This window comes from Staurois parvus, unplaced genomic scaffold, assembly GCF_062004578.1.
Source record: "Staurois parvus isolate SC_StPar_1 unplaced genomic scaffold, SC_StPar_1.0 ptg000394l, whole genome shotgun sequence".
Lineage (NCBI taxonomy): Eukaryota > Metazoa > Chordata > Amphibia > Anura > Ranidae > Staurois > Staurois parvus.
Genome location: NW_028318190.1, coordinates 680,953 through 825,131, shown reverse-complemented (window position 1 = coordinate 825,131; position 144,179 = coordinate 680,953). Strand labels below are relative to the sequence as shown.

The 144,179-nt window shown below is 46.0% G+C and overlaps 1 pseudogene; it reads right to left on the bottom strand.

Annotated features, from left to right (window-relative positions):
* Window positions 1-57,010: 57,010 nt before the first annotated feature.
* LOC149455382 (uncharacterized) lies at window positions 57,011-124,079 on the bottom strand (annotated as a pseudogene).
* Window positions 124,080-144,179: the final 20,100 nt, after the last annotated feature.

Sequence of the window (144,179 nt, the reverse complement as noted above, 5' to 3'; positions counted from 1 at the left end):
TTCTCTGTACAAAAAGTGGTGGTGGCAGTAGAGGAGTAGTTGCGTAATTAACCCGACCCAGTAACAAGCGCATTCAGACTGCAGGCACCGATTGTAGTCCATTAGCTGGAAAATCGCTGTGTAGGGTGCAGCTGGGTGTGGCCTTGTTACGCACATTACATAGCGGTTTTAGATCGGCCGGTCCTTTGGTCACGAGTTTGGTGAGAAGGTCTGGGGTCTGACGCTGCGGGCGTGACGTATTGGAATGTTATTTCATTTGTAAATTACTTTGCAATGCTTTATCCCAGAATCATAATTTTAGTGTCATTTTAAATAGGACAAATTACATAAAACACACTTTTTTTTCTGCAGTAACATTTTTTTTTAAAAACTAACACTGGTAAAAAAAAGAAAAAATGAGTTTTGTTACGTTTAAATGTCTCAGGATTGCGAAAAAAAAATTGTTGCAAGACAATAATTATGAAAGTCTTGTGTGTCCTTTAAAAAAACAACATGAGTATGAACTTGTTATCTGGTGTAATGTCAAAATTATCACCAAATAAACAAGTTCATAGCAGAATTGTAAAAATTGCCCTGGTCCACAGAAGGTGAACAGGTGTGAGAGGTGAAGTGGTAAAACTTCAAACATTCCAATTTACATAATGTCTACAATGATACAATACTCTAATGTTATTTTGTTACCTGTACTTGTAGTAGCACTGTTCCCAATCTCAGGAGCTGGAAATAAGGCAGAGCAATGTGTAAGTAGTAGTGTGTAAGTGTTTACAGTAGAATTGCAATTCTTTTGAAATGGACAAGATTATTATGCATTTTTTGCTCTTTACAATGCAGATTAATACTCAGCATGTGATTATTTTCTATGTATTTTACTGTTTTGTTACATTTATGACTGCATTATTTCCAAAAGATGGTAAGTATATGTAAATATATGTAAAAATATAAAATGTTAAAATGACTTTTTTATATGTTAAAAAAAATCTGAAGAATGTATTTTAAAAAAATATATTTTTTAAAATATATATATATTTATATATATTCTTCAGATTTATTTTAAACATATAAAAAAAAGTAATTTTAACATATATTTTTACATATATTTGTAAATGCATTCCAAAAATGTATATTTGTATTTTTAAAGACATACAGTATATTTGAAATGTATTTTTAAAAATATTTTTCATATATTTTGTAATAAAAACACATTTCAACATGCAGTATATATATATTTATTGAAATATATTTTGAAATATATTGAATATTACCAACATTTTAGCATTTCAAATATATGGCAATATATTTGGGAACAATATTTTTAAAATATATTTCAAATATACTTTTCTTCCATGTGGTTTATTACAGGAAACTTCTGCAAAGATGTAAAATTTCTGGAATGAATACACACAGTACACCAGGAATACAGAATACATATACCTCATGTAGACAATATTTGCCTATTAGATCTTTATTCACCTTTTAGATCTTTATTTTTATATTCGCCTAGATTTTTAAATTTTTATTTTTATATTCACCTTTTAGATCTTTATTTTTAGAGCTCTGGAAAAAAATGAATTACTTTGCCTTCAGCCTGGTTCTTTTTCTTTTTTTCTTAAATAAACTTTGTTGTTATTTTTACATGAACTATTTCAACGAGAGGGTAAACAATCTTTGTTTTATAGACACTGACATTTAGGGCTATTTTTATCTGGAATGTTTTGGTCTGAGACACTGAAAACAATGTGTGCTTATATTGTCTAGATATGTAGAATGCTTGTTTTTTTCTAAACTGGTTGTTGTTTCCCAACATTTACATTGTTAGGGCCAGAATTCATATATTTGAACTAACCTATTAATATCCTAAGATAATGTACTGATACTGTTTCCAGAAAGTACATTTCTCCCACGGTTTTATAGTATTTGCTTAATATTTTAGCAAGCCACGCTGTAAAATGTTTACTGAGAATGAGGCACTTTGAGAACCTGCAGATTTTAGGAAAGGTAAAAAAGTGTAGTCTGACAATTGCCCACAGTTATTATATGTATTATTAATATTCTGTATTTGAATTTTTTTTAAATTAATATTTTCCAACATGCACTGACATATAGGTGCAGGAAAATTGGGAGAGTGCCAGACAAACTATAACAAGACCAAGAGTACTTGAGCAGTTGCTGCACCTGATTTCTTTTAATTATTTATAGCCTAAATTCAGGTACATTGTGACAGTGAGAGTATGTACTTTTAATGCAATGTGTCCCTTGTGCTGGTGCCAGCTGTCATTGCGGTGGGGGTTAACAGAGCAGTGGTGCCAACTATGCCCAACCTTTCCGCCTAGATCCTCCATTATTAGAAGTACTCTATCTTTCATTAATGAAAAACAATCTATGAATGGAGAAGGATCTTTCAATCATCCACCCATCCTCCATTCATAGATTAGGTTTCATCAATAAATGCTATAGCACAGGTTCTATGAATAGAGGGGGGCGGAGTGTAATGGGCAGGCATAGTTGGAACTTGTGATAAGTGCCTGTGACAGGTCCCTTGGCTCTATTCACTCCTGCAGCACCAAAGATTACAGATGCTGGGTATGGGGAGGGGGGGGGGGGCAGTGGATTTCAACTATAAGGCTAGGTTCACACCTATGCAAGTTGCATTTGAGGTGTTTCTGAATTGTGTTTTGCATTTTTGCACTTGCTTTTTTTTACACGTTTTTGATGCGTTTTGCATTTTTTTTTTCATTTATTTTTCTTCTTGCTAGGCAGATTTTAAATGCAAACCGCTTCAAAAACATGGCAAAAACGCACTACATGCTTTTCTACAGTGTTCCCATTGAAGTCTATAGAACCAAAAATGCAACATTTTACATTCAAAATAGCCCCTGACCCTTTCCAAAAAACTCACCGCGTGAAAACATGGAGATGTGAACCTGTCCCATAGGAAATCAAGGATAAAATGGACTGTACTGCATTTCTGCAAAACACTGCAGAACACATTTCGGTGTGGACCAAGGGTAACAGCCAGGACACTTCAGAAGGGACACTTCAGATTGACTGTAAGTACCACCCATCATGCTGTTTTTTAACTAAACATTTCCCATTCCTTGTTCATTTTGTTTGGCGGTTTGATCTGCATATTTATTTATTTATTATGTCTAGATTTTTTTTACCATAGCGTTTCTACAGACTGACAGATACTTAGATCTCACCATCGCAGCATTTGGTCACATTGTTAAATTTGAGATCAGAAGGACAACAGAGGGATCCAGGGAGAAGGCAGGAGTCATCAATCAAGCAAGGTTCTGCTCCACTCCCATTCTCATCCAAGGTACAGGTACAGCTGTCTCCATTGCACTGCTTGTTTGAGCAATTAGAGCACAGAACATCTGAAAATAAGCAAAGGAGATACCAGAGACTTTGCATCCAGTAAATAGTCTTTTTTTTGTTTGTGGTGTATTATGTTTTACCAGTGCAGTTTTATTTAGGCAAAAAGCCATTGTTGCTATTCAGTACCATGAAACTAAAACCTTAGAATTTGTTATCATTATCATTAGAATAACTGTGAAATGCCTTGCAGGATAAAAGTATGAACATGTACTGCTAGATCATAAACACATCATAAAGATGCTTTTATTGGTTCAGGAAGGATGAAAGATACAAAAATCCTGGGAACATTATCAAGCTGGCTCACCAGTTTACCTGTGGCCAAGCTATAGACATCCACGTATTTACAAATCCTTAACAAACAGTAAATGAGTTCACACCAGAACGCAGTTCGGGAAACTGCAAGATCCCCGCACCACATTCAAAACGCACTGCACTTACGATCTGCTGCAGGTGTTTGTTTTAACTTAACCACTTGAGCCCCAGAGGATTTACCCCCCTTAATGACCAGGCCTTTTTTTGCTGTTTGGCGCTGCACTAATTCAAATGATAATTGCGCGGTCATGCAATGCTGTACCCAAACGAAATTTACATCCTTTTTTTCACACAAATAGAGCTTTCTTTTGGTGGTATTTGATCACCTGTGCGCTTTTTATTTTTTGCGCTATAAACAAAAAAAACACGAAAATTTTGAAAAAAAAACATTTTCTACTTTCAGCTATAAAAAATATATCGTAAACTCAAAGTTAGTCATGAATTTAAGCCAAAATGTATTCTGCTACATGTTTTTGGTAAAAAAATCCCAATAAGTGTAAATTGATTGCTTTGTGTGAAAGTTATAGCGTCTACAAACTATGGTATAGATACTGTAATTTATGCCTTTTTTTGCTATACAGCGCTGCACTAACTCAAATGATAATTGCGCGGTCATGCAATGCTGTACCCAAACGAAATTTACGTCCTTTTTTTCACACAAATAGAGCTTTCTTTTGGTGGTATTTGATCACCTGTGCGCTTTTTATTTTTTGCGCTATAAACAAAAAAAACAAAAATTTAGAAAAAAAACAATATTTTCTACTTTAAGCTATAAAAAATATATCATAAACTCAAAGTTAGTCATAAATTTAAGCCAAAATGTATTCTGCTACATGTTTTTGGTAAAAAAAATCCCGTGCATTAGCGGGCAAACTGGCGCTATCTAGGAGGGGCGCTAACACTATCGGAACCCCTTCACTGCCCTGTGACACTAATACAGTGATCAGTAAAAATCTGTTCACTGTAATCAATGACACTGGTGACAGGGCAGTGAAGGGGTTAACTGGGGGGGGGGCGATCAAGGGGTTAAATGGGATTACTGGTGCACTAGCGGGCAAACTGGCGCTATCTGGGAGGGGCGCAAACACTATCGGAAGTCGCCAGCGACACTGATACAGTGATCAGTAAAAATTGCTTCACTGATCAGTGACACTGGTGACAGGGCAGTGAAGGGGTTAACTGGGGGGGGAGATTAGGGGTTAAACGGGATTACTGGTGTACTAGCGGGCAATCTGGCGCTATCTGGGAGGGGAGCTAACACTATTGGAAGTCGCCAGCGACACTGATACAGTGATCAGTAAAAATTGGTTCACTGATCAGTGACACTGGTGACAGGGCAGTGAAGGGGTTAACTGGGGGGGGAGATTAAGGGGTTAAACGGGATTACTGGTGTACTAGCGGGCAATCTGGCGCTATCTGGGAGGGGAGCTAACACTATCGGAAGTCGCCAGCGACACTGATACAGTGATCAGTAAAAATTGGTTCACTGATCAGTGACACTGGTGACAGGGCAGTGAAGGGGTTAACTGGGGGGGGCGATCAAGGGGTTAAACGGGATTACTGGTGTACTGGCGGGCAAACATGCGCTATCTGGGAGGGGCGCTAACACTATTGGAAGTCGCCAGCGACACTGATACAGTGATCAGTAAAAATTGGTTCACTGATCAGTGACACTGGTGACAGGGCAGTGAAGGGGTTAACTGGGGGGGGGCAATCAAGGGGTTAAATGGGATTACTGGTGCACTAGCGGGCAAACTGGCGCTATCTGGGAGGGGCGCAAACACTATCGGAAGTCGCCAGCGACACTGATACAGTGATCAGTAAAAATTGCTTCACTGATCAGTGACACTGGTGACAGGGCAGTGAAGGGGTCAACTCGGGGGGGGGGGGATTAAGGGTTTAAATGGGATTACTGGTGTACTAGCGGGCAATCTGGCGCTATCTGGGAGGGGCGCTAACACTATCGGAAGTCGCCAGCGACACTGATACAGTGATCAGTAAAATTGGTTCACTGATCAGTGACACTGGTGACAGGGCAGTGAAGGGGTTAACTGGGGGGGGAGATTAGGGGTTAAATGGGATTACTGGTGTACTAGCGGGCAATCTGGCGCTATCTGGGAGGGGAGCTAACACTATTGGAAGTCGCCAGCGACACTGATACAGTGATCAGTAAAAATTGGTTCACTGATCAGTGACACTGGTGACAGGGCAGTGAAGGGGTTAACTGGGGGGGGGGCGATCAAGGGGTTAAACGGGATTACTGGTGTACTGGCGGGCAAACTGGCGCTATCTGGGAGGGGCGCTAACACTATTGGAAGTCGCCAGCGACACTGATACAGTGATCAGTAAAAATTGGTTCACTGATCAGTGACACTGGTGACAGGGCAGTGAAGGGGTTAACTGGGGGGGAGATTAGGGGTTAAACGGGATTACTGGTGTACTAGCGGGCAATCTGGCGCTATCTGGGAGGGGAGCTAACACTATCGGAAGTCGCCAGCGACACTGATACAGTGATCAGTAAAAATTGGTTCACTGATCAGTGACACTGGTGACAGGGCAGTGAAGGGGTTAACTGGGGGGGGGGCGATCAAGGGGTTAAACGGGATTACTGGTGTACTGGCGGGCAAACTGGCGCTATCTGGGAGGGGCGCTAACACTATTGGAAGTCGCCAGCGACACTGATACAGTGATCAGTAAAAATTGGTTCACTGATCAGTGACACTGGTGACAGGGCAGTGAAGGGGTTAACTGGGGGGGGGGCAATCAAGGGGTTAAACGGGATTACTGGTGTACTGGCGGGCAATCTGGCGCTATCTGGGAGGGGCGCTAACTCTATCGGAAGTCGCCAGCGACACTGATACAGTGATCAGTAAAAATTGGTTCACTGATCAGTGACACTGGTGACAGGGCAGTGAAGGGGTTAACTGGGGGGGGGCGATCAAGGGGTTAAACGGGATTACTGGTGTACTGGTGGGCAAACTGGCGCTATCTGGGAGGGGCGCTAACACTATTGGAAGTCGCCAGCAACACTGATACAGTGATCAGTAAAAATTGGTTCACTGATCAGTGACACTGGTGACAGGGCAGTGAAGGGGTTAACTGGGGGGGGCGATCAAGGGGTTAAACGGGATTACTGGTGTACTGGCGGGCAATCTGGCGCTATCTGGGAGGGGCGCTAACTCTATCGGAAGTCGCCAGCGACACTGATACAGTGATCAGTAAAAATTGGTTCACTGATCAGTGACACTGGTGACAGGGCAGTGAAGGGGTTAACTGGGGGGGGAGATTAAGGGGTTAAATGGGATTACTGGTGTACTAGCGGGCAATCTGGCGCTATCTAGGAGGGGAGCTAACACTATTGGAAGTCGCCAGCAACACTGATACAGTGATCAGTAAAAATTGGTTCACTGATCAGTGACACTGGTGACAGGGCAGTGAAGGGGTTAACTGGGGGGGGGGCGATCAAGGGGTTAAACGGGATTACTGGTGTACTGGCGTGCAAACTGGCGCTATCTGGGAGGGGCGCTAACACTATCGGAAGTCGCTAGCGACACTGATACAGTGATCAGTAAAAATTGGTTCACTGATCAGTGACACTGGTGACAGGGCAGTGAAGGGGTTAACTTGGGGGGGGGGCGATCAAGGGGTTAAACGGGATTACTGGTGTACTGGCGGGCAAACTGGCGCTATCTGGGAGGGGCGCTAACACTATTGGAAGTCGCCAGCGACACTGATACAGTGATCAGTAAAAATTGGTTCACTGATCAGTGACACTGGTGACAGGGCAGTGAAGGGGTTAACTGGGGGGGCGATCAAGCAGTTAAACGGGATTACTGGTGTACTGGCGGGCAAACTGGCGCTATCTGGGAGGGGCGCTAACACTATTGGAAGTCACCAGCGACACTGATACAGTGATCAGTAAAAATTGGTTCACTGATCAGTGACACTGGTGACAGGGCAGTGAAGAGGTTAACTGGGGGGGGGGGCGATCAAGGGGTTAAACGGGATTACTGGTGTACTGGCGGGCAATCTGGCGCTATCTGGGAGGGGCGCTAACTCTATCGGAAGTCGCCAGCGACACTGATACAGTGATCAGTAAAAATTGGTTCACTGATCAGTGACACTGGTGACAGGGCAGTGAAGGGGTTAACTGGGGGGGGGATTAAGGGGTTAAATGGGATTACTGGTGTACTAGCGGGCAATCTGGCACTATCTGGGAGGGGCGCTAACACTATCGGAAGTCGCCAGCGACACTGATACAGTGATCAGTAAAAATTGGTTCACTGATCAGTGACACTGGTGACAGGGCAGTGAAGGGGTTAACTGGGGGGGGGCGATCAAGGGGTTAAACGGGACTACTGGTGCACTGGCGGGCAAACTGGCGCTATCTGGGAGGGGCGCTAACACTATCGGAAGTCGCCAGCGACACTGATACAGTGATCAGTAAAAATTGGTTCACTGATCAGTGACACTGGTGACAGGGCAGTGAAGGGGTTAGACGGAACTACTGGTGTATTAGCGGGCAAACTGGCGCTATCTGGGAGGGGCGCTAACTCTATCGGAAGTCGCCAGCGACACTGATCAGTAAAAATCGCTTCACTGATCAGTGACACTGGTGACAGGGCAGTGAAGGGGTTAACTGGTGGGGGGGGGGGGGCGATCAGGGGGTTAAATGTGTTTTAGAGTGTTCTAACTGTAGTGTAGTGCTTGTGTACTCACTTTTTGGATTTTTCTTCTCTGTCTGGAATGGAATGTGTCCAGGCAGAGAAGAATGACATCATATCCTGCCCTGTGTAAATATCAACATAGGACAGGGACCGATCATGTGATTTCAGCCAGAAATCACTGGCTGAAATCTAATGATTGATCCCTCCTGGATCGAATCGTATCACCCGCGGGTCGGCGGGAGCACGCACGCGCGTGCCCCCTACCCGCGAATGTGTCGGGAGCGCAGAGCACGTTTTAAAATGTGCTTTTGCGCTCCACTGCCGCCCTGCACACGTATATACACAGTGGCAGGGCGGCAAGCGGTTAATGACACTCCAAACTGAGGTCGCAAATGCAGTGTGTTTGCCTGCACTGGACTGCATGGAATAGCATGGTATCTGGTTGCTGTGTGGTTTTTACAGTAGTGCATATACTAGTTTTGGTGCGGTTGCATGAATGGGATGAAATTGCACTGCACCGAATTGCATATGAACTGCACAGGAATGTACAGCTCATTCCTATGTGATTCATGGTGTGAACTGACCTTTAAACATGTTTTCACTAACTTCTGTAGCTTCAGGCATGGTGGAGCAATTTATCTTTAATGTTCACAGCAGAATCATTACATTTATTTAAGTCCTCTAAGCAGCTCAGCTCACCTTGCCTAACTCTCCTAGAGCAGCCTTTCTCCACCAGGGTGCCCAGGCACCCTGGGGTGCATTGAGGTTTCTTCAGGGGTGCCTTGGCAAATTGCTTAAAAATTGCCCAAAACTTGTATACAAGCCAGTAGGTGGAACAAGCCTGCCATTTAGTTACACAAAGCCACAGGTTTTCATTGTGCACCATTATGACCTTCTAGCCTCCGGCATCCTGACAATCAATGACATCATCAGTTGATAAGGAGGATGTCAGCTGCCTGCACAGCATCCTAATTTTACCCTCCCCTGCCCCTTTCCATCAGTGCTGGGACCACATTAGCTCAGTGATGGAGAAAAACTGAGGGAGAAGAGAAACACTGGAATCAATCAGTACCAGTGTGCAAAAGTGTATTTGCTTTGGAAGAATAAATCACCTCTAATGTTGGGTGTCCTACATGTGTGGATGTTGCTGCGTTTCTAAACCTTTTAGAAACGTTTTTCACAGTTTAAAATGGGGTGCTTCAAGACTTTCCATAATTTTAAAGGGTGCCTCTGGACTCTTCATAATTTTAAAGGGTGCCTTGACTGAAATAAGGTTGAGAAACAGTGTCCTAGGGCATCTGCACTGGACATTGGAAGGCTTTTGAGTCACTGCCGGGAGATGGGAACTGAATGAGCTGAGCTGCCAGGAGAAGGGCTGGAATGATTTCAGTACTTCTGCTGTGAAACTTTGGGATGAATTGCCCTACAGTGTCTACAGCTACAGAGGCAAGTGAGGACTTATTTTAAAGCTAATATACTGCTTGTGTGAATACTTAAATGTCCACAGCATGTCTACAGGTTCATTTTAGAAACTTTGAGTTTGACTTTATTATTATTCATGCAAAAACATTTGGCAGACAGTAATAGATGTAGATAAAGATGCTAAAAATAATCCTTGAACACATGTATTAGAACACAAGAAAGAAAGAAATAGGTATGTGAAGGCAGGACTAAAAAAATCAAAGCCAGCTACAACTGTGAAATCAAACAGTATAAAAACAGAAAATGGCTGCAGTTCAAATGTGATATCGCTCAGATGCAACTTGTTTAAATTCTTGGAGAAGTAATGGAAATTATACCATGTTATGAGGAAAACAAGAACAGTAATTGTTTTCTTACAACATAAAGTCAATTGATTGATGACAGTCATGCCTAAATATATTACAATATAAGCATATTACATACCTTGTGGAGCTATAATAAAAAACAATAAAAAAATAGAAAGTCAATGGTTTCTAAAGAAAGTATGAAAACTATATATATATATATTACTATAATCTTGATATACTGTAAATCTTATTAGCAAAAAGACAGATGAATGCCAAATGCAATCTATTTACAAACAATGAAAATCAAACTTTTGTCGATAATATTTTTAGTTTTTGAATGATAAATAAAATCACTGTGAAGTAGGTTAGTGCAGCTGTCATTTGGAATTTTAAAGAAAAAGTGTATATATACTGGTCTCTAACAGTGAAAAGAGACACTTTTATTCAGTACTGGGTGCCTTTCGATGTCTGAAGATAACTCTCCTTTGTCTTAGACCAGGGGTCTCCAAACTGTGGCCTGAGGGCCGGATGTGGCCCTTTGCTACCCTTTATCTGGCTCTTGAGGCACTATAACTCCCACTGAGACCAACAATGGGGCAGTACTTCTTCCCATGAAACGAATGATGGTGTACTAGTCTTCCCACTAATACCAATGGTGGGGCACTACTCCTCCTACTGACCAACAACCCTGAGGCCATGTTTATTCTCACTGATGCTGGGGCCAGGACATTTTCAATCCTCGCTGGCCCTAATCCAGCCCTCCTAAAGTCTGAAGGACAGTATACTGGCCCTTTGTTTGAAAAGTTTGAAGATCCCTGTCTTAGACCAAATGAGGAACCTTTAAGTTTGGGGAAATCTGTTACAATTACAATTCTCCTAGAAAGTTGATACTTGGGCCAATCCCTCTCTTGCTTTCTGAGCCTTCTTATTTTCTCATGAGGCTGCTCACCATAACAACTAAGCCAATAAAATGCATAGGCAGAGGATTGGAGTCAAGTGTCAACTTTCTGGATGAGGTTGTTATCTTCATAACATCGCTCCTTGAGTTTTGGAGCATCCAGGGTGCTCTAAGACAAAGCTGAAACTGCCACTCAGACTAGATGGGTCAAAAGAGAGAACATTGCAGTCCACAACAGGCAAGAGCAGCCCTTCATACATGAGGAAGCCAACCAACTTAAAAAAAGATAACAGGTCGCAAAAGTTAGAAACTACTGAAACACTGTATTTTAACCTCTAAATGCCGAGCGCAAGCAAATATGCTGCCTCTCAGCATCTGGGATTTGAAGCGGAGCGGCTGCATATTTGAGTGCCATTAGAAAATACATATGTGCTGAGAGCGCGCGCCGCATATGCTTCTAGCACATATGTCCGTGACTCATGGAAAGGTCCCGATCTCCCCTTGCGATTGGGACCTTTTCCGATCATGTGACCGCCATGACAGTGAATCACATGACCCTAAAACCCCGCCCGCCTCCTGGCTTCTGAAACTCTTAAAGGGACGGGGGGCGCCGGCGTAAAGGGGTTAATGAAATCTTAGAGCAGTCTCTAGCAGAGAAGGATGCTGGTGGAAGCCATAATAAATTGTTGAGCTAATGATAATATCTGCAGCACAGATGAGAGGTTCCTGGATTCTAGCACCTTTAGAAAGTTCCTTTAGTCAATGACCTGTCTTGGAGGTTACTAGGGACAGCGCAGCTCTTTAACTGTCTACAGACTCAAGTCACAGATTCTTAAAGAATTGTTTTATAAAAGGGATACATTGGAGGTGGAACATAATGCTAGCCATTATGCTTATTATTTATTCATGAGCAGGGCCGTGGATAAGGGGGTACCACCAGTTCTCCTGTATGGGGCCCAGGCCAGCAGGGGGAGCTCAGGCAGCTGAGTAAACGTGATGTGGGCAGGGAGGGTGATTGGTACGACAGGAGGAAAATTACTGGAACCAATCCCTTTTTTGGCTCTCTGCAGCAGCTGAAAGCTGGCTTGTTCTCCTTTCCCTACCGGAAAGCCATGCAAGTGATTGGTTCCAGTAATTGTCCCCCCCTGCTGCACCCATCACCCTACTTGTGCACCATATGTTTCCTACCAGGCCACCCTGTGTGCCCCCACCCCTGCAGTGCTGCAGTCTTCCCTCCTCTTCTTCCCACCAGCAACTGCAAGCACAAAATAGAATTCTTTTACGATGGAGAGTGTATGAAGGGTCCAGTAAATATTTCACATTTACCAGCACCTTCCTTTTCTGAATGAACACAATGAGTGATCGGTACCAATCACTCACTGTGTTAATTTATAACTGAAGCATAGTAAACTGTGATATGTTTTGGGGGGCAGGGGGACCTATCAGGTTGGCTGTATGGGCCCCCGTGGTTTCTAACAGCAGCCCTGTTCATGAGTATGTCTTTATCCCTGACAGGGAAGATGCCACGCAAGCAACATATTGTTATGAGGCAAAACCATCTTTGAAAATGTAAAGGTTAATTTCAGGCAGATTTTAAAAAATTATTTACACCCTACCCCTGGGATTCACATGCCATATGTTTCTGTCTAATTTTTTATATGTGAAAACTAGTAACATTTTTACTAGAAAGAAAACAAAGTAACAATTATGAATACTATAAGTATGCATTACCTGAGCAAGCTGCAATACCTGCAAAGATACAAGTAAAGTATTACATTTTCTTGAAAATAAAAGATTTTAGTTATACATACTGCATTTATAATCACTCATATACATTACAGATCACTGTTAATTGTAGATTATAATAATCTGTGCTGCCCTATAATTTAATACCACCAGCAATAGCTTTACTAGTGTAAATTAATTACTGGTAACAATTTTACTATCACAGGCTAGGCTTTACTGTTTCAGAGCCTTACAAATGGATGCATTGGGGAATGGAATTTTGGTATATAGCGTCGAAATGACAGAATCAACATGATGACATTTTTAGTTTTAACACTATGCAGCAGGTGCTTTCTCACTGTATGCAGCTACAGGCTGTTTGAGCTATATCTGCCAAGGGACGAATATTAAAAATTCAATTTGTAAAGATAATGTGCTAAAAATATACAATATATTACTTTTTATTAGTAGATGATACAGTATGCCTGCTAGCTATACCAGATGCAGCTGATACTTGATAGTATACTGACTTATCTGAATATCTCATTTTATAGACCAGTACAATTTTACTCAATATCTACAGAGCAGTTGCTGCAAATCCAAGGTCAACAAGACTGGCAAAGTTACTTGTAAGATTATAAAATTAACTTTTTGAAAATTATAATTTTAAACGCAAAGTGTATTTATCATTTTCACTGTTGTATCAGAAACAAAATAATAATAATTTTTTTTACATATTTATAACTTAAAGGGTCAGTATATCCAAAACTAAAAATTTCTCCTGGAGGCTATTTCACTGTCTCTACCTTGCAGATAAAGCAGTAAGACCAACAGTAGGGCAGAATGGGGAACTTTCAGGAGATCTCTTAGGTTGTGTTCCCAGGATACATAAGAAGCTGGAGTGTAGGAGCGGGGGTCTCAGAAAATCCAGAGGAGCTCAGAAGATGTTATGCACTAAGATGGCCAACCAAAGCTACACTGCTAAGAGACCAATGACCAAATCTGCCAATCAGACACTATAACCAAAATATCAAATACCTATAGCCAAAATATCAATTCCAAAGGGAGACCTTACTACCTGGACACAGAAGCCAAATGGTCCTTGGACTGGAAATGTTGCTATAAAACTAAAAAGCCTTACAGTAATGAATAGATATCACACATCTTTGCATTGATGCTGAATTTCTTGTTAATTTTCTTGTACTAATCATTACTTTTATAGGAGTTAATTGTCTATGATTATCACTCGTATGCAATATGCACAACAGCTAATAGAAGAATGAGGTGTGCCATAGACAGACATATCTATCATCAGTAGGAGATGTCTGCCTCAGTGCAACTTTACAACCCTGCTTCTGCAGCTTGGCATCTTACAGAGGATGTAGTGATAGAATTACTATGTTTTACATGGAAATAAAGAAACAATTTCCATATCTGCAAAGATTTTTCTAAGATACTGGAACATCAAATTGTGCACAGTTGCTTCTGACATTTACTCAAACTCCCCATTTGTATCCTGTAATTGGTGCTCAATAAGATATATTATTATTATTATACATGATTTATATAGTGCCAACAGTTTGCTCAGCACTTTACAATATAACGGGAGACAATACAGCAACGATAAAGTTCAATACAAGAGGGTTAGGAGGGCCCTGCTCCTTGGAGCTTGCAATCTAAGAGACAATCTAATGACATATCTTATGTAACACTTTAAAATTGTTTTAAGTGCACATATAATGCATGACATTGCTATATCTGAGTTCTCTATGTGGCTCTCTAAATACCTGTGTGAATGCAGTAGCACAAAATGAGCAAAACAGCAAGCATCTTCATGGTCCTCAGGTCTCATGTTGTGATGCTTGGTCCTGATACCTCTTGATATAGGAAAAAGTGATTGGTAGGTGGGGTCATTTGACATTAATCTGTGTACTTACAAGAGCCAGACTCGTATGGACAATCTGTCCTGCAAACATAGAAACAGGCATAGACAACAGTTTATAAATCTGTGGTAGCCATGTGTTGTAAGATTTTTGGAGCAAAACATCATTTACTCTTCCTGGTTACACGCTTTAATTTTTCTGATGAAAAAAAAAACACTTTCTCAATAATTATTATTATTATTATACAGGATTTATATAGCGCCAACAGTTTGTGCAGTGCTTTACAATATAAGGGAGACAGTACATTTACAATATATTTCAGTACAGAAGAAATATGAGGGCCCTGCTCGTGGAGCTTACAATCTAAAGGAAGAGGGAGGTGATACAAAAGGTTATAATAATGTAATATACTGTACCTTTGCTACACAAGTCATTTTGTGATTCTATGTCAATAAAATAACTACTTTTCTTTAATCTTCTGCAATTTTCTTAAATTGTAAAAAAGAAAAATGCATCTTCCTTTAAGGATAAGTTCAATTTTGGTAACATGTTACATGTTTTACAAATAATCATGGTGTAACATGTTACAAAAGTACCGGCAACTGCCCCCCCCCCCCCCCCCCGTCCCCTGATATGACAGCAGGGGATCTTCTCTCCCCACTAGCTGTCATAATTAAAAAAAAAACCCAGAGTTCTGTGAATGGAACACTACAAGTCCCGAAATGTGCAATGAACTACCATCGCGCTGTGGAGCGCTGTGATAGTTCATTGTGTCTTCCTGTCAGAATGTATCTGCCTGCTCATACGAGGTATGAGCACACATATACACAGACAGGTCTGCAGGAGTTAAGTATTGCACCAGTGATCTGCTGATTGCTGGTTCAATGCTCTACAGGCTCCCAAAACAAAAAAGAGTAAATGCACATTTTTTACCTGCAAAAAAATGGGCATTTATTATTTTTTGTCAAAAGGTGATCTTATCCTTTGTAGCAATCTGGGAATGTTTTGTATGTTGTATGTGTAAAGCTGGTCATATACTGTTTTTTATGTTCAGCCAGCAGATTGTGTGGATGGAGGAATCCCCCCTACTGGGACATTGTATTTTGATAGAATACACTGATCAGTGGCAGCCACTAATTGTCTGAAAATGTTCCAACATGCCCCTTCATCAGAAGCCCATGAAAAACTCTTTTGTCAAGGGGGGGGGGGGGGAAGCCCACTGATCAAAATTTGTCTGGTGCCTAATGGAGCAGCCAAACTTAGATAAGTATATGGCCAGCCTAAAGATGAAATCCAGGTATGGCTTTTTTTACATAGTTACATTGATCCAGCTTGGACCAATGTAACCATGTATATACCATACCTTGGGATCCCTTTAGAACAGCCTTTCTTGATCTTTTCAGCAAAGAGGAACCCTTGAAATTACTTTCTGGTTTTAGGGAACATCTGCTAAAAATTACTATATCTACAACTCATGATATATTAGTATGATGATCAGTGGCAAAAATGCTCCTTACGCTTGTGGGTATTTGGAAGAATTGCCCTCTTACAGATAGCTAAAAAGATCAATGGTGTCAGTGGGAATTTACCTGAAATGCAGAAAATTCTCATTACTCAAAGAACTCTTAGCAACCTCTAGAGGAACCCTGGTTGTGAAACCCTGCTCTAGAAGCTGAAATGAAAAACCTAGTAGGAAATCACTAATATATTGATTTCCACTAGCTTCTAGGTGCCCAACTGAATTGTGAACACAGGAATTGGACACTCAGCACGGGTGCATATTCAAAGACTGCTTTGCACTTTCTCAATGAAAGCAAAGTTACATAGTTACATAGTAAGTAAGGTTGAATAAAGCAACCAGACCATAACCTGTGTGGGTGTGTACATGTGTGTCAATATAATTTCCCCTATCCCTGTATATTGCATTCACTAAGATGCCCATCTAAGAGGTTTTTTTTAAACTATCGATACTTCATGCTCACACCACTAATTGTGGAAGGGAGTTCCACATCCCTACCACTCTAACAGTAAAGAACCCCCTACGCAGATTAAGTATAAACTGCTTCTCCTCCAATTTCATGAAGTGGCCACGTGTCTTCTTACACTCCCTGAAACTGAATAGTTTTCTTCCTATGCTGGGATCCCCATTGAGATATTTGTATATTGTTATCATATTTCCTCTCAAGTGCCTCTTCTCCAGGGAGAATAAATTTAGTGAATGTAGTCATTTCTCATAACTGGGGTTCTCCAGTCCCCTTATTAGCTTTGTCACCCTTCTCTGCACTTTCTCCAGCTCCAGCACATACTTCCTAAGGACTGGTGACCAGAACTGGACGGCATATTCAAGATGTGGTCGGAGTTTTGTATAGTGGTACAATTAAAGTCTTATCTCATCTCTTGAATAATGCCCTTTTTAATGCATGTTAATATTCTGCTGGCTTTGCTTGCAGTAGCTTGACATTGCATGCCATTGCTGAGCCTAGGATCTGCTAAGACCCCCAAATCTTTTTTCCATCATGGAATCCCTGGCTCTCCCCCTAGAAAGTAACTTGCATTCATATTTTTGGCCCCCAAGTGCATTACTTTACATTTTTCTTTAACAAAGGGGTTTATTGACAAATGGCATACAAAAATAAAGAGCAAAATATCGAACACATCAGAAAAGTATATACTGCGTAATACAAAGTACAGCATTCAGTCGTGGCAAAATATTAGAAAGGGCAATATACATTTTATGGTTGCAAAAGGCTGAAACCGAGTACAGAAACAGTTCACTGACATTTGAAATGTAAACACAGAAGGCAGTAACAGCCTAAGAAAATTGTGAAAAAATCCCAGGGCAACATGCCCTACCATATAAGAGAGAGAAAAAAAAGGAAAAATAACAGCTCACAGAATTACTGTGCTTATTTGACCCTAAAGCCAATTTAACAATGAAAAGCTATAACAAAGAGATATTGTGTAATAAAAAGAAATCAGCAAGAAAAGTTAGAAGAAAGTCCGAAAAGCGAAGAAAGAAAGAGAGAGAATGAGGAAAAAGTAATGGGGTCATCCACACTATAGTGGTACATTGCAATTGCTACCTAGATGTATCACCAGAGCGTTGCTAGGGTAGGTGAAGATTATGCAGGAAAGACCCAACGATCCCAAGAACCGTAATGAGAAGGGAGAAAAAAGAGAGAAAGAAGAAGAATGGTCTCGGAGGGAAACGTGTTCAAAAGATCACGTTGATAAGGTATAATCGAAACGTGAAGGGTATACATGAGAAATCCAGGGTTGCCAAACCCGCAGGAACAGGTTGTGAGTAGAGATGAGCGAATCGAAGTATCCGAAGTGGAATTCGAGTCGAATATCGGAAAAATTTCGATTTTTCAGAAAATGGCGGCTGACATGTGCGGCGACGGAGCGGGGATGTCTGGGAAGGCGCGCAGACAAGGCGCGCTGACCCATAATGCATTCCTCAACTACATGTGATCGCATCAGCCAATCAGCAGCCAGCCAGCCAGCACTGTGTAATGGTCGAGCTATAAATAGCGGCCATTTTGGAATTCTTCATTTGCCTGCAGTCATTGAACAGAGGCAGACCGCTCTGTACTAGGGACAGGGACAGAGTTAGGGCCACAGAAACGATAATTGGGGACAGAGAAAAGTTACTTAGGGACAGAGAACCATTACTCAGGGACACAGACTTGTTAATGAGGGCCACAGAATCGTTATTTAGGGACAAAGAAACGCTAGTTAGGGCCACAGAATTCATAATCAGGGACAGACAGAATTGTTACTCAGTGCCAGAGAATTGTTACTTAGGGCCACAGAAACGTTATTAGGGCCACAGAATTTTTACTCAGGGACAGACAGAATTGTTACTGAGTGCCAGAGAATTGTTACTCAGGGACAGACAGAATTGTTACTGAGTGCCAGAGAATTGTTACTTAGGGCCACAGAAACTTTAATTAGGGCCACAGAATTTTTACTCAGGGACAGACAGAATTGTTACTGAGTGCCAGAGAATTGTTACTCAGGGACAGACAGAATTGTTACTGAGTGCCAGAGAATTGTTACTTAGGGCCACAGAAACTTTACTTAGGGCCACAGAATTTTTACTCAGGGACAGACAGAATTGTTACTGAGTGCCAGAGAATTGTTACTCAGGGACAGACAGAATTGTTACTGAGTGCCAGATAATTGTTACTCAGGGCCCCAGAAACTTTACTTAGGGCCACAGAATTTTTACTCAGGGACAGACAGAATTGTTACTGAGTGCCAGAGAATTGTTACTCAGGGACAGACAGAATTGTTACTGAGTGCCAGAGAATTGTTACTTAGGGCCACAGAAACTTTACTTAGGGCCACAGAATTGTTACTCGCACAGACACAGAATTGTTACTCGCACAGACACAGAATTGTTACTGAAGGCCACAGAACTGTTACTTAGGGCCACAGAATTGTTACTCGCACAGACACAGAATTGTTACTCGCACAGACACAGAACTGTTACTGAGGGCCACAGAACTGTTACTTAGGGCCACAGAATTGTTACTCGCACAGACACAGAATTGTTACTCAGGGCCACAGAACTGTTACTTAGGGACAAAGAAACGCTAGTTAGGGCCACAGAATTCATACTCAGGGACAGACAGAATTGTTACGGAGTGCCAGAGAATTGTTACTCAGGGCCACAGAAACTTTACTTAGGGCCACAGAATTTTTACTCAGGGACAGACAGAATTGTTACTGAGTGCCAGAGAATTGTTACTCAGGGACAGACAGAATTGTTACTGAGTGCCAGATAATTGTTACTCAGGGCCCCAGAAACTTTACTTAGGGCCACAGAATTTTTACTCAGGGACAGACAGAATTGTTACTGAGTGCCAGAGAATTGTTACTCAGGGACAGACAGAATTGTTACTGAGTGCCAGAGAATTGTTACTTAGGGCCACAGAAACTTTACTTAGGGCCACAGAATTGTTACTCGCACAGACACAGAATTGTTACTCGCACAGACACAGAATTGTTACTGAAGGCCACAGAACTGTTACTTAGGGCCACAGAATTGTTACTCGCACAGACACAGAATTGTTACTCGCACAGACACAGAACTGTTACTGAGGGCCACAGAACTGTTACTTAGGGCCACAGAATTGTTACTCGCACAGACACAGAATTGTTACTCAGGGCCACAGAACTGTTACTTAGGGACAAAGAAACGCTAGTTAGGGCCACAGAATTCATACTCAGGGACAGACAGAATTGTTACGGAGTGCCAGAGAATTGTTACTCTGGGCCACAGAAACTTTACTTAGGGCCACAGAATTTTTACTCAGGGACAGACAGAATTGTTACTGAGTGCCAGAGAATTGTTACTCAGGGACAGACAGAATTGTTACGGAGTGCCAGAGAATTGTTACTCAGGGACAGACAGAATTGTTACGGAGTGCCAGAGAATTGTTACTCAAGGCCACAGAAACTTTACTTAGGGCCACAGAATTTTTACTCAGGGACAGACAGAATTGTTACTGAGTGCCAGAGAATTGTTACTCAGGGACAGACAGAATTGTTACTGAGTGCCAGAGAATTGTTACTCAGGGCCCCAGAAACTTTACTTAGGGCCACAGAATTTTTACTCAGGGACAGACAGAATTGTTACTGAGTGCCAGAGAATTGTTACTCGGACAGACAGAATTGTTACTGAGTGCCAGAGAATTGTTACTTAGGGCCACAGAAACTTTACTTAGGGCCACAGAATTGTTACTCGCACAGACACAGAATTGTTACTCGCACAGACACAGAACTGTTACTGAGGGCCACAGAAACTTTACTTAGGGCCACAGAATTGTTACTCGCACAGACACAGAATTGTTACTCGCACAGACACAGAACTGTTACTGAGGGCCACAGAACTGTTACTTAGGGCCACAGAATTGTTACTCGCACAGACACAGAATTGTTACTCAGGGCCACAGAACTGTTACTTAGGGACAAAGAAACGCTAGTTAGGGCCACAGAATTCATACTCAGGGACAGACAGAATTGTTACGGAGTGCCAGAGAATTGTTACTCAGGGCCACAGAAACTTTACTTAGGGCCACAGAATTTTTACTCAGGGACAGACAGAATTGTTACTGAGTGCCAGAGAATTGTTACTCAGGGACAGACAGAATTGTTACGGAGTGCCAGAGAATTGTTACTCAGGGACAGACAGAATTGTTACTGAGTGCCAGAGAATTGTTACTTAGGGCCACAGAAACTTTAATTAGGGCCACAGAATTTTTACTCAGGGACAGACAGAATTGTTACTGAGTGCCAGAGAATTGTTACTCAGGGACAGACAGAATTGTTACGGAGTGCCAGAGAATTGTTACTCAGGGCCACAGAAACTTTACTTAGGGCCACAGAATTTTTACTCAGGGACAGACAGAATTGTTACTGAGTGCCAGAGAATTGTTACTCAGGGACAGACAGAATTGTTACGGAGTGCCAGAGAATTGTTACTCAGGGCCACAGAAACTTTACTTAGGGCCACAGAATTTTTACTCAGGGACAGACAGAATTGTTACTGAGTGCCAGAGAATTGTTACTCAGGGACAGACAGAATTGTTACGGAGTGCCAGAGAATTGTTACTCACGGCCACAGAAACTTTACTTAGGGCCACAGAATTTTTACTCAGGGACAGACAGAATTGTTACTGAGTGCCAGAGAATTGTTACTCAGGGACAGACAGAATTGTTACTGAGTGCCAGATAATTGTTACTTAGGGCCACAGAAACGTTATTAGGGCCACATAATTGTTACTCAGGGACAGACAGAATTGTTACTGAGTGCCAGAGAATTGTTACTTAGGGCCACAGAAACTTTAGTTAGGGCCACAGAATTGTTACTCAGGGACAGACACAGAATTGTTACTGAGGGCCACAGAACTGTTACTTAGGGCCACAGAATTGTTACTCGCACAGACACAGAATTGTTACTCAGGGACACAGAATTGTTACTCAGGGACACATAATCGTTTAATTAAAGAGTATGTCAGACAACATGCAGAGGAGTGGCAGAGGAGGCAATGTTTTAGGAGCGAGCAGACGTGGCAGCAGAGGAAGGGGTCGAGGCAGCACTATTCGCAGCCAGAGGCCAGTGCTCCCGGTGTCATCCAGCGGTCGTGTCTCCACCGACAACCCTGCCATCATCGATTGGTTGGCTCGGTCGTCTTCCTCTTCCCAGGTCCCCTATGACACCTACAGCCAACGGTCGGTGGGTACGTCAGACACAACCGTTAGTTGGCATGGCCCGGGACCTAGCCCACTGAAATCACGTGTCCTCTACCTGCCCCTGTCCTTTGGTGTTCCCTCACCAAGCGAAGTATCGCATGCTGTGGGCTCAGCCCCACTGTACAGTGAGGAAGAGCTAACAGAGGGCGGTCAGGAACGGGGGGAGACATCCGCCTTTTCAGCAGCTAGGCGAAGAAGTAGTGGCGAGGAGAGTGGCCCGGTAGCCGGTCTAGAGACAGGTCTGTCTCCTGACCCAGACGCAGCCGAGGGGGCTAGTAGTGAGGCGGAGACCCTACTTGATGATGAGGAGGTTGATCGCACTTGGCAGCCTCGTCGTCATCAGGCAATTTCTTCCGCATCATCAGGAGAAGAGGGTGGCAGCTTGGCAGTGAGCGAAACAGTCGGTGGGTTGCCCAGGAGACAGCAGCAGGGTCGCAGCAGTGTCAGTGGAAGCAGTGTCAGTGGAGCCAAACGGCCACGGAGTAGAGCACCAGCTCCACTGCAGCCTACCACCACGGCCAGTAGTGGTGCCGGTGTGCACGGAGGAAGCAGCAGTCAGCCAGTGAGGAGTATCGGGGGCAAAGTTTCCTACTCGGCGGTGTGGCAATTTTTCGTCAAGCCGCCCGAGGAAGTAAACGTAGCCGTATGTCGACTATGTGGCCAGAAAGTCAAGCGTGGCCAGGGGGCCCATGTTGGGACTATTTGGGCCATGTTGGGACAATGGGAGACCTCCCATTGCTGCTGTCTCCATCGCCACACTCTGCCATGTGCCACTTTCAGGTCTCCTCACACACTGCTGGTGTGTTCAGTTTTTTGACATAGGGTGCTGGCAGATTACGGGCCTCCTATAGCTGCTGCCAGGCCCCTAATCTGCCATAGGCCCCTATATACCGCCTCCTCATGCTGCTGCCAGGTCCACAGTGTCTCATGCCATGTGCCACTTTCAGGTCTCCTCACACTGCTGGTGTGTTGAATTTTTTGACATAGGGTGCTGGCAGATTATGGGCCTCCTATAGCTGCTGCCAGGCCCCTAATCTGCCATAGGCCCCTATATACCGCCTCCTCATGCTGCTGCCAGGTCCAGAGTCTGTCATGGGTCCCTGTACGGCCTCCCATTGCTGCTGTCTCCATCGCCACACTCTGCCATGTGCCACTTTCAGGTCTCCTCACACACTGCTGGTGTGTTCAGTTTTTTGACATAGGGTGCTGGCAGATTACGGGCCTCCCATAGCTGCTGCCAGGCCCCTAATCTGCCATAGGCCCCTATATACCGCCTCCTCATGCTGCTGCCAGGTCCAGAGTCTCTCATGGGTCCCTGTACGGCCTCCCATTGCTGCTGTCTCCATCGCCACACTCTGCCATGTGCCACTTTCAGGTCTCCTCACACACTGCTGGTGTGTTCAGTTTTTTGACATAGGGTGCTGGCAGATTACGGGCCCCTAATCTGCCATAGGCCCCTATATACCGCCTCCTCATGCTGCTGCCAGGTCCAGAGTCTGTCATGGGTCCCTGTACGGCCTCCCATTGCTGCTGTCTCCATCGCCACACTCTGCCATGTGCCACTTTCAGGTCTCCTCACACACTGCTGGTGTGTTCAGTTTTTTGACATAGGGTGCTGGCAGATTACGGGCCTCCCATAGCTGCTGCCAGGCCCCTAATCTGCCATAGGCCCCTATATACCGCCTCCTCATGCTGCTGCCAGGTCCAGAGTCTCTCATGGGTCCCTGTACGGCCTCCCATTGCTGCTGTCTCCATTGCCACACTCTGCCATGTGCCACTTTCAGGTCTCCTCACACACTGCTGGTGTGTTCAGTTTTTTGACATAGGGTGCTGGCAGATTACGGGCCTCCCATAGCTGCTGCCAGGCCCCTAATCTGCCATGGGCCCCTATATACCGCCTCCTCATGCTGCTGCCAGGTCCACAGTGTCTCATGCCATGTGCCACTTTCAGGTCTCCTCACACTGCTGGTGTGTTGAACTTTTTGACATAGGGTGCTGGCAGATTATGGGCCTCCTATAGCTGCTGCCAGGCCCCTAATCTGCCATAGGCCCCTATATACCGCCTCCTCATGCTGCTGCCAGGTCCAGAGTCTGTCATGGGTCCCTGTACGGCCTCCCATTGCTGCTGTCTCCATCGCCACACTCTGCCATGTGCCACTTTCAGGTCTCCTCACACACTGCTGGTGTGTTCAGTTTTTTGACATAGGGTGCTGGCAGATTACGGGCCTCCCATAGCTGCTGCCAGGCCCCTAATCTGCCATAGGCCCCTATATACCGCCTCCTCATGCTGCTGCCAGGTCCAGAGTCTCTCATGGGTCCCTGTACGGCCTCCCATTGCTGCTGTCTCCATCGCCACACTCTGCCATGTGCCACTTTCAGGTCTCCTCACACACTGCTGGTGTGTTCAGTTTTTTGACATAGGGTGCTGGCAGATTACGGGCCTCCCATAGCTGCTGCCAGGCCCCTAATCTGCCATAGGTCCCTATATACCGCCTCCTCATGCTGCTGCCAGGTCCAGAGTCTGTCATGGGTCCCTGTACGGCCTCCCATTGCTGCTGTCTCCATCGCCACACTCTGCCATGTGCCACTTTCAGGTCTCCTCACACACTGCTGGTGTGTAGAATTTTTTGACATAGGGTGCTGGCAGATTACGGGCCTCCCATAGCTGCTGCCAGGCCCCTAATCTGCCATAGGCCCCTATATACCGCCTCCTCATGCTGCTGCCAAGTCCAGAGTCTGTCATGGGTCCCTGTACGGCCTCCCATTGCTGCTGTCTCCATCGCCACACTCTGCCATGTGCCACTTTCAGGTCTCCTCACACACTGCTGGTGTGTTCAGTTTTTTGACATAGGGTGCTGGCAGATTACGGGCCTCCCATAGCTGCTGCCAGGCCCCTAATCTGCCATAGGCCCCTATATACCGCCTCCTCATGCTGCTGCCAGGTCCAGAGTCTCTCATGGGTCCCTGTACGGCCTCCCATTGCTGCTGTCTCCATCGCCACACTCTGCCATGTGCCACTTTCAGGTCTCCTCACACACTGCTGGTGTGTAGAATTTTTTGACATAGGGTGCTGGCAGATTACGGGCCTCCCATAGCTGCTGCCAGGCCCCTAATCTGCCATAGGTCCCTATATACCGCCTCCTCATGCTGCTGCCAGGTCCAGAGTCTGTCATGGGTCCCTGTACGGCCTCCCATTGCTGCTGTCTCCATCGCCACACTCTGCCATGTGCCACTTTCAGGTCTCCTCACACACTGCTGGTGTGTAGAATTTTTTGACATAGGGTGCTGGCAGATTACGGGCCTCCCATAGCTGCTGCCAGGCCCCTAATCTGCCATAGGCCCCTATATACTGCCTCCTCATGCTGCTGCCAAGTCCAGAGTCTGTCATGGGTCCCTGTACGGCCTCCCATTGCTGCTGTCTCCATCGCCACACTCTGCCATGTGCCACTTTCAGGTCTCCTCACACACTGCTGGTGTGTTCAGTTTTTTGACATAGGGTGCTGGCAGATTACGGGCCTCCCATAGCTGCTGCCAGGCCCCTAATCTGCCATAGGCCCCTATATACCGCCTCCTCATGCTGCTGCCAGGTCCAGAGTCTCTCATGGGTCCCTGTACGGCCTCCCATTGCTGCTGTCTCCATCGCCACACTCTGCCATGTGCCACTTTCAGGTCTCCTCACACACTGCTGGTGTGTAGAATTTTTTGACATAGGGTGCTGGCAGATTACGGGCCTCCCATAGCTGCTGCCAGGCCCCTAATCTGCCATAGGTCCCTATATACCGCCTCCTCATGCTGCTGCCAGGTCCAGAGTCTGTCATGGGTCCCTGTACGGCCTCCCATTGCTGCTGTCTCCATCGCCACACTCTGCCATGTGCCACTTTCAGGTCTCCTCACACACTGCTGGTGTGTAGAATTTTTTGACATAGGGTGCTGGCAGATTACGGGCCTCCCATAGCTGCTGCCAGGCCCCTAATCTGCCATAGGCCCCTATATACTGCCTCCTCATGCTGCTGCCAAGTCCAGAGTCTGTCATGGGTCCCTGTACGGCCTCCCATTGCTGCTGTCTCCATCGCCACACTCTGCCATGTGCCACTTTCAGGTCTCCTCACACACTGCTGGTGTGTTCAGTTTTTTGACATAGGGTGCTGGCAGATTACAGGCCTCCCATAGCTGCTGCCAGGCCCCTAATCTGCCATGGGCCCCTATATACCGCCTCCTCATGCTGCTGCCAGGTCCACAGTGTCTCATGCCATGTGCCACTTTCAGGTCTCCTCACACTGCTGGTGTGTTGAATTTTTTGACATAGGGTGCTGGCAGATTATGGGCCTCCTATAGCTGCTGCCAGGCCCCTAATCTGCCATAGGCCCCTATATACCGCCTCCTCATGCTGCTGCCAGGTCCAGAGTCTCTCATGGGTCCCTGTACGGCCTCCCATTGCTGCTGTCTCCATCGCCACACTCTGCCATGTGCCACTTTCAGGTCTCCTCACACACTGCTGGTGTGTTCAGTTTTTTGACATAGGGTGCTGGCAGATTACGGGCCTCCCATAGCTGCTGCCAGGCCCCTAATCTGCCATAGGTCCCTATATACCGCCTCCTCATGCTGCTGCCAGGTCCAGAGTCTGTCATGGGTCCCTGTACGGCCTCCCATTGCTGCTGTCTCCATCGCCACACTCTGCCATGTGCCACTTTCAGGTCTCCTCACACACTGCTGGTGTGTAGAATTTTTTGACATAGGGTGCTGGCAGATTACGGGCCTCCCATAGCTGCTGCCAGGCCCCTAATCTGCCATAGGCCCCTATATACCGCCTCCTCATGCTGCTGCCAAGTCCAGAGTCTGTCATGGGTCCCTGTACGGCCTCCCATTGCTGCTGTCTCCATCGCCACACTCTGCCATGTGCCACTTTCAGGTCTCCTCACACACTGCTGGTGTGTTCAGTTTTTTGACATAGGGTGCTGGCAGATTACGGGCCTCCCATAGCTGCTGCCAGGCCCCTAATCTGCCGTGGGCCCCTATATACCGCCTCCTCATGCTGCTGCCAGGTCCACAGTGTCTCATGCCATGTGCCACTTTCAGGTCTCCTCACACTGCTGGTGTGTTGAATTTTTTGACATAGGGTGCTGGCAGATTATGGGCCTCCTATAGCTGCTGCCAGGCCCCTAATCTGCCATAGGCCCCTATATACCGCCTCCTCATGCTGCTGCCAGGTCCAGAGTCTGTCATGGGTCCCTGTACGGCCTCCCATTGCTGCTGTCTCCATCGCCACACTCTGCCATGTGCCACTTTCAGGTCTCCTCACACACTGCTGGTGTGTTCAGTTTTTTGACATAGGGTGCTGGCAGATTACGGGCCTCCCATAGCTGCTGCCAGGCCCCTAATCTGCCATAGGCCCCTATATACCGCCTCCTCATGCTGCTGCCAGGTCCAGAGTCTGTCATGGGTCCCTGTACGGCCTCCCATTGCTGCTGTCTCCATCGCCACACTCTGCCATGTGCCACTTTCAGGTCTCCTCACACACTGCTGGTGTGTTCAGTTTTTTGACATAGGGTGCTGGCAGATTACGGGCCTCCCATAGCTGCTGCCAGGCCCCTAATCTGCCATAGGCCCCTATATACCGCCTCCTCATGCTGCTGCCAGGTCCAGAGTCTCTCATGGGTCCCTGTACGGCCTCCCATTGCTGCTGTCTCCATCGCCACACTCTGCCATGTGCCACTTTCAGGTCTCCTCACACACTGCTGGTGTGTAGAATTTTTTGACATAGGGTGCTGGCAGATTACGGGCCTCCCATAGCTGCTGCCAGGCCCCTAATCTGCCATAGGCCCCTATATACCGCCTCCTCATGCTGCTGCCAGGTCCAGAGTCTCTCATGGGTCCCTGTACGGCCTCCCATTGCTGCTGTCTCCATCGCCACACTCTGCCATGTGCCACTTTCAGGTCTCCTCACACACTGCTGGTGTGTTCAGTTTTTTGACATAGGGTGCTGGCAGATTACGGGCCTCCCATAGCTGCTGCCAGGCCCCTAATCTGCCATAGGCCCCTATATACCGCCTCCTCATGCTGCTGCCAGGTCCAGAGTCTCTCATGGGTCCCTGTACGGCCTCCCATTGCTGCTGTCTCCATCGCCACACTCTGCCATGTGCCACTTTCAGGTCTCCTCACACACTGCTGGTGTGTTCAGTTTTTTGACATAGGGTGCTGGCAGATTACGGGCCTCCCATAGCTGCTGCCAGGCCCCTAATCTGCCATGGGCCCCTATATACCGCCTCCTCATGCTGCTGCCAGGTCCACAGTGTCTCATGCCATGTGCCACTTTCAGGTCTCCTCACACTGCTGGTGTGTTGAATTTTTTGACATAGGGTGCTGGCAGATTATGGGCCTCCTATAGCTGCTGCCAGGCCCCTAATCTGCCATAGGCCCCTATATACCGCCTCCTCATGCTGCTGCCAGGTCCAGAGTCTGTCATGGGTCCCTGTACGGCCTCCCATTGCTGCTGTCTCCATCGCCACACTCTGCCATGTGCCACTTTCAGGTCTCCTCACACTGCTGGTGTGTAGAATTTTTTGACATAGGGTGCTGGCAGATTACGGGCCTCCCATTGCTGCTGCCATGCCCCTAATCTGCCATGGGCCCCTATACCGCCTCCTCATGCTGCTGCCAAGTCCAGAGTGTGTCATGGGTCCCTGTACGGCCTCCCATTGCTGCTGTCTCCATAGCCACACTCTTCCATGTGCCACTTTCAGGTCTCCTCACACTGCTGGTGTGTTGAATTTTTTGACATAGGGTGCTGGCAGATTACGGGCCTCCCATTGCTGCTGCCAGGCACGTAATCTGCCATGGGCCCCCGTACCGACTCCTCATGCTGTGACGTTGCAACAAGGTGGAATTCAACCCTACATATGTTAGACCGCCTTTACGAACAGCGAAAGGCCATCACCGATTTCCTGATGTTAAAAGCGGATAAAGGTACTCCCTGTGTAACTTAGATGTCAGCCATTGGCAGCTCATGCGTGACACCTGCGCTTGCTCAGGCCCTTTGAGGAGGCCACGCTATTCGTGAGTCGCCAGGACTATGGGATGAACGACGTCATTCCTCTGTTGCACGTCCTGGAACAAATGCTGTTAACAATGGCTGGTCAGGGTGCGGTAGACGTGGCGCACAGATCTCAACGCCACATGACCCCTGTGGGGGCAGGACAGGAAGAAGAGGAGGAGGAAGAGGAGGACATTGGTGCTCAGGAATTATTGAGTGAAATGGGTGGTTTTTCCACTCAGCGGACAGGAGTGGAGGAGCAGGAGCATCTGGTAGAGGAGGAGGAGGAGGAGACAGAGGACCCAGACGCACCGTGGCAGTATGCTGTGGAGATGGAGGCAGGGAGTCCCTCGCATTCCTTGGCACAAATGGCCCATAGCATGATTGCTTGCTTGCGTAGCGACAGCCGAATAATAACCATCAGACAGAGGGATGACTTTTGGCTGTCCACCTTGTTGGACCCTCGCTACCGTTCAAAAATGGTGGCCTTTTTCACACCTGCTGAGAGGGAGGCCAAAATAACGTACTATAAAAACCACCTATGTAGTCAGCTGGTCTCTGCCTGTCTGCGCCAACGTCCATCCTCAGACACTGTGGGCCCTGTGCGCTCGCGTTCCGCTGCCATGGCAGCAGGGGAGGGGTGGGGTGGTAGGAGCAGTGGCAGCTCCACCAGCAGCGGCTGCCTCAGTCTGCAGTCGATGATGAGTAGCTTTCTTCACCAGCGCAGTGAGGAAACTACTAACCAGCCGCAGCAGCAGCAGCAGCATCAGGTGGACCTGGAGCAGGACCTCAAACAACAGGCTTAGGCCTACTTGGACAGCACCCTGCCAACCGAGGTAGACAATCCCCTTGACTACTGGGCAACGAAACTTGACCTTTGGCCCCAACTAGCTGAATTTGCCCTTGAAAGGCTGTCATGCCCGGCCAGTAGCGTGGCATCGGAGCGCGTGTTTAGTGCGGCAGGAGGTATTGCAACTCCGCGGAGGACACGACTGTCCACCCAAAGTGTGGAGAGACTGACGTTTGTGAAAATGAATCAGGCGTGGATTAGTCTGGATTTCAAACCACCAGTTCCTGACACAACTGACTAAATCCGCCATGAATCATGCCCCAAACATGTGCCACTTTCAGGTCTCCTCACACTGCTGGTGTGTTCCATTTTTTGTCATAGGGTGCTGGCAGATTACGGGCCTCCCATAGCTGCTGCCAGGCCCCTAATCTGCCATGGGCCCCTATACCGCCTCCTCATGCTGCTGCCAAGTCCAGAGTCTCTCATGGGTCCCTGTACGGCCTCCCATTGCTGCTGTCTCCATCGCCACACTCTGCCATGTGCCACTTTCAGGTCTCCTCACACTGCTGGTGTATTCCATTTTTTGTCATAGGGTGCTGGCAGATTACGGGCCTCCCATAGCTGCTGCCAGGCCCCTAATCTGCCATGGGCCCCTATACCGCCTCCTCATGCTGCTGCCAGGTCCAGAGTCTGTCATGGGTCCCTGTACGGCCTCCCATTGCTGCTGTCTCCATCGCCACACTCTGCCATGTGCCACTTTCAGGTCTCCTCACACTGCTGGTGTGTTCCATTTTTTGTCATAGGGTGCTGGCAGATTACGGGCCTCCCATTGCTGCTGCCAGGCCTGTAATCTGCCATGGGCCCCCGTACCGCCTGGTCACGCTGCTGCTGGGTCCACAGTGTGACATGGGTCCTTGTACCGCCTCCCATTGCTCCCACTGCATGTGCCACTTTCAGGTCTCCTCACACTCCTGCTGGTTTCCATTTTGTCATAGGGTGCTGTATGGCCTCCCATTGCTGCTGCCTCCACCGCCACACTGTGGCTCCACACTCTGGTTTTGGCCCCGTGACTGCCCAAATGAGTGAAGTGTGCGGTGATTCTAAGATCGACGGCACTCATCTGCATGTCATACTGCCTGACAGTATTATTTCTCTTCCCCAGCAGACTCCAAGGGCATTTAAATTAAAGGTACAGTGTTCAGCACTAATATTAAGTCTCTCTGAAGCCTAGAAACACCCTTTTTTAAGTTAAATTCACAGCGAATATATTCGACTCGAATCGAAATTTTTCCACGAATTCGCCGAATCAGTCGAATCGAATTTTTGAATACTTCGCTCATCTCTAGTTGTGAGAGTTGGAAAGAATAAACATCAATTTCTCCTTGACCATGATGTCATTCATGCAATTTTTTATCGCTTCAAACCTAAGGGCAGGAGTTTTCCATGCCCTCGCTATTGTAAGCTTCATGGCACTAAAAAGATGCGTTGCTAACTTGCGTTCTACCCGTAAAAGTGATTCAATGGGTTTAAAAAGGAGGGCCTCACAAGGGTTCTTTTTTATACTTGAGTTAAATATAGTACGTAAGATAGCGTAAACCCGGATCCATAATCTTATCGCTTTAGGGCAAGACCACCAAATATGGGCCATTGTCCCCAACTGGGAGCAACCACGAAAACAGGTCGGTGGGTATTGTGGAATGACCTTGGCTAATTGAGCTGTTGTGTACTACCAGCAGTAGACAACCTTGTAGGCATATTCAATATGGAAACATTTCTAGAGCATCTGGAGGCCGTTTGAAGCATCGCCGGCCAGTCATCAGGTGACAAGGTCACTGACAGTTCACATTCCCAATGTTGTTGAAAAGAGCATATAGGTGGCTTCTTTGAGGAAATGATAGAAGAGTATATAAGAGAGATTACACCTGTCGAACAGGGACGTGACCTACAGATGCTTTTGAAAGTTGATAGGAGATATGTGGCTGGATGAGGCCTAATCAAATTGTGCACAAAGTGGCGGAGTTGAAGGTAGAGGAAGTGTTCCTGTAAAGGTATTTCATGAGAGGAGAGAAGCATGTCAAAAGTAAGAATCCTGGTTAGGGCGAGCAGGGAGTGGACGTCTGAAAACCCATGTTCTGCCCACCAGGAAAATTGACCTGGTTGGTCTAATCCGGGAGGAAGCAATGGACAGCGGAGAATGCATAGGAGAGGCAAATGTGGTGATATCAAACCAGCAGAGTATCTCATCGAATCCCAAAGCCTGAGAGTGTGCAACAAGGAGGGACTTTTACTTGGAGGGCGAAGAGTGGAAGGGAGCCACAGCAGTGAAGACAAGGGAATTGGATGAGCGTCAACCATATCAATTGTAGCCTATAGGGTTAGATGATGGGTCTCATGTAAATAGGGGATGGAAGCAAGATTGGCTGCAAGGTAGTAAGCATGAGGATTGGGAACCGAAAGGCCACCATGAGCCTTACGGATGAACATTAAATGTTTGTTAAGACTGGGTCAGGAGGAACCTCAGATAAAGTGACGAACAGTCTGTCGCTTGATTCGGAGTATATGGGGGGGAAGGTATCGGGATCGGTAGAACTCTGAAAAAATATAATAGCTTAGGTAGGTATGTCATACGGATTGCATTGATTCTACCGAACCAGGATAGCGGAAGATGGTTCCAGGATACCAACAAATTTGACAACACTTTAAACAGAGGAGGGAAATTAGCCTGATAGGGGACTTTGTAAGTAGGAGAGAGACGGATACCTAAATATGGCAATGAGTCAGGCCATTGGAATGGAAAGGTTTGATGTAGGGCTTGCAATGTTTGTGCCTGAAGTGCTTGTGATTTCCCTGGGTTAATATGGAGACTTGAGATTACAGCAAAAGAGTCCAATGTCTTCATCAGAGTATTATTATTATTATACAGGATTTATATAGCGCCAACAGTTTGCTCAGCACTTTACAATATAACGGAAGACAATACAGCAACAATACAGTTCAATACAAGAGGGAAAGGAGGGCCCTGCTCCTTGGAGCTTACATTCTAGGCATTAGGTAGGAGGATAATAAAGATAACAGTATGTCATCGGCAAACATGGAGATCCTATGGGAAGAACCTGCAACATCCATCACATCAGGATTGCTCCGGATTGCCTCGGTCAAAGGTTCAATGGCCAGAATGAACAAGAGCGGCAAGAGGCGGCAACCATGCCATGTGCCCCTTTTGATCAGAAAGATGGAGGATTCAAACCCATGATATCCGAGTTTTGCCTGGGGGGTTGCTGTACAGGGCATCTATCCAGTGTAAAAAGAACAAGCAAAACCATAATGCCAAAGAACTGTAGTCATATAGGGCCAGGAAAGAGTGTCGAAAGCTTTAGTGATATCCAACAATAGGAGCATCATTTCCAGAGAGAGAGACTTTTAACAATATGGAGCAATTGTAAAACTCATCGGATGGCATCTCCCGCTTGACGTTTAGGAACAAAACCCACTTGATCCTTCTTGATAAGTCTAGCTAAAAAGGAATTGAGCCTATTGGCCAGGACCTTTGTGAGAAGTTTTAGATCTATATTGATCAAGGAAATTGGATGATAATTAGCCCAATGGTGGGGATCTTTGTCAGGTTTAGGGATCATAAAAATATTTGCAGTCAATTGAGAGGGGGAGAAGACTCCACCCTTCCGAATAGCATTATATACAACTGCTAAGTGGGGAGAGAGAACATCCGCAAATTTCTTATAGAATAGTGCAGAATATCTGGGCCTGGCCTCTTTACAACTTTTAAATCCTTAATACTGTTGTATTTCTGCAGTCGATATGGCCCAATCCATAAGTGCCTTATGAGCTGGTGTAAGTTTCTGGAGGGATAGGCCGTCCAGAAAGTGAGCCATATCCTGATCATGTGTTTGTGTGGGTGCAGCATATAAAGATATAAGATGGTGTCTGAAATCATCTAGTATCTTAATAGGTTTGCCAGTAAGGACACTGTGTCCTTTGATGGGTCCAACGAAGGGTGCGTTCCGCCGAATCCATCAGACAAAGATCGATTTCAGCACAGGCCCGGTCCACAAGTGTACGGTGAGACCGAGAAGGGGATTTCTTAAACTGATCTAGAGCATTGTCTAGATTAATTTCTAATTGGTGCTGTTTTTGCAAACGCTCCTTTTTACGTTTAGAAGCTATCTGAATTATATGTCCCTGAAGTACCGCCTTGTAAGCTTCCCACAACATCACTGGAGAAGAAACCGACCCTGCGTTAAGCTCCAAATATTCTTGGGATTTTTGTAGAAAGGCTGTCCAGATCTCATCTATGGAAAGCAAGGAATCATTCATGACCCAAGGGGCGTATTGAGGTTTACAGAGTAAAGAGCTGCAGGAAGCAAGGAGCGGGTTGTGATCCGACCAAGGGACCATCAGTATGGTAGCTGAAAGGACCGTGGGAAGACTATTAAGATACATAAAGACATGATCAATCCTAGACTGGGAATTATGCGGGTATGAATAATATGTATAATCTTTCCCCAGAGGGTGGAGTTCCCTCCAAAGATCCACTAGGACATGGTCAGTAAGAAGTTGGCGAAAGCAGTTAGCAGCTGTAGACGAAGTCATCAACTGGATATTTATCCAACTTAGGGTTCAAGACTAGATTAGAGTCACCTGCCAGCAGGAGCATACCCACCTGGTGGGTTGCCAAAAGTGAACATATGTGAGACAGAAAGGGACCCGGGTTTATATTTGGAGCATAATAGGTCAATACTGTGACTTCAATATCTTGGAGGGTGCTTTGAAGCAGTAAATATCTACCATCAGGGTCAGCTAGTTGTTTTTTTACAAATAAAGGGGGTAGATTTGTGGAATGTAATCAATACCCCTCTTTGCTTTGTGGGGCCATTGGCTTCAAACACAAGAGGGTAGCAGGCATCAAAATATTTAGGATATGAGGTAGCCGAAAAATGAGTTTCCTGTAGGCAAACTGCATGAACTCTCTGTTTCCAGAGGTAGCGGAAAACTTTCACTCGTTTCTGCGAGGAATGCAAACCTTGGACGTTAAGAGATAGCCGGTTAAGTGCCATTATCGAAATGGAGAACCGTTTGTTTCCACATCACCCTCCGAGACCAGAAAAAAGAAAGTGCGAGAAAAAGAACAGAGCGAAAAGGAAAAAGAAAAGATAAATTGAGGATATGCCTAATATGGCTCATAACACATAAGGTAAGCACAAGTGCAACAAATAGTGAGCACAAAAGCCCACAAAAAGGCTGGCCGTTTGGGAAGACAATCGTCATTACCAAAAGCTAGTTGTGAAGGCGCAGGAATCCACCTGAACAGCGAGGCAACGTAAGTATTTATACGTATTAAACAGAAAAATATCCAAACATGGGCTCATTATAATCAAAGACAAGACATAAACAAATGATAACATCAAGCAAGGTCACATCTGCTTGAAAAGACCAGGTCACAAGAGGGGCCTGGGTATGCTTTTTGAGTAACTCACAGAGGAACCTAAAAGGCACAGTAATTTAAGGTAGAGTTCCGAGCAGGTGAGGCCAGAATTCCAATACTCTCAAATGTAAATAAGGGGTGAGAAAAAACATAATATGAGGGTATAAACAGTTCGAAGTACAGGCATAAAAGCCTGACAGAGGACCAAGGTATAGGCCTCTAGCAAAAAATAGGAAAAAAGGTACCCAAAAAAAGAAAAAAGTTATACACATCCAGGGGCAACTTCAGTGAAGTGCTGGGCTTGCAAGGATTGTAGAGCCTGAGAGCTTCAAAGAGAGAGGATTGGGATAATTTGCGATGGAGTGCAGCTTGAGATTGAAGGGATTGTGATGATCTAGAAAGCTTGGTTGATGAAGAAGGCAATTCTTGAGACGAAGGAAGATGAAATTGGAGATCTTGAAAATGGCGGCAAAGTTCCTCCGCGTTTGCAGCGTGGTATTGGCATTGCTGGTAAAAGAAGGAGAGTTTAAACAGGAATCCCCATTTGTATTTAATGCCCCTAGATTGCAGAATCTGGAGGTATGGTTTTAATGTCTGCCGTTTAGAAATGGTGATTGGCGAGATATCAGCAAATAGTTGGAGCGAGGTACCTTGAAAGAAGAGATCTTGATGACCACGCGCCGCCTGTAACAGACACTCTTTTGTATGATAGTAATGGAACTTCATGATAACATCCCGTGGGGGACTATCTGGACATCTGTCACCAGGGCACGATGTATGCGATCCAATTCCAGACGCTCTGGTGGAATCTTGGGTGCCAGTTCCTGAAAAAAGGCAATAGTTGTGCCTTGCAGGTCAGTGATCATCTCCGGTAAACCTTGGAGTCGCATGTTGTCTCTGCTGGCTCGACTTTCAGCATCTTCCAATTTGTCGCGGAGCTGAGTTATAGCAGCCTTGTGATTGCCCACTTCTAGCTCATGGCTCTCAAGATCAGTGGTAGCCAGGTCCATGCGGCTTTCTAACTGATTGGTATGATGCCCTAAGTCCCTGAGGCCTTTAGCAAGGTCCGAGGAGAGCTTGCGTGAAGCCACTGCAATCTCTTCTCTGACTATGGATCTGAATTTCTGTAGTATAGCTTCAGAGGAGGGCTCTGTAGGGCTCACCAGTTCCGAAGGAAATTGCTGCAGGCTGTCTTCCTGTGAGTCAGGGTCACCTGTAGAGAGCCATGTGGTTTCATCAGGTGCCAGAGGATCCATCTTGGACTGTTGGGCCGGGAAAGAGGGCTTCGGCTGAGGTCGGAGCTTGGACTTATGTTTCTGGCCTCTGTGCATACCTGCAATGAGTCCAGGGATGTGGGGAGCTCCGGAAGGTGAGGGGAGCATGGGCAAGAGGGCAGGGAGCCCGCAATGTCGTGCTGAATGTTCAGGTGGCACGGAACAGAAGGATCAGGTGGCCATCTTCCACGGCTCCGCACATTCGCCCCCTACTTTACATTTTTCAACATTAAACTTCATTTGCCATGTAGTTGCCCACACCTTAATTTAGTGTTCTCTGATTGGATGAGGTGAAAAAGCAGGGTGGTGATGTCACACTCTTCACATCTCCCAAGTGAAGCATTCTCTGAATAGCTCCAGTTTTGAGCAGCCGACCTCCTGTGTTCAAAATACAACAGGGCAGCCACTTGGCACAGGGCCCAGAAGCTACTCGAGATCCCTGGGGTAGTGGTGCCTACTGTAGGAATTTAATCTAGAAAGATCCCACAGTTATGGTATAATTACATTGGTCTAAGCGATTTTTAGATCTGTGTTCTCATTGGCCCAAGCAATCACATGAGTATGTGGGCAACACCCCATTTTAAATATATTTGAAAAACATTCAGAGTGTTTGGTCTCTTTGTTGCCAACCTCTTCTGTGGGCCACTGTCAACACAATTTACTGGTGAGAAGCTTTATTTCCTACTTGGCGTATGTAATATTATGGGAACGTCTTATTAAGTGTCAGACTGCTTAACTAGTCTTTAAAACAGCCATCCTGTTTTCCCTTCGGACTTTTCACATACAGTAGGCCAATTTCACCATTTCAGCTGATGGTCTGGACATTTAAGCATATCCATTTGTTGAATATTAGAAGCCCTCTCCAACTATTGTTGTTCTAAGGTAAGATTACATCAATTTTCGATTTGGTTTTAACAATTTCCTTCCATACTTATGTTCTTTGGTGTCCTTTACATACATACCCGGCTATATTACTATTTTTCATGATTTCATTTTTAGATACAATTTGCATTTGCTCTATTTTGGTGTCCCTGGTGGCACCCTTAGTGACCCGTGGTCCAATAAATACTGCCTTCTGCCCTATGGAGAAGCTGGTTTATCAGGATGTTGTAGGAGATGATGGCTAAATGTCAATGTTTTTAAAGAATTGATCCATATTATGAGTAACATGTTTGTATATACCAGGTTTTTCAGTTATGTTTTTTTTATGTTTAGGGTATGGTTGTCTCTATAACAGTACATTGTATATTTCTAGATTGTGTTCCTGAAGAAGAAAGAGTGTGTTAGAAACATGGTGAGCTTTCATATGGACCAATCATGTAGCAACAAGAATTATGTTATAGAATACAGTTGTGTCCAAAATTATTCAACCCCCAATGCTGTAAAGGGGTTTAGGGACTATAGTGTACATTTGGAATTGTATTCAGAATCAAATCCTACAAGGACGTTGTAACTACCCAAATGCAACTAAAATGACATCAATTGTTTATGTAATACAGTAGTAAATGGTTCTTATGTGGTTTCTTCATTGCCACAATTATTCAACCCCTTAAAGACTACCACTCTGAAGAACAGAGGTTCATACAGGTGCTTTCCATCAGGTATTGAAAACACCTGTGGATGTCACCGAGCAGCAATCAAGCATAATAAGCACCAATTAGGCAGCTTTAAAATGACTGTGATACTCAGCTCCTTCTAGACATTTACTGGTGTGGTTACAAACATGGTGAAGGCAAGAGAATGGTCCAGGAAGACAAGAGAAGAGGTGATTTCTCTTCACAGGAAGGGCAATGGCTATAAGAAGATTGCAAAGATGTTAAACATACCAAGAGACACCTTAGGAAGCATCATTCGCAAATTCAAGGCAAAGGGCACTGTTGAAACGCTACCTGGTCGTGGCAGAAAGAAGATGCTGACTTCGACTGCTGTGCGCTACCTGAAGCGTAGAGTGGAGAGAAGTCCCCGTGTGACTGCTGAGGAACTGAGAAAAGATTTGTCAGATGTGGGTACAGAAGTTTCAGCCCAGACAATAAGACGCACACTGCGTAATGAAGGCCTCCGTGCCAGAACTCCCAGGCGTACCCCCTTGCTGTCTCCAAAGAATAAGAAGAGTCGACTGCAGTATGCCAAAAGCCATGTGGACAAACCACAAAAGTTGTGGGATAGTGTTCTGTGGACTGATGAAACAAAATTAGAACTGTTTGGGCCCATGGATCAACGCTATGTTTGGAGGAGGAAGAACAAGGCCTATGATGAAAAGAACACCTTGCCTACTGTGAAGCATGGTGGAGGGTCAATCATGCTTTGGGGCTGTTTTGCTTCTGCAGGTACAGGGAAGCTTCAGCGTGTGCAAGGTACCATGAATTCTCTTCAGTACCAGGAGATATTGGATGGAAACGTGATGCAGTCCGTCACACACCTGAGGCTTGGGAGACGTTGGACCTTTCAACAGGACAATGATCCCAAGCATACCTCCAAGTCCACTAGAGCATGGTTGCAGAGGAAAGGCTGGAACATTTTGGAGTGGCCATCGCAGTCACCAGACTTAAATCCGATTGAGAACCTCTGGTGGGACTTAAAGAAAGCAGTTGCAGTGCGCAAGCCTAAGAATGTGACTGAACTGGAGGCCTTTGCCCATGAAGAATGGGCGAAGATACCCGTAGATCGCTGCAAGACACTTGTGTCAAGCTATGCTTCACGTTTAAAAGCTGTTATAACTGTAAAAGGATGCTGTACTAAGTACTAAGATTGAATGTCACTTGGGGGTTGAATAAAACTGATAATGCTGTGAGCACAGAAAAGACATTTGTGGTTATTTCATTATAACTGTTATGTTATATTTGTCTGACCTACAAGTGCCTCTTTAATGTAAATGTAAGCAAGATGACTGAATGATCAAAAGCAATGTCAAACTGGCCAAAACACTCAATTTCAGTGGGGGTTGAATAATTTTGGACACAACTGTATGTGAACCTTGCTTTGCTACAACCTATGGATATGGTCATTGTTGTGTCCTTTTTAATGATTATACAATAAATGTGGACCTTGCGTTACTATTTTTCTTTTATATGCCCTCAAAAAGTCATTTTGCTACAAAAAAACAGTTTTCATGAATAATATAACATGTGGGAATATTAGCATGGTACCCTTTCCTCCTTAGAATTATATTTCCATTGCTCTACCCTCTCCTTCTACCAGCATTCTGCCTGTTAGTACATGAAAACTTCAGCACAACTGACTGTGCTGCTTCTCCTTCTCCCAGTGTGAACTCTGCTATGTAGGGATTGCATAATGAATTCAACTATCTATCACTCTGCTTTCTCTTCCTAGTAGCATGCGTCTTCTCAATGCACAATATAATTGGCTCCTTGTACCACTTTTCTTATCACACTCCAACCCAATTTACAGGGACTGTAAGTAGCTAATACCAAGTCGCTTTCAAGTACTTACACTGACTAAATATAAAAAAAATGCATTTAATATTAGAGTGACAATCCTATGTGTCTTTTTATGTATTTGAAATTTTAAATGAGAACACCACTCAAGTTAAATATCACCAGTACATTTTTTCAGGATATGTGTACCTTAGCATTAACATGCTTATAAGCTAAAGGCTTATCAGTTCTTCATGGGAACTGGGGAACTTCTAACTCATGCCAGATCTGCATATTTTTTTAACCAGAAAACAGTGTTTATTTAGAAATATATGCAAGTACAGTACATGGTAGTACATATCACACCACATAAAATATTAAAGATAAAATTAAAGAGAACAAAAACAATTAGTGACTTGTTCTACAAGAACACAAACATAATTGTGTAATTTTATGTAACTTGTGTGGCTAATGCAGGTGTTAACATGAGCTCACGGCTAATAATTGACAATATAGCTGATATAGTCCCCATCCAACAACAGAAAAAAAAGAATAAAGCGATTCATTAACACATTGTGTACAGGTATCAGTTAACTGCAGCCACTTATCCCAAATTATTATTATTATTATTACTACGAGTTTATATAGCGCCAAAGGGTTTGCTCAGCGCTGTACAATAGGGGGGGACAATACATGGCACAGTACAACAAAGACAGACAGCGTACGAGGGGTAAGAGGGCCCTACTCTTACGAGCTTACATGTTGTTGTACTTAGATGGGCACCTTCTATGCCTATTTATCAGTTTTTTATAAGGTAATGTATGATTGACCTCTGCAATCTAGCCTGACAGTTGTGCAGAGAGAGCCTGTATCCAAGTCCTGGCAATAATCTTCTCGGCAGCAAATTACGTGTCATGTAAAAGATATTTAGAAATTTTGTCAGATGTTGTCAGGACAGGAAAAAGCCCCAGCTTTTAGGGTCAAGGGACAGAGTCGATCCCATCTTGTCATGAGAAACTGAATAACTTGGCCCCAGGGGCGGACTGACAACTCATGGGGCCCCCGGACAATAGGGGATCATGGGGCCCCTGTGTCCTCTCCCAAACTCAAACCACTCCGAAAAAAGCCTATGAAAGGTACCAGGGGCATGTCATCATGGGAACCCCGGACAATAGGGGATCTTGGGGCCCCTGTGTCCTCTCCCAAACTCAAACCACTCCCAAAAAAGCCTATGAAAGGTACCAGGGGAATGTCATGGGGTCCCCAACTGACCCCGGGCCCTCGGGCAGTGCCCGAGTGTCTGAATGGTCAGTCCTCCCCTGCCCCAAAACTCCTAAATGCTAGGGCAAGACCATAAGAGACGAAAGAAAGTGCCCGGCATCACCAAACATTTTCTACACATAAGACTATTATTGGGCCGAAATTCGGCCTGGGATAAATAGACCCAATGGATAATATAAATTTGGGTTAAGCGGGTCTGCTAATTTGGGTGATACCAATCTACAGGTATCCAGGCTCTCTCCCCATTCCTCATTGTCCAACTCATGAACGTCAGCTGCCCAGTGGATTTTGGGAGAATAGGCCACCTTAGCAGCTGTAGGAGTGAGCAAAATGTTATAAAAGGTAGAAACCAGCTTGCAACCCTCATCTGTGCCCAACACATCCAGCAGGGGTGAAGTGAAAGTATTGGGGGAGCCATCTGTAAACTGAGTATACAGAGCATGTCGTAGTTGAAAGTACCTAAACAACATAAAATTTGATAGGCCAAATTCATCTTTTAGTTATTGAAAGGTCCTGATCCCCTGAGGAGTCATCACGTAGTTCAAAGAGGACTGTGAGCATGTATTACTTGAGAAGCAGACTTGAGTACCACCAAGTCCCAAATCCTCTTATGATGATACAGCATGCTTATGTGGTTAACTTCCCCCGGAGTGCCAGGCAGCCCTAGAAGTAAATTGCAGAAGGGATGGGCTAAACATAAGATGATGTATTACAAAGTCAAAAGTCGGATTTATCAATGTTATAAAAATGTGACGGTTGGGTAGCCAGATAATATAAACCCCTCATAGTCTTAAGGTTTTTCAACACCTGTTAGTTTCTAGACTTTCCCCAAATAAAGGATTGTAGTGTTTTCTCCATAGTTTTGAAGTACTTACAGCGGATATAGAGTAGAGAGTGCCAAAAAATATACAAGAGCTTAGGAAGGATAATCATAGATCTGCATATTTTATTATATGTTTAATCTTTCTGGCTTTTATAAGTTATTTCTCTTGCTAAATAAGATTAGTATGTCATACTAGTATTTTACTATTTAGTCAGAAAAACATTATTTAAATAAAAAAACATATTGTATACATTTATCCTGGTGCCACGGGCCTGAGGAGCGCTCAGGTTCCCCCCACTGCAAGTGTGTTGTTGGAGAGGGGGCTGAACTCTGATGCCTGCTCTCTCTTGCTCCTACTGCTGCACAGGAGACACAGAGGACCGTGTGTGTGTGTCTGCTCTTGTGTTGTGGACTGTGGGGTTACAAACATGCTACTCCTTCCGGTCTGTGCAGACCTTCAGAGAGACTGTTCCTGAGAGACACAGTAAGAGTCTGAACACTGGGACTGAGCATTGTGAGAACCAAAACTTCACAACCTGACCGCTAGGACTTGATCATGAGGGCTAAGCCTTCTGAGGCAACAAACCATCAAGGTTACTGGACCTGATTCAGTGTACACCAGGAGTGGTTAGCGGAACAACTGAGCTTAACCTCTTATTTCCCACAATTAATGCCACAATACTGCAGACAGCCTTAAAGAGACAGCATCATGTGCACCAACTTACAGATCCCAATGATAGCCGTTTTAATATGGTCAATCAGGCACCAGGTATTTTTCCAGGGATGTATGCGCATTGTGCATTTGGACTTTACTATTGCTAAGAGTTACAATTAGACTGAGAGTCATGCTTTCATGGTTGATGTTGTTCTTCTCAATGCTGTGTACCTATTTAGTGTAGTTTGGCCTTATTGCTGTATAAGTCAATAGCAATTGTTGAGTCTAGTACCCCCGTCTTCTAGTCTAACGCATCCTAACATAATCTCTGACCTGTTTATTGTTTCATGTATTGAGCTTATCCTGTCTTGCTATAGCACTGTAAGATAAACCAGATTCCCAGCACAAGAAAACAAGTCCGGGCTTCTGCTCATACTCAAGCGTGTGTGCATTGCTCACATGCTCATACTTCTAGGCAAAGAGGCAATAGGCGTACTATTCCATGCCATTGTGCTTGCATTTCTGTGCGCACTCGCACATGTACATGCGCATGTGCTCAAACCGATTAGCGTGCACACTTGGTGCCCAGTGGCTTATTTAACCAATTTGCCTATAGAAAAATGATGGCTGGGTGGGACTTTCATCAATCTGTGCAGACACAGCCGATGACTGATCAGTGTACTGGTCCACTGCTGGTACCGTGTGACCGCTGTGACCAATCACATCCATCTGCCCTTAGCTCAGCCATACCGGCAGGTGGTTGTGCTTAGCTGAGAAAGACCCTCCTCCTCTCCTCTAGACATAATTTGGCATAGGCCTGGAAACCAGAAAGCAACTAAAGAAATGTAAAAAAAGGTTAAAACAAGTGTATATAATAATATATATAATACCTTCCTATCTTTTTACTAATGCTTGAGAATTCATATTTTCCAACAAATGCACTTTGCACAGCCACACCTATATAAAGTGCCTTGTTTGTGGAGTTTCAAACCTTTTTAAGCCCTGTGGAAAACGTTTCATTTGTGGATCATTAATACATAGCAGACTTTTAACATCTGCTGCTTCATTCTACATCTTTGAATTTAAAGTGGGAATATACAGTTGCAAGAAAAAGTATGTGAACCCCTTGGGATTTCGTGGAGTTTTGCATGAATTGGGCATAAAATGTGCTCTGAACGTCATATAAGTCACAACAATAGAAGAACACAGTCTGCTGAACATAATACTACACAAACATTAGATGTTGCCATGGTTTAATTGCACATGTACTGCCAGCATAGTACATCCTCAAAATCGAAGGGGAGTAGGGATTACGTGGTGTGAAAAATACAATTCTTACTAGCCTAAATAAAGCTTTGTGATGCTCTCATTCTATTATCCTAATGCTCTTCAGATTACAGATGGAAAATATTTTCACACCAATGTTTATTTAAGGCTTCTTCTGCACTCACTGACCCCATAGCTATGGGTTTATTTCTGTACCCACTGATTCCAAAACTAGGGGTTTATTGCTGCGCTCACTGATTCCAAAACTAGGAGTTTATTGCTGCACCCACTGATTCCAAAACTAGGAGTTTATTGCTGCACCCACTGATTCCAAAACAAAGGTCTGCTATTAAAAAAAAAAATACACGGCGTGAGGTCCCCCCTCTCATCCATACCAAGCCCTTCGGGTCTGGTATGGATCTTAAGGGGTAACTCCACGCCAAAATGAAAAAAAAACAAAACAAAATGGCGTGGGGTCCCCCCTCTCATCCATATCAAGCCCTTTGTGTTTTGTGTACCAACACATCCTCAGGGGCACACCAATAGAACGTGTTGGTACTCGAAACGCATTGGATGGAGTCCTATTGCTGATGCCATGCTGCCGCAATTGAGGATCGGTGGCCATCTTGGTACTCACTTTGCTATTATTTTTATTACTCCACGTGGATATTTTAAATTGTTCCTCTTGACCATTATAATAAAGTACTACAATATTAAGCACCTTTCTTGCTCCTGTGGCTGAGCTAATTCCTCCCCAGGACCATTTTGGCACCCACCCTGATGGATGGATGGAGCTGGATGATTAACCCATAGCTGGCAGCATAGCGCTGCACACCCAGATGTGTGATGTGTATATCCCATGCGCATTAATACTTTTGTTCTGGTGAGTGTATACCCATCCCAAGGGTGGATTCCTTTCAGGAGTTCATGCACTACTGTTCGTCACGGATAAACCACATATGCCATTCATAGGCACTCTCTGAGTTGGTACTCTCACACAAAGAACATTCCATTATTCAGGAATGCTTATATAAACTTTTTTTTAGCACCATTAACCAATTTACATCATTATTGCACTTATTTGCACTTTTTTGATTTAAATGCGTTTATGATTGATAACATGCATTTATCGTGCTGCACTATTACTTTAACATAGAATAGTTACATGATTAAAGAGAATGAAGATATATAATTATATTGGGAAATTAGAACTAGACATTGCCAATTATTTGAGATATAAGTGTGAAAATGTTTGACATTTTCACACTTATGACATGATGCTGTTCGGGTAAGTACACACTGATGCAGTCTCAATTCTTTGCATCGCACCACCTGTAAAACGCTCCCATATACGTGAATTGGCTTGGCTTACACTTGCAGGGGGGTCTCACAATGCAAAATTGTCGATCAGCAGCAACCCCCCCCAAAAAAAACAGACATAAGGAGGTTGCATTATCACCTCCTGAATGCCTGCAAACCTGAGGATTGTTTTTTTTTTTTATGGAGGTGGTAGACATTACTGCTATGTACAAGAAGCCTTAGTCTGTTGCTTTGATTTGAATTATTAGGCAGTGAGTTGAATTTGATACTCAATGATTCATTTTGGCATTTAGTCAGGCAAGGAAATACCCTTGAAATATAATGCATGCATCTTACTCTTTATCTGTAAAAGTATGTAGGGCTGCCGTGAATATTGGTAAACGCTATCTGGAGGTGATCAGTTATAAACGTTGCCATTGGTTTCCTTTCTGTCAGCCAGTATTACATGTGCAACTGGAAATGTAATAGTATTGTAAGAGATTACATTACTGATAGCTGTTCTGTATGAGATGTGTGATGAAACGGAACAATACTGGCTCTGGCAAATAAGTACCAGGAAGAAGATAAGAGCCTGGATACTTCGTGTATGGGGAAAGATGCAGTTAAAGGTGTGATGTTGTGGACACCTTATTCTCAAGGAGTGAAGGCATTTTAATAAGGGGGCATTCAGAGATGACCATTCAGATCCCATGCTTTCTATATCTGTTTTACACTTGTTGTCCAGTACAATTGTAAATGTACTGCCAGCATAGTACATTCTCAAAATCAAAGGGGAATAGGGATTATGTGGTGTGAAAAATACAATTCTTACTAGCCTAAATAAAGCTTTGTGATGCTCTCATTCTATTATCCTTCTAATGCTCTTCAGATTACAGATGGAATATATTTTCACACCAATGTTTAAGGCTTCTTCTGCACTCACTGACCCCATAGCTATGGGTTTATTTCTGTACCCTCTGATTCCAAAACTAGGGGTTTATTGCTGCACCCACTGATTCCAAAACTAGGGGTTTATTGCTGCACCCACTGATTCCAAAACTAGGGGTTTATTGCTGTGCTCACTGATTCCAAAACTAGGGGTTTATTGCTGCACCCGTTGATTCCAAAACTAGAGGCTTATTGCTGTACCCACTGATTCCAAAACTAGGGGTTTATTGCTGCACCCACTGATTCCAAAACTAGGGGTTTATTGCTGCTCCCACTGATTCCAAAACTAGAAGTTTATTGCTGCACCCACTGATTCCAAAACTAGGGGTTTATTGCTGCACCCACTGAATCCAAAACTAGGGGTTTATTGCTGTACCCACTGATTCCAAAACTAGGGGTGTATTGCTGCACCCACTGATTCCAAAACTAGGGGTTTATTGCTGCACCCACTGATTCCAAAACTAGGGGTTTATTGCTGCACCCACTGATTCCAAAACTAGGGGTTTATTGCTGTACCCACTTAGGCTAAAGCTAGGGGTTTGTTGCTGCATTCACTGACATCAAAGCTATGGGGTTTATTGCTGCACCCACTGACATCAAAGCTAGGGATTTGTTGCTGTACCCACTGACATCAAAGCTAGGGGTTTGTTGCTGCACCCACTGACATCAAAGCTAGGGATTTGTTGCTGTACCCACTGACATCAAAGCTAGGGGTTTGTTGCTGCACCCACTGACATCAAAGCTAAGGTTTTTTTGCTACACCCACTGACATCAAAGCTAGGGGTTTATTGCTGTTCCCACTTACGCCAAAGCTATGGGTTTGTTGCTGCACCCACTGACATCAAAGCTAGGGGTTTATTGCTGTACCCACTTACGCCAAAGCTATGGGTTTGTTGCTGCACCCACTGACATCAAAGCTAGGGGTTTATTGCTACACCCACTGACATCAAAGCTAGGGGTTTGTTGCTACACCCACTGACATCAAAGCTAGGGGTTTGTTGCTGCACCCACTGACACCAAAGCTAGGGGTTTGTTGCTGCACCCACTGACATCAAAGCTAGGGGTTTATTGCTGCACCCACTGACATCAATGCTAGGCATTTATTGCTGCACCCACTGACCCCAAATCTAGGGGTTTGTTGCTGCACCCACTGGCATCAAAGCTAGGAGTTTGTTGCTGCACCCACTGACACTGTAAGAAACAATAATGCACAAAATGCTTGTTTAATCCTACCTAAAAAAATCCTACCGCAAATGTACTCACCCTGACCTTTGACCCTTACACTAACCCTTACAATGACCTAAATTAAACCTTGATCTAGCTAATTTTTTATTTATTTAATTTTTTTTTACTATATTTTTACACACTTTTGTATCTTCCTTTTCCATTCAGAAGAGAAGGAAAGGGGTGTTCTGCACAATGACTGATCACTCTGCCAGCCAACCAGACACTATCACAGCAATCAGGTGACTGGGAACCTGGTGTCTCGGGTCCTGATCGTTAGTACGAGACCCGGGGCTGGAAACGCACTGTACGGTGAGATCCCAGCACAAGGAAAGGTATGCATATATGTGGCCTCATTGATAAAGACCCATTTTCATGAGGCTGCATATCTGCATATAGTACCCTGTATCACCCAGTGACCCCAGAGCATTCTATGTCACCCAGTGACCCCAGTCAGTGGCATAGCGTGGAAGGAGGGGGGGCAAATGGTACGCTTCCTTCGGGATCAAAATTTAGAGGGGTGCAGAATTAGTCCTGGCCTGGCACCAGGGTGAGAATGCACTGGTTGGTGCCTCTGAAATAGGCAGCACCTCGGAAAGCAACTTGGCTCGGAAAGAGGTGGTGGCGGTGCAGTGGGGGAAAGGGAGGTCATTATCTTTGGCAGCAGAGGGCCGGAGGAGCAAGCGGCCAGCACCGAGCAGGTCTGTGCAAGTTGCAACACACAGTGTCAGAGGATAACAGGGGTGGGGGCAGGAACACTTACTATGTATTTTATGGGCCATCAGACTTCCACACACCAACCATCCACCCTCCCCCCACCTGTCACAGAGGGATCCATTCCTCCATCCATACCTTTGCCATCCTGGACATCCCACTACACTGCACAACACACCTCCACTACAAGGTCTCCTCTTCTACAGCCAGGATCCATGCAGGAGGAGAGGGCACACACATGTAGTGCTACCCTTGTGAGGGTCGTTGTGTAGTGGGTATCCCTAAGCCTCTCCTCACACACCAAGACAACAAGTATTTCTCACACAGACTTTATTCTAATGACAATGACAAGTCCAAGGGCTTGGTTTTGTTTTATTAGGAGAAATCAACTTGGATAGGGAAATAGGGGTTATGTTATACCCAGTTTGGCTTGAAACAATGGAAAGGAGACACTTTCTTGCTATGTACAAAGGCAGATTCTGGACTGTTCTTTTCTTAAAAGCCATCAGTCATTACTAATCAGTAGCAGCTGTCTTTTATGGGCAAGGAACTAGAAGCCCGATTATAAAATCAGCTTTACTTCTTTTAGCTACATTCAGAAATGTCTTCTCTCCTCCTGTAAAGCTGTTCCCAGCTCCACGGCCTGCAAGCACTACTAGCCCTCCTGGTTTTTTGGAAGATCTCCCGGGACAAGCATCAAGGATTGAACCCAGTGCTGTCCTTAGAAAGCTTGCTACATGTGGCAGTCTTTCCCCTTGTAGATCCGAGAGTGTGCTGGTGTACTCACACTGTCCTCTTTGCTCCCTGCTGCTCCAGGTCTCGGTCCCGTCCATGCCTCACCTCTGAGTGTATCCTCCCGAGCCAGCCCGAGCCCAGCCTGGAGACAGCCCCCCCCAGACCCAGACCTGGGGGACCCCTCCTAGGCACCAACAGTCTCCTTATGAATGAACAGGAGCTTTTGTACAGAGCACATTCCGTTCATTCACTGTCCAGTGCAGCAGATGTTGCAGTTAAAGGGACTAAGTCCCTTTGAAACATCAGGGGTCTGTTTGGACCCATAATATGTCACCATATTGTAACATAACCTGTCTAGACACAGCTCCAACCACAAAAAAAAGCGGATTCACACTCTACAGACCACAATACCTTATTCACATACAGAGATTTATTACCGTCTAGATTTAGCTGGAATTTTGTAGATTATGTTTAGAGATGAGCGAAGTATTCAAAAATTCGATTCGGCGAATTTCAGGAAGAAATTCAATTCGATGCGAATTTATTCGCTACGAAATTAACTTATTAAAAGGGTTTCTAGGCTTCAGAGAGCCTTTAAATTAGTGCAGAACACTGTACCTTTAATTTAAATGCCCTTGGAGATGAGGAAGGAGGATGAGATGAGGAAGGAGGATGAGAAGAAGGAGGAGGATGAGAAGAAGGAGGAGGATGAGAAGGAGAAGAAGGAGGATGAGAAGGAGAAGGAGAAGGATGAGAAGGAGGAGGATGAGAAGGAGAAGGATGAGAAGGAGGAGGATGAGAAGGATGAGGATGAGAAGGAGAAGGATGAGAAGGAGGAGGATGAGAAGGAGGAGGATGAGAAGGAGGAGGATGAGAAGGAGGAGGATGAGAAGGAGAAGGATGAGAAGAAGGAGGATGAGAAGAAGGAGGATGAGAAGGAGGAGGATGAGAAGAAGGAGGATGAGAAGGAGAAGAAGGAGGATGAGAAGGAGAAGAAGGAGGATGAGAAGGAGAAGGAGAAGGATGAGAAGGAGGAGGATGAGAAGGAGAAGGAGAAGGATGAGAAGGAGGAGGGTGAGAAGGAGAAGGAGAAGGATGAGAAGGAGGAGGATGAGAAGGAGAAGGATGAGAAGGAGGAGGATGAGAAGGAGAAGGATGAGAAGGAGGAGGATGAGAAGGAGAAGGAGAAGGATGAGAAGGAGGAGGATGAGAAGGAGAAGGATGAGAAGAAGGAGGATGAGAAGGAGAAGGATGAGAAGAAGGAGGATGAGAAGGAGAAGGAGGAGAAGAAGGAGGATGAGAAGAAGGAGGATGAGAAGGAGGAGGATGAGAAGAAGGAGGATGAGAAGGAGAAGGAGGAGAAGAAGGAGGATGAGAAGGAGAAGGAGGAGAAGGAGGAGGATGAGAAGGAGAAGGATGAGAAGGAGAAGGAGAAGGAGAAGGAGGAGGATGAGAAGGAGAAGGAGAAGGAGAAGGAGGAGGATGAGGATGAGGATGAGGATGAGAAGGAGAAGGAGAAGGATGAGAAGGAGAAGGATGAGAAGAAGGAGAAGGAGAAGGAGAAGGAGAAGGAGGAGGATGAGAAGGAGAAGGAGAAGGAGGAGGATGAGAAGGAGAAGGAGAAGGAGAAGGAGAAGGAGAAGGAGAAGGATGAGAAGGAGAAGGAGAAGGATGAGAAGGAGAAGGAGAAGGATGAGAAGGAGAAGGAGAAGGATGAGGATGAGGATGAGAAGGAGAAGGAGAAGGATGAAAAGGAGAAGGAGAAGGAGAAGGATGAAAAGGAGAAGGATAAGGAGAAGGATGAGAAGGAGAAGGAGAAGGATGAGAAGGAGAAGGAGAAGGAGAAGGATGAGAAGGAGAAGGAGAAGGATGAGAAGGAGAAGGAGAAGGAGAAGGATGAGAAGGAGAAGGAGAAGGATGAGAAGGAGAAGGAGAAGGATGAGAAGGAGAAGGAGAAGGATGAGAAGGAGAAGGATGAGAAGGAGAAGGATGAGAAGGAGAAGGATGAGAAGGAGAAGGATGAGAAGGAGAAGGATGAGAGGATGAGAAGGAGAAGGATGAGAAGGAGAAGGATGAGAAGGAGAAGGAGAAGGATGAGAAGGAGAAGGATGAGAAGGAGAAGGATGAGAAGGAGGAGAAGGAAGGATGAGAAGAAGGATGAGAAGAAGGAGAAGGAGGAGGATGAGAAGAAGGATGAGAAGAAGGAGATGGAGAAGGAGGAGAAGGAGAAGGATGAGAAGAAGGATGAGAAGAAGGAGAAGGATAAGGATGAGAAGAAGGATGAGAAGAAGGAGAAGGATGAGAAGAAGGATGAGAAGAAGGAGAAGGATGAGAAGAAGGATGAGAAGAAGGAGAAGGATGAGAAGAAGGATGAGAAGAAGGAGAAGGATGAGAAGAAGGATGAGAAGAAGGAGAAGGATGAGAAGAAGGATGAGAAGAAGGAGAAGGATGAGAAGAAGGATGAGAAGAAGGAGAAGGATGAGAAGAAGGATGAGAAGAAGGAGAAGGATGAGAAGAAGGATGAGAAGAAGGAGAAGGATGAGAAGAAGGATGAGAAGAAGGAGAAGGATGAGAAGAAGGATGAGAAGAAGGAGAAGGATGAGAAGAAGGATGAGAAGAAGGAGAAGGATGAGAAGAAGGATGAGAAGAAGGAGAAGGATGAGAAGAAGGATGAGAAGAAGGAGAAGGATGAGGAGAAGGATGAGAAGAAGGATGAGAAGAAGGATGAGAAGAAGGAGAAGGATGAGAAGAAGGATGAGGAGAAGGAGAAGGATGAGAAGAAGGATGAGAAGAAGGAGAAGGAGAAGGATGAGAAGAAGGATGAAGAGAAGGAGAAGGATGAGAAGAAGGATGAAGAGAAGGAGAAGGATGAGAAGAAGGATGAAGAGAAGGAGAAGGATGAGAAGAAGGATGAAGAGAAGGAGAAGGATGAGAAGAAGGATGAAGAGAAGGAGAAGGATGAGAAGAAGGAGAAGGAGAAGGATGAGAAGAAGGAGAAGGAGAAGGATGAGAAGAAGGAGAAGGATGAGAAGAAGGATGAGAAGAAGGAGTAGGATGAGAAGAAGGAGAAGGATGAGAAGAAGGAGTAGGATGAGAAGAAGGAGAAGGATGAGAAGAAGGAGAAGGATGAGAAGAAGGAGAAGGATGAGAAGAAGGAGAAGGATGAGAAGAAGGAGAAGGATGAGAAGAAGGAGAAGGATGAGAAGAAGGATGAGAAGAAGGAGAAGGATGAGAAGAAGGAGAAGGAGAAGGATGAGAAGAAGGAGAAGGAGAAGGATGAGAAGATGGAGAAGGAGAAGGATGAGAAGAAGGAGAAGGATGAGAAGAAGGAGAAGGATGAGAAGAAGGAGTAGGATGAGAAGAAGGAGTAGGATGAGAAGAAGGAGAAGGATGAGAAGAAGGAGAAGGATGAGAAGAAGGAGAAGGATGAGAAGAAGGAGAAGGAGAAGGATGAGAAGAAGGAGAAGGAGAAGGATGAGAAGATGGAGAAGGAGAAGGATGAGAAGATGGAGAAGGAGAAGGATGAGAAGATGGAGAAGGAGAAGGATGAGAAGAAGGAGAAGGAGAAGGATGAGAAGAAGGAGAAGGATGAGAAGAAGGAGAAGGATGAGAAGAAGGAGAAGGATGAGAAGGATGAGAAGAAGGATGAGAAGGATGAGAAGAAGGATGAGAAGGATGAGAAGAAGGATGAGAAGAAGGATGAGAAGAAGGATGAGAAGAAGGAGAAGGATGAGAAGAAGGAGAAGGATGAGAAGAAGGAGAAGGATGAGAAGAAGGAGAAGGATGAGAAGAAGGAGAAGGATGAGAAGAAGGATGAGAAGAAGGACAGTTCTGTGACAGTTTCTGTCTATTTCTGACAGTTCTGTGACATTCACTCCATACAGCGGTTTCAACCGCTGTATGGAGGGAATGTCACAGAACTGTCAGAAATAGCCTATTTCTGACAGTTCTGGGACATTCACTCCATACAGCGGTTTCAACCGCTGTATGGAGGGAATGTCATAGAACTGTCAGAAATAGGCTATTTCTGACAGTTCTGGGACATTCACTCCATACAGCGGTTTCAACCGCTGTATGGAGTGAATGTCCCAGAACTGTCAGAAATAGGCTATTTCTGACAGTTCTGGGACACTCACTCCATACAGCGGTTGAAACATTGTATCTATTTGTTTCCATAAATGGATCCATTTATGGAAACAAATAGATACAATGTTTCAACCGCTGTATGGAGTGAGTGTCCCAGAACTGTCAGAAATAGCCTATTTCTGACAGTTCTGGGACATTCACTCCATACAGCAGTTGAAACATTGTATCTATTTTTTTCCATAAATGACATTCTGCAGATACACTTAGAGGAGCTCTGCAGATACACTTTTTGCCGGCTTGGAATTAATCTTATTTTCATCCTACTTCTTCTTCTTCTTCTTCATCCTCATCCTCTTCTTCTTCTGAGGATGAGGATGAGGATGAAGAAGAAGAAGAAGTAGGATGAAAATAAGATTAATTCCAAGCCGGCAAAAAGTGTATCTGCAGAGCTCCTCTAAGTGTATCTGCAGAATAGAGGAGCTCTGCCGATACACTTTTTGCCGGCTTGGAATTATTCTTATTTTCATCCTACTTCTTCTTCTTCTTCATCATCCTCATCCTCAGAAGAAGAAGAAGAGGATGAGGATGAGGATGAAGAAGAAGAAGAAGTAGGATGAAAATAAGAATAATTCCAAGCCGGCAAAAAGTGTATCTGCAGAGCTCCTCTATTCTGCAGATACACTTAGAGGAGCTCTGCAGATACACTTTTTGCCGGCTTGGAATTATTCTTATTTTTTTTTCCTACTTCTTCTTCTTCTTCATCCTCATCCTCATCCTCTTCTTCTGAGGATGAGGATGAAGAAGAAGAAGAAGTAGGATGAAAATAAGAATTCCAAACCGGCAAAAAGTGTATGTGCAGAGTTCCTCTATTTCTGACAGTTCTCTGACAGCTCCTTCACATGTACAGCGGTTGAAACATCTGTATCCTAAATGGAAACTAATAGATACAATGTTTCAACCGCTGTACATGTGAAGGAACTGTCAGAGAAATGTCAGAAATAGCGGAGCTCTCTGCAGGGACACTTTTGCCGGCTGATCGGGAAAAATCCGATTCGCGCACCCGAAGTAGGCAAATGTTCGGATTCGCCGCGAATCGAATTTTTCCTGAAATTCGTATCGAATTCCGGTTCGCCTGGTTCGATTCGCTCATCTCTAATTATGTTGTGTCCACTAATAAAGATTTTAGTATTTTCTCAGCGAAAATATTGTTTTGATATTTTGGGTGGTGGGGGGGGAAGGGCCCTGTCTGGTAGGCTCTACAGGGTGCTGTGATTTCTAAAAGCAGTCCTGAATGCAGCCACCACAAATAAGGACTGGTAATCTGTTGCATGTTAAATCTTTGGTTTTGGGTTAAAATACTGCTTTACATTTATACCGAAGGCAGCACCTACTAAAATGGCATCTTCTAAAAATGAGAAGAAATATGTATGCTTTCACTATTACAGTGCAATAACATAGTTTATATTTTTACCCTTATGAAGTAAAATAATTATTTTTTAATCTTTAATAATTGTACACGATTGTGTCAGCCTCTCTCTTCTTTTTTACAGGTATAGATTTATTATACAATATTTATATCATTAACCTCTTCACAAATGTGCGGCCTCTCGGCGTCTGGGCCTAGACACCGAGCAGCCGCACATTTTTGCGTTCTATTAAAAAAAAACATATGTGCTGAGAGCGCGCACCCTGCACTCTCCCAGCACACATGTTCGATACTCACGGAAAGGTCCCGATTTCTCCTCTTTCGATCAGGAACTTTCCCGATCATGTGACCGCAGTGATGGCGTGTCACGGCGGTCACAGGACCCTAAATCCCACCCTGTCTCCCGGCTTCTGAAACCCTTAAAGGGCTGGGAGGAGCCGGCGCCAAGGGGTTAAAGTGTCACTAAACACACAACAGTAAAATCAGTCTGTTTATGCAGTAAAGCATGCTTGGTATTCTCACTGTGGAACCTAAGGGGTTAATCCTCTGCATTGTGTAAAAAGGCTGTTTGATCCTGTTTTCTCTAATCCTCCTCTTCTTCTACTGTCTCCAATCCATCTACTGATAGTACAGAGCTCTAGGAGTCACTCTGCACATGCTCAGTTTAAGGTGTATTGCTAGAGAGTTGTTTTCTCTTTGGAAGGGTGCTCATCAGGACACTGATAGAAGTCACAAGACTGTTATATACTGCTGATGAGAAAAGGTATTTCACAAGTTTACATTTACTAAAATAATTGCATTTCCATGTTCTGTGTACTGTGATAGACCAGTTATAGTGAATGCAGGGTCCTGGGTTTAGTAACACTTTAAATAAATGTATTTTATATTTGAATGAGAAAGTATATGATATATACTGTATATGATTTATATAGGATTATATGTTATATAATATGTATACACTTTTTTAATCAGAGTATATCATCAAGTCAATTAAACTCCTGGGATATTGATCTGGTCAGTTAAGTAGCAGAGGGGGTTGTTAATCAGTTTCAGCTGCTTTGGTGTTAATGAAATTAACAACAGGAGCACTAGATGGGCAACAATGAGATGATCCCCAAATAAGGAATGGTTTTACAGGTGGAGGCCACTGACATTGTTTCCCTACTCATCTATTCTGACTGTCTTTCACTAGTTTTGCATTTGGCTAGGGTCAGCGTCACTACTGGTAGCATGAGGCAGTACCTTGACCCTACAGCGGTTGCAAAGGCCGTCCGATTCCTCCAAGATTCCGCCAATACGTGACATTGCCAGAAGGTTTGCTGTGTCTCCCAGCACAGTCTCAAGAGCATGGAGGAGATTCCAGGAGACAGTCAGTTACTCTAGGAGAGCTGGACAGAGCCATAGAAGGTCCTTAACCCATCAGCAGGACCAGTATCTGCTCCTTTGTGCAAGGAGGAACAGGATAAGCACTGCCAGAGCCCTACAAAATGACCTCCAGCAGGCCACTGGTGTGAATTTCTCTGACCAAACAATCAGAAACAGACTTCATGAGAATGGCCTAGTGGGCCCTGTGCTCACTGCCCAGCACCATAGAGCTTGATTGGCATTTGCCATTGAACACCAGAATTGGCAGGTCCGCCACTGGCACCCTGTGCTTTTCACAGATGAGAACAGGTTCATCCTGAGCACATGTGACAGACATGAAAGGGTCTGGAGAAGCCGTGGAAAACGTTATGCTGCCTGTAACATCATTCAGCATGACCGTTTTGGTGGTGGGTCAGCGATGGTCTGGAGAGGCATATCCATGGAGGGACGCACAGACCTCTACAGGCTAGACAATGGCACCCTAACTGCCATTAGGTATCGGGATGAAATCCTTGGACCCATTGTCAGACCCTACGTTGGTGCAGTGGTTCCTGGGTTCCTCTCGGTGCACGACAATGCCCGGCCTCATGTGGCGAGAGTATGCAGGCAGTTCCTGGAGAATGAAGGAATTGATACCATTGAACGGCCCCCATGCTTGCCTGATATAAATCAAATAGAACACCTCTGATGTATCATGTTTCAGTCCATCTGATGCCGCCTTGTTGCACCTCAGACTGTCCAGGAGCTCAGTGATGTCCTCGTCCAGATCTGGGAGGAAATACCTCAGGACACCATCCATCGTCTCATTAGGAGTATGCCCCGACATTGTCAGGCATGCATACAAACACGTGGGGGCCATACAAACTACTGAGTACCATTCTGAGTTGCTGCAATGAAATGTTAGCAAAATGGACTAGCCTGCTGCATCATTTTTTCACTTTGATTTTCGTGGTGTCTTTGAATTCAGTCCTCTGTAGGTTAATAATTTTCATTTCCATCACACGATGGGGCATCCTTATGTTCCTAGCACATTACCCAGTCCTTATCAATACAGACATCCAGCATGATACTTTTCCCCATTGAGGTCAGATTTGTTTTCAAAGTGTTCCTTGAATTTTTTTGAACAGTGTATAATGCATGAGACTAAACAAATAATATACTGTATAAAGCAAAGCATGCAACAGGGTTGCAACTTGTCTGCTTACATGGCAAGGGAATTTTCAACTTGCATCATCCAATCATGTGCAAACAAAAAAACTTTTTTTTTTATTCTTTGCATATCATTGGGTAGTCTTTGCAAAATGAATTTTCGACCCATTCACGAAGCTAAATGAACAAAGTGAACAGCCTATTTGCCTTTAGAAAATAAACTAAACCGCAATGTGTTACATGATACATATTTGTTTTATTCCTTTAAGTCCATGATAAATTTGTATTGTAAACTATATTAGATTAGATTACCGTTAAGAGCCAACAATATAGGAGAGCATAGTATAAACTGGTTAGTGACAAGATGCCTATTTTGATTGCTAGCAGCAGAAAGTTATCTTAGTAAGAAAGCAACATTATCCAAGATTTTGTCGTTAGTATGCAGGAAGACTTCTTTTCTTTTTGAGAATGTCCATGTTGACTTTTTTGTCAAAAGACACCTTATGGGACCTTAGATGTTACATCAGTATTAGAGAAATCCATGACAAGGTCAGTGCAGTCAGTATCCAGGCAACAAAGAAACCTATGACAATACATAAACAGTGTTAAGGATGCTAAAGGAGATCTATGATTACAACATATGCTCCCGTTACATTAGTGATTCAAAACATCAGCATGGTAACAACAATAAAAAAAACAATCTCCTTCCGTGGTATGAGTCCTGCCTATCTGCTGTCCATCTCTTTCCACAACTTTGTGAATTTCCTGCATGCTTTGCAGCTTCTCCTCTGCTGTTTATTTTCAATTCCTAAGGACTACATATCCCATGGTACCTTGCTGCCTGTAAGCAGTGATTCCTGTACTGACTCTGCCTCCTGTAACTCCTCCTCTCAGCACCTCTGTGGCTTAGTTGGCAGGCTCTGAGAAATGTGTCACACATCAGTGTCTATTCACAGGGTATATATGTGTCACAGAATTCAAGGACACAGTAGTGTATTTAGGTTTTGTGCTGCCCTAGGCAACAAAAAAGTCGTCTGCCCCCACGGACACCGACCAACATCCCCCTCCCACAGAGAGAACCTGACAATGCTGACATTGACGAACAACACCTCTGCCCCCCACCCAGGAGAGTCTTCCATTACCCCCCGGCAATGGAGAAAAAGACACTCATCTTCACAGCTATGGACATTCCCAGGAATGAGAGTAAGGCTCTACATACACCATCAAGCATCCCACAGCCTCTCTTGAATCCCACCTGGTTCCTTAGGCGAGTGTGTCATTTCTTTCATCCCTTCTTCTGGGGGGAGGTGCTGCCCCCCTGAAAACTCCACCCTAGGCAAGTGCCTTGTTGTAAATATGGCCCTGTAAGGACCTATATGTATTCACAAAATAACTTTACAAACTTCAAGACCATTCAAATTAATAGGAATTGGCTAGAAATAATTGAAATACAATGTAGAAATGTATATATGATGTTACATTGTGACCAAAGCAGCGGCGGACTGACCATTTGGAAATTTGGGCACTGCCCGAGGGCCCAGGGTCAGAAGGGGACCCCATGAGATGCCCCTGGTACCTTTTTCATAGGCTTTTTTGAGTTTGGGCAAAGACACAGGGGCCCCATGATCCTCTATTGCCTGGGGGCCCCATGAGTTGTCAGTCCGCCCCTGGACCATAGTTACACTTTAAGGGCTAGTTCACATCAGATGCAGTCCAGTGCATTTTTTTTCTGCATTAAAAATGCACGCATAGTGTTTTCCATGTATTTTAATGGCTCTAGTTCACACCAGTGCAGTCAGTTCCTGTCAGTTTCTGATGCATGACAGATGGACATGCAGAATATCGAGGCTAATATTTTCCGCCTAATCCATAAAACCAGCACCACCCTTCAACCTCCCCCACCTAAATAAACACGCAACTCTATTTTTGGTGTAAAACCGGCCATAGCAGCCATTTATTTAACATAACTCTAACATAACACTTCTTACAGTACACTCAAATAATAACTGACAGTAATGATCCCAACCAGGTCCAAGGTCTTCGAAGGCACCGTTACTCACATCAGAACTCTGACACCCAATGAAAAGGCCCCCAGTCGCTACTACACCGCCTTGGGGACAATACTACAGTTACGTAGTCCCAGATACAGCCAATGAACTCCCACATTACCAACGTGACCTTATAATTGGGAAGGAACACCCATACCTATGATGGGCCCAACCCATAATCCACCAAATTGTCGCTCCAGCACCGCCTTCAAAGACCCATCAACCCCTGGCGGCTGCCATGACAAAACAAACAAACACCTCGGGACACAAAATGCAGTTCAGGACAAGAAACAAAATCAACGAACCCACACAAAACAAACAACAGGACAAACACAAAGAACAAACCATAACCAAAACAGCAAAACAAAACAACAAAACAGGTCCAGGGAGGGCGGGCGGGAGAAACCTCCCCCCGTGCTGGCAAAAGCATCGACTGACCTCTCACAAGACCCAACCCCCATCCTAATCCTGCAAGACCACCCCTCAAGGTTGCGTACTCTATTCAGGTGAGTAACCACCCCCTTACCTCCTGCATATACTCCCACCCAAATACACGCTCCACCTCGTCTGCACGCCCCAGTCATGCTGATCCTCCCTTTTAGCATTGCTCAGTCCATGCCCTGACTGAAAAAAAAGTAGAATATGCTACATTTTTTTCTGCACAGAACTGTACTAAAACAAAGCGAACTGTATCAAAACTGCACTGGAACTGTGTTAACTGTAAGCAAAACGCATCTGGAGTGTGTTTTTGTGGTGTGAACTGGCCCTTAGGAATCCTTTTATATGTTTGATTTTTTTATTGTAGTAGTAGTCTGCAGAAAGCTAAATTTTTTTTACTGATTTAGGTATTGTACAGCATTGTAAATTGTGTTGTCCTCCAACCAAGTGTGGCTACCTCATACTGTGAATGTATTAAAGTGTATGTCAAGTCAAAAAACAGTTTTCTAGTTTGGAATAGGGTGGGAAAGGATTATGACCCCTGTCATTTTTAAGGAAAGATATAGCAAATATAATCAATAAATTAATTGCCAATTTGCTACATAATGCATATAGTGTATACATATAAATATCTGCTAACATAACTTTAGGCCTCATTCACACGGGTGTATTGATCAGTATTTCTGTGCAGAGGGCTGTATTTACATGCTTCTGAGGCAGTGTTGGTCCATGTGGATGGCTGCACAGATCACCACACACATCCCTGCATATACACCCATGTGGGATTGATGCATGGCTCAGAGCACAGTCTGTGTGACTTCTGAGCCATGCATTGGTCTAACATGGATGTACACTCAATAATGTCTTCTACCTGTCATTGATTTGAAGAGGCTGACTGCATGTGGCTGCACGGATCACGTATGCCTCTCGGATGCGTAAACACAGCCCTCTGTTTACCCGAAAATGTGGGTTTATGGTTTACCTGCACATGCGTGTCCAGTGGTTTCTCCTAACGTGGTTTTGCAGTCAGGAAATAAATTGGGCGTGCGTGTGTGGGTAATCGCTGATACAAAACAGCATCAGAGTTTAGAAGAGTCACTTGAATATCAGGCTAGAGATAACACGTGTGGCTGCCATTTCGCTGGAAAGCACCAGAAGATTTATGGATGTGTAAACACGGCCCTCTGTTTACGGTTTACCTGCAGATGCATGTCCAGTGGTTTCTCCTAACATGGTTTCACAGTCAGGAAATACAGTGGGCATGCGTGTGCAGGTAATTCCTGACACAAAACAGCATCAGAGTTTAGAAGAGTCACTTGAATATCAGGCTACAGATAACACGTGTGGCTGTCATTTCGCAGTCAGGAAATACATTGGGCGTGCGTGTGCGGGTAATCGCTGATACAATACAGCATCAGAGTTTAGAAGAGTCACTTAAATATCAGGCTACAGATAACATGTGCAGCTGCCCTTTCGCTGTAAAGCACGCTATTTGTCTGTGTGCATGAACCCTTAAAGTATAACTAAAGGCAAAAATTTTTGTGGAGAGGGGTAAGAACACTTGTCAGTTTTTATTGCTGTCTGTGCCCCCAGTTAAGGAGATTCACCCTCTCCTGTTTACCACTATCATTGAAGGTGAAAGTAAAAGAAAATTCCACATTCTTTATTGATCCCAGAAAAGTAATAGATGGGAAATCTTCCAATGGGGACACTAGTTCTGGGGGGGGAAGGATTCCTTTAATTTTTAGGGATCTCCTTTCACTTCCTGTTTGGCTATGTGACAGGAAGTGAAGGTAAATCTCCCCAATGGCAAACAGCTGGCAACAACAATCCTGACAGGGGCTATAACCCTCTCTTACTCTATGCAAAATGAAAAAAAAGTTTTGCCTATAGTTCTACTTTAACCCCTTCACGCTGAGCCTATGCAAATATGCAGCCTCTCCGCAGCTGGGCCTTAACGCTGACCGGCCGCATATTTGCGTAAACAAACGTGCTGAGAGCGCGCACCCTGTGCGCTCTCAGCACGGCTTCCCATGGCAAGGTCCTGATCTCTTCTTGCAAATCGGACCTTTTCCGATCATGTGACCGCCATGACAGCCAATCATGGTGGTCCCATGAACCTAAACCCCGCCCCTTCTCCCAGCGTCAGAAACCCCTTAAAGGTCTGGGAGGTTCTGGCGCGAAGAGGTTAAAGATGTCTGATTAGCTATGTACATGAACTGAGTGATGGTACAGGGCTATAATGGAAAATTTACTTTTTTTGTCCACCACTAACTTCCTATTAAATGTATACGATTTTTTTTCCCCAATAGCAGTATTTGGGTGAATGGGTATAATGATTGAAAATAGCATTCTCTGAACTTATCAGATATTTTTGGAGATTCTGATATTTTCTAAGTTCCTAATAGTGAAATTTAGGTAAATCTTGTTTCAAGCTACTCAAATACATTATAGGAGATCACTTACTGTTGGCAGAGCTAACGTCATATGGTTCACCTGTAAAACAGAAACATATTGGTATAACCTGACAATTATAATAAATTTATAGGCACTCTGTAGAATGACCTACTTGTAAAAATTCTTTGCTGCAAACCTTTGTACTTTATACTGTATAGGTTATTTTTTTTACTTAGGATTGATTGAAAGAACAATTGCAGGCAATAAATGAAACCAGTTAGCAATTAATTCTACACAAATAAAGCGAAGTTCCACCTAAAAAAAATAAATAAAAGTCAGTAGCTACAAAAACTGTAGCTGCTGACTTTTAAAATACAGCCACTTATCTGTCCCTTGGTCCAGCGGTGTCTTCACCACCGCTGGTTTTACCAGCCGTCTTCTCTCCTTGGCACCGGCATCTTCAGTGTGGGAACCCGGCTGTGAGAACTTGCGGCTTCACAGCCGGGTGCCCACTTCTCATGCACGAGAAGTGCTGCGCTTTGTGAATGGCCCCATAGTCTTCTGGGATCTGTCAAGTGTCCCAGAAGACTACAGGGAGGGAGGGGGGAGGAAAACTTCTTCATCCGATCGCCTTGGCGATCGAAGTGGAAGCAGGTACCTGTCAAATTCGGGTACCCACTCCCCAAAGGTGCCAGTCCTTAACCTCCCTAGTGGTATTCCTGAGTGTAGCTCGGGGTAAAGTTTCAGTACCAAAAGCGGTAACCCCGAGCTACACTCAGGCTTACCATGCGATGCTGCTCCGGGATCCCTTCTGCACTTACCTTGTCCTTTGCTCCGGCGATGCGTCCCCGGCCATCTCCACCGGCTGATGCCGGCATCCAGTTTCCGTGTTCCGGTCCCTGCGAGCGTCGGGACATACGGGGGCCGGAGCGGCGGCAAATTTAAACAATTTTAGAAACTGACATTTTCTAATAAATTAATTTGACATAGTAAAACATTACTGTATCAAACCATTTCACATACATTTTGTCTCTACTGCTTTGTCCTGTGCCCTGCCTGCATTTTGACTGTTCTTTCTGCCTGGAAACTTAGAAAAGTCCATGGCGTCAAAAAAGCGTCCCTTTTGGTCAAAAGCGGTTTTAGGCAGGCTAGAGAAAAGCGATAGTAAATCAGAACCACTTGCATAATTGAGTGATAATGATTTGTGGGGAAATTCGTCATCAGATACAGAAAATGATTTTGCGACTTTGCTCAGCGATGTGCGAACTGGGCGCTCTATTTCAAATTTCAGTGTTTTTGGTTTGATTAATTTATTGAATTAAATTTATTATTATAATATTATTTTTATGATTATTTATTAAATTATAATTTATGATTTTGTGTTTCAAGTTTTATCCTACCCGGAATGTTTACTAGACTCTTGTTCGGACAGATTTCAGTGAGTTATTCCTAAAAATGACAGGCCTACAATAAAATAAAATCCATATTTCCATACAAAAAATGTACCGCTTTCAGCACAGAAATATGGACATAATCATACCGCTAGGGAGGTTAATGGGGAGTGGGGGACAAAGGCTTAAAGCAGAACTTCCCCTTTTGGGTGGAGCTCCGTGTTAATTCTGCAATGGTGCTGAATGTCGAAATGACACTCATTTTACCTGTTTTGTGTAAACTACTGTAGCTAGAATCCAAAGAGCTCCAAAGGAAGCATCCGTCAACCTACTCTGTATAACATCCTCCCTTTTCATCACATTCAAACTTTCAATGCAATTATATGATTAGCAGTTGAAAAATGTTAGGACTGGCTTTTTGTTTGTATGTTCGATTCTCTGTGTGTGAGAATTAGCAAGGAGCCTGCAGAAAGTGTGTTTGGGAGTGGTGCTCCAGCATCACATGTAGGGTTCTAGGATTAAGGCTGGGTTCACATTTGTGCCTTGTGGGAAAGCACACAAAATCGTGCACATTCCTGCAATGCACAAAAAACGTGCATCCCTTTTGCAATCACGCAGTGGTGATATTAATCCTTAATGACACCCCAACACACCTTACTGATGCATGCGCTAAATTGTACGGCAAAATGGAAGGTATCAATGTATCATGAAAAAGGGTCATGCACTTCCCTTGTGTGATTTTCCCTTTGAAATGAATGGGCTGTCTAAAACACGTCACGCAAAATGAACATAGTTACATAGTAAGTCGGACTGAAAAGAGACAAAAGTCCATCTACTTCAACCATATAATAAAAAAAAAGTTAGAATCCTGTACCCACAGTTGATCCAGAGGAAGGCAAAAAACCCAGCAAAGCATGATCCAATTTGATCCTGCATGGAAAGAAATTCTTTCCTGATCCCCCAAGAGGCAATTGGATATTCCATGGATCAATTTTACCATAGGTGTGAATGGAGCTTAAAAAAGGGAGTTACGATAAACTAGTGCATTACAGCCTGATGGAAAAAAAAGAATTACTGAGCTGGTATCCAATGTGTCTCCATATGCATCTCAAGACTTTCAAGTTTCCAATTTTGACTGGAGTATACATTTAATATTGTTATTTACCGCATCCTTCCCAATCGAAAAAAGACCCATTCAAAAACAGCCATGACCATTTATTTATAATAATTGAGCTGCCTAAGACATAAGGCTATCCTGGGATCCAATGGGTGTGACTTTCCAACTCCTAGCCCAGCTCGAAGTTAACTATATGATCAACAATTAACAGCTACAGGTCCTTTCATGTGGATGCACCTTGGAAGCAACTTAACCACTTCAATACCGAGCACTTTTACCCTCTTCCTGCCCAGGCCAATTTCCAGCTTTCAGTGTTGTCGCACTTTGAATGACAATTGTGCAGTCATGCAACACTGTGCCTATAAAAACAGTGTATCTTTTTTTCACACAAATAGAGCTTTCTTTTGGTGGTATTTAATCACCACTGAGTTTATTTTTTGCTAAATAAACAAAAAAAAAAACGAAACTTTTGAAAGAAAAATGCCTTTTTCTTTGTTTCTGTTATAAAATGTCATAAATTTAAGTCAAAATGTATTCTGCTACATTTCTTTGGTGAAATTACCCCAAATTAGTGTATATTATTTAGTCTGTAGGAAAGTTATAGAGTCAACAAACCATGGTATATACATCTGACAATTGCTCAATCCTGATGTACTGATGGCCTATTTAATTTCTTGAGGCCCGAAAATGCCAGGATAGTACAAATACCCCCCAAATAACCCATTTTTGGAAAATAGACAGTCCAAGGTATTTAGTATGAGGCATGGTGAGTTTTTTGAAGTTATAATTTTTTGTTGCAATTTTTTTGGAAAATGTAGAAATTAAAAAAAAAAAAATCAATTTTTTTTTACATATTGTCACAAGTCCATTACAGCATTATTATATAACTGGTGTGGCGGTGATTAGGGACACTGACTGGTGACAGTTTGTAAAAAAAAATAATTTTTTTTTTTTTAATTTTTCTATAATTTTTTTATTATATTCATTTTTCTTTTTTTACATATTTTTTTCAACATACTGTGACCAAAGCAATACAATGTTACCATAGTAACTTTGAACTACTCTGGGCAAGCAATCAGGATTTTTTTTTTTTACACATTATGATAATATGCTAACAACAATGTATTTCATTGATATTTGCAATCATTGTTACTGAATGAAACTGATTAGTTCAGTCTTTTGTTGTGATTAGCTGTGATTGGGCAAAGCTTGTCACATGATACAGATGGGCTGTGATTAGCCCTGTCTGTACCATGTGACTGCTTTGACCAATCACAGCTAACAACACAATTGTATACAATGGATGGCATGACAGGAAGCCATCTATTGTATACAATTGTCATGTGATCTGCTGTGATTGGTCACAGCTGTCATAGGACACTGGCAATGGGCCTGTGTAGTGATATGTCATCGTCTGTGTCCCATGGACAGATTGCGCCGCTGCGCGGCCCTGTGACCGTGTAAGCTGCTCCTTCTGACAGGACATCATATGACACCCACTCAGGAGTGTCCTGCTCAGCCGTCAATTTGCTATAGGCCAGGTGAAAAGGTGAGAAGGTACACATACCATATGCAGTATTATATCAAACTGGATCAACTCTGGGTATAGGATTATAACTTTTTTTTTTTTTTTTTTTATGGTTGAACTGAATGGACTTTTGTCTTTTTTCAGCCAGACTAACTATGTAACTATGTCAAATTCTTGTATGCAAAATTATATGATCTACAAAAATTGTGCACTGTATGGACTCCTTTTTATTTACTATCTTAAAAACAACAAATACCTGAATCTAATGTAGTTGAAGTGTGGGGTCAGTTGGAATTAGTTTTACAAAATTGGGTATGTAAGACTACTTACTTGAATTCAAAGAAACACTGACAGTAACTTGACTGCCCTGAATGTCAGCTGATCTGCTTTGAGCGCTGCAGCCCTGTAATGACAGAACAAGTACTTAATTAGCTCAGCACATAAAAATAAGGCACCATTTAAAGGCCATCTCCAACCAACAAATATTTTAGCCATCCAGATGACTAGAAATGTAAATGTCTTTTATATATATATATGTTTTCAAATACATTCTTTATTTCTTATCTTCTGCGATGATATATGTATATTTTATTTCTTTTAATGGAAGTAAATATATAAAATAACATTACATATTTCATAGCTGCCATTTCAGTCCAACAGGTGGCATGTGTGAGTAGTGTTCCAAACCATTATTTTACTGCTGTACTGTAAATATATTGTAAATCTGAATGCTTGGATATGAGATCTGCACCTCATACAAGGATATGAGGTGCACACACGTACACAAATACATTTTATTTTAGCTTTATCCAGGTTTACTTGTAAGTATTTTTAATCTTCATCTTTAGATGGAATGTATATGTTCCTTTTGATTGCTAATTATACTATCAAATGTTCCCATTAATGTTATTGCCACATTTTGCATGGGTAATTAGTTTATTTAGACATTTGGATAGTTATTCTACTGATTTATTATTTGACAAAAATAGTGTATCATGCCAGGGCTAATAGTTGTACAACAGCTGAAGAGACCAGTTATGTTCAGCATTCAGGACACACCCTAATTTTATTTGGACAAAGTAACATAAGATATATGTGCTTAATATTAAATCTGAGATTTTATATTGTGCCTTACCCACATAAGTGGCTGAAAGCGTGAAATGATGAGCATGTGTCTCTAGATGTTATACATGTCTTGGATTATATCCCTAGGCATGGAACAACTATTTACATGTTGTAATAGCATACTGTATTCATTTGCTACGTCAAACTTTTTTTTACCACATTGGACTAAACTGACATTGTTTATACTCTGACAGTAAGTATAGACTTCAGGAAAGAAGCAGAATAGGTTCAGGTACATAACCACAAAGCACTAATGCTTATTCTTCTTCCAAGGACACCAACAACCTAGAGCGTATCTTCCTTCAACTGACACCAATAATTTGGGGTCTCTTTAATCTACTGACATCCACAATTCAGGGCATCCCACTGACTCTGATATGGGATTTTTTTTATATCCCTCAACCTCTGCAACATCTTCAAGATACGCCCCTTCCTAACCAATGATACCACAAAGCTTCTAACTCACTCCCTGGTCATCTCCTGCCTTAACTACTGCAACTCCCTCCTTACTGGCTTACCTTTAGTAGGCTATTCCCCCTCCAGTCCATTATGAATGCTGCTGCCAGGCTCATCCACCTTACCAACCATTCAGTGTCTGCCACCCCCTCTTTCAATCCCTCCACTGGTTTCCGCTTACCCAACAAATTAAATTCAAGGTACTTACAACAACTTACAAAGCCATCCACAACTCGGACTCCAGCTACATCACTAACCTTGTCTCAAAATACTGACCAAATCATTCTCTTCGTTCCTCCTTAGACTTCCTGCTCTCTAGCTCCCTTGTCACCCCCTCCCATGCTTGCCTCCAGGACTTCTCCAGAGCCACTCCCGTTCTCTAGAACTCCCTTCCCCAATGTGTCCAACTCTGTCCTACTCTGTCCACTTTTAGACGATCCCTAAAAACCCATCTCTTCAGACAGGCCTATCCTTTCCCCACCTAACAACTGTACATGTATTTTCTCTATCAGCCCGTCCCCCACAGTTATTACATTTTGTATCATTTGACCTTTCCTCTTAGATTGTATGCTCTAATGAGCAGTACCCTCTGATTCCTCCTGTATTAATTTGTATTTTACTTGTACTGTGTGCCCTTATGTTGTAAAGCACTGTGTAAACTGTTGGCGGTATAGAAATCCTGTATTATAATAATAATAATAATAATAATGATATCCCACTGACTCTGATATGGGACTTATTTTATCCCACTGACAACAATGATTTTCATCTTATTTTATCCCACTGACTCAGGTAGGGGGCTTATAATATCCCACTAAGTATAACAGTAGATTTATTTTTGCTCTTACTGACACCAATAATTTTTTTTGTGTTTTTTTGCTACCATTTCTCCAACAATGGGTTTATTTTATCCCACTTTACACCAAAAACCAAAACCCTTACACTGGCAACAATGATTTGGGGTTTATTTTATCCCCCTAGCTCAAATATGAGGCTTATATTATCCCACTGAAACCTACCATAAGCCTTTTATTATCCTACTGACACCAATGATATGGGCCATATTTTATTCCCCTGACTCTAATGATTGGTGTTTGTTTAATCCAACTGATACTAATGATATATGACCTATTTTATCCCACTGACACCAACAATAAGGATTTTATTTTATCCCATGCAATTGATGAAGCTGATACAAACATTTGGGGATTATTTTCCTCCAAATAACACTAACAATGGGCTTTAATTGTGCTTCCACTGACACTTCTATTTGGGTCTTATTTTACTACCAATGACACCAGCAATGGTCTTATTTTATCCCACATCAAAAATATGCAGCTAATTTACTTTTATCCCAAGAACATCAACAATATTGGGCTATTGTCTAACCATGACATCAATGGTGGAGCTTTTTTCTCTTAGCTTGACTCCAGGGATATGATTTTTATTTTATTTTACTGACTCCAATGATAGAGCTTATTTTTCCCCATTGACCCCAATTATATGGGGCTTAGTTTATCCCGCTGGTACCAATGACATAGGGCAACCTTTCCTCTGACTTACAGCGACAGTGAGCCATTTTTTCCTCACATTGACTTCAATGATATTGGGTTTATTTTAACCCTTGACATCAGTGATGGGACTTATCTTACTAGTGCAAATTGAATTGCACTAGCTCAGTGGGTTTCTGTTTTCTGATTTTGCTTTTACTGTTGGTGGATGTTTCCCAGCCAGTTTGCGAGAGCAGGAAAACGAGTATGAAGTATCTCCTATGGACCACGGCAGGCATTACAGGCTGCAGGGCTGCTGTTAGAAACCACAGGGCCCCCTACAGCCAACCTGACAGCCCCCCCCAAAAGAAAACACAGTTAACTATTCTACAGTTATGAATGAACACAGTGAGTGACCAGTACCAATCACTTATTGTGTTCATTTAGGAAAGAAAGGGACTGGTAAATGTAGCATATTTACCAGACCCTTCCCCACTCTCCATCATGAAGGATCCTATTTTGTGCTTGCATCTGATGATGGGAAAGAGAGGAAGGAAGCTGGCAGCTGTAGGGGTGCACGGGGGACTAGGCAAGAGGGGAAAACATATGGTGCACAGGGAGGGTGATGTGTGCAGATCTGATTTCCTGTATTGCTCTTTCTGCAGCAGCTGAAAGTCAGCAGGAGGTTGAGAAGAATCCAGCTTTCATCTGCTGCAGAGAGAACCATACAGGGGATCTCTTCCAGTAATTCCCCCCCCCCCTCCCAGGGACGGACTGACAACTCATGGGGCCCCCAGGCAATAGGGGATCATGGGGCCCCTGTGTCCTTGCCCAAACTCAAACCACACCCAAAAAAGCCTATCAAAGGTACCAAGGGCATCCTATGGGGCCCCATACAGACCCCGGGCCCTCGAGCAGTGCCCGAGAGCTCAAATGGTCAGTCCGCCCCTGTACCCCCCCCCCCACTGCCATGCCAATCACCCTCTCTACCCGCAATTCACCTAGTTGTTTGGGCCAACCTACTGGCCTGGGCCCCATACAGGAGGATTGGTGGTACTCCCTTAGCCACAGCCCTGACAATCTGTGCAGTCCTATGGCTGCATGCTTATAAATTGTGACATGCTTGCAAACATTTCATGTTAATGATTATGTTCACAAACGGATGCTATGGTTGTTTGGAGTGGCTTCTGTTCCTTCCAAATCTAGCACACAAAATCTGGATTGCTCTTTCAGATAGATAAATTGCAAAAGATCTTCGACAGGTATTTTAAACCTTACCGAGGCACAATTAGATGAGCAGAGAGTAACATCAGCAGAGAGCATGACGCTGTTAAAGCCAGTAAGCAGGAACACTTGCATTGCGAACTGTGCTTCACTGCCGACTCCATTGGCTAGCACAATCATTTGGTTAGCAAGTACGCCGCTGGCTGGGCACCTAAACACAAAAATCAGTCAGTTTTAAATTACTGCAGTGGGTATTTTAAAAGTATTTTGGAAAACAATACTGTCAAATCATGTTATAGTAAGACAAAATGTAACATGCTAAATTTATGAACTGAATCCCTACATAAATAAAAATATAGATATTTCTTTAGTACTTCAGAAACAGAATCAAATAATATGTTAACTGCTACTACTAGGGCTGAAAAAAAACAACAACAAAAAAACAAGAAATGGTAGCATGCATGGCAAAGTAAATTTCTAGAAGTGACACAAATGTTGGGCAAGGAATGCATTATAATTAGAGATGAGCGAATCGAAGTATCCGAAGTGGAATTCGAGTCGAATATCGGAAAAATTTCGATTCGTGCCGAATCCGAAAAATAGCCTAATTCGGACGCGCGAATCGAAATTTTTCAGAAAATGGCGGCTGACATGTGCGGCGACGGAGCGGGGATGTCTGGGAAGGCGCGCAGACAAGGCGTGCTGACCCATAATGCATTCCTCAACTACATGTGATCGCATCAGCCAATCAGCAGCCAGCCAGCCAGCACTGTGTAATGGTCGAGCTATAAATAGCGGCCATTTTGGAATTCTTCATTTGCCTGCAGTTATTGAACAGAGGCAGACCGCTCTGTACTAGGGACAGGGACAGAGTTAGGGCCACAGAAACGATAATTGGGGACAGAGAAAAGTTACTTAGGGACAGAGAACCATTACTCAGGGACACAGACTTGTTAATGAGGGCCACAGAATCGTTATTTAGGGACAAAGAAACGCTAGTTAGGGCCACAGAATTCATAATCAGGGACAGACAGAATTGTTACTCAGTGCCAGAGAATTGTTACTTAGGGCCACAGAAACGTTATTAGGGCCACAGAATTGTTACTCAGGGACAGACAGAATTGTTACTGAGTGCCAGAGAATTGTTACTCAGGGACAGACAGAATTGTTACTGAGTGCCAGAGAATTGTTACTTAGGGCCACAGAAACTTTAATTAGGGCCACAGAATTTTTACTCAGGGACAGACAGAATTGTTACTGAGTGCCAGAGAATTGTTACTCAGGGACAGACAGAATTGTTACTGAGTGCCAGAGAATTGTTACTTAGGGCCACAGAAACTTTACTTAGGGCCACAGAATTTTTACTCAGGGACAGACAGAATTGTTACTGAGTGCCAGAGAATTGTTACTCAGGGACAGACAGAATTGTTACTGAGTGCCAGAGAATTGTTACTTAGGGCCACAGAAACTTTAATTAGGGCCACAGAATTTTTACTCAGGGACAGACAGAATTGTTACTGAGTGCCAGAGAATTGTTACTCAGGGACAGACAGAATTGTTACTGAGTGCCAGAGAATTGTTACTTAGGGCCACAGAAACTTTACTTAGGGCCACAGAATGTTTACTCAGGGACAGACAGAATTGTTACTGAGTGCCAGAGAATTGTTACTCAGGGACAGACAGAATTGTTACTGAGTGCCAGAGAATTGTTACTTAGGGCCACAGAAACTTTACTTAGGGCCACAGAATTGTTACTCGCACAGACACAGAATTGTTACTCGCACAGACACAGAATTGTTACTGAAGGCCACAGAACTGTTACTTAGGGCCACAGAATTGTTACTCGCACAGACACAGAATTGTTACTCGCACAGACACAGAACTGTTACTGAGGGCCACAGAACTGTTACTTAGGGCCACAGAATTGTTACTCGCACAGACACAGAATTGTTACTCAGGGCCACAGAACTGTTACTTAGGGACAAAGAAATGTTAGTTAGGGCCACAGAATTCATACTCAGGGACAGACAGAATTGTTACGGAGTGCCAGAGAATTGTTACTCTGGGCCACAGAAACTTTACTTAGGGCCACAGAATTTTTACTCAGGGACAGACAGAATTGTTACTGAGTGCCAGAGAATTGTTACTCAGGGACAGACAGAATTGTTACGGAGTGCCAGAGAATTGTTACTCAGGGCCACAGAAACTTTACTTAGGGCCACAGAATTTTTACTCAGGGACAGACAGAATTGTTACTGAGTGCCAGAGAATTGTTACTCAGGGACAGACAGAATTGTTACGGAGTGCCAGAGAATTGTTACTTAGGGCCACAGAAACTTTACTTAGGGCCACAGAATTGTTACTCGCACAGACACAGAATTGTTACTCGCACAGACACAGAACTGTTACTGAGGGCCACAGAAACTTTACTTAGGGACAAAGAAACGCTAGTTAGGGCCACGGAATTCATACTCAGGGACAGACAGAATTGTTACGGAGTGCCAGAGAATTGTTACTCAGGGCCACAGAAACTTTACTTAGGGCCACAGAATTTTTACTCAGGGACAGACAGAATTGTTACTGAGTGCCAGAGAATTGTTACTCAGGGACAGACAGAATTGTTACGGAGTGTCAGAGAATTGTTACTCAGGGACAGACAGATTTGTTACTGAGTGCCAGAGAATTGTTACTTAGGGCCACAGAAACTTTAATTAGGGCCACAGAATTGTTACTCAGGGACAGACAGAATTGTTACTGAGTGCCAGAGAATTGTTACTCAGGGACAGACAGAATTGTTACTGAGTGCCAGAGAATTGTTACTTAGGGCCACAGAAACTTTACTTAGGGCCACAGAATTTTTACTCAGGGACAGACAGAATTGTTACTGAGTGCCAGAGAATTGTTACTCAGGGACAGACAGAATTGTTACTGAGTGCCAGAGAATTGTTACTCAGGGCCCCAGAAACTTTACTTAGGGCCACAGAATTTTTACTCAGGGACAGACAGAATTGTTACTGAGTGCCAGAGAATTGTTACTCAGGGACAGACAGAATTGTTACGGAGTGCCAGAGAATTGTTACTCAGGGCCACAGAAACTTTACTTAGGGCCACAGAATTTTTACTCAGGGACAGACAGAATTGTTACTGAGTGCCAGAGAATTGTTACTCAGGGACAGACAGAATTGTTACGGAGTGCCAGAGAATTGTTACTTAGGGCCACAGAAACTTTACTTAGGGCCACAGAATTGTTACTCGCACAGACACAGAACTGTTACTGAGGGCCACAGAAACTTTACTTAGGGACAAAGAAACGCTAGTTAGGGCCACGGAATTCATACTCAGGGACAGACAGAATTGTTACGGTGTGCCAGAGAATTGTTACTCAGGGCCACAGAAACTTTACTTAGGGCCACAGAATTTTTACTCAGGGACAGACAGAATTGTTACTGAGTGCCAGAGAATTGTTACTCAGGGACAGACAGAATTGTTACGGAGTGTCAGAGAATTGTTACTCAGGGACAGACAGAATTGTTACTGAGTGCCAGAGAATTGTTACTTAGGGCCACAGAAACTTTAATTAGGGCCACAGAATTGTTACTCAGGGACAGACAGAATTGTTACTGAGTGCCAGAGGATTGTTACTCAGGGACAGACAGAATTGTTACTGAGTGCCAGAGAATTGTTACTTAGGGCCACAGAAACTTTACTTAGGGCCACAGAATTTTTACTCAGGGACAGACAGAATTGTTACTGAGTGCCAGAGAATTGTTACTCAGGGACAGACAGAATTGTTACTGAGTGCCAGAGAATTGTTACTCAGGGCCCCAGAAACTTTACTTAGGGCCACAGAATTTTTACTCAGGGACAGACAGAATTGTTACTGAGTGCCAGAGAATTGTTACTCAGGGACAGACAGAATTGTTACGGAGTGCCAGAGAATTGTTACTCAGGGCCACAGAAACTTTACTTAGGGCCACAGAATTTTTACTCAGGGACAGACAGAATTGTTACTGAGTGCCAGAGAATTGTTACTCAGGGACAGACAGAATTGTTACTGAGTGCCAGAGAATTGTTACTCAGGGCCCCAGAAACTTTACTTAGGGCCACAGAATTTTTACTCAGGGACAGACAGAATTGTTACTGAGTGCCAGAGAATTGTTACTCAGGGACAGACAGAATTGTTACGGAGTGCCAGAGAATTGTTACTCAGGGCCACAGAAACTTTACTTAGGGCCAGAGAATTTTTACTCAGGGACAGACAGAATTGTTACTGAGTGCCAGAGAATTGTTACTCAGGGACAGACAGAATTGTTACGGAGTGCCAGAGAATTGTTACTTAGGGCCACAGAAACTTTACTTAGGGCCACAGAATTGTTACTCGCACAGACACAGAATTGTTACTCGCACAGACACAGAACTGTTACTGAGGGCCACAGAAACTTTACTTAGGGACAAAGAAACGCTAGTTAGGGCCACGGAATTCATACTCAGGGACAGACAGAATTGTTACGGAGTGCCAGAGAATTGTTACTCAGGGCCACAGAAACTTTACTTAGGGCCACAGAATTTTTACTCAGGGACAGACAGAATTGTTACTGAGTGCCAGAGAATTGTTACTCAGGGACAGACAGAATTGTTACGGAGTGTCAGAGAATTGTTACTCAGGGACAGACAGAATTGTTACTGAGTGCCAGAGAATTGTTACTTAGGGCCACAGAAACTTTAATTAGGGCCACAGAATTGTTACTCAGGGACAGACAGAATTGTTACTGAGTGCCAGAGAATTGTTACTCAGGGACAGACAGAATTGTTACTGAGTGCCAGAGAATTGTTACTTAGGGCCACAGAAACTTTACTTAGGGCCACAGAATTTTTACTCAGGGACAGACAGAATTGTTACTGAGTGCCAGAGAATTGTTACTCAGGGACAGACAGAATTGTTACTGAGTGCCAGAGAATTGTTACTCAGGGCCCCAGAAACTTTACTTAGGGCCACAGAATTTTTACTCAGGGACAGACAGAATTGTTACTGAGTGCCAGAGAATTGTTACTCAGGGACAGACAGAATTGTTACTGAGTGCCAGAGAATTGTTACTTAGGGCCACAGAAACTTTACTTAGGGCCACAGAATTGTTACTCGCACAGACACAGAATTGTTACTCGCACAGACACAGAATTGTTACTGAAGGCCACAGAACTGTTACTTAGGGCCACAGAATTTTTACTCGCACAGACACAGAATTGTTACTCGCACAGACACAGAACTGTTACTGAGGGCCACAGAACTGTTACTTAGGGCCACAGAATTGTTACTCGCACAGACACAGAATTGTTACTCAGGGCCACAGAACTGTTACTTAGGGACAAAGAAACGCTAGTTAGGGCCACAGAATTCATACTCAGGGACAGACAGAATTGTTACGGAGTGCCAGAGAATTGTTACTCTGGGCCACAGAAACTTTACTTAGGGTCACAGAATTTTTACTCAGGGACAGACAGAATTGTTACTGAGTGCCAGAGAATTGTTACTCAGGGACAGACAGAATTGTTACGGAGTGCCAGAGAATTGTTACTCAGGGCCACAGAAACTTTACTTAGGGCCACAGAATTTTTACTCAGGGACAGACAGAATTGTTACTGAGTGCCAGAGAATTGTTACTCAGGGACAGACAGAATTGTTACGGAGTGCCAGAGAATTGTTACTTAGGGCCACAGAAACTTTACTTAGGGCCACAGAATTGTTACTCGCACAGACACAGAATTGTTACTCGCACAGACACAGAACTGTTACTGAGGGCCACAGAAACTTTACTTAGGGACAAAGAAACGCTAGTTAGGGCCACGGAATTCATACTCAGGGACAGACAGAATTGTTACGGAGTGCCAGAGAATTGTTACTCAGGGCCACAGAAACTTTACTTAGGGCCACAGAATTTTTACTCAGGGACAGACAGAATTGTTACTGAGTGCCAGAGAATTGTTACTCAGGGACAGACAGAATTGTTACCGAGTGCCAGAGAATTGTTACTCAGGGACAGACAGAATTGTTACTGAGTGCCAGAGAATTGTTACTTAGGGCCACAGAAACTTTAATTAGGGCCACAGAATTTTTACTCAGGGACAGACAGAATTGTTACTGAGTGCCAGAGAATTGTTACTCAGGGACAGACAGAATTGTTACGGAGTGCCAGAGAATTGTTACTCAGGGCCACAGAAACTTTACTTAGGGCCAGAGAATTTTTACTCAGGGACAGACAGAATTGTTACTGAGTGCCAGAGAATTGTTACTCAGGGACAGACAGAATTGTTACTGAGTGCCAGATAATTGTTACTCAGGGCCCCAGAAACTTTACTTAGGGCCACAGAATTTTTACTCAGGGACAGACAGAATTGTTACTGAGTGCCAGAGAATTGTTACTCAGGGACAGACAGAATTGTTACTGAGTGCCAGAGAATTGTTACTTAGGGCCACAGAAACTTTACTTAGGGCCACAGAATTGTTACTCGCACAGACACAGAATTGTTACTCGCACAGACACAGAATTGTTACTGAGGGCCACAGAACTGTTACTTGGGGCCACAGAAACGTTAATCAGGGACACAGAATTGTTACTGAGGGCCACAGAACTGTTACTTAGGGCCACAGAATTGTTACTCGCACAGACACAGAATTGTTACTCAGGGACACAGAATTGTTACTCAGGGACACATAATCGTTTAATTAAAGAGTATGTCAGACAACATGCAGAGGAGTGGCAGAGGAGGCAATGTTTTAGGAACGAGCAGACGTGGCAGCAGAGGAAGGGGTCGAGGCAGCACTATTCGTAGCCAGAGGCCAGTGCTCCCGGTGTCATCCAGCGGTCGTGTCTCCACCGACAACCCTGCCGTCGTCGATTGGTTGGCTCGGTCGTCTTCCTCTTCCCAGGTCACCTCTGACACCTACAGCTAACGGTCGGTGGGTACGTCAGACACAACCGTTAGTTGGCATGGCCCGGGACCTAGCCCACTGAAATCACGTGTCCTCTACCTGCCCCTGTCCTTTGGTGTTCCCTCACCAAGCGAAGTATCGCATGCTGTGGGCTCAGCCCCACTGTACAGTGAGGAAGAGCTAACAGAGGGCGGTCAGGAACGGGGGGAGACATCCGCCTTTTCAGCAGCTAGGCGAAGAAGTAGTGGCGAGGAGAGTGGCCCGGTAGCCGGTCTAGAGACAGGTCTGTCTCCTGACCCAGACGCAGCCGAGGGGGCTAGTAGTGAGGCGGAGACCCTACTTGATGATGAGGAGGTTGATCGCACTTGGCAGCCTCGTCGTCATCAGGCAATTTCTTCCGCATCATCAGGAGAAAAGGGTGGCAGCTTGGCAGTGAGCGAAACAGTCGGTGGGTTGCCCAGGAGACAGCAGCAGGGTCGCAGCAGTGTCAGTGGAAGCAGTGTCAGTGGAGCCAAACGGCCACGGAGTAGAGCACCAGCTCCACTGCAGCCTACCACCACGGCCAGTAGTGGTGCCGGTGTGCACGGAGGAAGCAGCAGTCAGCCAGTGAGGAGTATCGGGGGCAAAGTTTCCTACTCGGCGGTGTGGCAATTTTTCGTCAAGCCGCCCGAGGAAGTAAACGTAGCCGTATGTCGACTATGTGGCCAGAAAGTCAAGCGTGGCCAGGGGGCCCATGTTGGGACTATTTGGGCCATGTTGGGACAATGGGAGACCTCCCATTGCTGCTGTCTCCATCGCCACACTCTGCCATGTGCCACTTTCAGGTCTCCTCACACACTGCTGGTGTGTTCAGTTTTTTGACATAGGGTGCTGGCAGATTACGGGCCTCCCATAGCTGCTGCCAGGCCCCTAATCTGCCATAGGCCCCTATATACCGCCTCCTCATGCTGCTGCCAGGTCCAGAGTCTGTCATGGGTCCCTGTACGGCCTCCCATTGCTGCTGTCTCCATCGCCACACTCTGCCATGTGCCACTTTCAGGTCTCCTCACACACTGCTGGTGTGTTCAGTTTTTTGACATAGGGTGCTGGCAGATTACGGGCCTCCCATAGCTGCTGCCAGGCCCCTAATCTGCCATAGGCCCCTATATACCGCCTCCTCATGCTGCTGCCAGGTCCAGAGTCTGTCATGGGTCCCTGTACGGCCTCCCATTGCTGCTGTCTCCATCGCCACACTCTGCCATGTGCCACTTTCAGGTCTCCTCACACACTGCTGGTGTGTTCAGTTTTTTGACATAGGGTGCTGGCAGATTACGGGCCTCCCATAGCTGCTGCCAGGCCCCTAATCTGCCATAGGCCCCTATATACCGCCTCCTCATGCTGCTGCCAGGTCCAGAGTCTGTCATGGGTCCCTGTACGGCCTCCCATTGCTGCTGTCTCCATCGCCACACTCTGCCATGTGCCACTTTCAGGTCTCCTCACACACTGCTGGTGTGTTCAGTTTTTTGACATAGGGTGCTGGCAGATTACGGGCCTCCCATAGCTGCTGCCAGGCCCCTAATCTGCCATAGGCCCCTATATACCGCCTCCTCATGCTGCTGCCAGGTCCAGAGTCTGTCATGGGTCCCTGTACGGCCTCCCATTGCTGCTGTCTCCATCGCCACACTCTGCCATGTGCCACTTTCAGGTCTCCTCACACACTGCTGGTGTGTAGAATTTTTTGACATAGGGTGCTGGCAGATTATGGGCCTCCCATAGCTGCTGCCAGGCCCCTAATCTGCCATAGGCCCCTATATACCGCCTCCTCATGCTGCTGCCAGGTCCAGAGTCTGTCATGGGTCCCTGTACGGCCTCCCATTGCTGCTGTCTCCATCGCCACACTCTGCCATGTGCCACTTTCAGGTCTCCTCACACACTGCTGGTGTGTAGAATTTTTTGACATAGGGTGCTGGCAGATTACGGGCCTCCCATTGCTGCTGCCAGGCCCCTAATCTGCCATGGGCCCCTATATACCGCCTCCTCATGCTGCTGCCAGGTCCAGAGTCTGTCATGGGTCCCTGTACGGCCTCCCATTGCTGCTGTCTCCATCGCCACACTCTGCCATGTGCCACTTTCAGGTCTCCTCACACACTGCTGGTGTGTTCAGTTTTTTGACATAGGGTGCTGGCAGATTACGGGCCTCCCATAGCTGCTGCCAGGCCCCTAATCTGCCATAGGCCCCTATATACCGCCTCCTCATGCTGCTGCCAGGTCCAGAGTCTGTCATGGGTCCCTGTACGGCCTCCCATTGCTGCTGTCTCCATCGCCACACTCTGCCATTTGCCACTTTCAGGTCTCCTCACACACTGCTGGTGTGTTCAGTTTTTTGACATAGGGTGCTGGCAGATTACGGGCCTCCCATAGCTGCTGCCAGGCCCCTAATCTGCCATAGGCCCCTATATACCGCCTCCTCATGCTGCTGCCAGGTCCAGAGTCTGTCATGGGTCCCTGTACGGCCTCCCATTGCTGCTGTCTCCATCGCCACACTCTGCCATGTGCCACTTTCAGGTCTCCTCACACACTGCTGGTGTGTAGAATTTTTTGACATAGGGTGCTGGCAGATTATGGGCCTCCCATAGCTGCTGCCAGGCCCCTAATCTGCCATAGGCCCCTATATACCGCCTCCTCATGCTGCTGCCAGGTCCAGAGTCTGTCATGGGTCCCTGTACGGCCTCCCATTGCTGCTGTCTCCATCGCCACACTCTGCCATGTGCCACTTTCAGGTCTCCTCACACACTGCTGGTGTGTTCAGTTTTTTGACATAGGGTGCTGGCAGATTACGGGCCTCCCATAGCTGCTGCCAGGCCCCTAATCTGCCATAGGCCCCTATATACCGCCTCCTCATGCTGCTGCCAGGTCCAGAGTCTGTCATGGGTCCCTGTACGGCCTCCCATTGCTGCTGTCTCCATCGCCACACTCTGCCATGTGCCACTTTCAGGTCTCCTCACACACTGCTGGTGTGTAGAATTTTTTGACATAGGGTGCTGGCAGATTACGGGCCTCCCATAGCTGCTGCCAGGCCCCTAATCTGCCATAGGCCCCTATATACCGCCTCCTCATGCTGCTGCCAGGTCCAGAGTCTGTCATGGGTCCCTGTACGGCCTCCCATTGCTGCTGTCTCCATCGCCACACTCTGCCATGTGCCACTTTCAGGTCTCCTCACACACTGCTGGTGTGTTCAGTTTTTTGACATAGGGTGCTGGCAGATTACGGGCCTCCCATAGCTGCTGCCAGGCCCCTAATGTGCCATAGGCCCCTATATACCGCCTGTCAGGAATGGATTCAGCATTGGTGGTGGGACTCTCCTGCCGTGTGGGCTGCAGTACCAGAGCTGACCAGCGGGTGCTCCCAGCACTGGTGGTGGGACTCTCCTGCCGTGTTGGCTGCAGTACCAGAGCTGACCAGCGGGTGCTCTCAGCACTGGTGGTGGGACTCTCCTGCCGTGTGGGCTGCAGTACCAGAGCTGACCAGCGGGTGCTCTTAGCAGCCAGAAGCTCACAATCAGCCAAACCTGGGGCTGATTACAGAAAGGTGTATATAAGGCATGACCAGGCCTGTGCTCTGAGCCTTGGTGTATGTTTTCCCATGAGCCCCTGTATCCTGTTCCTAGTTCCTGTGAGAAGATACCTTGTTGCCGACCCTGCCTGATCCTGATTCCTGTTGACCGTCTCCTGTTCTGACTACTGGCTCATCCCTGACCATCCTTCTGCCTGATCCTCTGTACTGCGCTGTCCGTGAGTTACTGAACCCGGCTTGTGACCTTGACCATTCTCTGCCTGCTCCTTTGATACCTTGCTGCCCGCACATTGCTGACTTGGCCCGTCTGACCACGCTCACTACTCTGCCATCCATCCATCCTGCACGGATCCAGCCGTACCTGCACATACCTCTGGCGGATCCCTCTATCACTAGCAGGTGTACTCAGGGGCCGCGACCTGGTTCCTGTCTGCTCCAAGTCCATCCCCACCATCAGGGGCCCTGGTGAATAGCAGACTGGGACTTAGACTCCGCGCCCTGGGGAATCCTGCCCTGAGGACCGCTAGAGGTACCACCAGGCAGTCGTTACAGAACCCTACGGCCGGCCTGACCATTCCACCTCTCCAGCCCTGACTACGCCTGTGTTCCTGCACCTCCTAAGATTAGTGGAAGGTTAGTTTGCTCACTGTGCGTTTATATATATATATATCTGGGTGGCTAATAATAACCTGTATTATACTATACCTGAAACCTGCGTTTCCCTGTGTCAGTCCACACCTTTCTGGTCACTCCTTGATTCCTGACACCGCCTCCTCATGCTGCTGCCAGGTCCAGAGTCTGTCATGGGTCCCTGTACGGCCTCCCATTGCTGCTGTCTCCATCGCCACACTCTGCCATGTGCCACTTTCAGGTCTCCTCACACTGCTGGTGTGTAGAATTTTTTGACATAGGGTGCTGGCAGATTACGGGCCTCCCATTGCTGCTGCCAGGCCCCTAATCTGCCATGGGCCCCTATACCGCCTCCTCATGCTGCTGCCAAGTCCAGAGTGTGTCATGGGTCCCTGTACGGCCTCCCATTGCTGCTGTCTCCATAGCCACACTCTGCCATGTGCCACTTTCAGGTCTCCTCACACTGCTGGTGTGTTGAATTTTTTGACATAGGGTGCTGGCAGATTACGGGCCTCCCATTGCTGCTGCCAGGCACGTAATCTGCCATGGGCCCCCGTACCGACTCCTCATGCTGTGACGTTGCAACAAGGTGGAATTCAACCCTACATATGTTAGACCGCCTTTACGAACAGCGAAAGGCCATCACCGATTTCCTGATGTTAAAAGCGGATAAAGGTACTCCCTATGTAACTTAGATGTCAGCCATTGGCAGCTCATGCGTGACACCTGCGCTTGCTCAGGCCCTTTGAGGAGGCCACGCTATTCGTGAGTCGGCAGGACTATGGGATGAACGACGTCATTCCTCTGTTGCACGTCCTGGAACAAATGCTGTTAACAATGGCTGGTCAGGGTGCGGTAGACGTGGCGCACAGATCTCAACGCCACATGACCCCTGTGGGGGCAGGACAGGAAGAAGAGGAGGAGGTAGAGGAGGACATTGGTGCTCAGGAATTATTGAGTGAAATGGGTGGTTTTTCCACTCAGCGGACAGGAGTGGAGGAGCAGGAGCATCTGGTAGAGGAGGAGGAGGAGGAGGAGACAGAGGACCCAGACGCACCGTGGCAGTATGCTGTGGAGATGGAGGCAGGGAGTCCCTCGCATTCCTTGGCACAAATGGCCCATAGCATGCTCGCTTGCTTGCGTAGCGACAGCCGAATAATAACCATCAGACAGAGGGATGACTTTTGGCTGTCCACCTTGTTGGACCCTCGCTACCATTCAAAAATGGTGGCCTTTTTCACACCTGCTGAGAGGGAGGCCAAAATAACGTACTATAAAAACCACCTATGTAGTCAGCTGGTCTCTGCCTGTCTGCGCCAACGTCCATCCTCAGACACTGTGGGCCCTGTGCGCTCGCGTTCCGCTGCTATGGCAGCAGGGGAGGGGTGGGGTGGTAGGAGCAGTGGCAGCTCCACCAGCAGCGGCTGCCTCAGTCTGCAGTCGATGATGAGTAGCTTTCTTCACCAGCGCAGTGAGGAAACTACTAACCAGCCGCAGCAGCAGCAGCAGCAGCAGCATCAGGTGGACCTGGAGCAGGACCTCAAACAACAGGCTTAGGCCTACTTGGACAGCACCCTGCCAACCGAGGTAGACAATCCCCTTGACTACTGGGCAACGAAACTTGACCTTTGGCCCCAACTAGCTGAATTTGCCCTTGAAAGGCTGTCATGCCCGGCCTGTAGCGTGGCATCGGAGCGCGTGTTTAGTGCGGCAGGAGGTATTGCAACTCCACGGAGGACACGACTGTCCACCCAAAGTGTGGAGAGACTGACGTTTGTGAAAATGAATCAGGCGTGGATTAGTCTGGATTTCAAACCACCAGTTCCTGACACAACTGACTAAATCTGCCATGAATCATGCCCCAAACATGTGCCACTTTCAGGTCTCCTCACACTGCTGGTGTGTTCCATTTTTTGTCATAGGGTGCTGGCAGATTACGGGCCTCCCATAGCTGCTGCCAGGCCCCTAATCTGCCATGGGCCCCTATACCGCCTCCTCATGCTGCTGCCAAGTCCAGAGTCTCTCATGGGTCCCTGTACGGCCTCCCATTGCTGCTGTCTCCATCGCCACACTCTGCCATGTGCCACTTTCAGGTATCCTCACACTGCTGGTGTATTCCATTTTTTGTCATAGGGTGCTGGCAGATTACGGGCCTCCCATAGCTGCTGCCAGGCCCCTAATCTGCCATGGGCCCCTATACCGCCTCCTCATGCTGCTGCCAGGTCCAGAGTCTCTCATGGGTCCCTGTACGGCCTCCCATTGCTGCTGTCTCCATCGCCACACTCTGCCATGTGCCACTTTCAGGTCTCCTCACACTGCTGGTGGGTTCCATTTTTTGTCATAGGGTGCTGGCAGATTACGGGCCTCCCATAGCTGCTGCCAGGCCCCTAATCTGCCATGGGCCCCTGTTGTCGCTTGTTGGCATATTCCGCTCGTTCAGATGCTCCTTCTCCTGCTACTCCTCTTCACGGATTCCGTCAGCAGTCTTTCTTGGAATCCGTTTCCAAGAGACAACAGTTTGCGAGCACGCACCAGACGGTGCAGAAACTGAACGTCCTCCTGTCCAAGTTGCTGCTGCCAGGCTCGTAATCTGTCATGCGCCCCTGTACCGCCTCCTCATGCTGCTGCCAGGTCCAGAGTGTGTCATGGGCCCCCGTACCGACTCCAGATGCTGCTGCCAGGCCCGTAATCTGTCATGGACCCCTGTACCGCCTCCCCATGCTGCTGCCAGGTCCAGATTGTGTCATGGGTCCCTGTACGGCCTCCCATTGCTGCTGCCAGGCCTGTAATCTGCCATGGGCCCCCGTACCGACTCCTCATGCTGCTGCCAGGCCCGTAATCTGCCATGGGCCCCTGTACCGCCTCCTCATGCTGCTGCCAGGTCCAGAGTGTGTCATGGGTCCCTGTACGGCCTCCCATTGCTGCTGTCTCTATCGCCACACTCTGCCATGTGCCACTTTCAGGTCTCCTCACACTGCTGGTGGTTTCCATTTTTGTCATAGGGTGCTGTATGGCCTCCCATTGCTGCTGCCTCCACCGCCACACTGTGGCTCCACACTCTGGTTTTGGCCCCGTGACTGCCCAAATGAGTGAAGTGTGCGGTGATTCTAAGATCGACGGCACTCATCTGCATGTCATACTGCCTGACAGTATTATTTCTCTTCCCCAGCAGACTCCAAGGGCATTTAAATTAAAGGTACAGTGTTCAGCACTAATATTAAGTCTCTCTGAAGCCTAGAAACACCCTTTTTTAAGTTAAATTCACAGCGAATATATTCGACTCGAATCGAAATTTTTCTACGAATTCGCCGAATCAGTCGAATCGAATTTTTGAATACTTCGCTCATCTCTAATTATAATATTATATTACCTTGGAAGGTAATATATGTACAGTTCTGCTTAACGATAAGGCCTCAGACACTGACTGCTCTATTTGTAAGCATTATACACTCACCGGCCATTTTATTAGGTACATCTGTTCAATTGCTTGGTAACACAAATTGCTAATCGGGCAATCACATGACAGCAACTCCATGCATTTAGGCATCTAGACATGGTGAAGATGACTTGCTGAAGTTCAAACTAAGCATCAGAATGGGGAAGAAATGGGGATTTAAGTGGCCTTGAACGTGGCATGGTTGATGGTGCCACACAGGTTGGTCTGAGTATTTAAAAAACTGATGATCTACTGATATTTTCACGCACAACCATCTCTAGGGTTTACAGAGAATGCTCGAAAAAAGAGAAAATATCCAGTGAGCAACAGTTGTGTGGACGAAAATATCTTGCTGATGTCAAAGGTCAGAGGAGAACGGGCAGATCGATTGCTGTGACATTCAGATGGTAGGGTCAGAATTTGGCGTAAACATGAAAGCATGGGTCCATCCTGCCTTGTATCAATGGTTCAGGTAGGTGGTGGTGGTGTAATGGTGTGGGGGATATTTTCTTGGGACTAGCAAGGTATACCTAATAAAGTGTAAACGGCAGGCAATCCGGGTAATGCAAAAAAAAAATAAAAAAAATGTATTCATCTTTTTTGAACTTTAATGTCTGTAGGCACATCGCACAACTACCTTTAAAGCATAAGTATGTCAAGCCAAACACAAAAAAATCATATTAAGTACATTATTATTATACAGGATTTATTTCCTAGATTGTAAGCTCCAAGTAGCAAGACCCTCCTATCCCTCTTGTATTGAACTGTATTGTTGCTGTATTGTCTCCCGTTATATTGTAAAGCACTGAGCAAACTGTTGGCGCTATATAAATCCTGTATAATAATAATAATAATAATAATCTGTGTAACACATGTACATTTCCCCACATTTTATCCCTTTGAAGATCCTGCAAATACCTGTTGCTATGCCAAAAATGAGCACTGTTATGGGCTGACATCACACAGCACTTTTGTGGGCTGAAGGGTGTCTAGGGTTGAGCTTGGGTTTGGTCCAACCCAAGTTTGTAACGGAACCCAGTAGGAAGCTGCAACCCACTACTGTCCAATTTCACCCAGGGTATTCCTTGCTCCCCTCAGAGATACTTACACAAAGTGGTGGAGATGCTCATAATATCATATAACTAATGTGGTCACTAGAGATGAGCGAATCGAAGCATCCGAAGTGGAATTCGAGTCGAATATCGGAAAAATTTCGATTCGTGCCGAATCCGAAAAACAGCCTAATTCGGACGCGCGAATCGAAATTTTTCCGAAAATGGCGGCTGACATGTGCGGCGACGGAGCGGGGATGTCGGGGAAGGCGCGCAGACAAGGCGCGCTGCCCCATAATGCATTCCTCAACGACATGTGATCGCATCAGCCAATCAGCAGCCAGCCAGCCAGCACTGTGTAATGGTCGAGGTATATATAGCGGCCATTTTGGAAATCTTCATTTGCCTGCAGTCATTGAACAGAGGCAGACCGCTCTGTACTAGGGACAGGGACAGAGTTAGGGCCACAGAAACGAGAATTGGGGACAGAGAGAAGTTACTTAGGGACAGAGAACCATTACTCAGGGACACAGACTTGTTAATGAGGGCCACAGAATCGTTATTTAGGGACAAAGAAACGCTAGTTAGGGCCACAGAATTCATACTCAGGGACAGACAGAATTGTTACTCAGTGCCAGAGAATTGTTACTTAGGGCCACAGAAACGTTATTAGGGCCACAGAATTTTTACTCAGGGACAGACAGAATTGTTACTGAGTGCCAGAGAATTGTTACTCAGGGACAGACAGAATTGTTACTGAGTGCCAGAGAATTCTTAGGGCCACAGAATTCATTCTCAGGGACAGACAGAATTGTTACTCAGGGACAGACAGAATTGTTACTGAGTGCCAGAGAATTGTTACTCAGGGACAGACAGAATTGTTACTGAGTGCCAGAGAATTGTTACTCAGGGACAGACAGAATTGTTACTGAGTGCCAGAGAATTGTTACTCAGGGACAGACAGAATTGTTACTGAGTGCCAGAGAATTGTTACTCAGGGACAGACAGAATTGTTACTGAGTGCCAGAGAATTGTTACTCGCACAGACACAAAATTGTTACTTGCACAGACACAGAATTGTTACTCGCACAGACACAGAATTGTTACTCAGGGCCACAGAATTCATACTCAGGGATAGACAGAATTGTTACTGAGTGCCAGAGAATTGTTACTCAGGGACAGACAGAATTGTTACTGAGTGCCAGAGAATTGTTACTCAGGGACAGACAGAATTGTTACTGAGTGCCAGAGAATTGTTACTCGCACAGACACAAAATTGTTACTTGCACAGACACAGAATTGTTACTCGCACAGACACAGAATTGTTACTCAGGGCCACAGAATTCATACTCAGGGACAGACAGAATTGTTACTGAGTGCCAGAGAATTGTTACTCAGGGACAGACAGAATTGTTACTGAGTGCCAGAGAATTGTTACTCAGGGACAGACAGAATTGTTACTGAGTGCCAGAGAATTGTTACTCGCACAGACACAAAATTGTTACTTGCACAGACACAGAATTGTTACTCGCACAGACACAGAATTGTTACTCAGGGCCACAGAATTCATACTCAGGGACAGACAGAATTGTTACTGAGTGCCAGAGAATTGTTACTCAGGGACAGACAGAATTGTTACTGAGTGCCAGAGAATTGTTACTCAGGGACAGACAGAATTGTTACTGAGTGCCAGAGAATTGTTACTCAGGGACAGACAGAATTGTTACTGAGTGCCAGAGAATTGTTACTCAGGGACAGACAGAATTGTTACTGAGTGCCAGAGAATTGTTACTCGCACAGACACAAAATTGTTACTTGCACAGACACAGAATTGTTACTCGCACAGACACAGAATTGTTACTCAGGGCCACAGAATTCATACTCAGGGATAGACAGAATTGTTACTGAGTGCCAGAGAATTGTTACTCAGGGACAGACAGAATTGTTACTGAGTGCCAGAGAATTGTTACTCAGGGACAGACAGAATTGTTACTGAGTGCCAGAGAATTGTTACTCGCACAGACACAAAATTGTTACTTGCACAGACACAGAATTGTTACTCGCACAGACACAGAATTGTTACTCAGGGCCACAGAATTCATACTCAGGGACAGACAGAATTGTTACTGAGTGCCAGAGAATTGTTACTCAGGGACAGACAGAATTGTTACTGAGTGCCAGAGAATTGTTACTCAGGGACAGACAGAATTGTTACTGAGTGCCAGAGATTTGTTACTCGCACAGACACAAAATTGTTACTTGCACAGACACAGAATTGTTACTCGCACAGACACAGAATTGTTACTCAGGGCCACAGAATTCATACTCAGGGACAGACAGAATTGTTACTGAGTGCCAGAGAATTGTTACTCAGGGACAGACAGAATTGTTACTGAGTGCCAGAGAATTGTTACTCAGGGACAGACAGAATTGTTACTGAGTGCCAGAGAATTGTTACTCAGGGACAGACAGAATTGTTACTGAGTGCCAGAGAATTGTTACTCAGGGACAGACAGAATTGTTACTGAGTGCCAGAGAATTGTTACTCGCACAGACACAAAATTGTTACTTGCACAGACACAGAATTGTTACTCGCACAGACACAGAATTGTTACTCAGGGCCACAGAATTCATACTCAGGGATAGACAGAATTGTTACTGAGTGCCAGAGAATTGTTACTCAGGGACAGACAGAATTGTTACTGAGTGCCAGAGAATTGTTACTCAGGGACAGACAGAATTGTTACTGAGTGCCAGAGAATTGTTACTCGCACAGACACAAAATTGTTACTTGCACAGACACAGAATTGTTACTCGCACAGACACAGAATTGTTACTCAGGGCCACAGAATTCATACTCAGGGATAGACAGAATTGTTACTGAGTGCCAGAGAATTGTTACTCAGGGACAGACAGAATTGTTACTGAGTGCCAGAGAATTGTTACTCAGGGACAGACAGAATTGTTACTGAGTGCCAGAGAATTGTTACTCGCACAGACACAAAATTGTTACTTGCACAGACACAGAATTGTTACTCGCACAGACACAGAATTGTTACTCAGGGCCACAGAATTCATACTCAGGGACAGACAGAATTGTTACTGAGTGCCAGAGAATTGTTACTCAGGGACAGACAGAATTGTTACTGAGTGCCAGAGAATTGTTACTCGCACAGACACAAAATTGTTACTTGCACAGACACAGAATTGTTACTCGCACAGACACAGAATTGTTACTCAGGGCCACAGAATTCATACTCAGGGATAGACAGAATTGTTACTGAGTGCCAGAGAATTGTTACTCAGGGACAGACAGAATTGTTACTGAGTGCCAGAGAATTGTTACTCAGGGACAGACAGAATTGTTACTGAGTGCCAGAGAATTGTTACTTGCACAGACACAAAATTGTTACTTGCACAGACACAGAATTGTTACTCGCACAGACACAGAATTGTTACTCAGGGCCACAGAATTCATACTCAGGGACAGACAGAATTGTTACTGAGTGCCAGAGAATTGTTACTCAGGGACAGACAGAATTGTTACTGAGTGCCAGAGAATTGTTACTCGCACAGACACAAAATTGTTACTTGCACAGACACAGAATTGTTACTCGCACAGACACAGAATTGTTACTCAGGGCCACAGAATTCATACTCAGGGACAGACAGAATTGTTACTGAGTGCCAGAGAATTGTTACTCAGGGACAGACAGAATTGTTACTGAGTGCCAGAGAATTGTTACTCAGGGACAGACAGAATTGTTACTGAGTGCCAGAGATTTGTTACTCGCACAGACACAAAATTGTTACTTGCACAGACACAGAATTGTTACTCGCACAGACACAGAATTGTTACTCAGGGCCACAGAATTCATACTCAGGGACAGACAGAATTGTTACTGAGTGCCAGAGAATTGTTACTCAGGGACACCTAATCGTTGAATTAAATAGTATGTCAGACAACATGCAGAGGAGTGGCAGAGGAGGCAATGTTTTAGGAGCGAGCAGACGTGGCAGCAGAGGAAGGGGTCGAGGCAGCAGTATTCGCAGCCAGAGGCCAGTGCTCCCGGTGTCATCCAGCGGTCGTGTCTCCACCGACAACCCTGCCGTCATTGATTGGTTGGCTCGGTCGTCTTCCTCTTCCCAGGTCACCTCTGACACCTACAGCCAACGGTCGGTGGGTACGTCAGACACAACCGTTAGTTGGCATGGCCCGGGACCAAGCCCACTGAAATCACGTGTCCTCTACCTGCCCCTGTCCTTTGCTGTTCCCTCACCAAGCGAAGTATCGCATGCTGTGGGCTCAGCCCCACTGTACAGTGAGGAAGAGCTAACAGAGGGCGGTCAGGAACGGGGGGAGACATCGGCCTTTTCAGCAGCCAAGCGAACAAGTACTGGCGAGGAGAGTGGCTCGGTAGCCGGTCTAGAGACAGGTCTGTCTCCTGACCCAGACGCAGCCGAGGGGGCTAGTAGTGAGGCGGAGACCCTACTTGATGATGAGGAGGTTGATCGCACTTGGCAGCCTCGTCGTCATCAGGCAATTTCTTCCACATCATCAGGAGAAGAGGGTGGCAGCTTGGCAGCGAGCAAAACAGTCGGTGGGTTGCCCAGGAGACAGCAGCAGGGTCGCATCAGTGTCAGTGGAGCCAAACGTCCACGGAGTAGAGCACCAGCTCCACTGCAGCCTACCACCACGGCCAGTAGTGGTGCCGTTGCGCACGGAGGAAGTAGCAGTCAGCCAGTGAAGAGTAGCGGGGGCAAAGTTTCCTACTCGGTGGTGTGGCAATTTTTCCTCAAGCCGCCCGAGGAAGTAAACGTAGCCGTATGTCGACTATGTGGCCAGAAATGCAAGCGTGGCCAGGGGGCCCATGTTGGGACTACAGCGTTGCGTCAGCATATGCAGCGTCACCATTCGGTGGCCTGGGAAAACCGTGATAAACATACGGCGGTTCTGCCTGCCCCAGCCCCCGCTCCATCACCCGCTCCGTTACTTGCTCCGTCACCCGACGTCGTCAATCGCCCTCTATCAGCCAGTCAAGGCTCCAACACCTCTGCTGAGGGGAGTTGTCGCTCATTGGCATCTTCCGCTCGTTCAGATGCTCCTTCTCCTGCTACTCCTCTTCTCGGATTCCGTCAACAGTCTTTCTTGGAATCCGTATCCAAGAGACAACAGTTTGCGAGCACGCACCCGACGGTGCAAAAGCTGAACGTCCTCCTGTCCAAGTTGCTGGTGCTGCAGTCCCTCCCTTTCCAACTGGTGGACTCAGCACCTTTCCGAGAAATGATGGCTTGTGCCGCGCCGCGGTGGAGAGTGCCAAGCCGTCATTTCTTTGCCCAAAAGGCAGTGCCAGCCCTGCATTCACATGTAGAAGAGATGGTGGGCCAGTCTTTGAGCATGTCGGTCTCTGCCAAAGTGCACGGCAGCGCCGACGTGTGGAGCTGTAACTACGGTCAGGGACAGTACATGTCATTTACGGCCCACTGGGTGAACGTGGTGCCGGCACAGCCGCACCAGCAACTTGGACAGGTCACGACGCTTTTGCCTCCACGTTTGCACGTCCTTGGTCCAGCAAGCATGTCCGCCTCTACCACCTCTTTTTCCGCCGTGTCCTCAGCCGCCACCCCCGTGCCAAGTCCCATTACCCGACCGGCATATCACATGTGCAGGGCGCAACGGTGTCACGCTGTGCTGCACCTGGTATGCCTTGGCGAACGTAGTCACACAGGGGAGGAACTGCTGAGTGTAATGAACAGAGAAATCGACAGATGGCTGTCTCCGCGCAAACTAAAAATCGGAACCATGTTGACTGACAACGGAAAGAACATGGTGTCTGCTCTGCGTCAAGGAAGGTTGTGCCATGCGCCATGCATGGCTCACGTGTTCAATCTGGTTGTCAAGCGGTTCCTAAAATCCACCATCCCACTGCAAGACATCCTTAAAATGTCACGTAAACTGTGCATGCATTTCAGCCATTCCTACACCGCAAAGAACACCCTCATTGAGCTGCAGCGGCAGAACGGAATTCCACAGCATCGCCTGATCTGCGACGTTGCAACAAGGTGGAATTCAACCCTACACATGTTAGACCGCCTTTACGAGCAGCGAAAGGCCATCACCGATTTCCTGATGTTACAAGCGGATAAAGGTACTCCCCTGTGTAACTTAGATGTCAGCCATTGGCAGCTCATGCGTGACACCTGCCGCTTGCTCAGGCCCTTTGAGGAGGCCACGCTATTCGTGAGTCGGCAGGACTATGGGATGAACGACGTCATTCCTCTGTTGCACGTCCTGGAACAAATGCTGTTAACAATGGCTGGTCAGGGTGCGGTAGACGTGGCGCACAGATCTCAACGCCACATGACCCCTGTGGGGGCAGGACAGGAAGAAGAGGAGGAGGTAGAGGAGGACATTTGTGCTCAGGAATTATTGAGTGAAATGGGTGGTTTTTCCACTCAGCGGACAGGAGTGGAGGAGCAGGAGCATCTGGTAGAGGAGGAGGAGGAGACAGAGGACCCAGACGCACCGTGGCAGTATGCTGTGGAGATGGAGGCAGGGAGTCCCTCGCATTCCTTGGCACAAATGGCCCATAGCATGCTCGGTTGCTTGCGTAGCGACAGCCGAATAATAACCATCAGACAGAGGGATGACTTTTGGCTGTCCACCTTGTTGGACCCTCGCTACCGGTCCAAAATGGTGGCCTTTTTCACACCTGCTGAGAGGGAGGCCAAAATTACGTACTATAAAAACCACCTATGTAGTCAGTTGGTCTCTGCCTTTGTGCGCCAACGTCCATCCTCAGACACTGTGGGCCCTGTGCGCTCGCGTTCCGCTGGCATGGCAGCAGGGGAGGGGTGGGGTGGTAGGAGCAGTGGCAGCTCCACCAGCAGCGGCTGCCTCAGTCTGCAGTCGATGATGAGTAGCTTTCTTCACCAGCGCAGTGAGGAAACTACTAACCAGCCGCAGCAGCAGCAGCAGCATCAGGTGGACCTGGAGCAGGAGCTCAAACAACAGGCTTGGGCCTACTTGGACAGCACCCTGCCAACCGAGGTAGACAATCCCCTTGACTACTGGGCAACGAAACTTGACCTTTGGCCCCAACTAGCTGAATTTGCCCTTGAAAGGCTGTCATGCCCGGCCAGTAGCGTGGCATCGGAGCGCGTGTTTAGTGCGGCAGGAGGTATTGTAACTCCGCGGAGGACACGACTGTCCACCCAAAGTGTGGAGAGACTCACGTTTGTGAAAATGAATCAGGCGTGGATTAGTCTGGATTTCAAACCACCAGTTCCTGACACAACTGACTAAATCCGCCATGAATCATGCCTCAAACATGTGCCACTTTCAGGTCTCCTCACACTGCTGGTGTGTTTAATTTTTTGACATAGGGTGCTGGCAGATTACGGGCCTCCTATAGCTGCTGCCAGGCCCCTAATCTGCCATAGGCCCCTATATACCGCCTCCTCATGCTGCTGCCAAGTCCAGAGTCTGTCATGGGTCCCTGTATGGCCTCCCATTGCTGCTGTCTCCATCGCCACACTCTGCTGCCATGTGCCACTTTCAGGTCTCTTCACACTGCTGGTGTGTTAAATTTTTTGACATAGGGTGCAGGCAGATTACGGGCCTCACATAGCTGCTGCCAGGCCCCTAATCTGCCATGGGCCCCTATATACCGCCTCCTCATGCTGCTGCCAAGTCTAGAGTCTGTCATGGGTCCCTGTACGGCCTCCCATTGCTGCTGTCTCCATCGCCACACTCTGCTGCCATGTGCCACTTTCAGGTCTCCTCACACTGCTGGTGTGTAGAATTTTTTGACATAGGGTGCTGGCAGATTATGGGCCTCCTATAGCTGCTGCCAGGCCCCTAATCTGCCATAGGCCCCTATATACCGCCTCCTCATGCTGCTGCCAGGTCCAGAGTCTCTCATGGGTCCCTGTACGGCCTCCCATTGCTGCTGTCTCCATCGCCACACTCTGCCATGTGCCACTTTCAGGTCTCCTCACACACTGCTGGTGTGTAGAATTTTTTGACATAGGGTGCTGGCAGATTATGGGCCTCACATAGCTGCTGCCAGGCCCCTAATCTGCCATGGGCCCCTATATACCGCCTCCTCATGCTGCTGCCAAGTCCAGAGTCTGTCATGGGTCCCTGTACGGCCTCCCATTGCTGCTGTCTCCATCGCCACACTCTGCTGCCATGTGCCACTTTCAGGTCTCTTCACACTGCTGGTGTGTTAAATTTTTTGACATAGGGTGCAGGCAGATTACGGGCCTCACATAGCTGCTGCCAGGCCCCTAATCTGCCATGGGCCCCTATATACCGCCTCCTCATGCTGCTGCCAAGTCCAGAGTCTGTCATGGGTCCCTGTATGGCCTCCCATTGCTGCTGTCTCCATCGCCACACTCTGCTGCCATGTGCCACTTTCAGGTCTCTTCACACTGCTGGTGTGTTAAATTTTTTGACATAGGGTGCAGGCAGATTACGGGCCTCACATAGCTGCTGCCAGGCCCCTAATCTGCCATGGGCCCCTATATACCGCCTCCTCATGCTGCTGCCAAGTCCAGAGTCTGTCATGGGTCCCTGTATGGCCTCCCATTGCTGCTGTCTCCATCGCCACACTCTGCTGCCATGTGCCACTTTCAGGTCTCTTCACACTGCTGGTGTGTTAAATTTTTTGACATAGGGTGCAGGCAGATTACGGGCCTCACATAGCTGCTGCCAGGCCCCTAATCTGCCATGGGCCCCTATATACCGCCTCCTCATGCTGCTGCCAAGTCCAGAGTCTCTCATGGGTCCCTGTACGGCCTCCCATTGCTGCTGTCTCCATCGCCACACTCTGCTGCCATGTGCCACTTTCAGGTCTCTTCACACTGCTGGTGTGTTAAATTTTTTGACATAGGGTGCAGGCAGATTACGGGCCTCACATAGCTGCTGCCAGGCCCCTAATCTGCCATGGGCCCCTATATACCGCCTCCTCATGCTGCTGCCAAGTCCAGAGTCTGTCATGGGTCCCTGTATGGCCTCCCATTGCTGCTGTCTCCATCGCCACACTCTGCTGCCATGTGCCACTTTCAGGTCTCTTCACACTGCTGGTGTGTTAAATTTTTTGACATAGGGTGCAGGCAGATTACGGGCCTCACATAGCTGCTGCCAGGCCCCTAATCTGCCATGGGCCCCTATATACCGCCTCCTCATGCTGCTGCCAAGTCCAGAGTCTCTCATGGGTCCCTGTACGGCCTCCCATTGCTGCTGTCTCCATCGCCACACTCTGCTGCCATGTGCCACTTTCAGGTCTCTTCACACTGCTGGTGTGTTAAATTTTTTGACATAGGGTGCAGGCAGATTACGGGCCTCACATAGCTGCTGCCAGGCCCCTAATCTGCCATGGGCCCCTATATACCGCCTCCTCATGCTGCTGCCAAGTCCAGAGTCTGTCATGGGTCCCTGTATGGCCTCCCATTGCTGCTGTCTCCATCGCCACACTCTGCTGCCATGTGCCACTTTCAGGTCTCTTCACACTGCTGGTGTGTTAAATTTTTTGACATAGGGTGCAGGCAGATTACGGGCCTCACATAGCTGCTGCCAGGCCCCTAATCTGCCATGGGCCCCTATATACCGCCTCCTCATGCTGCTGCCAAGTCTAGAGTCTGTCATGGGTCCCTGTACGGCCTCCCATTGCTGCTGTCTCCATCGCCACACTCTGCTGCCATGTGCCACTTTCAGGTCTCCTCACACTGCTGGTGTGTAGAATTTTTTGACATAGGGTGCTGGCAGATTATGGGCCTCCTATAGCTGCTGCCAGGCCCCTAATCTGCCATAGGCCCCTATATACCGCCTCCTCATGCTGCTGCCAGGTCCAGAGTCTCTCATGGGTCCCTGTACGGCCTCCCATTGCTGCTGTCTCCATCGCCACACTCTGCCATGTGCCACTTTCAGGTCTCCTCACACACTGCTGGTGTGTAGAATTTTTTGACATAGGGTGCTGGCAGATTATGGGCCTCCTATAGCTGCTGCCAGGCCCCTAATCTGCCATAGGCCCCTATATACCGCTTCCTCATGCTGCTGCCAGGTCCAGAGTCTCTCATGGGTCCCTGTACGGCCTCCCATTGCTGCTGTCTCCATCGCCACACTCTGCCATGTGCCACTTTCAGGTCTCCTCACACACTGCTGGTGTGTTACATTTTTTGACATAGGGTGCAGGCAGATTACGGGCCTCACATAGCTGCTGCCAGGCCCCTAATCTGCCATGGGCCCCTATATACCGCCTCCTCATGCTGCTGCCAAGTCCAGAGTCTGTCATGGGTCCCTGTATGGCCTCCCATTGCTGCTGTCTCCATCGCCACACTCTGCTGCCATGTGCCACTTTCAGGTCTCTTCACACTGCTGGTGTGTTAAATTTTTTGACATAGGGTGCAGGCAGATTACGGGCCTCACATAGCTGCTGCCAGGCCCCTAATCTGCCATGGGCCCCTATATACCGCCTCCTCATGCTGCTGCCAAGTCCAGAGTCTCTCATGGGTCCCTGTACGGCCTCCCATTGCTGCTGTCTCCATCGCCACACTCTGCTGCCATGTGCCACTTTCAGGTCTCTTCACACTGCTGGTGTGTTAAATTTTTTGACATAGGGTGCAGGCAGATTACGGGCCTCACATAGCTGCTGCCAGGCCCCTAATCTGCCATGGGCCCCTATATACCGCCTCCTCATGCTGCTGCCAAGTCTAGAGTCTCTCATGGGTCCCTGTACGGCCTCCCATTGCTGCTGTCTCCATCGCCACACTCTGCTGCCATGTGCCACTTTCAGGTCTCTTCACACTGCTGGTGTGTTAAATTTTTTGACATAGGGTGCAGGCAGATTACGGGCCTCACATAGCTGCTGCCAGGCCCCTAATCTGCCATGGGCCCCTATATACCGCCTCCTCATGCTGCTGCCAAGTCCAGAGTCTGTCATGGGTCCCTGTATGGCCTCCCATTGCTGCTGTCTCCATCGCCACACTCTGCTGCCATGTGCCACTTTCAGGTCTCTTCACACTGCTGGTGTGTTAAATTTTTTGACATAGGGTGCAGGCAGATTACGGGCCTCACATAGCTGCTGCCAGGCCCCTAATCTGCCATGGGCCCCTATATACCGCCTCCTCATGCTGCTGCCAAGTCCAGAGTCTGTCATGGGTCCCTGTATGGCCTCCCATTGCTGCTGTCTCCATCGCCACACTCTGCTGCCATGTGCCACTTTCAGGTCTCTTCACACTGCTGGTGTGTTAAATTTTTTGACATAGGGTGCAGGCAGATTACGGGCCTCACATAGCTGCTGCCAGGCCCCTAATCTGCCATGGGCCCCTATATACCGCCTCCTCATGCTGCTGCCAAGTCTAGAGTCTGTCATGGGTCCCTGTACGGCCTCCCATTGCTGCTGTCTCCATCGCCACACTCTGCTGCCATGTGCCACTTTCAGGTCTCCTCACACTGCTGGTGTGTAGAATTTTTTGACATAGGGTGCTGGCAGATTATGGGCCTCCTATAGCTGCTGCCAGGCCCCTAATCTGCCATAGGCCCCTATATACCGCCTCCTCATGCTGCTGCCAGGTCCAGAGTCTCTCATGGGTCCCTGTACGGCCTCCCATTGCTGCTGTCTCCATCGCCACACTCTGCCATGTGCCACTTTCAGGTCTCCTCACACACTGCTGGTGTGTAGAATTTTTTGACATAGGGTGCTGGCAGATTATGGGCCTCCTATAGCTGCTGCCAGGCCCCTAATCTGCCATAGGCCCCTATATACCGCTTCCTCATGCTGCTGCCAGGTCCAGAGTCTCTCATGGGTCCCTGTACGGCCTCCCATTGCTGCTGTCTCCATCGCCACACTCTGCCATGTGCCACTTTCAGGTCTCCTCACACACTGCTGGTGTGTTACATTTTTTGACATAGGGTGCTGGCAGATTATGGGCCTCCTATAGCTGCTGCCAGGCCCCTAATCTGCCATAGGCCCCTATATACCGCCTCCTCATGCTGCTGCCAGGTCCAGAGTCTCTCATGGGTCCCTGTACGGCCTCCCATTGCTGCTGTCTCCATCGCCACACTCTGCCATGTGCCACTTTCAGGTCTCCTCACACACTGCTGGTGTGTAGAATTTTTTGACATAGGGTGCTGGCAGATTATGGGCCTCCTATAGCTGCTGCCAGGCCCCTAATCTGCCATAGGCCCCTATATACCGCTTCCTCATGCTGCTGCCAGGTCCAGAGTCTCTCATGGGTCCCTGTACGGCCTCCCATTGCTGCTGTCTCCATCGCCACACTCTGCCATGTGCCACTTTCAGGTCTCCTCACACACTGCTGGTGTGTTACATTTTTTGACATAGGGTGCAGGCAGATTACGGGCCTCACATAGCTGCTGCCAGGCCCCTAATCTGCCATGGGCCCCTATATACCGCCTCCTCATGCTGCTGCCAAGTCCAGAGTCTGTCATGGGTCCCTGTATGGCCTCCCATTGCTGCTGTCTCCATCGCCACACTCTGCTGCCATGTGCCACTTTCAGGTCTCTTCACACTGCTGGTGTGTTAAATTTTTTGACATAGGGTGCAGGCAGATTACGGGCCTCACATAGCTGCTGCCAGGCCCCTAATCTGCCATGGGCCCCTATATACCGCCTCCTCATGCTGCTGCCAAGTCTAGAGTCTGTCATGGGTCCCTGTACGGCCTCCCATTGCTGCTGTCTCCATCGCCACACTCTGCTGCCATGTGCCACTTTCAGGTCTCCTCACACTGCTGGTGTGTAGAATTTTTTGACATAGGGTGCAGGCAGATTACGGGCCTCACATAGCTGCTGCCAGGCCCCTAATCTGCCATGGGCCCCTATATACCGCCTCCTCATGCTGCTGCCAAGTCTAGAGTCTGTCATGGGTCCCTGTACGGCCTCCCATTGCTGCTGTCTCCATCGCCACACTCTGCTGCCATGTGCCACTTTCAGGTCTCCTCACACTGCTGGTGTGTAGAATTTTTTGACATAGGGTGCTGGCAGATTATGGGCCTCCTATAGCTGCTGCCAGGCCCCTAATCTGCCATAGGCCCCTATATACCGCCTCCTCATGCTGCTGCCAGGTCCAGAGTCTCTCATGGGTCCCTGTACGGCCTCCCATTGCTGCTGTCTCCATCGCCACACTCTGCCATGTGCCACTTTCAGGTCTCCTCACACACTGCTGGTGTGTAGAATTTTTTGACATAGGGTGCTGGCAGATTATGGGCCTCCTATAGCTGCTGCCAGGCCCCTAATCTGCCATAGGCCCCTATATACCGCTTCCTCATGCTGCTGCCAGGTCCAGAGTCTCTCATGGGTCCCTGTACGGCCTCCCATTGCTGCTGTCTCCATCGCCACACTCTGCCATGTGCCACTTTCAGGTCTCCTCACACACTGCTGGTGTGTTACATTTTTTGACATAGGGTGCAGGCAGATTACGGGCCTCACATAGCTGCTGCCAGGCCCCTAATCTGCCATGGGCCCCTATATACCGCCTCCTCATGCTGCTGCCAAGTCCAGAGTCTGTCATGGGTCCCTGTATGGCCTCCCATTGCTGCTGTCTCCATCGCCACACTCTGCTGCCATGTGCCACTTTCAGGTCTCTTCACACTGCTGGTGTGTTAAATTTTTTGACATAGGGTGCAGGCAGATTACGGGCCTCACATAGCTGCTGCCAGGCCCCTAATCTGCCATGGGCCCCTATATACCGCCTCCTCATGCTGCTGCCAAGTCCAGAGTCTCTCATGGGTCCCTGTACGGCCTCCCATTGCTGCTGTCTCCATCGCCACACTCTGCTGCCATGTGCCACTTTCAGGTCTCTTCACACTGCTGGTGTGTTAAATTTTTTGACATAGGGTGCAGGCAGATTACGGACCTCACATAGCTGCTGCCAGGCCCCTAATCTGCCATGGGCCCCTATATACCGCCTCCTCATGCTGCTGCCAAGTCTAGAGTCTCTCATGGGTCCCTGTACGGCCTCCCATTGCTGCTGTCTCCATCGCCACACTCTGCTGCCATGTGCCACTTTCAGGTCTCTTCACACTGCTGGTGTGTTAAATTTTTTGACATAGGGTGCAGGCAGATTACGGGCCTCACATAGCTGCTGCCAGGCCCCTAATCTGCCATGGGCCCCTATATACCGCCTCCTCATGCTGCTGCCAAGTCCAGAGTCTGTCATGGGTCCCTGTATGGCCTCCCATTGCTGCTGTCTCCATCGCCACACTCTGCTGCCATGTGCCACTTTCAGGTCTCTTCACACTGCTGGTGTGTTAAATTTTTTGACATAGGGTGCAGGCAGATTACGGGCCTCACATAGCTGCTGCCAGGCCCCTAATCTGCCATGGGCCCCTATATACCGCCTCCTCATGCTGCTGCCAAGTCCAGAGTCTGTCATGGGTCCCTGTATGGCCTCCCATTGCTGCTGTCTCCATCGCCACACTCTGCTGCCATGTGCCACTTTCAGGTCTCTTCACACTGCTGGTGTGTTAAATTTTTTGACATAGGGTGCAGGCAGATTACGGGCCTCACATAGCTGCTGCCAGGCCCCTAATCTGCCATGGGCCCCTATATACCGCCTCCTCATGCTGCTGCCAAGTCCAGAGTCTGTCATGGGTCCCTGTATGGCCTCCCATTGCTGCTGTCTCCATCGCCACACTCTGCTGCCATGTGCCACTTTCAGGTCTCTTCACACTGCTGGTGTGTTAAATTTTTTGACATAGGGTGCAGGCAGATTACGGGCCTCACATAGCTGCTGCCAGGCCCCTAATCTGCCATGGGCCCCTATATACCGCCTCCTCATGCTGCTGCCAAGTCTAGAGTCTGTCATGGGTCCCTGTACGGCCTCCCATTGCTGCTGTCTCCATCGCCACACTCTGCTGCCATGTGCCACTTTCAGGTCTCCTCACACTGCTGGTGTGTAGAATTTTTTGACATAGGGTGCTGGCAGATTATGGGCCTCCTATAGCTGCTGCCAGGCCCCTAATCTGCCATAGGCCCCTATATACCGCTTCCTCATGCTGCTGCCAGGTCCAGAGTCTCTCATGGGTCCCTGTACGGCCTCCCATTGCTGCTGTCTCCATCGCCACACTCTGCCATGTGCCACTTTCAGGTCTCCTCACACACTGCTGGTGTGTTACATTTTTTGACATAGGGTGCAGGCAGATTACGGGCCTCACATAGCTGCTGCCAGGCCCCTAATCTGCCATGGGCCCCTATATACCGCCTCCTCATGCTGCTGCCAAGTCCAGAGTCTGTCATGGGTCCCTGTATGGCCTCCCATTGCTGCTGTCTCCATCGCCACACTCTGCTGCCATGTGCCACTTTCAGGTCTCTTCACACTGCTGGTGTGTTAAATTTTTTGACATAGGGTGCAGGCAGATTACGGGCCTCACATAGCTGCTGCCAGGCCCCTAATCTGCCATGGGCCCCTATATACCGCCTCCTCATGCTGCTGCCAAGTCCAGAGTCTCTCATGGGTCCCTGTACGGCCTCCCATTGCTGCTGTCTCCATCGCCACACTCTGCTGCCATGTGCCACTTTCAGGTCTCTTCACACTGCTGGTGTGTTAAATTTTTTGACATAGGGTGCAGGCAGATTACGGGCCTCACATAGCTGCTGCCAGACATGTAATCTGCCATGGGCCCCCGTACCGACTCCTCATGCTGTGACGTTGCAACAAGGTGGAATTCAACCCTACATATGTTAGACCGCCTTTACGAACAGCTAAAGGCCATCACAGATTTCCTGATGTTAAAAGCGGATAAAGGTACTCCCTGTGTAACTTAGATGTCAGCCATTGGCAGCTCATGTGTGACACCTGCGCTTGCTCAGGCCCTTTGAGGAGGCCATGCTATTCGTGAGTCGGCAGGACTATGGGATGAATGAGGTCAAATCGGCCATGGGCCCCCGTACCGCCTGTTCACGCTGATGCTGGTCCCACAGTGTGACCTGGGTCCCTGTACGGCCTTCCATTGCTTCCACTCTGCCATGTGCCACTTTGAAATCTCCTCACACTCCTGCGGTTGTCCATTTTGTCATAGGTTGCTGGCAGATTACAGGCCTTCCATAGGTGCCACCAAGCCCCATATCGGCCATGGGCCCCCGTACCGCCTGGTCACGCTGCTGCTGGGCCCATAGTGTGACCTGGGTCCCTGTACCGCCTCCCATTGCTCCCACTCTGCCATGTGCCACTTTCAGGTCTCCTCACGCTCCTGCTGGTTTCCATTTTGTCATAGGTTGCTGTATGGCCTCCCATTGCTGCTGCCTCCACCGCCACACTGTGGCTCCAAACACTGGTTTTGGCCCCGTGACTGGCCAAAGGAGTGAAGTGTGCAGTGATTCTAAGATCGACGGCACTCATCTGCATGTCATACTGACAGACAGTATTATTTCTCTTCCCCAGCAGACTCCAAGGGCATTTAAATTAAAGGTACAGTGTTCTGCACTAATATTAAGTCTCTCTGAAGCCTAGAAACACCCTTTTTTAAGTTAAATTCACAGCGAATTTATTCGACTCGAATCGAATATTGTCCACGAATTCGCCGAATCAGTCGAATCGAATTTTTCATTTCTTCGCTCATCTCTAGTGGTCACATGAGGCTGGGGAGCATGAAATGTCCTAGTAGTATTTATTTGGGTGGCAGTTGGCGGGAGCAACAGCTTCTTTCCGGGTTAGGTCTGAACCCAGGTTTGGACTTAACCTGAGCACATCCCTAGTGGTGGCAGCCCTGCTCAGTGTCTTTTGCTAAACTACTCAAGTAACCCCACTCTCAGATCACTACAATACTGTATATAGCCTAAGCATTCTGTAGTCCAAGATAAGAACAATGAGGTCTTCGTGAGACAAGACAGGACATGTACAAAGGTCACAGGACAGCTCTGAATGGAACTGAAGATCAGTAGATACTTATTGCACTTATCAAATAAATAAATAACAAAATGCTTCCAATTGTATGTTAAACCAATTAAATATTAAGCTGATGTGTTATAACCTATCCCCACCATAAAACTGAAAATAAAAAGCTTTGGGCTAAAATACACTTTAAGACATCCCAAATAATCCTTACCCCTATTGGCTTCTGCCACTCTGCATATATAGGACAGTTTCAAAAACAAGGGATTACTGTTTGCTACACCCAGTCCCTTAACCCTGTCATTTGCTAATAATGCATTTCATTCAACCTTATACAACTCTTACTTTTTCTCCTAAAGAAGTGATGACAAGGCTCTTATATGCCATACAGTGCATCATGGAAAATGTATTCCTTTTGTCATAGATCTTATAGATCTTACTAGCTTGTCCTAATCTTTCCAGGGCCTGGCTTGGGTACTCTCAATGAAAATAACTCTTGAGGGCTTATTCCCTTTGGAATTACTAGCTAGATCCTACACAGACTTTGAGTCACTCTTCCCCCAAACTACTAGATCTGAATATTCTTTGCCCCTAATATGCCAAATTTTATTGAGAGAATCCTACCCTCAAGTCCCAGACCATATATCCAGAGGAGGAGGAATGAAACATCTCTCCTGAAGAGCTGGATCGGGACAACATTTTGATGTTTACACACACAACCTCTGTGTCATCCAGAGCACAGGAGAATAATTATACAATTCCCTTCAGATGGTATTGTGCCTCGTGGTTTTAAATAATATTGACACTTCTATCCTGAACATTTGCTGGAGATGTTTACGGCCTGTCCTTTGTGTGACGGCAGTCACTTTGGGTGGGGGGCCCATGGAACACAGCTTAGCAGTGCACTGTAGGAGGAGGTGAAGCAGGTCAGGACTCCCCCATCAACTGTTATACAATGTTCCCCTGATTGAGCTCCCACTATTCTGTGCTGTATGTATACAGGACTGAGACTGGGGGAGCTCTGATCTGTACATCGACTGTGGGAACTTAATCTATAGCCTTTCTCAACCAGAATTCCGCGGCACCCTTGACAACCTCAGTCAGCACCCTGGTTGAGAAAGGCTGATTTCGATCTTAACCACTTTCATAGAATCACTGCTTTTGAACTAGTAGGTGATCTGCGTGCCTGGGAATGGCTGCTTGCATGAAAGCCTGCCAAGACAGTACAATTTGCACATGAGATACAGTTGTGTCCAAAATTATTCAACCCCCACTGAAATTGAGTGTTTTGGCCAGTTTGACATTGCTTTTGATCATTCAGTCATCTTGCTTACATTTACATTAAAGAGGCACTTGTAGGTCAGACAAATATAACATAACAGTTATAATGAAATAACCACAAATGTCTTTTCTGTGCTCACAGCATTATCAGTTTTATTCAACCCCCAAGTGACATTCAATCTTAGTACTTAGTACAGCATCCTTTTACAGTTATAACAGCTTTTAAACGTGAAGCATAGCTTGACACAAGTGTCTTGCAGCGATCTACGGGTATCTTCGCCCATTCTTCATGGGCAAAGGCCTCCAGTTCAGTCACATTCTTAGGCTTGCGCACTGCAACTGCTTTCTTTAAGTCCCACCAGAGGTTCTCAATCGGATTTAAGTCTGGTGACTGCGATGGCCACTCCAAAATGTTCCAGCCTTTCCTCTGCAACCATGCTCTAGTGGACTTGGAGGTATGCTTGGGATCATTGTCCTGTTGAAAGGTCCAACGTCTCCCAAGCCTCAGGTGTGTGACGGACTGCATCACGTTTCCATCCAATATCTCCTGGTACTGAAGAGAATTCATGGTACCTTGCACACGCTGAAGCTTCCCTGTACCTGCAGAAGCAAAACAGCCCCAAAGCATGATTGACCCTCCACCATGCTTCACAGTAGGCAAGGTGTTCTTTTCATCATAGGCCTTGTTCTTCCTCCTCCAAACATAGCGTTGATCCATGGGCCCAAACAGTTCTAATTTTGTTTCATCAGTCCACAGAACACTATCCCACAACTTTTGTGGTTTGTCCACATGGCTTTTGGCATACTGCAGTCGACTCTTCTTATTCTTTGGAGACAGCAAGGGGGTACGCCTGGGAGTTCTGGCACGGAGGCCTTCATTACGCAGTGTGCGTCTTATTGTCTGGGCTGAAACTTCTGTACCCACATCTGACAAATCTTTTCTCAGTTCCTCAGCAGTCACACGGGGACTTCTCTCCACTCTACGCTTCAGGTAGCGCACAGCAGTCGAAGTCAGCATCTTCTTTCTGCCACGACCAGGTAGCGTTTCAACAGTGCCCTTTGCCTTGAATTTGCGAATGATGCTTCCTAAGGTGTCTCTTGGTATGTTTAACATCTTTGCAATCTTCTTATAGCCATTGCCCTTCCTGTGAAGAGAAATCACCTCTTCTCTTGTCTTCCTGGACCATTCTCTTGCCTTCACCATGTTTGTAACCACACCAGTAAATGTCTAGAAGGAGCTGAGTATCACAGTCATTTTAAAGCTGCCTAATTGGTGCTTATTATGCTTGATTGCTGCTCGGTGACATCCACAGGTGTTTTCAATACCTGATGGAAAGCACCTGTATGAACCTCTGTTCTTCAGAGTGGTAGTCTTTAAGGGGTTGAATAATTGTGGCAATGAAGAAACCACATAAGAACCATTTACTACTGTATTACATAAACAATTGATGTCATTTTAGTTGCATTTGGGTAGTTACAACGTCCTTGTAGGATTTGATTCTGAATACAATTCCAAATGTACACTATAGTCCCTAAACCCCTTTACAGCATTGGGGGTTGAATAATTTTGGACACAACTGTACTTTCAAATTGTCATGGTCATTGTAATGCGATAATTACCCAAGTACTGGCTTCAGTGTGATATTAAGCTGAATGCTTGTACTAAAAGAGAAAATGCAAGAAACATTCATAATAATTTCTTTCCGTATTTGAGCTGGATATGTCACGCCATGAATGTACACCTTATTTGCATACATGATATTGGTTGCATTTTGCTGTAATGAGAATAGCACAGTTCATTAAACAAGGTCAGAAAACACACAGCTTTATAAGAAATTTAAGAAGCAAATATTTGCATTTTTTGTGTTAATTTATGACAGTAATTTTTAATACCACTCTTGTTAAAAAAAGAAAAAAATATTTTTTTGCTGTTTGCATACATGTTTTGCATGCTAGCTATTTTAGGGTTGATGTACAGTATGTGTGCTAGCTGGAAATCTGCAACCAATCAAAATCCTGTGTTTCATTTTCAAACTTGGATTTTTCAGAGCCCTTGCACCTTGCTCCTGTAATTAAAGAGACCCTTCCACCACCAAGTACCTCTTAGATGAAAGATAGGCAGGGAAACCTAATTTATCTCCATTGCTGCTAGAGCAATTTTTAAATATTTAAAAACTCATTTTAAGGGTTCTTAAGACCCCCAAAACATTATAAGTTTTCTGAAAGTAGACACCCAGAAAAATAAAATAGTGGTGGATCCAATTTTTTATGTTAGATATTATTAGGACAATGGCTTATCAAGTGCAGAATTTCAGTAAAAAAAAAAAATACAATAGTTAATTGTTGGGCACACAAATGCAGTATATTATTTGATTCTGCTAAAATATAAAAGAAGAGGATGTGCCACGTAAAGCAACAACTAACTGCTGTAACCTAAATTTTCCATAGGCAACATCTTAAAAGCCCCAACAGGTTTTCAGTTTTTGAGTTTACCATGAATAATGGGACGCAGATTATTGCTCTCACTCTGTTGTGTGTGGTGATATGTAGCATGTGTAGCGGGACTGGTGTTTTCTCACATAGGTGACCCCATTGCATGTGTTTATGTTGGTATGTGCATGTAGGTGTATGTACGAGTTCATGCAATTTTTTTGGGGGGTTAAGTGGTTGGGTGTAATCATGCAGAGGTCAAAAAGTCACCTATGTGATACTTTTTTGTGTGTGGCAGGTTCTCCTTACTGAGACATCTTATTGGGACCCCTGGTGTCTCACATGCCCTTCTTTGAAGATAATGGAGTGTGAATCGCACTCTATTAGCATTTTCCCTGGCTACAGTGACTGGGGAAAGTGACAACAGAACCCAGAAGCAACGTTTTACATGTCACTTCTGGGTTCTTACTAGGTAGGGAAAGTCAGTCAACATCCTCCCCACCATGCAGGTCCCAGGTCCGTTGATAGGAGCTAGGAAAACATTCTAAGAAGGGGATGAATGTTCCCAGGGTGTAGAAGAATTTGCTGTAGAAATACAATGCAGATGTACTGTATCTGCTATTGGGAGCACCTTTGTAGTGGATTGTGATAGACAGTCCATGTTCTATTAGATGATCAGTAAAATGACAATTTTACAGTCTTGCTACTCTCTGCTTCTTGCTCCCTTAATTCCTTAATCTCTTAAGAAAACAATCAGATATAGGGTAACAGAACAATGATAATTAAGATGGCGCCTTCATCTGGAGTCTCACCCTGCAGCAGGCAGGGTTTTAGTTAGTACTCTTAATGCAGATTCCCCATTAGACAGACCCTGTGATCAACTTAAGAAAATTCAGGTAAAAGCATAGAAAAATCATGTATTTTAAATGCTTACCTTTCCTTAAACAATTTTTATTCTCTTGCAATGTGCCTTTGACATTACTGGGAAATTTGGCTATCCAGGAATTAATTTTCCAGCAGAGCCACAGTTCTTCTACTGGCCTCCCAAGTCATAGCCCTCTCTTCTTCTGGGAGAGTCAAATTAATGTCTGTGAGGGCCCAGCTACTCCTCCCCATGTAACCGTTTATGTGTTGGGGGAGGAGTGAAGAGGAATACTAGAAAATGTTACTTGAGTGGATGCCTACACAAGACGAGCTTTTTCAGGTAAGCATGCCTAAAATATGTTAAATGCACATCCAAATTGTAAGGAAATATGTCTTATTAACTGTCATCCATTTTGTATAATGCCTCCATTTCTAGATGTGTGACCAGTTAGTTTTGCTTGTAACTCCTTATTTTCTGAGAATAGTTTCCATTTCTGATGAAACGGAACTACCTTATATGGTATCCCTCATCTATTTGCTTTTTCTGTTCTTCACGTAACTATATTGATTAGAATGGAATGTTTCATTGATCATCCTAAGATTAAGCAACGCCTACTGAGTTCTGTATAACCGTTCTTGGTTTGCATTAAACTTGCACACTTCGGTGTCTGGAGCTTTATTTCTCCCAAGCCTGAGGGTGAAAATAACGAGGACAGGGGCGGACTGACAACTCATGTGGCCCCCGAGTAATAGGGGATCATGGGGCCCGGTGTCCTTGCCCAAACTCAAAAAAGCCTAAGAAAAAAGGTACCAGGGGCATCTCATGGGGCCCCCTACTGACCCCGGCCCCTCAGGCCGAGTTTCCAAATGGTCAGTCCACCTCTGGGGGCTACAGACATAGGCTGATTCCTATCACAAATCTTATAGGAAGATTGTTTTTGAGATGTATGGTCTGGCCACAGGATCTCTTCCAGAATTACCTTGTGGTGGAAGGTGTTTAACACATCAGGGTTGAATTACTATAAAGCCTTTTGTTCTGGGTCTGTGATTTGCAAGTAAATGTTAGATTCACCCAAGCAACTGTGATTTTCAGGAGGTCTGAATGTATTGTAATAACGTTTACTAGGGTTTAATGTGTCTGTTTACACTTCACCTGTATGTATGATCTTCTACAATAAACGACCAAACGGTATGGCTCAAACTTACAGTAACGGTGTTGTTGCAAAACATTATTTGCTAGAGAGTTGTGAAAAACCATCTGGGCAGTGTTATTCACAATCTCCCTGGTAGCCAAACATGACGGGTTTTGCAGAGTGATAATAGATGTATTATAACCATTTGCTTCAAGTCAACACTTTGATACATATATATTTAAATTTCCTCCATTGCAGTTAATCGTCGGAGCTAGAATTCCACCTGAAAATACATGAGAAAATGAAAGAAAACGTATTTTCAAGATGACAGTGAACATTTTTGTGAACAACAATCCTACATTTGCGCATGCAGCTTTGTTTTACTACGGGTTGGTGCACAATTTTTACCTTTGTACATAATGATGATAACATGCTTGAAATGTGACAGCTTTTAAATCTCCTGCATAATGCAGTAAAAAGGGGTTCAAAGCAGGGCCAGATTTTCTTACTGAAGCTGAGGAAAGACAATCTGTGGTGCGAAAAATACCACTCCTCTGCTAGGATCACCTTTTTTTCTACACAGAACTATATAGGTGGAATTAAAAAAGAGTGCCTACTGCCTGTTGTCAATCACAAGGAGACCTCAAACCTGATTTGGGACTAATCCCTCAGTTTACCAGTTAGACTCTGCCCAATGTCAGTGTTGCTAGGAGGCTAGAGTTGTAGCAGGTCCATCCATTGTGGTGAGCGTAAATCCATGTGGGGTCACCTGGTGGTCCCCTGTTGATCTGTTACTAATGGCACAAGCACCTGTTCACCTTTTGGTTTTCAAGCAACCCATATTTGAATAGGGATTACTAATATATTGGACATTAACTGGACTTTCTAGTGTTGTTTATTTATCACATTTTTGCACTTTTAAATGTGACAAACTGTTTAGTAACCTTACACTATAATATCAATGTGCAGCGCTAATAAAAATGTGTGTTATAATCAATGATGACCAGTGTGATTGTAAAAAAAAAAAAAGGAAACATCATAAAAAAGAGATAGGGAATATGTGACTACTCCAATGAAGAAACTAAATGGACAGTATAACAAATAACAAATATGTAAGTCCTCTAAATATCATAATAGTCCCAAAAATAGTGATGTGATCAAATCAACAAAATGTAGTGACTTCTGTGACTTCCACACTACACATCCACCATATTGCACTCACCAGAAGTAAGTAGCAAGCAAGCCCAGAGCAGAATGACACTAAGGGGTGTTCCTGCTTGTTCCTCCTGCCGGTGACCCGGTTGAAGTTGGGATCTCTCCAGAAGCCAGTGATACACCAAATGAACGATCAAAACTCCTCCTCCTCCTCCTCCTCCTCCTCCTCCTCCTCTCGCCATGGGGGAGATGGTGGCTGGTGTATTGGGGGCAGTGGTAGTGGAAAGCTCGGGTGGAGGGCAGGGGTGCTCTTGGTCAATGTCAGGCTCTTTCTGCAATTTTTGTGTTGCCTAGGGCAGCACAAAACCTAAATACACCACTGGGTGGAACAATTTCAGTCTTGTCTTTTCTAAAGTTCACAACTAGCTCATTAGTTTTTCCTGCATTCAAGGTTAAATTATTTAATGCACACAATGCCACAATCTTTCCTACCTCTGCTTTACAACACCATTGGTACAACTGACTACTGTGGTATTGTCAGCAAATTTTTTAATTCCGTTGAAATGATAGTATGGTGTACAGTCATAGGTGTAAAGTGCATAAAGAAGAGGGCTCAATACACATCCCTATGGAGCACCTACATTAAGTTAGGAGGGAGTGGCAGCAGCAAATATGCCACCCTGCTGCACAGTGTACAGAGACAGGCATACTTCTGAGAAAATCTTAAAGCCTTTTAGTTAAAACAAATCAGCACAAGGAACATTACTTACTATCAGTGTGATGCAGTGGTGTATTTCAGTTGTGTGCTGCCCTAGGCAAGAGTAAAGTCTGGTGCCCCCCCCCCCCCATGGGAAAGAGAGAGAGAGACAGACTCCAGCACTCACCTTCACAGCTCTCCAGAATTACACCCGTCGACCGCCCTTTGAGCCATGATCAGGAAGTCCTGATGTCTCCTTCTGCTCTGATCTCTCACAGTGATACAGGAGTCAGAGACCCTCAGTCACTGACTGCCGGAGGGCAGCGCCACCCCCTGAAAAATGCTGCCCTAGGCAAATGCCTTGTTTTCCTTTTTGTAAATACGCACCTGGTGTGATGTGCCCCTTCTGCTGCTTTCTCCCAGTTTACTATAAATCTTCCTTCTGTGATTACTCCTCCTTCACCCTCACAGCCATAAACTCGTGCTGCAGCAGGGGTTAGTATCACTGAGGGAGCTCTGACAGGCGCTGTCTATGCCCACCCTTTCCTCCCCTCCTCCATTATATATAACATGGCTTCTATAGAACCCTCCTAGTGTAGGATGTTAGGTAAATTCTATTTTTTGCCTCCTTCTGCAATCAAGAGAGCAGTGATAAGTTGTACTGGTCTGTTTAGGGTTTCACAGGATGGGAATTTGAATGCTTTCCCTGGCCTCTGGAAGAAGCTTCCCTGGAGTGGAGTGTCCAGTAGGGGTCTGGAAAGGAGATAAATAGTCTGAAGAACTGGAGCACTGAAGCACTGCAGAGCTGGGCACTTTTTCCCCAGGAGGGTTCCAGAGCCTGAGTGGCTACTGCCATCAGGCAGCCTATGGACTGTGTAGCTGTTCTAGAGGCCTCAGCAATGTCAGGGCTGAGAACCTAGATGGATCTGCTTAGAAGCTGATTGCAGGACCTTACCAGATGGGATTTGGACTGGAGAAGGACTGTCTCACTCACTGGATTGTGTCTGGAAGAAGCTGGAAGGTGGCAGCTGTCCTAGGGACTTGTGAGACCCTAAACTGATCCCTGTGACTGTGCATTGTTCTAGAAATCACACTGGCTACCAGTAATTGTGCATAGGTGCAAGGTAGCCAGATGCCAAAGAAATTTGTCTCGTGGTCTCCAGCTGTGAGGAATTACTTATGGAGAAGATTGTCTTAGTGCTATTCATTTTGGAGTATCCCATGCCCTAACCCCTCTCCTGTTTAAAGTTCTTTGAGCAATACATTTCCAATAAACATCCCCTAGGATGAGTTATTGGAGTTATTGGAACTGGGGTACATGGGCTGCTGCTTGTTTTGGTGGGCAGCCTCTGTTCTGTTCTGGCATTACCAGTGGCCCCTTTGGGGGTAGCATTACACTTCCATGAATGAGACCCGGTCTATGATTGAAGGACAGACCAATGAATGAAAGGTCCCCCTCCTCCATTCATAGGTCATTTTTCTTTCATAGAATTAATAGTACAGTTTCTAAGAAAGGTGGAGGAGAATGGAAAGGGCAGACATAGTTGGCACTCTTTTTTTCTGAATTTGTTTTGTTTATAGGCTTACATCAAGAACTGACGTGGTGACAAATTACATTGCATCAGATAATCAGTGTCCGTATATGAAGGCATAGTCAAACAATTAAACTGAAGTTAACATGCATTACACTGCAGTAGGTAAAGCGGGAATTGTCAGTCCTACATCTCACAGAAAGGGTATTCTGTCAGTCTATTATATGAATCTGATGTTCACCAGATTTCCAGTATCTTTTGTAGGCATAGTTGAGGGATAAGGATTGAGGAAAGGATAAAGGAAGAAAGAAGCATAGGTGGAAAGGGAGACAGGAAAGTAAAAAAATAGGGAGGGGGGAGGGGGAAATTAAAAGAACCAGGGACCAGAGAGGGTGGTTGAGGGGACATCTCCTGCCGTAAAAAAAAGTGTAGTATAAAAGAGCAATTTAGTACTGAAGCTAGTTGGCACTCTTGATGAGTCCCTTGGTTCTATTAACTAGTGGTTAGTATGTGATGTGTGTGGATGTGTGTGCTGGCTGAGCAGCTGCAGTGGAGACAGACAATATTGTCTTTTTATTTATGTGTGGTGGTGGTGGTAGTGGTTTTTACACTCTTTTGTTCTTTTTTACATATTTGAATTTTTTAATCGACGATAATGCCCTATACTATAAATAGCGCATGGTCCAAGTAGTAACTTCCTTTCAGGCTTCTGTCAGCATATGTTTGTGTTGGTGTTGATCCTTGGTTCTATTACCCCTGTACTGAAAGATTACAGCAGTGGGGGTGTGGGGATCAGAGGAGAAAGTTTTTAGCGAGGAGCCTCAGGCACGAGGGACACGTCACACTGTTAGTAAATAATGCCCCACCCCTTTTCATTTTTTTGCTAAACTTAGGTTTTAAAGTCCGGAAATAAGTATAACTGTTGAGAAGTTTTGTAAGAATGGTTCATCATTTGCCAGTGCAATTTCTTTAAAGAAGCCATTTGTAGCATGTGAGATAAAAGACATTCATTTTTAAAAATCCTTTGAATAACATTGTAATCACATCAGAAGTGTCTTAAGGCAATGCAAAATGGGATTTTTTTTTCTTTTTTTTTTTTTTTAAAGGGAAGTTCAAAAGCATCCTAACTTGCAAAATGCCGCCTTCTCTTGAAGTAAACCTGCTATGTGTAAGGCATGATTATAGTGATGTAGAGCAGGTTAAATCTTTACAATTAAAGAGTAATCCAAACATCATTTAAATTACTGCAACAATTACAGAGTAATCCACAGTAACAATAATACCCTTTTAGCTATCTCTGACACAGAGTGCAACCTATTAGGCTGCATGGAGTCTGGTCTGTGCCTGGATAGTACAGGAAATCACTGAACATGAATTGGCTCTAGATGAATTTTGAATACATTATTCTAGACAACGTACTTGGTAAAAATGTGTTACTTTGTCTAATTAGTGTGCCTTCCCATAACCAAAGGGATAGAATATCATTAATATGATTAATCCCTGTAGACAGTCATGCTAAGTGGTGGTAGCCATTCTCAGCTGTATAGATTAAGGGTCCATTCACACCAGAACACAGTGCAGGAAAAGCATATTTCTGTGCATGTTTGTACCGCACTGCCCTTGCTAGATGCCTGTGGGTGCCATTAGTTGTTAATGGCCCACCAAACACATGTAGCAAACGTAGCACGTTTGTGGCTACCAGAATGCCTGGCACCACTACTTTTTGCACATGGTAGTGGAAGGCAAAAATGTGTGCTGTCTAGTGTGAACCTGCCATTAGGAGTGTTGAGCATCTCTCTCTTTAGAAATGTTCTCTGTATCATAGTATTGATTTAAAAAAAAGGAAAAATAGGATACGTTATGGTGTGCTTTGGACACTTGTGATCCTGCCAGAACTTACAAGCTCTAAGACCTCTCTGAAAACTACACCGTAGTTAAATAATATGGCCTGCTCTAAGAAAGTTCAGAGTTTTTGATGAACAGAGCTGTATAGTGCAGTAGATTATGACTGGTTAAAAGTTCTACCCCTCTGCTCACCACACATACACACACCCCTAAGCTCTTGTTGACCATGTAACGCATACGTGTGGCAACAGAATGGGTGGGTCTTAAAACCCACATGCTGCACATACACTATATTGCCAAAAGTATTGGGACACATTGGATTCAGGTGTTCAAATCACCTCCATGTTTACAGGTGTATAAAATCAAGCCCCTAGGCATGCAGACTGCTTCTGAAAATATTTGTGAAAGAATGGGTCGCTCTCAGGAGCTCAGTGAATTCAAGCGTGGTACCGTGATAGGTTGTCACCTGTGCAATAAGTCCATCCTTGAAATGCCCTTGCTACTAAATATGCCACGGTCAACTGTTAGTGGTATTATAACAAAGCGGAAGCAACTTGGAACAATAGAAACTTAGCCACGAAGTGGTAGGCCATGTAAAATGACAGAGCGGGGTCAGCGCATGCCGAAAAGCACAGTGCGCAGAAGGCGCCAACTGTCTGCAGACTCAATAGCTAAAGACCTCTAAACTTTGTATGCCCTTCAGATAGGCACAACAAAAGTGCATACAGAGCTTCATGGAATGGGTTTCCATGGTCGAGCAGCTACATCCAAGCCTTACATCACCAAGTGCAATGCAAAGCATCGGATGCAGTAGTGTAAAGCACACCACCACTGGACTCTAGAGCAGTGGAGTTGTGTTCACTGGAGTGACGGATCATGCTTCTCTGTCTGGTAATCCGATGGATGTGTTTGGGTTTGGTGATTGCCAGGAGAACGATACTTGCCTGAGTGAATTGTACCAAGTGTAAAGTATGGTGGATGGGGAATTATGATATGGGGTTGTTTTTCAGGGGTTGGGCTTGGCCCCTTAGTTCCAGTGAAGGGAACTCTTTAGGCGTCCGCATTCCAAGACATTTTGGACAATTTCATGCTCCCAGCTTTGTGGAAACAGTTTGGGGGTGGCCCCTTCCTGTTCCAACATGACTGAACACCAGTGCACAAGTTTGGGGTGGAGGAACTTGACCGGCCTGCACAGAGTCCTGGCCTCAACCCGATAGAACACCTTTGGGATGAATTAAGAGTGGAGACTGCGAGCCAGGCCTTCTTGTCCGACATCAGTGCCTGACCTCACAAATGAGCTTCTGGAAGAATGGTCAAACATTCCTATAGACCAGGGGTGTCAAACTGCTGACCGTCAAGCTGTTGCGAAACTACAAGTTCCATCATGCCTCTGCCTTTGGGAGTCATGCTTGTAACTGTTAATCTTGGAATGCCTCATGGAACTTGTAGTTTGGCAACAGTTGGAGGGCCACCAGTTTGACACCTGTGCCATAAAAAAACTCCTAAACCTTGTGGACAGCCTTCCCAGAAGAGTTGAAGCTGTTGTAGCTGCAAAGGGCGGGCCACCTCAATATTGAACCCTATGGACTAAGACTGGGATGCTATTACAGTTCATGTGTGTAAAGGCAGGTATCCCAATACTTTTGGCAAAATAGTGTATGTCTCCATGGGGACCAAGGTTTCTGTGCTGTGAGAGTGCTCATTGTACCAAACACAGTTACTGGTCTCTGTTTATAATTGGGAGCCACCAGACAGGCTTCCCATCATGTGACCACTGTGAGAGTCAATCACAGTGATCAGTTGATCTGGAAGTCTGTCCCACCTCCCAGCGTTAAGACCCATTTAAAAGGTCATCGAGAAGCATCAGGAAGGATATAAGATTTTATTGCATACTTTACCTGCACTTGAGTAGGCGGTTGAATTACATGAGCAAGCAGTAGCAGTGGCATTACAAATCTCATCACTAGCACAAGTTTGATTGCAAGCTGCAGACACTATAAAGAGAAAGAAAAAAAATTGTATGAAAGGATATATTCCAAGACTTTTTATGATGCTTTGGTATCTTTTGATCACCAATAATAAACATAAGGTACAAAACAAATGTTAATATTAAGGAGTCTCTTACTCTGTCTGCCCTGACCATGCTTTCCAAAATGTTGTGATCTCTCTATATATCTGAGTAGGCGCATAGCAGAGGGTCCAGCCCTGGATGACAAAGAGTGGCCATTTATGAACAGATGTCTTGTCAAATATAAAAAGAGGCGATGAGACATCTTGGGACCCTTTAACAAGTCATGTGCTACCGGGACCTCCTGTTATCTTCAATATTGGGTCGATGATTGCATGTAATGCGTGTATTGCAAGAGCTTGATCAACCCTTTACTTTGCCACAGTTTATAGAAACTGCTGCCATCTTATAGACAACTCAGCAGCGAATAATCTGTGAACAAAAACTCACGTCTGTCTTCTGAGACCCTGTTATATCCCAAATGATTTTTTCACTTTTCCTTAACAGCCTACTTGCCAAAAACACAAGGCACATGTCACTTATTACTGCAGAGTGGGCAGAAAGAGATGAGACAGGAGGGCTTACCTACTGACTTTTAAAAAAAGTCACAATTTGCATAGGTGGTATAGAGCTGCTTAAGGCTAGGTTCACATCTATGCAGATGCCATTTGAGCCATTTCTGCATTGCGTTTTGTGTTGCGCTTTGCAATTTTTCACCTGCGTTCTATAGACTTCAATGGAAACGCTGCTGAAAAGTATGTATTGCATTTTTGCTGCATTTTTTTTATTTTTCTTGTTGCTAGGCAGATTTAAAATGCATCAAAAATGCAATGCATGCTTTTCTGCAGCATTTCCATTGAAGTCTATAGAACCAAAAACACAACTTTTTGCGTTAAAAAAAGTCCCTCACCCTTTCCAAAAAACGCACCGGGTGAAAACGTGGAGATGTGAACATGACCCATAAGAAATCGTGTTAAATGGACTGTACTGCATTCCTGCAAACTGCAAAATGCTGCAGAAAACGCTTATAACGTAGGGTTAAGGAAAGATAGAGTACATTGGAAACAGCTGATGGAATAAAGGAACCACTACTTTCTTTAGGTTTGGGTAGTGTAGAGAGAGATTAAAGTTTTTATTGCTGTCTATGCCCATGTTAGGGAGACTGACCCACTCTATTTGTCCTATTTATCATTGTCATTGAAAGTGAAAGTAAAATAAAATCCCAAATTTTGGGTTGACACCAGAACACTAATGGAAGGGAAACCTTTCAATAGGAACACAATTTCTGGTGACTATGGGATGGTGACTATGGGACAGGAAGTGAAAGGTAATCTTCCTTATGGGACACAAGTGGCAAAAAAAACTGACAAGTTGTAACCCTCCCTTACTCTATCCAAACTGGAAAAAAAGTTTTACATTAGTACTACTTAAATTTGCTTTGCTCTGTAATAGTTGACTGTTTTTGTGCCATAAACCAGAGTTTACTGTTGTCTTCAAGAACTGTGACCTTAAAGAGTATATAAACTCAAAAGTAAAAATGCAATATATTGCAGCTTATCAATTTTGTGATGCGGTGGCTGCATTCATTTTCTTTTTTTTAGCTTATTATCTCCTGGTAATCTGGCCATAAGTATATTATTTTTTTATGTCCAGCAAATGTGTCAAAGTGTTGAGACAAGCCATTTACCACTGACAGTGGTGCTTACTATGGTCAGCATTATTCATTTATGTCAATCCTTTACCACAAAAGACAAAAAAGCTGTTGCTGTAACTGCCCAAAAAGTGTGAGCTGGAATACAGCTTTAAAGTGATACTAAAGGCTTATTTTTTAAATAACATAAAGGTTATACTCGCCTGCTCTGTGTAACGATGATGTATTAAAAGGTTGCTCTCCTCTTCTGGCAGTCCTCACTGGTGTTGTCCACTTCTCTCTCCTTTGGGTGCCTCCTGTGCAAAGCCAGGTACTAAGAAGGCACCTGTGGGTGCGTGCTCACAAGCTGGGCTATGTGCGTCCCTAAACATGCACAGCACTGCTAAGCCACGCCCTCATCACAAGCGTTTGACTAACATTGGCAGGAGCCTATGGCTACACTGCCCTCAATGTCTCATGTGAAAGCAGAAAGTGAGGGAAGCAGTGCTGGAGCCATAAACTGCGATGGATCAGTGACATGGAGCCAGTGTCAAGGTCCTACCTTTTCCCTGAGGTTATGTTACTCCATGTGCTGGCGTCCATCTTGGATTCTGCTGTGCATGATGGGAATCCTTTTTATGTCTTTAGGTCTCTGAGGTCCACCCCCCAGAGGGGTATGGCTGATGACATATAAGCCTGTGGCCCGCACATGCTCTTTGCACTTGTGTCTTGTGTCTTGGTGTTACTATTACTCTGTTCTGACTCTCGTGACTCTCCTGGTATTCTGATTCGGCTTGTGACTTGACTATTCTTTGTATTCTCCTTTGAGCTGACCCTCTGTTGCTGAACCCGGCTTGTGACCTGTGATTCTTGTCTGCTGTCCTGTACTGTTTTGTCCTGTTGTTGTTGACCCCGGCTTGTCTGACTACTCTTTTGTTTCTTCCACCAGCTACACGCCATTGGCGGCGGCCATTACCGCAGCTGAGGTGTCTCGGGGGCCGCGACCTGGTTCCTGGCTGCATCAAGTCCATCCCCACCATCAGGGGCCCTGGTGAAGGGCAGCCTGGGACTTAGACTCCGCGCCCTGGGGGACTTCGGTCTGTGGGTGGTGGTTGTCGTCAGTCAGTGCGTTACATTGTTAGGCCTGCCTGTCCGTTCCTCTGCTCCTGCCCTGACATTACACAAGTGCCATGAACCCTGACGGTGCAGGCACGCCTTCACTCCCAACGCTAGTCGCCAGACTCGATCAACAGGATCACCTGTTGGATCAGTTCGCTCAGGCGTTGCAAACTCTGCTTGCACGCACTGCACACCTTGCTCCTGGTGCTATTAGGCCGGTAGTCACTCCGGTGGTCTCTCCCGCTGCTTCTCCGCCTATTGCGTCCACCACCTCGGTGGCTGCAGCAGCGGCACCCAGAGGTATGACTGGCTCTGCCCCTCTTCCACAGCGCTTTGGGGGTGAGCCGAGTCAGTGTCGTGGGTTCCTCAACCAGGTGGGTATTTATTTTGAATTAATACCCCACGCCTTCCCGTCTGAGAGGTCAAAGGTTGGGTTCCTAATTTCACTACTCTCAGACAAGGCCTTGGCCTGGGCAAATCCCTTATGGGAGAGGAACGACCCGGGGATTCAAGATTTTTCCGGTTTTGTCGATGCCTTCCGTAGGGTATTCGATGTTCCGCCTCGGCGGCCAAGCTGCTCATGACCATGCATCAGGGTTCACGGACCGTGGCCGAGTACGCCATAGAGTTTCGTACCCTGGCGGCAGAGGTCGGTTGGAGCAATGAGGCTCTGGTGGCTGCGTTTTCCCATGGTCTTTCTGACACACTGAAGGACGAGATTGCAGCTAAGGAACTGCCTGTGGAGCTGGAGGAGCTCATCTTTCCTGATCCTGATTGACACCAGGCTCAGGGAGAGGCCTTCACTCAAGGAACGCCTGCGGAGGCCTTCCAATCGACTGGCACCTGCGTTTTCTGTCCCACCCGTTCCTCCCTCTCCTCCCACGCCTCCTGGGGATGGATAGTCTGGTGGTGAGCCCATGCAGCTGGGGTTTGCTCGCCTTTCCGAGGGGGAGCGGGCCGCTCGGCGTCGGGAGGGTCGCTGCCTGTACTGTGGTCTTGGTGGGCACTTTCGGCAGTCCTGTCCGGTCCGTCCGGGAAACGCTCGCACCTGAGATCCTGTCGGGGACAGATCTAGGGTGGAGTCTCCTCGTCCCCGGTGTTCCGCAGAGATAAGCCACTGATCACCGTTGTCCTCTCTTGGGCGGAGGGCTCGGTGACGGCCCAGGCGTTGGTAGATTCTGGGGCCAGCGGGTTGTTTATGGACAGCTCGTTTGCTGCCCAGCACTTCATTCCCCTGCAGGCTCGAGTTACCCCATTGGTTCTCGAGGCGATAGATAGCAGGCCCCTGCAACCACCGCAGGTTACCCACGAGACTGTGCCAGTGGAAGTAGCTATTGGGGCTGTTCACAGGGAGTTGGCCTGTTTCCAGGTGATTTCTTCTCCGCACTATTCAGTGGTTTTGGGGTATCCCTGGCTCCAGATGCACAATCCAACCTTCAATTGGCAAACAGCCGAGATTCTCTCATGGTCTCCACAGTGTGGGGCCGGGTGCATCCGTGGGCCAGTTAAGGTGTTGTGTGCCTCCTCGGACTCTGCGTTGCCCTCTGATTATGGGGAGTACCAGGACGTGTTTGATAAGGTACGCGCTGGTGCCTTACCTGCTCATCGTCCTTACGACTGCGCCATATCCTTGCAACCCGGTGCCACTCCTCCGCGTGGCAGGGTGTATCCTCTCTCGGTTGCGGAGAATAAGGCCATGGAGGAATACGTTGCGGATGCGCTTTCCCGGGGGCACATTCGTAAGTCTACTTCCCCAGCAGGAGCGGGCTTTTTCTTTGTAAAGAAGAAGGGTGGTGAATTGAGGCCTTGCATCGATTATAGGGGTCTTAATCGAATCACCACTAAGAATGCCTACCCGATTCCCTTGATTACTGAGTTATTCGACCGCCTTAAGGGGGCAACAGTCTTTACCAAACTTGACCTTAGGGCGGCGTACAACCTCGTACGGATCAAACAGGGGGATGAGTGGAAGACCGCGTTTAACACCAGAACCGGTCACTACGAATACCTGGTGATGCCCTTCGGGTTGTGTAACGCGCCCGCAGTTTTTCAGGAATTCATAAATGATGTCCTTCGTGACTTGTTGCAGCAGTGCGTGGTAGTTTACTTGGATGACATCCTGGTTTACTCTGCCTCCATGGAGTCCCATATCCAGGATCTCAAGCAGGTGCTGCAACGATTACGTGAGAACGAACTTTTTTGTAAACTTGAGAAGTGCGAATTCCATCGATCCCAAGTTGCCTTTTTAGGCTACATCATTTCTGCGGAGGGATTCTCCATGGACCCTCAGAAGGTTTCGGCGGTTCTGCAGTGGCCTCGTCCCAATGGTCTTCGGCCCATTCAGCGTTTTTTGGGTTTTGCCAACTACTATCGGAAGTTCATCTGGAACTTCTCCACGCTGGCAAAGCCTCTCTCAGACCTAACCAAGAAGGGCAGTAATCCTCACGAGTGGCCACCCGAGGCCATCGTAGCGTTTGAGGCTCTGAAATCCGCCTTCGCGTCGGCTCCGATACTGTCTCATCCCAATCCTGGATTGCCCTTCGTCCTTGAGGTTGATGCATCCGAGACGGGAGTAGGCGCTCTCCTGTCTCAACGTCGGTCGCCCGATGGACCCCTACTTCCCTGTGGGTTCTACTCCAGGAAGCTTTCCTCTGCAGAGTGCAACTACCAGATTGGAGATAGGGAGTTGTTGGCAATCATTCTGGCTCTCAAGGAATGGAGGCACCTGCTCGAGGGCTCCGCGGTTCCGGTCCTCATTCTTACCGATCATAAGAACCTGACTTATCTTTCGGAGGCCAAAAGATTGACACCCCGCCAGGCCAGATGGGCTCTGTTCTTGTCACGCTTCAACTATGTGGTTTCTTATTTGCCTGGTTCCAAGAATGTCAGGGCTGATGCGTTATCACGGCAATACTCTGAGTTGTCCAGGGAAGACTCTGAGCCAATCTCTGTTATTCCTCCAGATCAGATCCTGGCCGCCATTCGCACCAGTCTGACCTCTCCTCTTGGGGAGCAGATTTTGGCGGCTCAATCTGATGCTCCTCCCGGGAAGCCGGAGGGTAGATGTTTTGTACCGGAGGGATTGCGCACCCGCCTGCTGCGTACCTACCATAACGCCAAAACTGCCGGGCATCCGGGGAAGAACCAGCTGTGTTGGGTCGTCTCTCGCTTATTCTGGTGGCCAACCCTCCGTGCCGACATTGCCTCTTATGTAGCGGCATGTTCGATCTGTGCCCAGAATAAGTCTCCACGTCATCTCCCTTTGGGTCTTCTGCAACCCATTCCCAATGGGGAGCGTCCTTGGTCACACCTAGGTATGGACTTTATTGTAGACCTCCCGGTGTCTCGGGGTCATACGGTCATCCTCATGATCGTCGATCGGTTTTCCAAGATGTGCATTGCATTCCACTCAAGAAATTACCAACAGCGCAAGAACTGGCCACGGTCTTTTCCAGGGAGATTTTTCGCCTGCATGGGTTGCCTAAGGTGATTGTCTCGGACCGCGGGAGTCAGTTCGTGTCCAGATTCTGGCGCGCCTTCTGCTCCCAGTTGGGTATTAGTCTCTCCTTTTCCTCAGCCTACCACCCGCCGTCCAATGGGGCTGCGGAGCGTTCCAATCAGGCCTTAGAACAATTCCTTTGATGTTATATTTCAGACCATCAGGACGATTGGGCCGATCTCCTGCCTTGGGCAGAGTTTGCTAGGAACTCGGCGGTCAACTCCTCCTCCGGGATGTCGCCCTTCATGGCCAACTATGGGTTCAAACCCGCAGTATTACCTGAGAGGTTCTCACCACAGGACATTCCGGCTGTGGAGAACCATCTTGCTGCCCTGCGTTCTTCATGGGGGCAGATCCAGAGGGCCTTGAGGGACTCAGCTCAGCGCCAAAAGTTCCAGGCTGATCGCAGACGGTTGCCCGCTCCTTCATACCAGGTCGGCGATCGGGTGTGGTTGTCTACTCGCAACCTCAATCTTCGGGTGCCCACATCCAAACTAGCTCCCCGTTTTGTCGGTCCTTTCCGTATTCTCCGCAAAGTGAATCCGGTGGCCTATGCCCTTGCCCTTCCGTCTGGGATGCAGATCTCCAATATCTTTCATTTTTCCCTGTTGAAACCTCTGATCTGCAATCGCTTCACTACCTCTCTGCCTCGGCCCCGTCCTGTCCGGGTTGACGGTCATGAGGAGTATGAGGTGAGCCGGATCCTGGACTCTCGATTGGTGCGCGGTCGATTACAGTTCCTGGTTCATTGGCGCGGTTATGGTCCTGAGGAGCGTTCCTGGGTTCCTTCCGCGGATGTCCATGCTCCTGCCCTCCTCCGCGCTTTTCATACCCGCTTTCCTCAGAAACCTTTTGTTGAGCCGCGGAGGGGGAGGGGCCCTTGAGGAGGAGGTACTGTCAAGGTCCTACCTTTTCCCTGAGGTTATGTTACTCCATGTGCTGGCGTCCATCTTGGATTCTGCTGTGCATGATGGGAATCCTTTTTATGTCTTTAGGTCTCTGAGGTCCACCCCCCAGAGGGGTGTGGCTGATGACATATAAGCCTGTGGCCCGCACATGCTCTTTGCACTTGTGTCTTGTGTCTTTGTGTTACTATTACTCTGTTCTGACTCTCGTGACTCTCCTGGTATTCTGATTCGGCTTGTGACTTGACTATTCTTTGTATTCTCCTTTGATCTGACCCTCTGTTGCTGAACCCGGCTTGTGACCTGTGATTCTCGTCTGCTGTCCTGTACTGTTTTGTCCTGTTGTTGTTGACCCCGGCTTGTCTGACTACTCTTTTGTTTCTTCCACCAGCTACACGCCATTGGCGGCGGCCATTACCACAGCTGAGGTGTCTCGGGGGCCGCGACCTGGTTCCTGGCTGCGTCAAGTCCATCCCCACCATCAGGGGCCCTGGTGAAGGGCAGCCTGGGACTTAGACGCGGAGTCCTGGGGGACTTCGGTCTGTGGGTGGTGGTTGTCGTCAGCAGCCAGTGCGTTACATTGTTAGGCCTGCCTGTCCGTTCCTCTGCTCCTGCCCTGACAGCCAGGTAAGGGGGGTAGGACAGGTAGTTGGGCTTTTTTACCTTAAAGTGGTTGTAAAGGCTGAAGGTTTTTTACCATCATGCATTGTATGCATGAAGGTAAAAAACCTTCTGTGTGCAGCAGCTCCCCCAGCACCCTCAATACTTACCTGAGCCTCATTGTGATCCAGCTATATGAATGACAGCTTCGGCTGTGACGAGTCTCCTCCTCCATTCAGCCAATGAGGAGAGAGAGAGAGAGGGAGGAGTCAATCCATGGCTCCATGTGGGATTGGACACACGAAGCAGTGGGTGCCCCCATAGCAAGCTGCTTGCTGCGGGGGCACCCAACAGACAGGAGGTGCCAGGAGAACCTGTGAGGGACCTGAGAAGTGGAGGATTCAGGCTGTTCTGTGCAAAACCACTGCACACAGTAGGTAAGTATAGACATGTTTGTTATGTTACGAATAAAAATGAAGCTTTAAGGTAGAGAATGCATTAAGGTAAAAACATTTACTCTTGGTTCACACTAGTACCATTATGCAGGCCGCGGCACGGCAGCCCATTCATTTGACCCACACCTTTATAGCAGCTTGTTTGGCCATTGCCAGAAAGTGAAAATCCCCACATCTTCTCTCTATTTTGGAGGTTATTACCACACTAAGTAATCACTGCTTTCTGGAATTCATGCGCACTAAAGAGCAACTTCAAATTCCAAATGTTCTAACTGGTATTCATGGTTTACCGTTCAAAGAAGCTTAGCTATTGTTTAGTTTTGTTTAGTTAAATCAAAATATGTCCAGCCAAAACAATTTTTCCTTAGTTTTAGTTAGAGTAGGGGATGGGTTAGAACCTCTGTCAAGTTTTGACTTGTAGGAAGAAGCATTACTTACCCAATGTGAAACCACAAAATACAATGCAGAGTCCTAGAAAGATCTTCATTATGATGAGGTGACCTAATGGATATGGAAGATGATTAAGGCACCAATATCTGTCTCAATTATTATTTAAAGTGTATTTTTGATCTTGCAGCCTAATTGGGATAATACCTATTTTATATTGATCACATTGTAAATGTCCCCATTAACACAGCATACCTTAAAAAAAAAAAACTGCTGTTTACATTTTTAAGCGCTTTTACTTGCCTAAAATTTCTACCCTGCTTTTCCTTGCTTTGTAATAGTTAGGAACAGCTGTGGAGTTATGTTTAACACTATCAACCCTGTCTGTGCTGTGCTGGCAGATCTCATTATCAGAAAAATAGATTTAACCACCATCTGGTCTAACAAAGAGTTACAGATCTCTAGATTTGGGTTCTACATTATATGTTAATTCACATAAAAAACTGTTCCTCACTCTGTCCCTCGTCTTCACATTACCATCTTGTCTAAGCAATAGAAACTGCCTATAGAAGGGTCTCATAAAGAAAAGCAAAAACAGGGCGCACTCTCGTCATACATTATTGTGGTGAAACACGAGTTTATTTAAAAGCATAAAAGTGCATACTCACAAACCAAAGGGGATTAAAACAGAGATAAAGAGTCAGTGGTGATGTTCCAAAGTAACGGTAGACCCTGACTGAGGTAGGATAACGCGCTTCAGGAGAGATACTCCCTTCTTCAGAGCTCTGAAGAAGGGAATATGTCTCCCGAAATGCGTTAGCCTACCTCAATAAGGGTCTACTGTTACTTTGGACCGTCACCACTGACTCTTTATCTCTGTTTTAATCTCCTTTGGTTTGTGAGTATGCTTTTAAATAAACTTGTGTTTCACCACGGTAATGCATGAAGAGAGTGCACCCTGTTTTTCCTTTTCTTTACCAGTACCAAGATTTCCCAAACTTCTAAGGGCTGCACCTCAATGAATGACAGTTACAGTACCCCTAGTCAGCATGAAGATTTGAGCGCTGGTTTAGTTTTTTTTTGATAGAAGGGTCTCATGTATTGCTCTGCTCCAAAAAAAAAAAAGAAATATAGAAAACATGGTTTTAAAAATAATTGTTAAGTATGCTGCGAGAATGGGAACACATACCAAACATACAGTGGGGTGTTTTCATATTTGTCCGCCATGATGGAAATAGACTTTAAGCAACTAATGGCTTATGGTCCATTTTCTACATATGCATCATAAAACAAACCAAATATTCATTTTAAGGTACTGATCCTTTAATATTAATTTACTGTACATTTGACTGTGTTCAAAACCGTCATAAAGATAAATGTATATATTCTACATCTCTATTATGTGAATTATGCCATTGCTATACTCTGTAAATCATTTATGTCTTTGGTGCAAGACTTGCCTAAGCAGCTGTTTGTGAAATCCACATGAATAATAACAGTAGTTGGGTAGACAGATGACAGATGCAATTTACTATAAACATTTTAGAGTCTGAAAATAATTGAATTTGAGGTGTTATACACGTTTAGCATGCTTTTATGTTAATTTTGTTATGTTGGAGAAAAACACCTAGTTTGTCACTGAAAAATGACACTAATGATATTATCTGGATACTAAACTGAAATGGCATCCTGAGAAAAAAATCTAGTGTAGTTAAAGGTTCTGATTTACTGTGAGGATACTGATATTCTGACTATGAAATCTGTGATTGCGAATAAATGGTCAGAAAAAAAAGAATATAGTAAATTGCAAGCATAAATCCTCCTGGCTTGGAGGTAAACCCATGTATACCCCTCCACTGGTACGTTTTTGCTTTCAGTTTGTGGCATAGTACAAACACATTTCTAAAATTGAATGAGTATTGAAAAGCTGAAAACATTTTAACTATGTAATGTGATTTTTATTTATTTTACATTTTTGTAGTCTCTTGTATTATTATGCTAATGTATTCCTTGTTTAATAATTTGTGACCAACTCTGAGTTCTCGAGGAAGCTAATTGCGAAACGTGTTGACTAGAGATGAGCGAATTATTCAAAAATTTGATTCGCCGAATTCGCGGAATAAATTCGATTCGAGGCGAATATATTCGCTGCGAATTTAACTTATAAAAAGGGTGTTTCTAGGCTTCAGAGAGCCTTTATATTAGTGCAGAACACTGTACCTTTAATTTAAATGCCCTTGGAGTCTGCTGGGGAAGAGAAATAATACTGTCAGTCAGTATGACATGCAGATGAGTGCCGTTGATCTTAGAATCACCGCACACTTCACTCATTTGGGCAGTCACGGGGCCAAAACCAGAGTGTGGAGCCACAGTGTGGCGGTGGAGGCAGCAGCAATGGGAGGCCATACAGCACCCTATGACATAATGGAACCCACCAGCAGTGTGAGGAGACCTGAAAGTGGCACATGGCAGACTGTGGCGATGGAGACAGCAGCAATGGGAGGCCGTACAGGGACCCATGACACACTCTGGACCTGGCAGCAGCATGAGGAGGCGGTACAGGGGCCCATGGCAGATTACGGGCCTATCAGCAGCATGAGGAGGCGGTACAGGGGCCCATGGCAGAGTGGCGGAGCGTAAGCAGCTAAAATTGAAGGCCATACAGAGGCCTATGTTAAAAAGTCCCCCCAGCAGCAGCGTGGGGAGACGACTATCAAGAGTCCAATGGCAGAGTGGCGGAGCAGAAGCAGCTTCAATTGAAGGCCATACACAGGCCTAGGTTAAAAAGCGGAAGCCATCAGCAGCGTGAGCAGACGACAGAGACACATGGCGCAGGGTGGCGGTGGAGGCAGCAGCAATGGAAGGCCATACAGCACCCTATCACAAAATGGAACCCACCAACAGTGTAAGGAGACCTGAAAGTGGCACATGGCGCAGGGTGGCGGTGGAGGCAGCAGCAATGGAAGGCCATACAGCACCCGATCATAAAATGGAACCCACCAACAGTGTAAGGAGACCTGAAAGTGGCACATGGCGCAGGGTGGCGGTGGAGGCAGCAGTATTCGGAAGACATACACAGGACTAGTTTAAAAAGCGGAAGCCGTCAGCAGCGTGAGCAGACGACAGAGGCACATGGCGCAGGGTGGCGGTGGAGGCAGCAGTATTCGGAAGCCATACACAGGCCTAGGTTAAAAAGCGGAAGCCGTCAGCAGCGTGAGCAGACGACAGAGACACATGGCGCAGGGTGGCGGTGGATGCAGCAGTATTCGGAAGCCAAACACAGGCCTCGGTTAAAAAGCGGAAGCCGTCAGCAGCGTGAGCAGATGACAGAGGCACATGGCGCAGGGTGGCGGTGGAGGCAGCAGCAATGGAAGGCCATACAGCACCCGATCACAAAATGGAACCCACCAACAGTGTAAGGAGACCTGAAAGTGGCACATGGCGCAGGGTGGCGGTGGAGGCAGCAGTATTCGGAAGCCAAACACAGGCCTCGGTTAAAAAGCGGAAGCCGTCAGCAGCGTGAGCAGACGACAGAGACACATGGCGCAGGGTGGCGGTGGATGCAGCAGTATTTGGAAGCCAAACACAGGCCTCGGTTAAAAAGCGGAAGCCGTCAGCAGCGTGAGCAGACGACAGAGACACATGGCGCAGGGTGGCGGTGGATGCAGCAGTATTCGGAAGCCAAACACAGGCCTCGGTTAAAAAGCGGAAGCCGTCAGCAGCGTGAGCAGACGACAGAGGCACATGGCGCAGGGTGGCGGTGGAGGCAGCAGTATTCGGAAGCCATACACAGGCCTAGGTTTAAAACTGGAACCCAGCAGCGTGAGCAGACGACAAAGACGCACATGGCAGAGGATGGATCTGGCAGCAGTATGAGAAGGCGGTACAGGGGCCCGTGGCATAGTGTTGTGATGGGGGCTACAGCAACTGGATGCCAGAAAGTGGCCGATAGGGCTATATACTGCATGGAATTATAAAGTTGTAAAGACAGCGGCCTATTTGTCCCTAATAACATGTTTGGGGCATGATTCATGGCGGATTTAGTCAGTTGTGTCAGGAACTGGTGGTTTGAAATCCAGACTAATCCACGCCTGATTCATTTTCACAAACGTGAGTCTCTCCACACTTTGGGTGGACAGTCGTGTCCTCCGCAGAGTTACAATACCTCCTGCCGCACTAAACACGCGCTCCGATGCCACGCTACTGGCCGGGCATGACAGCCTTTCAAGGGCAAATTCAGCTAGTTGGGGCCAAAGGTCAAGTTTCGTTGCCCAGTAGTCAAGGGGATTGTCTACCTCGGTTGGCAGGGTGCTGTCCAAGTAGGCCCAAGCCTGTTGTTTGAGCTCCTGCTCCAGGTCCACCTGATGCTGCTGCTGCTGCGGCTAGTTAGTAGTTTCCTCACTGCGCTGGTGAAGAAAGCTACTCATCATCAACTGCAGACTGAGGCAGCCGCTGCTGGTGGAGCTGCCACTGCTCCTACCACCCCACCCCTCCCCTGCTGCCATGGCAGCGGAACGCGAGCGCACAGGGCCCACAGTGTCTGAGGATGGACGTTGGCGCAGAAAGGCAGAAACCAACTGACTATATAGGTGGTTTTTATAGTACTTTATTTTGGCCTCCCTCTCAGCAGGTGTGAAAAAGGCCACCATTTTTGAACGGTAGCGAGGGTCCAACAAGGTGGACAGCCAAAAGTCATCCCTCTGTCTGATGGTTATTATTCGGCTGTCGCTACGCAAGCAAGCGAGCATGCTATGGGCCATTTGTGCCAAGGAATGCGAGGGACTCCCTGCCTCCATCTCCACAGCATACTGCCACGGTGTGTCTGGGTCCTCTGTCTCCTCCTCCTCCTCTACCAGATGCTCCTGCTCCTCCACTCCTGTCCGCTGAGTGGAAAAACCACCCATTTCACTCAATAATTCCTGAGCACCAATGTCCTCCTCTACCTCCTCCTCTTCTTCCTGTCCTGCCCCCACAGGGGTCATGTGGTGTTGAGATCTGTGCGCCACGTCTACCGCACCCTGACCAGCCATTGTTAACAGCATTTGTTCCAGGACGTGCAACAGAGGAATGACGTCGTTCATCCCATAGTCCTGCCGACTCACGAATAGCGTGGCCTCCTCAAAGGGCCTGAGCAAGCGGCAGGTGTCACGCATGAGCTGCCAATGGCTGACATCGAAGTTACACAGGGGAGTACCTTTTATCCGCTTGTAACATCAGGAAATCGGTGATGGCCTTTCGCTGTTCGTAAAGGCGGTCTAACATATGTAGGGTTGAATTCCACCTTGTTGCAACGTCGCAGATCAGGCGGTGCTGTGGAATTCCGTTCTGCCGCTGCAGCTCAAGGAGGGTGTGCTTTGCGGTGTAGGAATGGCTGAAATGCATGCAAAGTTTACGTGACATTTTAAGGATGTCTTGCAGTGGGATGGTGGATTTTAGGAACCGCTTGACAACCAGATTGAACACGTGAGCCATGCATGGCGCATGGCACAACCTTCCTTGACGCAGAGCAGACACCATGTTCTTTCCGTTGTCGGTCAACATGGTTCCGATTTTCAGTTTGCGCGGAGACAGCCATCTGTCGATTTCTCTGTTCATTACACTCAGAAGTTCCTCCCCTGTGTGACTACGTTCGCCAAGGCATACCAGGTGCAGCACAGCGTGACACCGTTGCGCCCTGCACATGTGATATGCCGGTCGGGTAATGGGACTTGGCACGGGGGTGGCGGCTGAGGACACGGCGGAAGAAGAGGTGGTAGAGGCGGACATCTTTGCTGGACCAAGGACGTGCAAACGTGGAGGCAAAAGCGGCGTGACCTGTCCAAGTTGCTGGTGCGGCTGTGCCGGCACCACGTTCACCCAGTGGGCCGTAAATGACATGTACTGTCCCTGACCGTAGTTACTGCTCCACACGTCGGCGCTGCCGTGCACTTTGGCAGAGACCGACATGCTCAAAGACTGGCCCACCATCTCTTCTACATGTGAATGCAGGGCTGGCACTGCCTTTTTGGCGAAGAAATGCCGGCTTGGCACTCTCCACCGCGGCTCGGCACAAGCCATCCTTTCTCGGAAAGGTGCTGAGTCCACCACTTGGAAAGGGAGGGACTGCAGCACCAGCAACTTGGACAGGAGGACGTTCAGCTTCTGCACCGTCGGGTGCGTGCTCGCAAACTGTTGTCTCTTGGAAACGGATTCCAAGAAAGACTGCTGACGGAATCCGTGAAGAGGAGTAGCAGGAGAAGGAGCATCTGAACGAGCGGAAGATGCCAACGAGCGACAACTCCCCTCAGCAGAGGTGTTGGAGCCTTGACTGGCTGATAGAGGGCGATTGACGTCGGGTGACGGAGCAAGTAACGGAGCGGGTGATGGAGCGGGGGCTGGGGCAGGCAGAACCGCCGTATCTTTATCACGGTTTTCCCTGGCCACCGAATGGCGACGCTGCATATGCTGGCGCAACGCTGGGCCCCCTGGCCACGCTTGACTTTCTGGCCACATAGTCGACATACGGCTACGTTTACTTCCTCGGGCGGCTTGACGAAAAATTGCCACACCGCCGAGTAGGAAACTTTGCCCCCGCTACTCCTCACTGGCTGACTGCTACTTCCTCCGTGCACACCGGCACCACTACTGGCCGTGGTGGTAGGCTGCAGTGGAGCTGGTGCTCTACTCCATGGCCGTTTGCCTCCACTGACACTGCTGCGACCCTGCTGCCTCCTGGGCAACCCACCGACTGTTTTGCTCGCTGGCAAGCTGGCACCCTCTTCTCCTGATGATGCAAAAGCAATAGCCTGATGATGATGAGGCTGCCAAGTGCGATCAGCCTCATCATCATCAATTAGGGTCTCCGCCTCACTACTAGCCCCCTCGGCTGCGTGTGGGTCAGGAGACAGACCTGTCTCTAGACCGGCTACCGAGCCACTCTCCTCGCCAGTACTTCTTTGCCTGGCTGCTGAAGAGGCGGATGTCTCCCCCCGTTCCTGACCGCCCTCTGTTAGCTCTTCCTCACTGTACAGTGGGGCTGAGCCCACAGCATGCGATACTTCGCTTGGTGAGGGAACACCAAAGGACAGGGGCAGGTAGAGGACACGTGATTTCAGTGGGCTTGCTCCCGGGCCATGCCAACTAACGGTTGTGTCTGATGTACCCACCGACCGTTGGCTGTAGGTGTCAGAGGTGACCTGGGAAGAGGAAGACGACCGAGTCAACCAATCGATGACGGCAGGGTTGTCGGTGGAGACACGACCGCTGGATGACACCGTGAGCACTGGCCTCTGGCTGCGACTAGTGCTGCCTCGACCCCTTCCTCTGCTGCCACGTCTGTTCGCTCCTAAAACATTGCCTCCTCTGCCACTCCTCTGCGTGTTGTCTGACATACTCTTTAATTCAATAAGCACCCCAAAAATAAAACCGGATTTAACTCTTTGAACGTACAATAGTGGTTGTGAAGCAGAAAGTCAGTTTATTTTGCACAATCGGTCAATTGCAGCTTGCCGTTGGCTGGAAACTGTACGTTTATGTCACTGGAATGCACTAATCACCCAAAAAATATTACCGCCAGCCGGCGTGTAAATGGATGTAACTCTTTGAACGTACAATAGTGGTTGTGAAGCAGAAAGTAACGATTCTGTGTCCCTGAGTAACGATTCTGTGTCCCTGAGTAACGATTCTGTGTCCCTGAGTAACGATTCTGTGTCCCTGAGTAACGATTCTGTGGCCCTAAAGTCTCTGTGGCCCTAACTCTGTCCCTTAATGCACACAAGTCTGTCTCTCTTGAATGACCGGAGGCTAATGGAGAATTCTAAGATGGCCGCGATTTATAGCTCCACCATTACACAGTGCTGGCTGGCTGGCTGCTGATTGGCTAATGCGATCACATGTCATGAATGAATGCATTATGGGTCAGCGCGCCTTGTCTGCGCGCCTTCCCAGAGATCCCCGCTCCGTCACCACACATGTCGCCGCCATTTTTGGAAAAATTTGATTCGTGCACCCGAAGTTTGCTAATTTTCGGATTCGTCGCGAATCGAATTTTTCCAAATCTTCGAAACGAATTCCACTTCGTCATGTTCGATTCGCTCATCTCTAGTGTTGACCCTAACCACTTCTACTCTACTGCTTAAATCAAGTATATATCTACACTTAAACAAATGCTTTGGACCCACCTGGGCCACAATACAAGTGTCTGATATATAACAATATATATATATAAATCATACCTAAGCAGAGACGGCCAGTTGTTGGCTGTCAGAGTCATTGATAAACTGCATGCTGCAATACTCTATGTCAATGCAATGGGGCATTTAATTTTTATCTAATACTTTATTTATGTAATAATAAAATATTGTTATTATATATATTTTATATTGAGTAGTTCGTTTTGGCACCCATAAAGTCCCATGTATGTGGTTAAAGGTGCTGTTGTTGAGTTAATTAGTGATGTGGTACTAATGATTACCTATCAATCAGATTTAGCTTGTGGCTTACATTTCAGTTGAAATGCTTTTAATATGCTTCTGAATTCCTCCAACTTACATTTGCATTCACACAGAGCTGTATGGGAAAGCAAAAGCAAACGAATGCTCATGTATACAAACCCAAGAGTATATTTATAAAGCAGTGATTGTGCCATTCACCAAACATTCACTGCAGATGAATTAATCATCACCAGGAAGATTCAATCCAGCCTGCAATTTTGATCAGTATTAAATTAATTTGCTTCTAAAAGCACAAACATTTAAGGTATAATTATAAAGCAGTAAATGTTTGGTGAATGTCACATTTACTGCTTTATAAATATACCGTAAGTGTTAGTTTATGCCTTTAGAAGCAGATTCATTTAATACTGATCAAAATTGCAGGCTAGATCTTTGTGAACTGTATTTTTTCTACAATTTTTTAAGTATCACTACTAACCCTTGGGTTAACACACAAATATTTTATTATGGAATAAAATTGAGAGATCTCCTAAAATGATCCAAGGTCATGTTCCCCTTGCTAGGTACGTCATAGAAATTAATTAGGAATGGAACAGTACCTGAAAAAAATAAAAATAAAATAAAACAGTATACGTATAGCACTTTGATTTGCCATTCCTAGATACCCATTTGGCAGTAGGTAAAAAAAGAAATATTAGCATACTTACGGCAATTATGTCCAAATAATCAGGGACTGTGACCGGCTTCCTTGAACTTGGTGTCGTTAACACAAATGCCTAAAGTTAGTTGTCGGTCAAGTTTTGTTACCTTGTAGAATCTGGTGCTTGCTAACTCTGAGTATGAGTAATCTGCCTCTGATATACAGGTCCAGAAAGAATGCTTTGCGGCTTTCTTCCAAAAAAAAAGGACTTGGGCGCAGCCAGGTGTCCTTATACTTTGAAACATTTGATGTAAGGTTAGAGAGTCATGTGGCCATTCCACTATGATACTGTACTTAGCCTAAAGCTGTCCAGACTGAATGTTTTTTTTAATGTTTTTCTATTCTTTTTTATTGTATCTTTCTCTGGGGTATATTATCTTTGTAACGTGCAGGACGCATACAGGCTTACACTAATTTCTTATTTTTCAGAGCTGAGAGCTTGGTGCTTGTAGTTTTTTTTGGTGCCGCTGGTTCAGTGGCAAAGTTAGTATGTAGCTGAACAGGGTTGGTATTAGGAGTTTTAAGTTACATGCTAAGGGCTTACTTTAAAGGTTAATGGTTGGGGGTGTACGTTAGCATAGCAATTGGAACCTTGTGCCAATAACTACCAGCACAAGGTTCTCTACTCTATAAACAAATAAATGAGAGATTGTATGTACACAGGCAATGTTGCTGAAGATTACTTCTCTACATGAATTCATGGCTTCTTAACAAGGTGGCCGTATGTAAAAGGTATCGGGAACTAGAATCAGTGGTCAACAGCCTTTTTTTTATAGGAATGAATGGAGACGAGCATGAAAGAAGCAATGCCCAGCCAGGGAACTTTCTATGAAGGGGATGTGTGGCTCCTAATAGTTGCACAGTGCAGGGAAGTGAGCAGGGAAGTAAAATACATGGTGGGGTTGCTTGGGATCGGCTTGGTGAACTTTAGAGGATAATTACAAAAAGTAAACTTTGTAATAGAGTTTGTGATAGGTGTATGTGGCTGTAAGTTCAGGAGGAGAAAACATTTTTTTGCCATTTGGGGAGGGAGTGGGGGGAAGGGGGGGGGTTGGATGGATGTAGAGTTCAGTTGGGAGTAGGGTGTGTCTTAGTGAAAGAAAGAAGTTACTGTTGGTCCAATGGAGTTGGGCAATAGGTTGTGGGTATTAGAAGGATATGAATATATATACAGTGGGGCAAAAAAGTATTTAGTCAGCCACCAATTGTACAAGTTCTCCCACTTAAAAAGATGAGAGAGGCCTGTAATTGGCATCATAGGTAGACCTCAACTATGAGAGACAAAATGAGAAAAAAAATCCAGACAATCACATTGGCTGATTTGGAAAGAATTTATTTGCAAATTATGGTGGAAAATAAGTATTTGGTCACCTACAAACAAGCAAGATTTCTGGCTCTCACAGACCTGTACCTTCTTCTTTAAGAGGCTTCTCTGTCCTGCACTCATTACCTGTATCAATGGCACCTGTTTGAACTTGTTATCAGTATAAAAGACACCTGTCCACAACCTCAAACAGTCACACTCCAAACTCCACTATGGTGAAGACTAAAGAGCTGTCGAAGGACACCAGAAACAAAATTGTAGACCTGCACCAGGCTGGGAAGACTGAATCTGCAATAGGCAAGCAGCTTGGTGTGAACAAATCAACTTTAGGAGCAATAATTAGAAAATGGAAGACATACAAGACCACTGATAATCTCCCTCGATCTGGGGCTCCACGCAAGATATCACCCTGTGGGGTCAAAATGATCACAAGAACGGTGAGTAAAAATTCCAGGACCACACAGGGGGACCTAGTGAATGACCTGCAGAGAGCTGGAACCAACGTAACAAAGGCTACCATCAGTAACACACTACGCCGCCAGGGACTCAGATCCTGCAGTGCCAAACGTGTCCCCCTGCTTAAGCCAGTACATGTCCTGGCCCGTCTGAAGTTTGCTAGAGAGCATTTGGATGATCCAGAAGAGGATTGGGAGAATGTCATATGGTCAGATGAAACCAAAATAGAACTGTTTGGTAGAAACACAACTCGTCGTGTTTGGAGGAGAGAGAATGCTGAGTTGCATCCAAAGAACACCATACCTACTGTGAAGCATGGGGGTGGCAACATCATGCTTTGGGGCTGTTTCTCCGCAAAGGGACCAGTACGACTGATCCATGTACAGAACAGAATGAATGGGGCCATGTATCATGAGATTTTGAGTGCAAACCTACTTCCATCAGCAAGGGCATTGAAGATGAAACGTGGCTGGGTCTTCCAACATGACCATGATCCCAAACATACTGCCCGGGCAACAAAGGAGTGGCTTCGTAAGAAGCGTTTCAAGGTCCTGGAGTGGCCTAGCCAGTCTTCAGGTCTCAACCCCATAGAAAATCTTTGGAGGGAGTTGAAAGTCCATGTTGCCCAGCGACAGCCCCAAAACATCACTGCTCTAGAGGAGATCTGCATGGAGGAATGGGCCAACATACCAACAACAGTGTGTGCCAACCTTGTGAAGACTTACAGGAAACATCTGACCTCTGTCATTGCCAACAAAGGATATATAACAAAGTATTGAGATGAACTTTTGATATTGACCAAATACTTATTTTGCACCATAATTTGCAAATAAATTCTTTCCAAATCAGCCAATGTGATTGTTTGGATTTTTTTTCTCATTTTGTTGCTCATAGTTGAGGTCTACCTATGATGCCAATTACAGGCCTCTCTCATCTTTTTAAGTGGGAGAACTTGCACAATTGGTGGCTGACTAAATACTTTTTTGCCCCACTGTATGTGTGTATATATATATATATATATATATATATATACAGTATATATATATATACACTATATACTGTATATTATAAAAAAATAATTAATTTATTGCAGAAATGTGATAATTCTGTAAAATTATAAAATATGTTACTGTGTATAAGTGCAGTTTGTTATTAGTGATATATGCAGGGTAATGCATACAATGATACATGCAGTGGTGCATCTATAGCCAGCTCACATAGGTGCTAATGCTCCTGGGGGTAGGGGGGAGCCCTACTCCTTCCTAAGTGGAGAGGAGAGGTGGTGACAAATGAGCAAACCCCTGTGGCACACGTCTCTGAAGATCGTGGCTATCACTGAAGTAGCATCAACTACTTTAGTGATTGTCAGCTTCCCCAGCAGTCTCTCAGGTATTAAAAAATATAGATAATAATATTGGTCCAAACTGGACCAATCATCAACTGAACCCACAGTCACCTTTGCATCTCCCTTTGCAACTACCACAGACTGCTGTATCTCCACTGTACTTGTAGCCCCACTGCACCTCAACTTCACTTGCAGTCTCTTCTGTCTCTCCACTGCACCCACAGCCTTGCTGCACTTATGCAACTAACGCAGATTCAGCTGTATTTTTGCTGAACTCACAGCCCCTCCTACACCTGCAGTCACTGCTTTGTCTTGGCTTCCACTATCCTCTGCACTATTCCTGCACTTACAACCTCCTGACTTCCACTGCTTCCAGTTGCATAGACCTTGTGTTTCTCTCATGATACAGTTCCTTGTTATCTGGCACCTACCTGCAACTAAGCCCAAACTCCCATGAAGTGGTCCCTGCTAGAATACCAGCTACCTATTAGATTAACAGAAAAATCAGCTGCATTGATATGCAGGGTCTACATTCTGGATTTTGACATTATGCTTCAGACAAATATAGACCCTTCCCAGGTACCTCTGCCTACAGCTGATCCTCTGGAAGCCTTGTCCAGCAAACTGAAGGCACAGCAGGTGGTGCCTAGCATGCTACTTGCAGGATTTGAATTCTTGTTTAGGCCATCTGCAAGCCTCCTTGGTTGCCATAACCATTTTGCCATTGCCCTTCCCCCCCATGCAGGCCACTAGCCCTAACTTAGGTCACTTACCCTAACCCTAACTTAGTTCTTCCTCCGTGACTCTGCATCCAAGAGCTAAACACCAGACCCAGGGCCTCTGCATGTATTATGGGGAAGAAGGGCATTTCCTTAACCCGTGTGCACAGCAGGAAACCCAAAGTCTAGTATACCTTGAGAGGGCCTAGTAGACTGTTCTTTTCCACCCCCAGAAAATGTTTCCCCTCTTACTCTCCACCTCTGCACCAGAGGTCAGTCAATTCCAGATCCCGTCTTTATTGATTCTGGGACCATGTCTAATTTCACTGGGACACTTCTAGCTCTAGATGTGGGGTTTGTCATGGAACTTATGTCCACACCTCTTTCTGTGTCAGAAATTTACTGCTCATACAAAATCAAACAGTGCCCCTCAAGGCATTCATTGAAATGCTACTTAAATGCTATCTGGAATCCCTCACTTTCCTGGTTATGCTCTGGTTATGCTGCAGGTTGCCTCTTCCATCATCCTGGGCCTTCCTTGGTAGTAGCACCACTTTTAAACCATAAAACTGTTCCACTCTGGACTGTACATTTTCCAATTATGAAGGTAATCACCTTGTACAATGCTTAGAGCTTCCAGCAGATTCCTGCTGTTTATGCTGAATTCCTCCTCACTGCTGTTTTGACTGTTTCATCAACCTAATCCCCGGATCCACATCCTCTTGTGGTAAAGTCTACCAACTCTTATTTTCTGAGACAGAGGCCATGTCTAAATATATGTGCGAAAATGTAAAAAAGGGGTTGATTTAAAGCCACCACATTGTCTGGAGCCAACTTTTTCTTTGTTGTGAAAAAAAAATTGATTCCTAAGACATGGCATAGGCTACCAGGGTCTGAATGTCCTTACTGTTATAATTGATGATTCTTTGCATCTCAGTACCAAACTATTCAGTCACCTGCATGGAGTCCAGATATTCTTAAAACTCTACAATTCAGTCTGAAAAATTGAGTGGGACACTTTCCTAACCAATTCAGGTTTATATTATCCAGATATGAATAAACCCTTATACTTGGATGTCCGCGTCTCCACTGTGGACATATGCGCTGTACTTCTGCAGACTGGCAAAAAGTGCCCCTGTGCTCTCTTTTCTAATAACAACACTGGTGGACAAATATGGAATTGAGTTCCAGGAGTTGCTAGCTATGAAGCTGGCCCTGGATGAATGGTATCTTCTTGAGGGTTTTTTCACATTGTCTGAACAAATTTTCTGATCAGAAAGAACTACAATAGCTCAAATCCATTTGATGGCCTAATCCAACACAAGCCCATTTGTACCACTCCTTTTCTTGCTTTTTTTTTTTTAACATGGCATTTTTATTTAGAATGCTCAATGAAACATAAGACAAATGCTCCGATACAATGAAGGGACGGACACCACTCAGACCAACCTAGAGAGTCTAATGTGTATGAGATGGGTGTGGTGAAATGCATCAGAGGGCATGGCCAGAGCGGCTACTCGGCCATCTTATACACACCGGACTCTCTGGGTTGGTCTGAGCGGCGTCTGTCCTTTCATTGTATTGGAGTTACAGGATGCATTTTGGGACTCTGCTCTCTCTTTCCATATACCGGTGGGGTTACCCTCTCTTCCTTTCCAGCTTGGAGCGGCTCCATAAGTTTTCTCTGCAGTTTATAAGACAGATGCTGCATACGATATCCAAAAATATAAACGTCGGCAGATACATGAGTACAATCCAATACAAACATTACACAGGAATGGTAATAAAGGGATGACATGGGAAGTGAAAAGCAGGGTCGAAAAGGGTGTAATGAGCAGCAATCACTAACATAACAGTGCCAAGACATCAAAAAATGGTCTGCAAGAAGGGGCTACTAGGCAAGATTTTCGCTATTTTCCGACAATAAGTGAAACCACATCATCTCAGCTGGGGGAAAGTGAGAGGGAACAAACTGGGGAAAAAGGGTTGGGTGGGGCAGGGAAATAGGAGCAAGTGGAAGGAGTATGAGGAAGTAGAAAGTGGAAATTGTCATGTTCCCATCTATAAAGGTAAAAGAGATCAGCAGGAACCCATGACTAAATCCAAGTGGTCCAGATTTTGTCAAATTTTTTAAGGCAGTTCCTATTCTCATTTTTGAGCTTATACATTGATAGGACATTATTAATAGCAGTAAGAGGACAAAGTGGGAGGATTAGGCAGCTTCCACTTAAAAAGGCTTTCTCTATGGGCATATATAGTGGCATTAGAAATTAATAGTTTAACACAGCATCCCAGTTCTGCGCCATCAAGGATGCACAACAGCAGCACCTTGAATCCATCTGAGGGTTAAATCACATTACTGTCCATCACCACTGCTTCCCAAAATGGATGGATTAATGGACAGGTCTATACCATTTGGAGGAATGAACCTTCAGATGAGTGGCAACGTGTACATAAGGGGCTGATTGTCTGGCATATATTAGTCAATCTCGGTGGTGTGTAATAGGACCTATGAAGAAACTTTAGTTGTGTAAACCTGTCCTTGGCAGAAATAATAGGTGTGACATAGTGACGTATACATTCTTCCAAATCATTCTCGTCAATATCTGTGAGGTCATCTGAAATGTATAGGTCAGTTTGGTAGCATATGCCAGGGACAGTCTAAGGTAAATGGAAGATATTATTTTCCCCATCATGCCGGAGGTAAACAACCTTTCAATATGAAATACTTCAATATTAAAGAGTACAAAGAACAAGGAATTGCAACCTAATCGCATATCAAAGTTGTACATATCTAAAAAACATTGTTGGGAAGATTATATTTGGCCTTAAGGTCAGGGAATCCTATTAATTTATCTTCCAGCATGATAAGGCCACAACGACTCGAGCAGCCCAAAGCTGAGGATCTGGGATGTCTCTTAGATGAGGAAGGGTAGGGTTACCCTATAGAGCAGCAGTTCCCAAACTGCGGCCCGGGGGCCAGATATGGCCCTTTGCTTGCAATTATCTAGCCCTTGGGGCACTATTCCTCCCACTGACACCAACGACGGGGCACTATTCCTTCCACTGACCCTAACAAAAGGTGAGTATTCCTTCTAAGGACATCAGCAATATGGCATATTTACTTCCACTTATAAAAACGATGGAACAGTGTTCTTCCCACTGACACCAATAATGGGACACTATTCCTCCCACTGACACCAATGACAGGGCATTATTCCTCCCACTGACATCAGTGATGGGGTAATATTCCTCCCACTAATACCAACAATGGAGTGCTATGTAATTTTTTTTACTTCCACTGACCTCTAAACCTAAGACACTGTTTACTCCCGCTGACACTGGGGCATTTTCTACTCTGACTGGTGTGGGAACTCGCTTCAACGTGGTAGAGCTTTTAAACGCAAACAGCTACTCGCTTTCTTTTTCAGGGCCTTTTTAGCCCACTTTTATTTAAAGAATGTCCCATAACATAAAGGTTTCCCGCACAGGGGTATCCACCATCAAACAAAACAATGATTCAGCCTCCTGGCTTACACTCAGCTTGATGTCTGCCTCCTGCAGACTTCTTCCCAAAATATGGCACTTGCACACCGCTGGCCTCTAGCAGCCCCTTGCTGCTTTTGGCTTCCACCTCTCCTAGGTGAAGCCCACCTGACTCCTAGCTGCCGGGGTGGAGCCCTGCTGACTCCTAGCTGCCGGGGTGGAGCCCAGAACCCTGGTCCTGACTCTATCTAGAGGCCTGCACACACCTGTGCAATCAGTCTCCTGGCCATTCCCAAAACCTGGTCCCAGGATTGGAGATTTCATCCCTCCCAGATCTCTTTGAAATCTCCCGGCTCCAGATCCCAAAACAGACCTTACAAACAAAGGAGGAAAGTGAAAAGCCACTTTCCTCCATATCAAACACTTACCCTGGAGCCCCTCAACCTGCCTTGTTGAGAATCCTGGGTGACAGATCACCACACTGTCACACTGGCCACACTCTGGCCCTCCGAAAGTGTGAAGAACAGTAAACAGGCCTTTTGTTTAGAAAGTTTGGTGATCCCTGCTATAAAGGCATATGCGGGGAGGGAGAAGGAGGAATGATATTTCAGCATTATGCCATACTGAAACTGTGTTTTTCGTTAAGCAGGTGACAGCAGGGTGAGACTGAGGTCCCTAATAAGTAAGTTACTAAGAGAGGCATGGGATCCCAAAAGGCGCGCTTCCATAGTCACTGCTGAGTTCTTCAAAGTTTGAGAGAACTACCAGTCCAATAGTTATTTTTCTTGCTTCAGTTTTGTCATTACATATGAACCTGGTGCCATCAATACCAAAGTCAATGCACTCTCTTGCTCCATTGACCCCCATGCCATAGAGCCCTCCTCAGATCCCATTATTCCACCCCTCATGCTGGCAGTGATCTCTGTCATAACAAAAAAAACATTCTTCCAGGCAAAATTCTTGTAAATCTCAGGAGCAAAATGATCAATTGGGACCGCAGTTCCAAAATCTCCTTTCTGACTCATCACTACTGGTTGCTAGGAGTGAAGAAAGAGATAAAGCCTATCTCCCGACAGATAAACTATCCTTCAAGATGCCATGGGTTAAGTTTGCGCCATGATGGATAGGTGCTTTTGAAATCTCAGCCAGGATCCATTCTGTGTGTACATCTTCCTCATCTCTGCATCCCCAGTTCACTCAGGGCTCTTTCCCATGAGCCATTGCATTACAATGCAGCAGCTGGTGTGTGATGTGGTGGGGCTGAGATCAGCACAGTGATGATGAGTTGAGCCCGATACATCATACTGTTTCCCTTTTTTAAATAAACTTTATTGAGATGTCACACAGACATCTCATAAAATTCAATTGCTGGCCATGCGGTGAGAGGCAGTTGATTGCCTTAGAATTGCTTTGCGCTGAAAAATGTACTGTTTGCGTTACTTTTTTCAGTACACTAAGCATGCACACCACCGCAATGCAGGCACGTAGAAGACAAGGCATTTTGCCTTGTACATGTGGTGGGACTATGCTGGCATAGCCACCCAATGCAGTCCCATCGCATGTGGTATGACCATACCCTTAAAGCCTCTCTTCTGAAGCCGCTGGTTCTCAACAGATCTTCATGCCCTGTGTACAGCTGTTTCTCCTCAAGCAGCTTCCTCACAGGAATATGACGTTCAGCAAATATTGGATTCCAAGTTCTCCAGAGGCAAGTAGTCTTACCTGTTGTATTGGAAAGATATCAAGTATTTTTGCATCTCACATAGTACAGAAATTTGATTGCCTCTTCCCTGTGAAGCCAGGCCCTCTGCTATTCCAGTATCTACCCCCCAATCATCTAAATGTATTACTTTGTTACCTTAAAGCGGTTGTAAAGGCTGAAGGTTTTTTTTCACCTTCATGCATTATATGCATGAAGATAAAAAGCCTTCCTGTGCTGCTCCCCCCACAGCCCCCCCCAATACTTACCTGAGCCCCATCTCAATCCAGGGCTGTGCCCGGGAGCCTCGACTCTCCTGGGTCTCTCTCTCCTCATTGGCTCCCGCTGCTGTCAATCACAGCCAGTGAGTAGGGGACGAGGCCTTTGATAATATGTACAGTTTTACAAGGGGCATTTAATTCAAACCAGGACTTTTAATTTTACAGGCATAAAATGGGATGCTAGTGGAAGACATTTGAATGGTGTAAATGTTTCACAGATGGCTGTATGTCTGTCAGTGACGATCCTGGCCGTGGTGGGCACATTATTTCACTCCGGAATCAAAATGAGCATTAGATCAGTGGAAACATGCGGACTCATCACCACCAAAAAAATTTTGAACAATTGGCCCAGAAAACATTTGCCATCACTTTGCCTGCAAACATGCCGTTGTTCATATGGATTTTGTACCCCGTGGTTTCACTATCAACAGTGAATATTACTGTTGTGTTGAGTGATGTGCATATGTGTCTGTGGAAAAAACAGCCTGGTATGATCACTAAGGACCTCCTGTTTCTCCAAGACAATGCACGGGCTCATACTGCTCACCGCACTACGTGCACACTACAGCAACTCAGCTGGGAGGTATTGCCACATCGCCCTTGCAGCCCTAACCTCTCTCAAGTGATTTCCACCTATTTGGACCCTTAAAAGGGTTCCTTGGAGGTCAGCATTTCAGCACTGATGATAAAGTGAAGCAGGCTGTCATAGGATGGTTCAAGCGTACTGACAAATCATTCTATGCTGAATCATTCCAGGCATGCTGGGATAAGTGTATAAATGTAGCAGGGGAGTATGTAAAAAAATAAAAATGTCAGAGTTGCAATATTGTGTTTAAGCATTAACATTTGTTTTATCCTCTGTTAAGAAGGGGTTAATAAGGTGCATTTATTAAAAATACGAAATACGAAAAATGAAAAACTCCTTTAAATAGCATGTTTGGGTCATGCCTTAAACCTACATGTGAAGTGGTGCACCTGTAAGGTGTACTAAAGCAAAAATTAATTAAATTTTTGAAGAAGAAAAAATATTTAAATTGTTGATAAGCAACATTTCCCAGCTACTGTTTGGAAAGCTGCTGGGATTCCCCTCAATATCTGTACCAGTTGCGTATGATGAGGGCATGGTATGGCTTGTAAGGGGAAACCCACAAGAAAACAACAGCATTGGGTTATCATTAAAAATTCATACCAGATCGTTATTCTTCATGAGGGTCTGATATGGTTTTTAAGGGGCAACCCCACACAATAAAACAACATGGGGTCCCCTACAATTAATAATACTGAACACTAGACAGAAATAACTGGTGACCTATTCAGTCAGGGGGTTTTATGTGAGTGAAGACTGCCCATAGGAGGTGCCAAGTTTTTTAATGCCTAGTGTCCCTCTCTTGGTAGGTGTCACTTTAAAATCCTACCTGTTATGGATCAAGAGAAGGGTTGCTGTCTGTCAACGAACAAAAAAAAAAAATTTTTATAAGGAATAAAATATAATGAAATTATTTAGAAAAAGGTAATGCTCCCCATCACTTTAGGATCAGTGTTAACGGTTACCTCTAAACTGGTGAGTTGTAAACGTTTTGCCTTTGGACAGTTTTGGGTATCATACTGTATTGCTATTTTGCAAGCGCACAGAATTTTAAATCTTTATATACTGTAGTTCTTATAAATTTTATTGACTTCATTTCTTTTATATTGACAGAAAATTTGTAGACTGTATTAGATTAGTGTGTCTTAAAACAATTGTCATTTATACTAAAA